We start from the raw sequence: 121,896 nt of genomic DNA on the forward strand, positions 1-121,896 counted from the left end.
ATTTGATACTCAAGATAGCCTCAACCCGGTCATTTGCTCCAAATGTTGAGTACTATTTCAAGCTAAGAGATTATTGGTATCAGGGAGCAGCAGCAGCAATCACTAAAATCAAACAAACGTAAGTAATTACCAATATGGTGCAACTTTTTCTTTTCTATTTTGAGAACTGCTGAATGTGGCCTGCACCAAGTGGCAAGTTCTCAGATCAGACCCACTATGTGATATGAGTTTAGCAACTCTTAATGTTTGTGAAAAGTAGATTGACTCCCCGGGAAGTGGCATCTTTTGTTCACTCTCAGATTAAATCTAGCATGGGCAGCAGAAGTGAAGAGTGAAAGGGTAATTTAGGCCTCATTTTGGCAAGGTACGTAAGCATGTGTGTAACTTTAAGTGAGAGAGTAGTCCCATTGAAGTCAAGGAGATGATTCACACACTTCAAGTTACTTAAACACCTTGTATCAGTAGGAGTAAAGTTACATGCTTAGGTACTTGAATGAAACTGGGCACAAGTCTCTAGTTCATTCTCATTTTCTTTTAAATCAGTCAGAATCATTAACATTTAATATGAAAATTTAAATATTATTGTTTATTTTTGGTTGTGCTTTTACTGCAATATCTACAGCTACTTAATTCTCTTCTGCATCTGAAGTGTTATTTACCGTGGATGAGTGAACAAGTTTGTGAGCCTTCTTTGAGTTGGCCTGCATCCTTGACATCTCCCCATCTAAAATTCAGGCAATGAGATGTCGCAATACATACTTGTAATGCTGCTGGTATGACGTGATTTTCTCTTCCTCCTCCTCACATATAAATAGAATTGGGCCTAGATTGTGGAAGCATTGAGATGTTCTTTAAATATTTGAGAGGTTCTGTATTGAGAGAACCATTTGTTTTTCAATTCATTTCAAGGACAAATTGGCCTGATTTCACTCCCACTGACTTCATGGGGAACTGGACAGTTTCCTTATGAGATAGATAATGCATATGTGACTGAGGAATAGCTCAAACATATACATTTGAGAAACTGTGCACTAATAAAATATAAGCTCACATGTGAAATACAAAAGAAAAAAAAAGACGTTTTGATTGTTGCAGGAAGCTGACAACTTAAACCCAATCCCTAGACACTTACAGAGCCAGTGTAATGTTTCAGCAAAATGCAGATTTGGGGCTCAATCCAATTCCTATTGAACACAATGGAAGGGTTTCCACTGATATCAATAGACATTTAATTTGGGCTTAAGAGACCCAAGCAAAGAACGAGTAGCAAGACTGTTTGTTGTTGCTTCAAACGGAGAGTATTCAAAATGAAGGAACCCAAAGTAGCAATCAGTTTATTCTGAAAGACAAACCTTCATCCACACTAAGTGTGATTGGACAGACAATCCAAAAAATTGCCCAGCACTGCAAATATGTCAAAATTATGGAAGAAATAGTCATTTTTTCAAAAGGATGTCATGTAGTTCAAGACAAGCATGATGTAGATCTCTTTGTTAATTCAGTGATTGCCTAGCAAAGAGCTTCATGTTGGCAAATATGGCTACATATTAATGAAAAAACTGTATAGTTTAAATTGGATATCACAGTACAATGTAATATGTTAACATAACTAAGTGAAAGGTAGAGATATCTGAAGCAAAAGCTTGTTTCATAAAATATAAAAACGAGTAACTATTAAAACTATTTTTTAAAAATTACTATCACTCAACTTTCCAAATAGTAAATGCAGATGTATCATCTGTATTAGGACTTAAAACCTGCATTGTCATGACTTTAGCTAAACTAGGTTTGCTGTAAATGTCTCACAATCTCATATAGTGATGACAGATAGCATGCTAGGGAAATTCTCAGATGTATTCCAAGGCCTAGGGTATCGGAAAGGAGAATACCTTTGCTCAAGACCAATGAAACATACACCAAAGAAAAATCCATTTTCCTAATTAAGTTAAAACCAAAGTTCTTAATATGGAAAAGCTGGAAGTTATTGTAAAAGGAGGCATTAACCTAAAGATAGGTGCCATGGTTCAGGGCTCCTTTGGTCTCACTGAGTGCCCCCCCCTTCAAGTTTTAGGTCTCCCAGCTTCACTGGTCCGTGGGTGGAATCCCATGATTCTCCCACTCTTAGAGCAACTCTCGCCACTACTGCCCCTGTGTACAAACCATGATTATTCAAAGGGCCTGATTGGGTTTAAGCCCTTCTCGTTGAGAGCTGTAACTGGTAGTTACTAGAGTGACCCAAAACAGCCTCTTCAGAACAAAGTATTGTTTATTCTTAACAGTAGGAATACAGCAAAGGATAACCAGAGAAATGGGGTTTTTCCACAACAAAAGGCCTACATACGTATCCATCTCACCTATAATCCTCAGTAAGACTGTCTTATCCCAGACAACCCAGACTCCAGAAGTTGGTGTAACTGCCTGTCTCCCCACTTTAGGGAGAGTGTCCCTTTATTAGTCCATCCAAGTTCTTTGTTTTCTCCTGTGTCTCCTGAGCCTGGTTAAATTGGTTCAAGTAGCTCATGGGAGCCAGGGGTGGATTCCAAAGTGAGTGGTTTTCTGCATTGTCTCAAGTGTTTGCACACCAGCTAATAGTAGGAGCCATTGTTTCCCCCATTCCTGCATAGGTGCTGCTAACCCCTCCTGAACTAACCCCTTGTATGCTGTCAGTAAACAACACTAACAATAAGCCATACAGGTGGAATATATAATATCCATAAAATATTACAGGCATCCCCATGTCCTTCTCAATATGATTAATTAATTCTATAGCTCTAATTGAGAGACCAAATAAAATATGAATATGCATTGATCCATGAGATTTAAATAAAGCCATAAAATTAACATTATCCCACTTTATTAAAGTACAAAGTTAAGCTCTCAGAAGCAAAAATGGTCTCACAGATGGAGGACAGGCATTTTGGCAAGTAAAGTTAGATGACTTAGGCTGTGAGCTAGTGACTTTTAATAAAATGTGTACTATACAAATAGCATAAGTGAATGAGATGTGGTATTATTTCTGCTCCTGAGGTATTTCAAATACTAATCGCAAAGGTCTCTGGGAGGTGGCAGACCGTATAACGATTTGGTAGATTCTCTCTCTCAGGTAGTGTGGCTAAAAGCCTGATATGTGGGTCTAAAATAGGAGAGATCCGGGTTCTGTTCTCAGCTTGTTTAACCTCTCAGTGAAGTATGAGGCCTTGCTCAATGAACAGTGATGTGAAAGCATAGAATTACCAGCACAAATCGACAGAAGTGAGACTGGAACTCAACCTCCTAGTTTTCAGCCCAGTTTCCCTGATGTCAAAAGGCATTTTGGTGCAGAAAGTAGCAACAATAGCTGCCTGTTGCTGCCATTGCCATTTTGTCTGTGTCTCATCCAGAGCAGTGTGACACAATGAAGTGAAACACTATGGTGGTACATGTGCAGCAAGTGGAATGTTGACCAGTTTTTGGCAGCACTCCAGGAGCAAGCTATACTAAGCAAAGCACCACTGGGAAGTGGCCATTTTCAGCCATTCATAGTTTTACAATTATTAATGGCTTTTCATGGGGCTAATAAAAGATCTCACTGACCTCAGGGACATTCTCCTCCTAAATGTTAAGTTCCTGCTGCAAACCTGAGAGGTATTACAGCTCTTCAAAAACCTTGTTGGAAGAACTTTTGCAACAGAAAGTGCTAGGCAATTTAATACAGAAGAGAAAAAATATTTAGAAAGTGATCACAAACCACTTGAAAGTTCTTGTCAGTACCAGTCAGAATCTAATATATGAAGCCACAGCTGTAAAGATATGGACTCCATGTGGATAAATAGAGTAAACAGCTACAGACATTGCAGATTGCCCCAGCATGGAAGTAAATAGATCAATGGCATCTTTAAATCATATTTAAGAATACAAAATTTATACTGAGGCAAAATCATATAGGAGAAAGGCTGGTCTTGAAGTTAAGGCACTGGCCTGAGACTTTGGAGATCTAGGCTAAATTCTTGATTCTGTCACAGATTTCCTATATGAACATGGTCAAGCCACTTAATCTCTTTGTGCCTCATTCCCCAACTGTAAAATGGGGATAATATGGCCCTAACTCAGAGGAGTTGAGGAGGCAGTCATATTATAATGGTGGGGGCCATATAATTAGAAAGCACAGAGATGGACAGATACATATTACTGCAGAATTTGAAACAAGCACAAAGACCTAATTTTACATATAATAAAATTAACAATTTTACAAGGATGACCGAAAGAAAAAGCAGTGTTAGACCACAAACTGAGACCTTATTTAGGAAGAAATTAGTTAGCAAGGCAAGCTTGACTGATAGAGGGGAAAGAATTATTGTTCCAGCAGCACTGTGAGGAAAAAAAGGTCACTAAATTATGTAGATCAAAGTAGATGTTTAAAAAGGCAAGAAAAGCTCACAAGCTGTTTTGTTCTGGCCTCAAACAAGTATTCTGATGGTGTAATAGCTTATTATGATGCATATGATCACTATTAAATGGCCTAAACATGATGCAGTGTCCAGAATCACAGAGGCGCCATGGAAAAGGCTTGGTGGTGCTAATTTGAATTTAATAAAGAATCATTTACTGAAAAAAATCAATTAACTTACTTCTTATAAGTTATTTCAAAACAGAACACATTGCTTTGAGGACTTAAAATAGCAAAATTGAGAGACAGAGAGGAGTGTTAGTTTAATGGGAGAGGCTATGTAACTAAGATGATGTAATAGTGTGGGAGAGGCTATGCAAATAATGCTTCATTTTACCAGAAGATGAAAGTGAAAGTTGGTCCCTTCCCCTCTGTATTCTACAGTGTGCACCACTATTCAGTGAATCCCCTAAATTTGGTTATAGTATAGGAAGCAAATACTCTCTGATCTGAAGATCAAAGGCACTTGCATATTCAGAGCTACTGTTCCTCTGTCCTTGAAGAAGTACCCACAATATATCTACTTCAGCCTTCCTTCTATGTTACCAAGGTAAGAACAGACCTGTAACTGTCAAGGTTGTTGGACCTAAAAATGCTCCTATCTAGAAGATTTTATTTTAAGGATGGCAAATTATATTTATATATTTTTTTCTTTTTCCTTCAATCTTTGCTGTAGCTGGAATTGGTGGGGGGAGGGGAAGGGAAACAGCTTTCACTGCAACTTACTGTGACAAACTGGTACACGTGTTTTGATAGGAGTTAGCCTAATCCTCGTCTTGCTTGAGCAGTTTCTCCAATTTCTGCTGTCTAGCTGACACATCTCTTTGGTTTTATGTAGGGTTTTTTGCTTTACTGATTTTGCCTCAGGGGAAATCTCTGAGACCAGCCTTTGCCATAATAAATAACTTCTCTTTTACTTATTTAGATAAGCTACACAATTCCATTAAATGTTGCTATTGTTAGGGTCTTTCTAAAGATTACTTCTGAGCTTGATTTCAGAGATCTCATAGCATCTTTATAGCACTCCTCAGCCTGGCCAACTTGAGCTGGATTAGGTTGCGTCTAAAACAGAAAAAAATACTTTAAATTGCTTTTATAGAGGAACTTAGAAGCCTATATTCTCAGATGCATCCAATAGGCAGTGGCTGTACCCATAGAAGGCCTATCATGCAGCACTCCAAGCCTGGGATTTGTTCTATACTGACTTGCTGCCTGTAGTTTTTTAGAATAGTTTTAAGGCTAGTTCAAATTATGTTGTTGACCATACTGTCAAGGAGCCTCCAATTGCTGGAATAGAGCAACATTCTGGCCACGCCTTCTTCTCCCAGTCACTCTCCCACCACCGTGGGAAGGTGGAATTGCTATACTGACCAAGGACTTTGATAACACTAAGGGAATTCCCATCTGGTTGAATCTGTTGGTTTTACAGCCACTTTGTATCCCCATATCATAGGCCAGACCCTGGCCCAATCTATTCAACGTGTATAGATATGTTTGGTCTTCTGTTGACTGAATGAAAATTCTAGTGGAGAGAGAATCCAGGAAAAACTCAAGTGATACTAGTGGGAGAAGAAGGAATCGTTTCAAAGAACTTTCCTTTTCTTTAACATTCTCTACAGTTGAGAGCATCTGTACTCATGTGAAGGCCTTCAGCCCCTTTTGGATTCCCAGTGCTACTGAATGCTCAAATATAGCTTTTTTTTACCTTTTTAAAAAAATGTAACCCTGCCCCCGTCCTGTGGTTGGGCAGAACACTGAGCACCATCCCTTAAGACAAAACCTGGCAGCTATGGTTATCCATGCAAGACCTCCTCATTGGATTATTGGAACAAAGTTACACAGACTAAAAGAAACTCAACTAGGCTCATTTAGAGACCTTCAGGACCTTGACCTCTCTTGACAGCAATGTCAGACTGAAACTATGAAATTGTGAGTAGTAGTAGCAGGTCTATGAGTGGAGAGATACAACTTTTATAGGAGCTAGATTTTACTACTACAATGGAGGTTATGGATTCTCCATCACTTGTAATCTTTAAATCAAGAGTGGATGATTTTTCTACAAGATCTGCTCTAACTCCACCAGAAGTTATGGGCCTCATGCAGAAGTCACTGGGGGAAATTCTATGTCCTGTGTTGTGCAGTAAGCCTGGTTAGATAATCATAATGGTCCCTTTGGCCTTAACATGTATTAATCTCTTCAACATAGCTTTCCCTCAACATGTTCTTCACTTATACATAACTTGCTATAAATTAATCAAGCTATTTTGCCTACAGGCCGGATGGGAGAAAAATGTTTATTGTTCTGGGAGGCCCTTGGATATTACATTGATTGGTATAATAAGTACCTTGCTAGATAGAAAGGACTAGTAGATGTACATTACCAGAAGGACGCACTAAATCATGAACAGACATCTCCTACCATAATCTTCTATGATTTTGTGTTTCAGTGATACCGAGAACATCTGCTTCACCCTTCTCATTGCTAGTGGTGGGAAGCACATTCTAGATCTTCCCTAAGCCCATACGATTTACTAATCCATATCCCTATGTGATAGAGTAGGCTTATGTCACGATATTTTATTACGTGCTTATCTTACATGCTAATGAAACAGACACTGCGTCAAAGAGCTTACAACCTAAATAGATGAGAGATCCAGAGCGGGAGTAAGGAAGCAATCTTAGCCACATTTTACAGATAGGGAACAGAAGCACAGAGAAGTTAAGTGGCCTGCCCCAAGGTTCATACACACAGTCTGGGGCAGAGCCAAGAACTGAACCCAAATCTTCTAATTCGTAGTCCAGACTCAACCCCAAGACCATCTTTCCAAATTGTGGGGTTGTTTAAACATGCATGACACAATGTGGCCCTGTATCAAACACTGACCTTACATCAAATCACTTCTTGACTCCACGCTACCCTAATTTCAATGAATTTCTTACTTGTAACTTCAGATTTCTAAAGGTCTGATTCCTCAAGAGCTGCAGACAGATATCCACACCACAGAACCCTTAGGAACAGCAAAAGACTGAGAATTTGGGAGAGAGGGGAGAACAATATTTCATGCTTACAGATCCAGTTGTAGACTTGATGTCTGAAGTACTATTGTGTAGCTATATCAAAATAAGAGGCAGCTATCACAGAATGTGAAAGGTTCTTGGTGGATGCCAAGAAAAGATTAGCATCCATTCCAATTTAATCTGGAGTCTCAGGAACACGATGCCATGGTTACCGAAAGCGAAGCAGACCACTGCTTTATTTATGAGCTCAAAAAATTGAACAGAGAACATTAAAATCAGTAGAGCAAACCAATTCTTTCTAGGCTCATAAATGATAGGACTTAGTTTTTACTAAATCAGAGTTTAAATTAACTAATCCAGTAATAAATTCTGCATTCTGAGGTAATTCTAATTGGTTTGAGAAAGCTGGTTTACGTTAATGTGGGTTTGACAGGATTTCTTAACTACTGCACTTGGAAGGAAGTGCATGATTTAATTCACTGAATTAACTCTATTAGCAGAAATCATGTTTGTCTAGTTTTGTTGCAGAAAATTATTGTACAGAATGTGGTGCATAATTTAAACTAGAAGAATATAGTAGAATTTTTCATACAGGGCGTGTCCATAACATTCTAGGTTATGTCACGTGGAATAGAGAGATCTTGATCAGGCAATGTGTATTGTTTGTTACCTCAAGTAACAGTTCTATTTGTCTGTCAAAATAAAATAGCACCCTCAGGAGCAATTTAGCCCGATGGCCTATTTAATGTTAGTCTGTCTATGTTACATGTGTGAGGCCTTGTCCATATACAAAAACTGTACCATTAACTCTACCATTATAGTTAAAGCAATACAACCCTTCTGGTGTGGATGCAGTTATACTGGTACAAAAGTGCTTATACCACTATAGAATATTCCTGTAAATTTAGTCATAACACACCTTTACTCTGATATAACTGTGCATGCGAAGGGATGTTCTGGTTTAATTGTTGGCAAATTGAATAAATAAAAAAACCACATCCCTCACTGAAATAGTTAAATTGGTACAAAGGCTGTGTCGATCAGACCCTTGATTCTCCGTCTGCTTCCTAGGTTCTGAACCTCCTCTAGCTGTGAAGAATGGCAGAGACTACACAAACTGGACAGAGCAGTGGGAAGCATTTTATATTTTGGATTGAGAGAAGTTGAGGCATGTTCTTACAGAACATACCTATGAAGAAATAGGTTATTTAAATCAACTGGATGTCTTCCTAAAAAAAGGATTTTCTAGTTCAAGCATAAGCTACTGGGCTAGATGCAGGAATCAGTGGATGAAATTCAATGGCTGGGGTAGTGTTCTGGAGGTCAAACTAGATAACAGATAGTGTCCCCTTTCTGGCCATGAAATCTATCTATAAATCAGGATTGGAGCCCCATTGTGCTTGGGGCTGTCCAACCACAACCTCAAAAGCTGACAAGTTCAAGGACCTGAGCCGAAGCCCACTGAATTCCTGTTCACTCAGAGCTACCCCTACATGGCCCATGGCAGCGAGCCTGTGTTGACAACTTTGGGTTTGGGCAGCTCGCCCTAGTGCTCTGAAAATAGCTGTATCGGCAGCCCCTCTCTAAGCTTCAGAGCACAAGCCCACTTCAAAGTGCTGTCCACCCAGCTATGTTTCTAGAGTGCTAGCATGAGCCCCGGAAGCTCAGGTCTGTTAAAGCAGGATGTGAGGCTTGCTTCTGCGGCAATGTTACCGAAGTGCCAAAATTCAGTTCATTTGAACCTCCCCCTCTATTTGTGCAATCCCCATCAAGCGTGGCATGGAACTGCACAAAGAGGAAGGGAAGATATTTCATGTAGTTATATTCACCTCTTAGAAGTGGCTCCAGGTGCTTTACAAACATTTAAAAATATAAAGCAAAAATTCAGTTTTATGGATAAACAATCTCAAACTATAATAAAATGTAAATCAATGTTATCCACACAACAGCATTTAATATTAAATGACCTCTCTTACTTGAAAACTATGTTATTGATATTTTTTTTGAACAGCACCAGATGCATGTGTGATGTTTTTACAGAACATGGAAAAAAAAACAAGGGCTAAATTCTGCTCTCAACTTCATGGGTGTTAAATTCAGGATAATGCCATTGAAATTTATGGAGTTACTTCAGATTTAGGGTCAAATTCTGCCCTGAATTGTATGCATCCCACCACATGAATAGGAGTTGTGCACATCAGTAAAAGTAACAGCTAGTTTTTATTAGAGTTTTTCAGCATAGAAGACAGATGGCCTAGTGGATAGAACACTAGACTAGGACTCAGGAGACCTTGATTCAATTCTCTGTCCTGTCACCAAATTTCTGTGCAAACTTAGGCAAATAGCTTTGTGCTTCAGTTTCTCATCTACACATTCAGGATAATAATACTTTACAAAGGTGTAGAGTTTAAAAACGTTAAAGATTGTTAAAGGATCTTAGGAAATTGGGGCTACATAAGTATTACAGATAGATCTTAGAACTCTTTCCCTTCACAAAGGAGGCAACATCATCATGCCCATGCTACTGGTGGGAAATGGAGGTCAACTGACATATGCAACATCAGTGGAAGGATCAGGAATAGAACCTATGTTTCCTGAGTTCCACGACAACGCTGTACCTCAGAGGGCAGAATTTAGCTTCAAATGTAAGTGTGACAGAGTAAGGCTGGTTGAAAAGTTTGTCAGAACAGTTGGATAGAAAATTGTGTTTGTTTTTCATGGAAAATTTCATTTTTTCACCAAAGTAGTTCAGTCACAAATCTTTCAGTCCAAGTTTTCAGCAAAACCTCAAATTTGCATGGGAAATATTTGTTCCAGTTCTAAATGAAAGCAGAATATTATATGGTACATTACATGTGGCTGTGTGAAGTAGTGGGTCCAGTGGGTAGGTCACTACAGTGTCAGACTTTGGACCTGGGTTCTGCCTCTGCACTGCTATTTTGTGAGACTTTCAGCAAGACATTTTGCCTTTTTGTGCAATGTTACGTGTTTACCATGACCGTGTATGCAAATAACTGGTTAGCAGTGTAAGCTGGAGCAGCTAATGTGTGCGTGCATTTCTTGCACATTTAAATGTGTGTGACTAGTTAGTCAGTGGAACTGGCAAAAAGCAATCCTTAAATAAACCCTGCAATCCTGAAATAAATGGAGGAACCTTGCCAACTTTTGGACATGCAGATGGACTCATTTTAATTTGGATGACTCAGGACCTAACAAAGGTGAATTCTAGCTGACTAGGTACCTTGACACATGCAGATGGGAAAAGTATATGAAGTACACCATTGTTAAGCAATCTTATTTAAATTGCTGACCACACAGAGCAAAAGCAATTCACTAAATAGCATAGGAAATAGTTATTTTAGCATATTTGGTTCATAACTGGGGTTGGTAGGCTCCAGCTTTGTCAGCTGAAACCACAATAAAACATGATGCTAGATAGAACATGATACGCGTGAATCAGTCGCATTCCATCCTTTAATGCGACATAACAAACACTTAAACACATTGGATGAACAGTGTTTTCTTAAACACTCCTGACAGAAAAAAGTGCTGTTCTGAGGGAAAAGTCATCTTATTAATTTGAAAACCAAAAAAACAAACCACCTTAATACCATCCAGCAAGAAAAAGCTGTGGTTCAGCTGTGTATTAATACATCTTCAACCCAAAAGTCAAACCCCACCATTCTACAACCGGAACATGGAATATTTACAAAAATAGATTTGTTACGTTCAGAAACCTCCCCATAGCATTAGGCCAATCTGCACTAGAATTGAAGCCATGCTAGGCAAAACTGTATTTAAACTAGAGATGGATCAGAACCAGAATGTCAGACTGAAACACCTTCTGAACTTTGTGGGTCTTGGAATCACCTTCTGCGTTTTGGATACCCAATCGACCAATTTTTACTTCTGCAATCCAGGAGCGGAAATTCGGCTCAGCCCCATGGCACTGCCCCTGCTTTCCATATCTCCCCCGCAGACCCTTGCTAGTTCTAGGAAACTAGATTCTTAGTCTGGCCAGTCTCCTGCAACCTGACCTGGGGACTGCCAGGTCAAGAAGGTAGTCCTGAAACCCAGTGGGGTGCTAGCCAACACAACGCACACTGGGGACAGTGGAGAATGGCCTGGTCAAATCACTTCAGTTATTAACTAGCACGTGTGAGCTGGATAAAAAGGCTATTAAATTGGCTTAATGTTCCTTGCAAGCGACAGCACTACTGTCATTTCCATACCCATAGCTCAGCAGAAATTCAGGAAGCACTGGAACACTAACTAGCCAGCATTGCTAAGTACAGCGAGACCGCTGCATAAATGGACATTCCAAAAGGGGGAACAAGTTACTTTCCAAGGTTTATTAGCACCTGACAATTAGGTACTCCTTTATTTCCTAGGATCAGACAGGCTGGCATTTTTAACATGACCTATTTTGTGTGCCTGTCTGCACTCACAAGCTAAACAAGGAGACACAGACAATACCTGCACGTGAGACATTTAAGGAAACTTTAGGTGTTGCAGGAAGTGATGTTGAGTCGCTAGGTGGTGCTCTGAATCAATAGTGAAGGAATACGCAACAAAGTGTTGTCGAGGTTCGGGAAGGGAATGGGTGGTGGTGGTGGGAAGGGGTTTGCCATGCTATGGGGTGTGATTGTTTGTATGAGATGTGAAAACCAAATTTCCTGATCATTTGTGGTCATAACAGAGCCCAATGGCATATTTGCATGAGTTAAGAGGCATTAGTCCAATTTCAGTCTGCTTTCTTACATTCTTCAGAGCCTAATTTCAGTAAGATACACCATTCTTCACTTCCTGTCCCAAACTGGTGTGGAGCATTTGTTAAATTTGTCAGTGCTGTTAATAGTTCCTATGTTTATTTGGATTCCCTCAAATTCCCACTACAGAGGTGGAAACACTACATAAATAGCATACACGGGGGTAATGACTGGCTCACAACATTGGAGAATGTTTCAGTGCCTCTAACTTCCCTGGTTTGTCATTGGACACACAGGCAGCAAACACCCTGACAATGCAAAGGGTTCCAACCAATACACCTTTACGGCTGATTACTCACATAGTGTGCACCCCACAGCCAGAACCAGCCAGTTCCACTTCTTGGTATGTGCCATTACCAGGTCTCAAAGGCAAAGTCCACCACCATGCCATGATTTATTTTGACTTTTTCTATGCCACAAATAAGAGGTCCATTAAAGGACAGTATGGGATACATACATTGATATGCTTGCAACCAGTACAGCCACTGTTAAACATTCAAAAAAATCATGGAATCAGGATCCCCAGAGTTTGATTTTTTTTTTAAATCTATTTTAAAGCCAATACATTTCGGGTTCATTTGCCTTCTGGATTTTGAGACTTTAGAGTTCATGTTTCCAAGCTTTTCTCCACAACCATAAGGGCTAGACACACTTTTTAGTTAAAAAGATTGTCAGGTGTTGCATGACTCTAGGAGGAGGAGCTTTATGGAAAAACCCAAATATCATAAGTCTTAGAATAAAATTGCAGTTGGCAACATTGTCTGGGAAAGGAACTCTGTCATGGTTCTTTAGCAAAATACGTACAAATTTCTACTAAAGGAAACAAAGGATCAAAGAAAGATTAGTCAGAGCTGTGCTTTTGGTTGGTGTACAAATCAAATATATATTGAACCTCACAAAACAGCTGATAAACTTATGACTCATCAGGGGCTGCTAAAGCAAGTTTCAATGTCTTGTCAGAGTACAAGAGGGGGCAGGTTGTTCTCATCAAATGTCACAAGCAAAGTACCATCTACTCCATGGGACCTAAATTATGCAGCAAAGTCCTGCGTGTTCCACTGTGGCAGGCTAGAAATTCTGCCGCAGCTTCATTTAAAGTTAAACTATTGCAGTTCTTCCTGAGTTCAATAGGAAGATGAATATATGCTTTACAATAGCCCATGTCATTTTGGATACTTTTTTTAAAAAATCATTTTCAACTTTGCACATGCCATTGGTTTTCATATTTACAGTCCTAATGTAGAAATTGGCACAAGGGACACAAGAAGTTTTGGCAGCTGCATGGGGACAACTGAAACTGTTGGCAGCAATGGAGGTATGGGAGACGGGCGTGCACAGGAATAAACATTTAGCTACTTTTGGAAGGGAACTTTCTGTGCCTTCTGCCATGGCCCTGGCTCTCACATCATGGCCCAGCTCTCTCTTGGCAGCCCTGGGGCTGGAGGAGCTGTCATCTCTCTCCCCTCCCCAGCCCCAGAGGAGATCTGTGCGCCCACCGATTGGGTGGCCCATGCCCCTCTGCTTGACCTCCTTGCGCATACCACTGGAGACAGTTCAGGATAAGCACATCTGCTAGAAGTTTCTTCTTAAATGACTAACAGTCAAATAATTAAAGAGGACAGGTGTATGTCTGTGATTAGGTTCCAGAGTTAACGCTACTCCACTGAGATAAATGCGGGCAATTGGCTCATCTCAGTTTGGTTCAGGATGTAATAAATATTAAACGAGGAGAGGGAGCTAAAGTTACTGAGAACCAAGAGGATACCTTACAAATCTGACATAAAAGTTAAACATTTCCAATAGAAAAGGGGTTAGGATAAGAATGAGAAACTAAACTAAGCTCACACAGGACAACTGAATTTGCTGCAGTTTCAGACCTGGATGCCTACTCTTGTGCACCTACTGGGGACTGTATTCAAGCAGCCAAATCTAGAAATGTGAAGGCAGTTTCCTTTCCTTACCTAGTGACTCCTAAAACTAGATTGACAGGCAGCATGATCCAGTGACCTGAGAATTTCAGTAAGAACCATGAAAGGAGCTCAGCCACTGGCTCCTGGGTAGCCTTGAGAAGTCACTTAAAACTGTTTAATCTCATCTGTCAGAAAAGGGGGTAATTCCATTTACCTAATCCCCACAACACCATGTTTGGAAATTGTAAGGTGTGAAGCACGATTATTAGTTTGTTCTGTTTTCTGCCCCAATGTAAGAGTCAAAGAGAAGGGGAAAAAAAGTCAACATACACAAAAATATGGGAAGTAAAACTAAATTGTGCACAAAGCAAGGAGATAAAAGATTGAGACCATCTGCAGAGGATTGCATATCAAATGATGAGAACCAAGGTCAGAAATGCAGCTATCATACTCCTTTATGTCATCCATTTCTCAGATACAACAGGCTCAAAACTGGAAAATTAAAGTGCAATTAAAGGTGTAGAAACATGACAGGGGACAAAAAAATGCAGTAATAAACCATTAAATGTAATAAATGCAGTAATAAACCAAGCCTCAGATTCAGAGAGATCAAAAGTGTGCTCTAATTTGGTGGTAGGTATCCTGAAATCCAGGCTGGAGGGCAGGTGGGTCACAGCAGTTATGAATTTAGGAAATAGTCTGGAAACAGGCAATGTAGAGCAATTTCCATTTTCAGCCACAGGTAGGGGATTATATGTGATGTGTCTTGAGGTATCCGATTTCTCTAAAAATAGCCTTTTTCATACAAAAATGCTGGCAGTGGCATCTCTAGAAACACAAAGCACACACCAAATCTGCATAAAGGTCACAGACTCTTCCTGCAAAAGGAAAGCAAGGAGCAGAACCTCGGTAGGGGCTTCCATAGTGACAAAATAAAATGAACTTTTTTGGGTCGGAGCAATGAGCCTTTGAAACACTCCGCTTGCTCAAACAGAAGTGAATGCACAACTGAAGGCAGCAACATTGATCATGCAACATTGGAAATTAACTTGGGAAATATGCCCCTGCCCTGTAGCAGAAACAATTGCTGAGACAATTCTGCTAAGATCAAGCACTGCCCCATCTTCCAGCTGACCAAACATCATGTAGCCTTTAAAGCAGAGGATGTATTGTTGGCTGGAGTCACAGGATCCAGGTGGCCCCGCATTAGGCGGGAAAACCAGCCCCCAGCTTCAGGAAGGGCTGTGGGGTGCAGTATATCTTTTCCGCTGTGCACCTGACTAATGCATTCCCCTTTCATGCACTTGAGCGTACTTCTCAGTCATTTCAGTATTACAGTTAATCAACAAAAATGTGCCATGCAACTTCTTAAGAATGAACACGGTGTACTCAGACAAATCGTTTTGTTACCGTTACAGACATTCAGTGCAAGTTATACCTTAGCGTGAGCGCACGCACGCACACATCCCCCCTCCAATTTTTTTATGGAGATGACTTCTCAGTCTCTGCAGTGTTGCATCAAAAGTACGTGTGTGTGTGTCACCTAGACTCCTCAGAGCCAGAGGAGAATACCTGGTCCCCTCCAAACACCTCAAAAAAAAATCAAAATCTTTCAAGCAAAAGAAGGCTCCTCACAGACCAGAGCAATTCCAGCCCAAGTCAGTAGCTGGCATCACTTCAGTTTCCAGCAAGACAGGGAGGCTCTTGGACAGCTCTCACAGCAGACATCTTAGTCCTGTGCCTTTCAGACATTGAATCCCCAGGGCTGTCTCCATCTCTCCCCATTTATAACCTTTCCCCTCATTGAACTCTGATTAGCTCAGCTCTCAGATGGTGGATGCTAGGCTACTTGCCCCTTAATGGAAACCCTCCACGCAGCTTCAGAGCCAGCTACTGGGCATGCGCAGTAACTATCATGCACCCTCCTCAAGGCCTTTAATTGCCCTGTCCTGCTCTCTGGATGCGTGCAGAGGACCCAACCAAAAATCCGCATCTCCTCTGCCTCTCTTTAAAGTAATCAGTTGCTCCCGTAAAAGCATGTGGGTTACACACCCATTAGCAGACACTACAACATCAGATGTGGGCATAGGGAAAGTGGTCTGCTGCCCATGTGGTCCATGAGCAGGTTTATATGGAATTCGTTAGTCCAGTTGTCCTCTAACTTACTCTCGCCAAGTATTTTAGTGATAGTGTTTTTATTCTGCAACTGTTCAAGTTACAGCATGTTTTCTACCACCCGAATATTAGGGCTGTCAGCTGCAGCATAGCTGAGGCAAGACCCAAAAAGACAATTTAGTTATCAGTTGACAGAAATATCAAGCCCAATTAAAATGAAAAAGCAGTGTAGTGCTTTTACAAAGCAATGAGAAACAGTTATTCCCATGCTGAGGAGGTAACTCAGGCACAAAGAGGGATTAAGTCAGAAGCAGAAATCAGGTATGCCAACCACGAGCCCTGAATTCAAACCACATGAACACAGCTGAAGGAGGAGCTCCCAACTCTTACGTAGAAGGGGGACAAAATATCTAATCACATTCATGAAAGAGAAGAGTTAGCTAAAGAGGTAAACAATTGAGCAAGACCAGGAAAGGAAGATCCCAGAAAGTGATGACTTTGAACATTATGAAAATCCAAGAATAGACATTTGCTATGAAGGATGGGACCTAAAAGATAGTCTTTTCCTCTAGAAAGAGAGAGGTGTGAAACAAAACTGAACATGATCACTTCAGACATAGGGATCATGCATGTGACTAAGCAGCAATTGTTAGTTAACACATGCCAGGAATGTAGATATAATGGACAAGAAGGTTTCTCACACATACTCCACAAATCCATCAGAAAAGGGGTTAAACAAGAAAGGCCTTTAACTGTTAATACAATACAGTGGGATGGTATCTAAAAATGGTGACAAGGCAGTCCAATGGCATAAAGGCACAGGAACTGAAGCAGTTAAGATGGGATATCCGAGATAGCAATCCTGCTTTTGTGGTGAAGGTTCCTAGTATACACCTGGATGAGGCCCATGAAAAGAGAGATACCCAAATTAAATGAGAAGAGGCAAAGCATCAAGAAGCAGCATCCAAATAAACTGTGTGATACCTTAATGCAGATTTAAACAATGACTGAAATAACTCAAGCAAATCAAGACGTCAACACCTGTTGCAATGCAAAAGATATTGCTATTGCAAGATTGAAACTAGTCAGACACTGATTGCATTTAGCTCATTTTAAAAAACTGAGCAGGATAAGAAAGTCCAAATCACATTTGGATGCACAATCATTGGAGTACCACAGATTTGAGCAATAGGTAGATCAAAAGGTTTCCCAAAAATACTCATTTTTCTGGTTTGATATTGAAAAAATACTTAAAATTGGTGGCATGGTTTGGGGCAAATTCTTATAGGCAGCTTTGGCAAGGCTCTGCATGAACAAGCAGCTGAAATTAGGATGAGAAAAATCAAATCTGCTCAATGATGCCAGGTTCAACTGCTACCAAAAATAATCCCTTTCTTCCTCTCCCCTCCCCAGTGGTTCCTCGGGCTGAATGCAAAACCTTTTATTTCTATATAATTTACACTGATATTCACTAGGAATTGAGTACCTTTCCCCCGTAGGCATCTTTGAAAATCCTAACCATATTGTTCAGTTTGCTTACTTTTTAGTGCTCTTGAGACAGGAACTTCTGCTAAACATAAAAAAAGATAGATTAGAGTGATCATGCGGCCACAGAGGGAAAGGTCCATAATCAAACAGGCCATGCACTGATCTGCTTTGGTTGTCATAGCACCTTAAAATTTATATATTAAGCTGTTCTCACCTCTTCTTGTCTGTTATAGTAACAGAAGGGGTGACAAGTGTAAGCCCTGAGTACTCATCATCTGAAAGAATCTCCTTAAAGTGTGTAGTGTGGATTTTTCCAAGAACATAAAAAATTCCCAAATGGAATGATTTTCAAAATTCCATGTAATAGTGAATTCAAAGTAACCTCTGGTGTTAATATGAATACCATGCTTACAGCAAGTGCATTTCCATCAGCATGAATGCTAAGATATTTCTAGTTCTGACAGTATTACCTATTCTAAGTGTAGGGAATCTCTTTGGAAATTGTACTCTCGAAAACTAGAATTAACTTTAAGTGTGCCCACTGTAGCATTTCTACCATATGCACAAATATACATTATCTTGTTAATCTTTGCTAAAGAAACCATTCCCCATGGGTAACTGAACAACTTGTGAATGTTGAGCTTCCATTTTCTTAGTACCCTAAAGCTTAATTTAGGCATAAACAACTTGCGTCAGAACAAAACTATTTTACCGTTAAAAATGACAAAGAATAAAGAGAATTGTCTTTATTTTTAAATATTAGTAACACTGCACAAAACAATTAAGTGGTACTTATAAGTGAAAGAAAAACTGTTCTCAATCTTAAAATTCAGATAAACCTAATTTAAGTACCCTTACATAGTTTGCATAAGGTTACATTTTCCTAATGCAAGCATTATATGCTAAACCATCTAAATATTTTAGATTACCAAGATTTCTTATATTTTAATAGTCATTCTAGAACAGCAGATTTTACTTTTCTGTTTAGCTTCTTCCTTACATCATTGTGTGCATTGCTACATTTTGTAAATACCAAGGATGAGTGAATTTCTCCAGGAAATTTTGGTTTCCAACAGTGCCAGGTTTAAGTGTTACATCACCAACATACTGGCAAAAAGAGCAAAATCAAAAGAACAAAACAAAAACATGGCTTATTACTATTCATAGGTTAAAGAGAAAAGGCAACATACTGGCAAGGAACATGCAGGGAAGTAGTTAAGACGAGAAGGATTCTACTTAGTGCTCAATACAAATTAAAAGGTTAGGAGAGGCAGTGTATCATGACCATGAAACAATTATAGGAAGCAAGGAAATAATCTTGCCAGACTCAAAATATTCCTTTTAAAGTGAAGAAAATGTTTGCAAATTAGAAGTTTAGTCCTGCAATATACCTGATGTAAATATACTTTTCTCATGTGTGACTGATATTCTAAATATGTATTTCTAAAAAGAATTACTTGGTAGAATTATATGGAACCTGAAAATACGTTCAGGATCTGAAATCCACTCAGCAGAAACCAAGCATAAATTTAAAATAACATTTAGATAATTTGTCTGGAGAGACTTTGTAGAAATTCAAATGATGAAAACTGATTTCACTCTCAGTGATTCACTGGGAGTCTACCACACAGAATGAGTCACTATGAATATTTACTGGAGACCAGAACCACACACTGGCTTTCTTAAGTCACCAGATGTAACTTTATGATGCAATATAAACATAACAGCGTATTTAATTATCGTAACAGAAATAGTTTTTTTTCTGCTTAAGTTAGAAAAAAGTTAAGGTAAAATGCAATTATGAAGTGGGCATACTTATTACTAGATTAGCTTTAAGTAACAGCTTCTAAAGGCTTAGTCCTACTCCCACTGAAGTCAATGGGAAAGCTCCTATTGATTTCAATAGGAACAGGATCAAGGTTTAACTCAGATATTTCAACGGCCTGAGGATACCAGAATGAGCAGACAAAGAGACACTGTTACAACACCTTATATCCCAGAGGAAAACACTAGACTACAGTAGATTTAGTTGTAGGGAAGGAAGAAGTCCGTGATTCTGCAAGGTTTTCCAAACTTCAAATACAATGCACCTCTAACCAAGATCAGCCTAGTTTGAAGTCCCTAATCTGACTGGCAAAAAAGCCTCTGTGCTGCTAAAGGGTAATATAGTGCAATTTTAGTGGAGTTTTAAACATGGGTCATCTTCCTTACTAACAGTGTATACAATCAAAAAAATATACACAAAAAAGTGTGCTCAAATGTAACGATAACATATGGTGTCATTGTAACAGTACTGAGTATCTGAGGAGTCCGTTTTAGTGATTCCCTTTGGTTGGCTTCTTCTTCTTCTGTTCCTCTCTCTGCTTCTGCTTCCTCCTCTTGCTGCCTTCTTTGTGTCCTGAGGAGATATGGCTTGTAAAACACTGTTCATAATATTAAATTGACTTTTCCTTAATAAATGCACACACTTTCTCTGAATGGTTTAAATATTCTTTCAAGAAGACTTGGTCTAATTTGATTTGTTTCTTTAGTGACCAATTTGGTTTGTTTCTTTAGTGACCAATTTCACTAAATCTAATACAAAGCTAGGAGAGAAAAAGCTTAAGTATCTTTGAAGTTTGGAAAGATGTAAAAACATTCACCAAAGGACTTCAAAGCCATTCAGGAAGAGACTCAAAAGTAAAGATAATTTACAAAATGGAAGCAAAAAATAAGTCAGCCTACTGCATATGCAGACAGTACCATTCCCTGTTCACAGCAGTTGAAGTTACCATAGTACCTGCACTGTGTGTTCTTCATTCTAAGGATAAGGAATACTAATCCTGAGTAAATAAATGATGTGCTAAATGTTAACATTCAGTGGAGCCCACCTTGTATGGTAAACATCAGCCTGCCCATGCTTAATCAGCTCGTTAAGTAGATTTATATTGTAAACCTTGTGCTAGAGGACAAGGATTAATCAGGACTAAGCTATTTATAAACTCAAGCAACTATCTAGCTCCACCTCAAAAGATATGAAAATCAAGCCTTTGTTTTTGCAGCACCTCATATGCTTTCTCTATGGGTCTTGATCAGGTCTCTATCAGGTCATGTCATGTCAGGTCTATCAGCCATTTATTAGCAAGAGTGGAAAATTCTTTGGCCCTACTCCCACCAGTCAAGAAAAAAACAGCAGCCAACCACAGCAGAGTAAAAAGGCCAAGCAATACGTTACCCTCTAGAAGTTGGTGCCTGGGGTGAATGCCTTATTTACCCACCCCCTAGAACTAGCACTGTCACACTATCCCATGCATTTAACAGATGTGTGAAAACCAGAATCATGTATCTGAATCCATTTGGTTCCTTTTTCAATCTTTGGGTAAATGGAATTTGCAGCCCAGGCTTTTGGTGCATACAAAAGTCGCCATGGAAAATAGAACCATTTCCATTCAAGTCTAATTAATTCTATTACTTCTAATCTGAAATAAAGACAATAGATTTAAGACTGATGATATTGGTCTACATTTCCCTTGGAGATCAGCTATGCAAAACTTTAAGAAAAATAAAATGCTTCTAACTCAGCAATACTTTGTCACTGGGAAACATGATCTGGCGTACAGGGCAGACACAAAGTAAATAAAACCTCACCATTATATATCAGACATGGGGGTGGAGAGGGAGATAAATAGGATAATTCACCAGACTGGGAATGTGGAGACCTATTCGGTTCCTGATTTTGAGCAGTATGCCTATTTAAAATCAATGGGAGTTCTGCCTATATCACAACCGCAGTACTTAAGGTTAAGTTTCCAGGTCTAGCAGAACCACATATTATTCTTTGAGCCAAATTCACTTCAGGGACAAGCAAACACAGCTTTTTGAATTCATTGGAGTTGCATCCATTTATGCCAATGGTGAATTTGTTCCTTGGCTATTATTTCAGCTCCTACACTGTGGACAGCAGCATTATTTCATAATTTATGCTTAGTAAAGAATGGCTCCTTACCTTATAACTGTTGTTCCATGAGTTGTGTTGCTCATGTCCATTCCCAATTTAGGCATGCGAGCTTGCCACATGCACCAGTGATGGAAAATTTTCACTGGTACCCGTACAAGTCAGCTCTAGCACCCCTTGCAGCAGCGCACACATCCACCTGCATAAAGGCACTGCTGGCTCCCCCTCCCTCTCAGTTCCTTCTTGCTGGACCTCCAAATGAAGGGAAAGAGGGCGGGTGTGGAATGGACATGAGCAACACATCTCGAAGAACAACAGTTACGAGGTAAGTAACCATTCTTTCTACTTCGAGTGCTTGCTCATTTCCATTCCCAGTTTAGGTGTTCATGGACGTGACCCTTGAAGCACCGCTCTACCAAAGCCAGCGTCATCCCAAGCTTGCTGCGTTAAGACATAATGGGATGTAAAGATATGTACCGATGACCAGGTAGTTGCCCTGCAGATGTCCAATATGGGGATGTGCACTTTGAAGGCCGCAGATGATACCTGCGCTCTCGTTGAGTGGACTGTCAAGAACACTGGAGGCATGACTCCAGCCTGCTCAAAACAGGCCCAGATGCAGGCTGTGATCCATTTTGAAAGACGCTGTGAGGAAACTGATAGACCCTTCATCCAGTACGCAACTGCCATGAAGAGCTGTGTAGAGACACAAAAGGGCTTAGTCCTGTCAATGTAAAAAGCCAGAGTCCTCCTCACATTAAGACTGCAGATGCCTCTCCTCACTGGAGTTGTGCAGTTTGGGGCAAAAAACAGCCAGGAAGATCTCCTGATTTAAGTGAAGATAGGAGACCACCTTAGGCAAAAAGGCCAGGTGCAGGCGTAACTGGACCTTGTCCTTGTAAAACATTGTGTAGGGTGGTTCTGATGTTAACATCCTGATCTCCAACACTCGCCTGGCAGACATGATAGCGACCAGGAGGGTGACCTTCCAGGACAGGTAAGTAAGGGAGCATGAGGCCATAGGTTCAAAGGGCAGTCCGGTGAGTCTGGAAAGGACCAAGTTCAAGTCCCACTGAGGAGAAGGCTCCCTTATTGAAACGGGCTAAACAAGAAGAAAACAAAAGGGGGATTGGATCCATGGACAGAAAGTCGCTCTTGGGCGCACCTTCAAAAGGCCTGCTTTCCGCCCCAGTTATGGCAGCTAGAGCCCAGTTGAGGGCCGGCAGATGACGAACGGCCCCGGTGCCTCTTGAAAGCCGTGTTTCTTCTCTTATAGGAGTCTCTGCGGGGGTGGTCCCGAGATCGCTGTTCTTGCTGGGGCTTAAAATGCCTCCTAGAGGAGGAAGGTGTATGGAGACAGAAGAACTGCAAAGTAGCCCTGGAGTCCATGCAATGCAGTTGGGCATCTGTCTGCTCGGCAAAGAGGGCCATGTCATCGAAGGGGAGGTCCTGGATAGATTGCTGGACCTCTGACGGGAGACCTGAGGATTGGAGCCATGATGCCCGCCTCATCAATATCGCCGAGGCCATCATCCTGGCTGCAGAGTCCACCACATTGGAAGCCGCGTTGGAAGAGTTCCAGAGGGGTAGCTGTGTTAGTCTATATACAGCAAAAACAATGAGAGTTCTGTGGCACTTTAAAGACTAACAAATTTAATTTTAGCAGGCATAAGCTTTCGTGAGGCTCAGCTCACTTTGTCAGATGAAGAGGTAGAAATGAGAAACATAGGATCATCATATAAATATACAAGTGTATAGAGAACAAGAGGTAAATTGCTCACCCATTCTCACCTCCTACTCAGTGACTGTCATTAGACCTCAAGTACCGGCTTTCATCCACCTCCCCCCATTGTTCTTGCAGCCACGCTGTTGGTGGTACCAATTGGGAAACTGGGCACCAGAGCTGGGGTTTGTCTAGTCTGGACACCTTCATTGCTGTCTGAGGATGAGGTGCTGATATCCAACAGCTATGGTGGTGCTGTCTCTGAATACCTTGCGGTGCCGTGTGAAGTGCGTTGTTCATGTGCCAGCACCACAGAGCAGCAATAGGAGCCCGAATGCTGGGTGTGCTGGGACCAACTCTTGTCCTTGGGCTTCTTGTATGGACTAGGCAAGCGGGGTCGTGGTGCTGGGGAAATGAGCTGTGAGTCTGGTGACCTGCGTTGCTCTGTTCCACAGCGGTGCTCTGCTTGGTGCCAGTCCTCCGGGGAACGGTGGCAGGAGCCCAATCTGGTAGTATCCTGACCCGAAGAGTGTGGCCTGGACTACGGGGACCGCCTACGCACCGGAGAGCAGTGCCTTGATGATGGGGAATGACGAGCAGATCTGTTCCTCGATGGGCTGCCATGAGACGCTGGTGCCAGATCTTGATGTGGCGCTCTGCCATCCCTCGGGGTCCGCAATACTGGCAGCGCCAGGAGGTCCTTCATAGCTTGGAAGGCCTCTGGAGTCAATGGCACCACTAAGCAATGAGGACCTCTACCACTACCCAGAGTTGGTGGAGGGCCTGGTGCTGGGGTTGATGCTCACTGAGGTGAGGGACCCTTCTGAGGTGGGGAGGGTTGGCAGCCCAATGTGGGTCTCACCAGGTCCCCCTTGGCCTTTTTCGCAGGAGATCATTCCCGTTCCATGCGGATTTTCTTGGACCTCTTTTTCGGAACCGGGGAGGGAGATCGGTGCCGGGTGGATGAAGCGAGTGCCAGAGGGACACTGCACACCAAGGCCGTCGAGCTTGGTGCAGAGTCCGACCTGCTGGGCTCCAAGACCGGTCTAAGAGCCGACTCCATCAGAATGGCCCTGAGACAGATATTCCCTCCTTCTAACTCCACAGGCAGAAACTTTTAGAGATCTTACACCTCTGACTGACTTCCCCCAGACACTTTAGACAACTTTGATGAGGGTTGCTCCATGGCATAGGCTTCTTACACGAAGCTCGGGGTTTAAACTCCGGGGAACAGAGCATGCCCCGACCCTGATATTTTAACTACTAAACTAGAATTCACTGTAATGAAACAAATAACTATATACGCTAAAAACAATGAATAGACCACTAGGGAGATGAGAAGAACTTGCGAAGGCAAGAACATTCCAGCACCGTCACTGGCAGCAAGAAGGAACTTATAAGGAGGGGAGCTGGCAGCACCAATATGCAGATGCATGTGTGTGCCGCTGCAAGGGGGGGCTAGAGCCAGCTTGTACAGGTACCACTAGGGGAAAAAGTTTTCCGGCACCAGTGCATGTGGCGAGCACAAACACTTACATTGGGAATGGACATGAGCAAGCACTCCAAGAACCACCACGATTTAAGAAACTGCGCTGCTTTTTTAGTACTTCTGCCATGTGCTATTAGTCTCAGCAAATTAAAGTGGAAATCAGTTTTGTTGTTTCAGGATGAGAAAAACCAGCCGTGTTCTGAGTGTAACTTGTAGAAATGTTGACAAAGCTTTTCGTATTCAAATGCATCATACCACCTTGATGTCCACAGATGCTGCTATCATACAGAGGTTACTAAACATGTGCTTACCCTAAGAATGAAGCACTATCATCAACATATTGCTTCATGAATTGAAGTAGTTTTCTCTGAAAGTCAAGCCCCTTCACCAACTTCACTTGACCTATAATTGGAAAAACTCCTTGATTTGCCTTATATCTGAATGCAACAAACCAGAGGCATCTTATCTCTGAAGGGCACTAGCAGATATCAGACAACTTGGAATAGCAGAGAAGACAATGAAGAATAAGGTAGTCAGGCGAAGAAGCGCCTATAAAAAAGAATCAGTTAGAAATGGACTGAATTCAGAGGATTTTTCCTTTTAGTAGGAAAAAGGAAATCAGTAGTGTATCAGCCACTCCAAACTAGTCAGTTTAATGACTATGTTAGCAAGGATATTCAGAAAAGAATCATTACAGCCTAAATGATTTACAGCCTTGTTCTCATTTGCCCTTCACAAAAAACAGTCAGTAGTTCTGAAAAGGCTTTCACATACAGGTGATTTTCTGAAGTTGATATTTCACTCTATGGCTCTGAAAAAACACAGACATATGAAGGAACCCTATATCACTTAAACAGGCTGCAGACAATCCAATATAAATTAATTTGTTGTATATGAACACAATATGCTTTATTATGTAAATAACTGACCAAAACTAGCACTAAGTGTTAGAATAAAAAGGTACTAAGGAACAGGGAGACTGACAAGATCTCTGCCTAGTCTCTGGAGTGATCGCTCAAGGGAAACAGTGAAAGCCCTATCACATGGCACGTTTAAATTAGATTGCCAAAAAACTAGTGAATGTACAATAAATACCATTCCTGGAAAGATAGGACTAATGGATCTTCAGGTCTAAGTTTTGTGATGAAGAAGTCCCTTCTCCCTCATCCAAGTGGGACAGATTCTAAGCAGGTATAAATCAGCATAACTCCACAGATAGAGGCACTATGCTGATTTGCACCAGCAGAAAATCTGACCCAAACAGGTAACTCCTAAAGGCAAGGGGCTCAGTCCTTCAACTTATATAAGAGTAGCCCAAGTCCAATTGACCTTCACAACTCAAGTGTATCTAGTAGTCATACAAGATTGTTTTCCATTGAATTTGGGGGCAAAAGTTATTTGAATTACTGAACAGCACAATTTAACAGCAGGCAGGCAGATTACAAATCGTGCTGAGATAGTGACACTGCTCCTTCGTTAATGTTAATATTTGATTAATTTGAAATACTTGTCTCTGGAGAGTGAGTGTCAGTCAGCGGCCAACAAGATGAAGCGATGAAATTGGGGGGGGAGGGGGGGAAAATCACACAATCAGGATTTGGTGAAACTGGCTTAGGGTTTTTACAGTCTCTTGTCAGTCAAATACTTTGGTTTGGTGGAGGAGGGCGAATGAGGGGGGGATAGAGGACAGAGAAAGTTCTCATATCCAGAAATGACCATAGTACTTTTCTAAAGGTTAGGTACTGCAACACAGAGAGAGACTACACAAGGATAGAGAGGCCTTAAAGAAAATAGGTTTGTCAGAGCTTCACAAAGCCTCAACATGTAGAAAATAGGCCTATTTAAAAGACAGATGGCCACTAACTAAGCATTTTCTTGCTTTTGTCAACTCCTGTCACAAACAGAGCCAGGTGAAGCAGTTCAGGCAATGTAGCCATCTGGAATTGTGACCCATTCCTGGAATCTTTGTTTTAAGTTACATGGCACTACCTCCTCACCTGCACTTTCTACTTCAATCCCCACCAAAGCTTCCGCCTAATGGAAGACGTCAAAAGAAAGCCGCTTGATTGTTTAAAAGTCCATGAAGTAAAACTGAAGCTGTATGACTTCAAACAACTCCCCCTAGCAGGGATCAATAAATCTGACAGCCTCTTGCTGGGCCTAAGGCTGTACCTTACTTTAGGCTTTCCAGTGCACTGGGTCCCCCTTTTAACTGGGCTTCAGAGCACACCGAATGTTTCTGAATCTTCAGAGTGCATGAGACAGAGGTGTTTAGTCCAGGGCTTCAAAGTGCACCACACCCTTGAGAAGCCACAAAGAGGGATGTATGGACAGAGTATGTCTAAATATACTAGTGTCCTACAGAGAGTACTACTATTCAGTGCCTCTGTGGTCCTCTTCATCCTCCTAGAATCAAGTGGGGAGAGTGGGAGAAGAGGCAAAAGAGAGAGGTGTCGAATCCTCCACTCTGCTATGAAGGCGGGACGGTGAGAGGAACCTCACTCCCTTGCCTCCCAGCCTGCAGAGAGGAGAGTAGGAGCAAGCAGGTCGGCAGGGAGCCAGGAAGAACAATGCACTCAGCAGGCTGCTTTCATTGCCTGTATCTAGCACAAAGTGCATCCCCCAGAGCAGCTTCTCTACTTCCTCCTGTCCCCCAATTCATTGTGATCAACCGCGAAGGACACACCCTGATCTTTTGACACTGGCTTTACCACAGAGAATCGTAGGGAGGCAAGGGATGGAGGTGAATCAATCTTTCCTCTGCTCCAGGTTGGCAGCATTGCTCCCTGCTGCTACAGCCTGCTTGGGGTACAGTAGCAGCTGCTCTCCTGTGTGGACAGAGTGGGAATATTGGCCAATGGATTCAGTCACTGGCTCACTGCCTAGTCTCAGATACAGCTACGTTGAAGTACTACTCTCAGGCTCTCCTGAGGGCGGAATCCCCCTGCATAACCTCTCCCTGGGAAGTCGTGCACGCCGGGCTTCCCAGGCTGCCATATGACTGTGGGAAGACAGAGGGGGTTGGCCTACAGAAAGAAAATATTTTCTATTACTTTGCTTTAAAATGTATTTGATTATTTTAAGTCCAAATACATTAAATGCTAACAAGGTCTGGTTTCAAGCTTATTTGAAGGTTATCATTAATTACTTTATATTGTTCATACCTTCCTATGTGCCATTATAAAGCCCTCACACCTTATCAGTTACACTACAAATGGCTATTTAGGTATGATTTGATTCAGAGAGACAGATTGTACCACCACAAAGGGGCCCGTTCTGATCCAGTCTGACCCTCTGCATAACACAGCCTAGAGAATTTTACCCACTAATTCTTGCACCAAGTCCATAATTTTGTTGAGCTATAGTGTGTCTTTTAGAAAGACAACAGTCTTTATTCAATAACCTCAATTAATAGAGAATGCACCTCATCCCTAGGTAAATTGTTCCAATTAACTACCCTCACTGCTCAGATGCTGCACCTTATTTGTAACCTGAGTTTATCTAGCTTCATCCTCCAGCCAGCTGAAGTAATTTAGCTTCACTTTTAAGTTAAACAGGCTTCTAAGCTTTAACCACCTATTTAGGCCTTCCTTTTACATTGTTCACCAAGATATTTGTTACCTACCTGTTTAGTCAGCCCTAGCAGAATTGCCATGAAAATATGACCTAAACATGGTCTACTTGCCTGTCCTTTACAAAGATGATACTGCTAATGAAGAAATACTGGGTAGGGTTTGTTTTTTTTTAAATTTAAATTTTATTTTTTTGCTCACCCTGGGGCAAGCAGAAGCTTGCAAGGCTACGCAGCCCAGGAAGGTCTACCCCGCCACAAGTGATTCACCGCTCTCCATGGGAGATGGTTGTGCAGGGGATGCCCCCCTCACAAGAGCCAGACAGCACTGCTTGAAAGCATCTCTCGGAGACCAGGCCATGAAGCTGCAAGCCAGTGACCAAATCCACTGGCCAATTTTCCCACCCTCTGCCCACATAGGGGTCCAGCTGCTACCATACCCCATGCAGGCTATAGCAGCAGCCGGGGCGTATTTATTCACCTCCACCCCGACTCCCAAAATTCCTTGGGTTAGGTTTCCATTCCCACCTCTCCCCCAACCCCCAGCAACTCTGCTCATTTAGCTTGCCAAACATTTTCCCACCCATTGTACACACAAATCAAAATACCTTGGTAAATTATAGAGTAATAAATTGGGGGTAAACAAAATTATTTGGTGATTTTACCACTTAGTAACATAATTCATGATATTTGCAATGAAAGAGAATGAATTGTGGTTACAGTACATTCTAGTAGCTCGATTTCTCAGCTGAGGAATCCATGCCAGAATTAGATCAAAATTAGTTAAGGTAAGTCTTTTAAAATGGTTTCCTTTTCAATAATGCCAGCAGATGAAAATGGGTGTCAACGAATGGATTAGTATTTAAGGTATAGGTTAATACAGGATACTTTATCACTCAGAAGGGAAAAAACAAATCTTGCAGTATTAATTTACAAGTTAAGAGCTTTTAATTTATATGTATTAATTGCACACTATTTTTTAATATTAAAACATTTAAACCACTTCACTAGGCAACTCAGCTTTTTAAAGTTCAAACTCTGATTTACCTGGAGAGTATCTGGATTTCACAAATTACGCTTGTTCTGGTAATACAACCATTTGAGGCAAATGTGGTTTCAACACAGATTTCTATATTCTAAAAGGCAGTTAAGCCATTTATCAGCTAAAAATCATTAGTAATGAGACTTAACATCATTTCTATAGGAAAGCACAAGGAAGTTGATAAATGTGATTGCAGATTTGTTCCATCCCAACACCTTTAAACCAAATTATGTTCTGTTTGTGTGACAAATTGTCCCACTGAATGGAAATTCACACTAAATTTCTCTCAACCAGACTTATGGATTTTTTTATTTTTTTTTAAATAGAAGTTTGCAACAATCCTGCATGATGGCCACACTTTTGAAGATGGAAGTCAAATCATTTGCAACTTCAAAAAAAAGGTGAACTCAGTAATTTTACCTTAATCTTATGTCCAGTGCCCGGCTGCAGCAGTGGGTCTCAAACTGTGGTCTGTGCCCAACAGATGGCCTATGGACATTTGTTAGTGGCGACATTGCGCTAGCTCTTCCTCATTTCAAAGCTGATTGAGGTCAATGTTAAAACTCATCAACTTCAATGGGCTTTGGATCAGGCGCTAAAAAATGCCAATAGGACATTAGATAGACCTAACATTTTTCCCATGTGAGCAATTGTTGTCGATGCCAAAGTGATGTTTGGGGATCACAGAGTGGAAGATATCTGCATAATCAAGGATGTGAAGGGCACCAGGTGTATATATAGAATCAATTTTCTATCATAAAGGCTCATTATGAAGAGGTTAATAACCTAGCTGTAAGAAATGCACTCTTGGCTTAAACTTCAACTACAAAGTCTTAATACAGAATCGTGTTTTTTGTTGGCTTTTTTAAAACTTTGAATCCTATCACGTAAGCCTACACACAGCTTCTTCAGCAATCATGTATCAGAGAACAAGCAGTATGTGTAAAATACTTACAGAATGACAGTGAACTCCTGACCCCACTGCAGTCACTGGCAAAACTTACTTTAAAGGGGCCAGGATTCCCCCCACCCCAAGTCCTTCCATCTGTTGAATGAACATGAAAAAAGTGGCAAGGGATTATATGAGAAATGACAAGATTCTGCATGGCAGACAGTGAGTGACCTATTGTTATATTAGTCACGTTTATATCTGTGTGCATATTTACTTGGGACTTACTTTAATTACAGCCTAATGCATTTAGTGTGTAAGGAGATTTGCAGCTAAAAACTATGTAAATAGTGTTAAGGTTGCAAAAAGGAAATTCAAACAGATGTTTTGTCAGAAACTTGGATACCTCAGAAAGTGTTAAATTCCCATTCCATTTAGAAGAAACTGAACCTAAATTCCCTCAAAGTTCAGATCTAGGGCTCTGGAGTCTTGGACACACGGGACAGCCACAAAATTCATACCCAGATTCATTTCAGATCTTCAGCTCCAGAATTTGGTTCAGACTCATCCCTAGAAGAGTTTTTGCTACATTATATACATTTATTTATTAAAGGCCCAATTCCCCAGTCCTCAAGTAGGCAAAACTCCCAGGGACCGCAGCATCAGGAAAAAAGTTCTCTTTCAAACATTCACTCACTTCTGCTGATTATTTCCCAGTCTAAAGTAATCCTGTGTTTCACATCTTGGGCTGTACTGCAAGACAATGTCACAAGCAGAGGCTCATAAGTGGAGAAATACAGCAGAAGCTGAGGAACTTGAGATAGGTTTTTTTTGCCCAGCAGTGTTGATGAGCAAGGAACTAGGATCCATAAAGAGCAATATTCAAACAGATATTTTTTGGTATTTTTCATGAGTCATCACCTCCCCTGCTAGGCCCTATTCAAGTTCATTCGCTCCCTAAGGCATAACTCCCGTTAAAAACAATGGCAGTTGGCCATTCACTGGGCAGGCAAGTCTCCCATTTACTTTAATAGGGGTTTTGCATGTCTGAAGACTGCAGGACCAGGTTTTATGTATGACCAAGGACTCACTATTCAGACAAACTGAAGTGGTCAAATAGATTTTGTTGTCCAAGCTACAAAATGTATTGGATCCATAAAAGTGTTACAGGAGACAAGAATATAGGGCGATCTAATCACACATAGAATTTGACAGATGACTGGATCACATGGTCAAAATCATGGCAAAAAATAACCATGTCAATTGTTGGGCTTCCTTATTTAACTTTGGAGGCTGCTTTTGTAGAACAAAAGTCTGAGCTCTCAGCACCAGAAATCAAGATTACCTGACAATCTTGTGCAAAGCACCTTTGATATATCCATGCTACAACTAGGAGTAAGCCTCCCAGCCTGGGGTAGATAGACCTGCGCTAGTTTTGCTCACACTACCACACTAAAAATAGCAGTGTAGATGCTGTGGTGCTGGTGGAGACCCAGGCTAGCTACCCAACCACAGACACAGGGAGCTGGATGGGCTTGAGAGCCCGAGCTGCAATGGTCACACTGCTACTTTTAGGATGCTAGTGTAAGTCTGTCTACCTGGGCTGGGAGGCTTGCTACCAGTTGCAGCGTAGACTTTGGGCTCAAGGAATTTCCACTTCGAGAACGAATATTCAGTTGCTGAAATCTGGACTTACTTTCATTTGAAGAAGAAAAGCCAGTTTACTTAATAAAGGTGAAAGCATACTGATTAGTTAAAGACTTTCCTGTGTTTAAAAGCAAAAAGTACAGATATTTTTGAGAGCATTACTTTCTGCTCATTCCTACTAGGTCATACTCTCACCTCCCTTTGGAGAATGTGCCTTATCCGTCCAGGGCATTTGTGAATCTAGATTGAATTGCGGAGCAGGTAGTACAGAATGAAAGCACACATGCTGGCATTCATTACCTTTGGGGGAGCTAGCATTAAGTCAGTATACAGCAATGCTTTCTTTCTTGGGTTTTTGATTTTTGATTCTGACTAACTGACGAGTCACTTTCTGTACATTTCTCATTAACCTTTATGTGCACACCTGAGGAATAAAAAGGGGTCTCCAAGCTGCTTGTAACTCGAGCTCTATCCTGTTCTTCCACCTCATCATTATGATAGGCATGTTTGGGGTAACTGGCAGGCTTGTGGGACTTCAGGAGGCGGGTATTGGTAGACTGGAAAGGTAGGGCATGTTGTCCTCTACGGCTGCACTCTTCAGCAAGAGCTTCCTCATCTGCCACACCTGAAAAGCAGACAAATCAGGAGAAATAAGCTGGATGCACATCAAGGCTTTCGCTTCACCTGAAATAACTGGAAACTGGGCTGGAAGTCAGGAACCACTAAGTTACACCCTGGTTATGACAGCTTCAGTCTGGTGTCTTGAGCAAGCCACTTAAACTTAATTCTTGTTTCTCCATTGTAAAGACAGGGATCATATTACTACCTACCATCCAGACACGTTACTGCCCTCTGAGCTATTGCACAAAGTCTGAGACTGCCTCCTTTTCTCCCCCCAGTGTCTTATCACAGCGGATCTCCCCTAACAGAAATTTGTCTGCCAGAATCTGGCAGACAATCAAGCTACTGGTGCCTGATTGCCTCAGTCTTCCAGAGCAGCAGAGCATGCAAGCTGAGCCCCACAGTACTAATCAAGGACTCTTTCCTTATTTGTTCCCCTGCTGCAGCTGAAAAAGCCATCCCACTGATGAGGTCTCTGTAGAAGCAGTAAGCATTGCAGTAGAGAGAACGGTCTAGTGCCAAGAGGGAAAGAGTTCTGTTAGGCTGACTCTAGGGATGAGGAGACAGGGTGAATTTGGGTCTTCGGAGGGAAGGAAGAGAGTCGAGATTCTGAAAGTGGAGAAAGTAGACCAAAAGATCAGATGGATAGAGGAGATAGGACAGAATCCACACCCACCCACCCACACCAACACACAAAAAGAGAAGAAACATGATGGAAATAAGATTAAGTGTTCAGGAAAATATATAAGGAAGTCCCACTACTGTGGGAATTCAAGTGAATTTGCCTTGCTGCCGTAGCTGTGACAACACCAACACAATGAAGCAGAGAATTCTGCCCCTTCTGCTGAATATCAAAGCAACCATATCAAAGCAACATTAACAGTAAAAAACACTGGAATACAGTATGGGGGAGGAAAAAAACCTCAAACAAGAACAGAAGGAAAAAGGCAGAAAAGCTAAAAATCTATAATGGGAAAGAAAGCAGAAGATCTGAATAAGGTAAACAGTATTTTTCCTAATGTGTAACCTATTGTTTGAAGGAAAAGAGGGAGGTGAACTGGAGATCAAAGAGGGTTTTTTTATTAATCCAATTATTTGATCACTTAATAGATGATGAAATGTGGCATCATTTTATATGCATCAAAACCGGCATGTCGCATTCCGTAAGTTTTTTCCACATTATTTCATGCATCAGCTGCATAGGGATGGGTGTGTTCCATTAGTTAATGTCTGGAAAATGCTTTGAAGATGGAAAAGCACAATGTTGCACTAAGCAGTAATAACAGTAATCCAGGGTCAGTTATCATCCAGTTACCTAAGCAACTCGTTTGCTTTAAAACAGCTCTAGGATACTTTCACATGGAAGGATGATTGTTTTCTTTTTTAACTCATCATTACATATGAAGTGTTACTTTTTAGGGGTCAGGGAAAGGAGATGGGGTACAATTTTTTTACTTGTTTCATGGTACAATTCAGCACTCAGCTACATGGAGCAACTAAAATCCAACACAAGTGGCAGATGTGTTTATTTTGTATTTGAGTGTATTTAGCTTGCCAGCAGTTTTGAACATACACCAGGATATTGTCAGTAGTATTATAGAGGTGGCAGATCTCTCTATGCTGTACATTTTGGGTAGGTGTAGGCCTTCATAGCTTTTACAGTCAAGCCCCCCCCCTTGAAAGACAAGCAAACAAGGAGAAGACACAGACAGAAGGTCTGTGGAAAAAGCCAGATATTTCCACACCGAGGTGCAACCTGGCTATGCCTGTTACATTGACTTTAAGAGAATGCAATTAGTGAGCTGTTCCCTAAAGTTTTACTGTGTGGTCAATAGTAGATCCTCAACAGTATGGCTTCTGGCGACAAATTCAATGGCCTTGATCCCAGGAGGAGCAGAGTACCTTCAGTTGCCTTTCATATCAATGGCAGCTAAGTGCTCTGCACTGTGCAGGATTAGAACCGATGAACAAACATTAATTCAAATCTTTAGCTTCCTGCAGGAGAGACTAGAATCCTCGTGAATGTTTCATTTCCACATTCCCTTTTGAGATGACTTTTGAGTGTTTACACAGCACTTGCCACAGGCACTTCTTACACTTGTATCAATCTCATTACACCAGATCTGTTAAGAGGAATCCTTTTAAAAAAATGGTAAGAATAAAAATCAAACTGAGTAGAAAAATTCAATATACTAATAAAGCTGTCATGGCAGATCAAAGGAATTGATTTCCTAACAAATTACTTTGCAAGGGCAGTAAAATTCCTCCCCTCCTACAGAAACACAGGCTGCACAGCTCTTTCTTTAATGTACCTCTAAGTTCTCTGGTGTACAATTTATATCTGGAAGCAGATACACACATTAGAAATGTGCATTAGCCATTACCTGTAGGAATTGTTTGCATCCCTTTCAGGAAAAGCTGTTTTACCAGCTGAAATGATGAGCACTATTGTAAATACTGGGGTAGGTGTTAAGTTACCTACCTTTATGTTAGACCAACACATGCACATTGAATTCATGGAACTATTCCCAGCTAGGTCCCTAACATACTTAGAATTCTACAGTTTTGACTTTTATTCAGCCAATATAGAGGAAGAGTTTCAAAGACTAGGAATTCAGAGTAATTCACTACCCTGGCAGCGTGTTCCTCAGCAACACCAGGAGGATTTTGTGCTCAGCCTATTACACCTTAATCCCCTGTCCAGGGAACAGTTATCCTTCCTTCTTTCCGCCTCAGGGTATGTTCTAGAGACACTGCAGCTCACTTCATGAACTGGCAACAGCACTGAAATGCAGCAGAAAGAGGTTGTCCAACAAGCCTTCTTGGCTCCAGGATAAGACACATTTTACACATTAAAAACATTTTTTAAGTGGACTAAACTACTCTCAAAGATGCCAAAATGTCCTGAACTTTCACTGAATTCAGTTACACTTTAGGCAAGAGATAGGCTACAACCGTCTGGCTTGTATTCGATTCCATGGCAGATCCTCTTCCTATTAGACCTCAGTTCTGCCAGGTGCTGAAGGATGGTCTTCAATTAAAGCTCTAGACTGAGATCCAGGAAATCTGGGTTTAACCCCTGGCTGTGCCAGACTACCTGTGTGACCTTGGGCAAGTCACTTTGTGCCACAATTCCCCATCTGGAAAATTCTCTTTATCCTTCTTATCTGTTTAGAACAAGCAATTTGGGAAGGACTGTCTTCAAAGAGTACACTGCCTAGCCATTTAAGGTCTAGATTTTGGTTAGGACTTCTAGGCGGTATACTAGGATACATAAAGTTCGATTTCTCTAGTTCCCATTTGGGCTAGGGAAAACTTACCTGCTTCACAATTAGAAAGCACTCTAGAATTAACAAGGGTATGTGGGTGTGCCAGTGCAAACTGCCATAGGCCCACTGAAGTCAGCTGATTTCTCAGCCATACTAGCTGCTGTGCACCGAAAGTTGAACACCGAAGGCTTCCTAACACCTGGGTCTGCCAAAATCAAGTCAGCAACACAAGACAGGTTTGACCTTGTCTGGGTCTTATTGAGTGACGCAGCTGCACCTGAAGCACAAAAAGGTTTAGCCTGCATGGGAAAACCAATGTTAAATATTTAGGCACTGTCAACAAAGAGCAAATCCAGCAGGGATATTTCCAAACTAGCTCAAGCCTATCTCTTGCCAAAAGGGGATGGCAAGCCCTACTAAACCAGAGTACAGCTCTGTGATATGGAACACAGCAATACAGTGCCTGTTATGGAAATAAATACTTTCAAACTTTTTTACAAGCCCTGCTTACTACCCTGAAATTAAGATTTCCTCAAGAAATTTTAAGAAGTGTCTCATATAGTCCCAACAACAAAGGAACTACACCCCTCGAGAAACTGTCATCTTAAACCTAGTTTAGTGAGTGGTGAATTGCAAGAAATTGCTTTTGCTTATACATTGCCCAGGGCAACAATGGCTAAGGACACAATATAAGTAACTGTACACCACAGGCATTACATACATAGACAGTTAAAACTGCTAAATGCTAAAGAATAACTTTATTCACAATGTGAAATATTTGCCCTAATTTTAAAAGTAAAATATACACGTAGTTGTGTCTCATTAAGCTACAAACACACACAACACTTCTCTCCCCCCTTCCCCCCTCCAAATTAAGGATGTCCATTAACTTCTGTGTTCCTTATTTCCAGTACACAAAGGATTCAGCTCACCTTCCTCTGAAGCAAATGCACTACAAGTTTCACTCCATTATACATTTTGAGGGGAAAAAATATTTTTTCCTTCCTGGATTTATGACATCTGGAAACATTTGAATGTTCCTCACAACTAGCCATATGAAATAATACAAAAGTGCACCAAATATCGTATTGTGACTATGTGTCTGTACTACAACAGACTACTTTTTTTGTTTTCGTATTTGTTTTCCATAATATACTAAAACAGATTAAAGTTTACTTTAATTATGTGTGCATGCTTTATTCTTTTCTACCTACTTCGATGTCTGAATTTTTACAAACAGGATAAAGATCTGCACGTGGTGAATACAATGCAAGTGTTAACACACTACTGTATATAACAGCCATTGCAAGACATTTTAAAAATCAATACTTGTGTATATGTACACAAGGTTTTACACATACATTTAGAAATGTTTTGTCAGCTGCACTGTTTGTACTGAAAAAATGAGATGGACAAGATCGGATTGTGTTTTTGTGGTTAATCTGAAAGCATCTGAAGATTGTATCTTAGACCCTTAGTTTAAGAAATATTACACAAGATTAAAAATCTAAGTTTATTTTTGCCTGTTTGGGGGTATGTTTACTAGTAAATGTTAAATATTTAGACCCTTGGAATCAGTTATTCATTATTTGCTAGCCCTAGTCTAGATACTTACATAGTTTAAAGATATACAGGCTGGGATCTATTTTTAGAAGCGCAGAACATCTACAACTAAAACAAGATTTCTGGTGCTTGGCATATCTGAAAAATCAGAACCATGATCTAATGTGTTTAAAACTAATTTAATTAGGGCCAAATTCTACCTTCTGTTACAGCCAGTTAAATCAATTCAATGGGCAGAAAATGGCCTCATAATTTGTTAAATCAATGTTCTGTGATCAAGAAGAGAAAAGCCTAAAAAGTTCATTTAAGCTATCATTAACCAGCAGAGGGCAATATTGCATATCAAAAGGAAAACTCACACCTGTTAAGTTTTTTATTTAATAAAACACGTCTGCATTCTGTGGTATTACATACTTAAACTGATTCTTTCACGAAACAAGCATTTTAAATGGGATGCCACCCAGGGATGAGCTTCATTTGCTCTTCGAAAAACCACCTCTTCCATTGTAACTTTATTAAAGGGAAAGAAAATGTATGTGGTAAATAGAAGTTGTACATGGCAGGTAATATTTTATGCAGGTGTGGCACAGTGCATTAGTAATTCCATCCCTTCAAGTAGTTTATTTAAAAACCAAATTCATAAGAGCTAGAAAATAGATTTTTGGACAGCAAGAATAGACTTTTTCTTGAGTACGTCACTAAAAATGAGTGATTATTGCATTTTAGTCTCTTCTGCATTAAGAGATTTGCATACACAGTTATTTTAACAGACCTTCATTTAGAAGCCATGGATTATATTATACGGTAGAATTGTGATTAAGGCACAGGACTGGGAGGCAGGGGACCTGAGCTTGACTCTGCCATAAATTTCCAATGTCATTCTGAACAAGTCACTTAACTGGTGCCTCAGTTTCCCATTTGTAAAAGGGGGATAATGATACTTGTTTTAACTTATTTGAATATTGTGAAACTAAGTTAATCTCCACAATGCACATGGAGGTCCTTGGACAGAAGGCAATAAGAGGCAAGTATTTTATTTAAAATGGATTGAAGTTTAGAAGTAGCCCTCATTTAGCAAGCACATCTAAACAGAGAACAAGTATATATTATGACCAAGATAAATTACACAAGATTATACATTCTCATTTCCTAATTACAAGCTCTCCCAGTTCCAATGAACATCTGAATGTTTATATGATGTACAAGATAATCCTTTTAAAGGGAAAGTTACAGTCTGCTCTAAATATCTACATTTTAAGCAGGGAAGATTAGTATGGGCACTGACTAAAGCATGACTGGACTTGAAATTCTGGTTATGAAGCAGCACACCTTTACGGATACAAAGTGATATAAATGTGCATTGGTGCATTGGTGGGGAAACTTTGAAGACATTCCACCATTTATTTCCTTTTCGGAAGGAAATAATGACATACAATTATGGAGTTTGTTCCAGTAAGGAAGGATTAGAGCATGCATGTTATTTTTTTTTAATGTTACCAGTAACATATGTCCTGCCTTGAGTGACAATAGTACACAAACTGGCCTACGCACAGCCCAAGGGGAAAACAATTATTCTTTTTGAGTATGTGAAGGTACATACTCTTGTTGTGAATACTGTCAGAAATAGGTGCACTTTATGACAGATGGAGACAATTCACAACTAAACACAAACAGTTATGATAAGGCTCAGAAATTAGATAAGGAAAATCATAAAAGCATCTTAAAATTAAAAGATTAATTTTTCCCTTCACCTTGTCTATGTTCTTCTACTGGTGCCCAGAATATCTAAGCACTTTTGTTTAACATATATTAATGTTCTTCAAATGCTGCTGATATATGACATATTATAAAACTCAGTGTGGGAACAATTCTACTTCCATTTCTGTTTGTAGAGATGAGTCAAAACTGGAACTATTTATTCAAACATTGCCCCTGGGAGATTTCATGCTTAACTACCACTTGTGATGAATGACCAATAAGACTTTATAAAAGAACACCCAGTTTTGCTCATTTAGTTATTTTTCCTTGATTCTTTACAGCACTACAAGAGGCACTGCTGCAGTATAGACATACCCACTCCAAAGTATCTCTGCTCCTGATAAGGGGATCCAGAGTCCATGACAACACAGAAGCTGATGTGAAGATTATGGCTACAAATGAAGGGGCAGGTAAACTCCTAAAGGAACAAAGCTCATTTTATAAACAAAATATCGGTATTTAAAACAATTTGAACATAAAGCTTTCCAAAGTACTGTCTGAATATCTTCATATTCAATTAACAGGGGAATTTTTTGCAGTGATTAACTTCTTCATTAATAGGTGATTCTGCCATTCTGTTGACACTTAAGTCAACTGATCAAAAAGATTAGGAGTAGACAAGACAATGTGGTGGGATCTGCAATCCTTCCACTTTGACTCTTGGCATTACAGGCTCATAGCCATTTGAAGTCACTAAGTATAAGATACATCAAAGGAGGACTGTTCTAGGAAACAAGCTCAGTGAAACATGTTGGGGCTTAGTTTTGCCCTAGAAATGTAGCAGTTTTCATTCACCTCATCCTAAGTATAGAAATTGTACTTTTTAGATATTACCATGAATGAGATGGCACATAATGGACACCAGTGCAGCTTCTTCTCTTAGATGGGCAGCACACACAGTTGCTCTGAGATGGTGCAGAGCATTAGCTGTATATACCCCTTTGATGTGCCAAGATTTATTTGCTCAAACCTCTTCCCACCAAATCTGTAATCAGAACTTTAAAAAGTTAGATCAGATCTACCTGAAACGAACAACTTGCTCAATGAAAGTTACCAGAGTTGTCCTAGGTTACTGTACAAAATCCAAGTGGATAAATTGGGTCTCCTGTTCCCCTCTTGAAAGCCACTTTAAAAATATATATATTTGGCAGATAAGAGCACAAACATGGTCTGCTTTCTGTGAAGATTAGAGATATCCTGAGACTTAGAGAGACAAAACAGAATCAAGGCCAACTTTTTAAGGTTTGATTTTGGGTGTTGAACTTGGACCAAGTTTTCAGAGCTGCTGCACACCCCAGAGATTCCATCATCTTCAACTGGAGTTGCAGATCCTCAACATTTTGAAAAATATCAGACCAGAGAGCTTTTTCTAAAATTTGGAACTCAGGAAGTGAAGAATCCCCAAAAAATTTGGAGGCCACTTTCTAAGTTCTGAGCATAATTCTTCAAGTAGAGAAACAGAAAGGTCTGTGCTCAGGCTATGCTACTGTAGACTACATTGTGCAAGTTCTTAAAATCTACTTAAGTATGTGCTCTGCAGATTTTTGCCACATTTAACAGAAGCTAAGTTTTCATTAAATCTTTTTATAAAAATGTAGCTCTATATTACGGAGATAACGAATGCCTCTGGGAAAAAAAACAACCGCTTGATATTTGATATGTTCATGTGAAACAGCCATTTTAAAATCTACTGATAAAAATGCAGTTAGCTTCTTAGCCAAAAGAGCCTGAAATCATTCAAAAGTTATCCATGGAATGTTAGAGCAGCTGCTAAGTCTGCACCATTATTTCTCATGGCAGCATTTCCGCAAACTGTAAAAGGGCTGAGTTTCAACATACTGGTTCATCTGATAAATTACAATGGAAGTATGAACTCTGACCACTATTCAATACTGTGGATTTTCCTTTGGGCACAGTTAACTCCACCTTAGTGCATGTATTCACTATCATTGTATTAGATAACAAAGAGAATTGCTTGTTTGCAAAAGCAATGTAAAAACAGCTACTAACTTTCCATTACTGATGTCCTTTGAGATGTGTTGCTCATGTTCATTCCAAGTAGGTGTGCGTGCACTGCATGCAGAGTTGCCGGAAGGTCTTCCCCCAGTGCAATGGTCCCCAAACTTTTTGGGTCGCACCCCCCGATGTGGTACGCACCCACTCATCCCCCATTGACCTGCAGTTAGGAGCTGGGACCAAGAGCAGAACCAGGGCCTTACCTATGGCTGGGGCCATGGTGGGGGCCAGAGCTGCAACTCCAGGGCCTGGGGCCATGGGGCAAGGAACATGGGGCCATAGCTGGGGGTCAGGTTAGGTGATGCTTCCTCCCCACCCCCCATCGGGCCTGACTCATGCCCCACTGTGCCCCCTCCAAATGTTCCTCCATGACCCCGTAGGGGGGCACACCCCATAGTTTGGGGGTCTCTGAGTCGACTCTGGTGCCCCCTGGAGTCATGCCCTCATAGCATCGTATATAGGGCCCTGCCAACCCCCTGCCTCTTCAGTTCCTTCTTGCCACTTGGCTTGAAGAGAGAGGAAGATGGGTGGGTCTTGGAATGGACCTGAGTAATACACCTCAAAGAACAGCAATTACAGGAGATTAGTAACTGTTTTTTCTTCAACTACTTGCTCATGTCAGTTTCAAGTTGGTGACTCCCAAGCAGATCCATAGGAGGAGGGATCGGAATTCACTGACCTGATGATTGCAGTACCACTCTGCCAAATGCAGCGTGGTCTCTGGTTTGCTGTGTACCAATTCAGAATTCTGATCCATCACCTCTGTATTTTTCAGACCGTCTACCCCACTTCTACCATGTGTGAGCCCAGACCACATAAAATCGCTGGGTGCTATGAACTACAGAACTGGGATACTCCAAAGTTGCCTCCCTCCTTCCCATCTTCCACCATTCCCTTCCTCTTCAGGGACTCTTCTCACAAGCAACTTCTAATCCAAAAGGTGCAGATGCTTCTAAAATTAGGAGTGGTGGAGGAGGTTCTTTGGGAACTAAGAGGCAAGGGATTATACTCCCTCTACTTCCTAATCCCAAAAGCCAAAGGTCGTCTCAGACCCATCTTGGACCTGCAAAACCTCAACAGATTCATGAAGAAGCCGAGATTCTGCATGGTCTCTTTTGGCCTCCATTATCACCTCCCTGGATCCAGGGGATTGGTGTGCCGCCCTTAACTTGAAGGACATGTACTTCCATGTGTCTATCATCCCAAATCACAGAAGGTTTATCCGGTTCATAGTCAACCAGTTCTACTACTAGTTCACAGTTCTACCATTTGGCCTGTCTGCAGCCCCTCATATGTTTATCAAATGAATGGCAGTCGTCACTGCATTCCTGAGGAAGCAGAAGGTACAAGTCTATCCATACTTGGATGACTTGCTGGTCAAGGGATGCACCACGATGCAGGTGAAGGCAAATGTGAACTTGATAAGATCAACCTTCGACAAGTTGGGTCTCTTGATCAAAGGAGGACATCTCTATGACTCCAAGCATGCTAGCTCCAGGGGGTTCAGCCCTGGAACTTCCACACTGTGGAAAGACTTGAGGTTGGGATATTGAAAGTGGGCATGGTCCTGGGTTCTTCAAACAGGAGGTCCTGAATAGTCTGTTGGACCTCATGTGGGAGGCCCGAGGCTTGTAGCCAAGAGCTCCATCGCATGGCTACAGTGGACAACATAGAATCACAGAAGATTAGGATTGGAAGGAACCTCAGGAGGTCATCTAGTCCAACCCCTTTCTCACAGCAGGACCAACCCCAACTAAATCATCCCAGATAGGGCTTTGTCAAGCCACAACTTAAAAACCTCTAAAGATGGAGATTCCACCACCTCCCTAAGTAACCCATTCCAGTGCTTCACCACTCTCCTAGTGAAAAACATTTTCCTAATATCCAACCTAGACCTCCCCAACTGCAACTTGAGACCATTGGCCTTGTTCTGTCATCTGCCACCACTGAGAACAGCCTAACTCCATCCTCCCTGGAACTCCCTTTCAGGTAGTTAAAGGCTGCTATCAAATCCCCCCTCATTCTTCTCTTCTGCAGACTGAACAAGCCTAGTTCCCTCAGCCTCTCCTCACAAGTCATGTGTTTCAGCCCCCTAATCATTTTTGTTGCCCTCCTCTGGACTCTCTCCAATTTGTCCGCATCCTTTCTGTAATAGGGGGGCCCCAAAACAGGACATAATACTCCAAATGTGGCCTCATCAGTGCCAAATAGAGGGGAATAATCACTTCCCTCAACCTGCTGGCAATGCTCTTACTAATCTATCCCAATAAGCCATTAGCCTTCTTGCAATACTGTTGACTCATATCCAGCTTCTCATCCACTGTAACCCCCCAGGTCCTTTCCTGCACAACTGCTGCCTAGCCAGTCAGTCCCCAGTCTGTAGCAATGCATATACTGCTGCATCTGCCACGATTCATGCCACTGGTAGTGAGGCCTTCGCTATTGCTTTGCCCTACTCTACTAGGGCTGCAAACTCTGCCCTGGAGTCTGATGGTATCAGCTCTGAGAATTTAGACATGTACTCCCAAGCCTTAAAATGATACCCACTAAAGACTGCTTGTTGGTTTGCAATGCGAAGTTGGAGCCCTCCAAAAGAACACACTTTTCTACTGAAAAGGTCCAATTTTTTTGCATCCTTAGTTTTTGGTGTGGGGCCTTGTTGGCCTTGCCTCTCTTGCTCATCCGCCGCAGCCATGAACAGTGACCCCAGTGGAGGGTGAGTATATACGTACCCTCCAAGGGGCACAAGTACCTATATACTTTCTCTCCATCCTCTTTGCTGTGAGAGGCAAAGAAGGTGGAGTTTGCCATAGTATCTTCATTGGTCTCAAATAGTCTATCAATGGCAATGCAAGTATGGACGGTCCACAAGAGCTAAGATGTCCACCATGGACTCAGCGCTCTCAGACACCTCTTCTATCTGGAGCCCCAAGTTCTGTGCCACCTTTTTCAAAAGCTCCTGATGAGCCCTGCTCTCATCCAAAACTGGTGCTGCTGAGGAACCCGCCACTGCTTCGTCCAGAGACAAAGACGACGAAGCTCTGGCAGGCCCGAGACATTGCTCTTGACCCTCTGCCCCTAAAGGATCTTGTGGTGCCAGTACCTCAGGTTCAGTGCTATGTGGCTGCTCATGGATCAATTGGGGTGGGTGAGCTCTGCTCTTGAAGCAAGGGAGAGCAACCATCCAGAATACAACCCCTTAGCCTGTGGAATGTCCACAGGGTCAAAAATGGCCATTGAACTGGCATTTGCCACTGTTCTGGCCAAGGCATGGGGAAGGGCTATTCTGCCTCAACCCTCTGGTGCCACCTGTCTGATAAGTGCCAACTTCTTGAAAAATAAGACTCTGCTTAAGAGTCAGGCAACAGACAATTCATTCCATGGGGACCAGGGTGGTATGATGCCGGATGGTGCCGGGGAAAGGCTGACCATGGCATCGTGGCTGGTTTGCCCCTAGAAGGCACTTGGTCCTTTTTTGTTACTGGTTGTCTGGGGTCTGGAGCTCAAATCATGTCAGGGGGAGGGGGGAAGGTGGAGGCGCCATGAGCTCTATCAACTCCCTAGCCACCTAAAACGTTTCCAACATGGAGGGAAGTTATAGCCTCCTTGCAGCTTTCCCTAGGCGGGGAATCCAAAAAGGTACCGACTCAATGGATCCCTCCTTGGGACTGCAGTTGACGGTACCGTGCCCAAGAGCATGGAACTAGAGTGGGCCAACGCAGGTCACACTCCACTCAAGCTCTTATGCCCAAGTGGTTTTGGTGTTAGTGAGTGCCCCCTGTCCATTTTCTTTTGTTTCTTGCATGGCACTGGGGATTGAGAGTGGTGCCGCGCCTCTTCGCATGAGGCATCCCTCGGTGCCAGAGATCCGTGTTGGTGCCGGGTGTCTCTAGACAGAATCCTTCCTTGACGCTGTTGTTTCTCTTACGGACACCAATGCACTCTGCACCAAAGCCGAGGTGCTGAGTGCCAGCTCGGCTCTGAGTGTGGTTGGAGAGCTGCCCCCATCAGAAGGAATCTTAAGCTTTGACTTTTCTTTTTTGTTCTGGGGAGGAATCCCCTGCAAATTTTACAGCAATCCCTCTGATGGGTCTCCCCCAGACACTTTAGACAGGTCATATGGGGATCACTCCTGGGCACAGGCTTTTTGCAGGCCCTGCCTGGTTTAAAACCAGAGAGCATCAAGGCATGGCCCGGTCCGGGAAAGGGGAAGTGACCCTGATAAGAGAGGTCCTAACTACTCTACTTATACTAATCTATGAAACACTAATTTTCTTAACTATTTACAAGTAGTGGTTTGAAAGTCCACTGGGGAAAGGCTTGCTGAGGCGAGAGAAGACCGATGTTCCAGTGACAGTCATAGGTGGTAAGAAGGAACTGAAGAGGCGGGGCGTTGGCAGGGCCCTATATACAGCACCATGAGCATGTGACTCCAGGGGGCACTAGACCCAACCCAACAGATACCACTAGGGGAAAAACCTTCTGGCGGCAGTGCACTTGGCACGTGCACACCTACATTGGATTGACATGAGCAAGCACTCGAAGAATAAAGCCTCCCAATCTCCACAGAACTGTTGTTCACCCGCTGCTCAGTAGAAAACCCTTCACCCACAAAACTCAGCAAGTGCAGAGTTTAATTCATTTACAAGCATTTTTCTGATGCTCACATCAGTTATTGGCCTGGGCAGAGAGAAATCAAAGGGCCTTGCCTGTTTCCTGATCAATGTTCTTTCTAGAAGTTTGCCTTGCCACATCTCACTTCATCCCTTTCACCAACAGAAGTTGTCCCAGTAAAACGTATTACCTCAATCACCTTGTCTCTCTCCATCCCTTCTGGAATTACCATCCTACTTGCAGCCCACACAACACTGCAATAGGAAGTTATTCCTATCAAGGTCACTTTCTTCACCCACAGAAAGGGATCTTATGAAGTCTATCCACTCTAAATCCAGTTACCACCTTCTGAGGTTTTCATATGGGCACGCCAGGCAAGGAGGCACACCACATTAAAACCTCACCTGTGCTGTAGGAATGTTGCTCAGAAAACCCCACCTCCACCAATCTTGCTGCACATGCTACTGATGGTGCAGTTTGTGGACTGCCCATTAGAGACACAATAATGAACTTAAGTAGTATGGGAATTCCAACAGCCATGTACCCACACTATAGATTGGAGCAGGATTTTGATAACCACTCATGAGCCAAGGGAGTGAAGGAAAGTGAATGGAGAAAACACAGCAATATTACTTGTAACGGGACAGAGAATGGCGAGGTAGGTAGTGGTGTGAAGAAACCAGTCAGGAAGGGAATAAGCAATTTGGGTCAATGAAAAGGAGTGAAGAAGCAAGAACTACTCTTCTGTGTGTGTCATGGAAGGACCATTGCTTCAGCATGGTTCAATCACTGGGACAGGGCAGAACTCAGTGTGTCTTTGCCTTGTTTCTGTTAAGCAAATTCTCCGCCCTTAGGGCTCTGAGAGCTGGCATTGAGCTCAGTGCTTTTATCTCTGACTTCATATCCAGCTACTCTCATGCAAGCTCACCCTGTTCCTACAGTCTTTACTTTCTGTAATAGGAGAAAGAGGCAGGAAAATTCCCATTCTTTCACCTTTGCTACCCCTCTCCCCTAACTGAGCAACTCACTCTGATTAATTTTGCAGTAAATCCACCCCTTTCTTCACCTTACCATATGGAGCACTATAGAAAGACCTAAGATAGAGAATATCATAGGTTCAAAAACATCGAGATTGTGTTAAGATGAACACACTGACAGCATTTTCCAGACCATCAGCCAAACAAATGCTCCTTAAAGACCAGAACATGCACTGTAGTTTAACATGCATGTCACTTTCAGAATGAGAAACTATTTTGAAAAAAGAACTGATACTGAAGAACACATTAAAACAAAGCTCCTATTGCTTTATATTATGCAAGTTAATTAGTATGCTGGATACAAGCTGTACAAACACAAAAACAGCACTAATTTAGCATGATATAGTACTATAAATATGGTAAAAGTCATTAATGTCCTGTTCCTGCAACATTCTCAGAGAGCAGATATTAGCAGGATAAGATAAACACTGCCTATTTGGTTTGCCTCAAGTGTGTGTTTTGCTACTGTTCATGATTTTTTCATCTGACAACATCTGATAACTTCGAAATAGTGCAGCCTATAGCATAGAGATGCCAGCAGATAAGTAGCAAATGTTTTTGAATTTACCCTTCTGTTGCCAAAGTTTACTAATTGGAAGGCAGCATTTCTGCTGAAGCTTTCACATAGGAAGAGTCTGATGCCTAAAGTTTACTGTGAGCACAAAAAGGAGCTAAAACTTTCATTATGAAATGTAGTGACATGACTTTGCTAGGTATTTGAGAGCCACATGCAACTGTCACTCCTATAGGAGAGGTCATAATAGGTTCCAAAGAGGCTATTTTAGCTATCCTTGCACAGAAGGAAGATCTCTGACATGAGGCATTGAGAAGAAGACAATAGAAATCCAAAACGTCTCCAGTAATCAAGTACAGAGACTATTCTATTGACAGACCACTGCTTGAGTTTAAGTATATGAAACTGAAGCAAAATGTATCATTAGACTATGTTCTTTTTGGACACAAGCTGACTGATTTTTTTTTCCTTAACAAATATGGTTTAAAAAGTGTATTTAGATGCATATCCTGGACTTTCAAATACCACAGAACTTGCTGCAAAGAGAGTGCCTGGCTGCAGATAACGTTTCTTGGTGTATCTGGGGTGGTTGCTGGCTCTGTGGAAGTAATTGTGGTGACCCAGAGGCTTCTTGTATATAGCTGTTTGCAAGGTTCCATTGCTGATGATGATTATGGTGTCCAGGAAGTTAATGCTAGTGTGGGAGTAATCCAGAGAGAATTCGATGGAAGAGTGGTGGGAATCTTTGAAGGAGTTTAGGTTAACTGTGCAGAGGATGAAAATATAATTCATGTATCTCACAGAAAGTCCAGAATATACACCTACACACACTTAAAACTGCCTTCACTAAATAAGGCCACCAGAGAAGCAGATTACATCATGGAATGGGCCACCTAAATACCCTGAGAGCACCTGCTTCAATACAGAAAAAAACGCTGACCACACCCCTCTAATTGTCACCTACCACACTCCATGAAAACCAAAACAGGGTATCAAACAATTACAACCCATACTTGAGGGGAACATCCTGAAAGAAATCTCTCCCAAACTTTCAACCCCACGCACAACCTCACCAAGATCATCAGAACCAAGCTCCCCACAGACCAGGACGCCAGTCAAAGAGCACCAGACCTTGTCAGAACAAACGCAAATCACAGAGACAGGTCTCCACACTATGATGATCAATAACCTCCATAACACACTTTTCAAGATACATGGGTCCTATACATCCCTATTACATGTGGTGCACCTCATCCAGTGGATCAACTGCCCCAACTATCTGGATGAAACCAGACAGTCATTACACACTCAAAAGAAAGTAACAAATGACAAAACACCTTATCACCTGTGGGAGAACATGTCAAAAAACAGTTACTAACCTTTCGTAACTGTTGCTCTTCGATATGTGTTGCTCATGTCCATTCCATGCTAGGTGTAAGTGCGCTGCATGCATGGTTGCTGGAGATTTTCCTCTTAGTGAGAGCTGAAGGGCTGGCTCTAATGCCCTCTGGAGCCATGCACATATTCGCTAATATAAGAGGTCCTTCTTATCAGTAACTCCAACAGAGGAACAGGAGGGTGGGTGATGGAATAGACAAGAGGAACACATCTCGAAGAACAGTTACGAAAGGTTGGTAACCATTTTTGCTTTGAGTGCTTGCTCGTGTCCATTCCGTGCTAGGTGACTCAAGCAGTACCTTGGGAGATGGGCTCAGAATTCATAGACATACTGATTGCAACAGTGTTCTCCCGAAACTGGCATCATACTGGACCTGTTGAGTGATAGCACAGTGGGCTGCTAAGGTATGGACCAATTATCAGGTCCCGGCCCTGCAGATGTCCTGGATTGGTACCTGTGCAAGATATGCAGCTGACAAAGCCTGGGCTCTTGTGAAATAGGCAGTCACTATGACCGGGAGCATGACAATCACCTGCTCATAGCAAGCCCTGATAAAGGCAGCATCCAGGACGAGAGCCTTTGGGACGACACTGGTAGCCCTTTAATCCTTTCAGCTATTACTCGCTTATCGGAAGGCCCAGCACCCAAAACACGGCACAGACTGTACTGATGCTGTCTCACACCTGTGCCTGTGACTGGCCCTTGATCAGCCAGTCATCAAGATGGGGTAGACTTGCACACCTCGACCTCCGAGGCAGGCTGCTACAACCGCCATACACTTTGTGAAAACCCGTGGGGCTACCGATAGGCCGAAGGGCAGAGCAGTGAATTGGGCAGCCCACTATGAACTTGAGAAACCTCTGTGGCGAAGGAAGATAGAAATATGAAAGTATGCGCCCTTTAAGTTGAAGATGGCGTACCAGTCTCCTGGGTTCAGGGAGGGAATGATAGAGGCCAGTGAGACCAGATGGAATCTCAGTTTCTTGAGATATTTGTTGAGGCAACAGGTTCAGGATAGGCCGGAGCCCCGCTTTGGCCTTCGGGATTAGGAAGTATCGGGAGTAAAACCTCTTCCCCCTCAAGTCTGGAAGAACTTCTGGCACAGCTCCCATGTCTTCTGGACAAGGAGTTGCTCATCAGAGGAGTCCCTGAAGAGGGACAAGGATGGGGGGTGGAAGAGACAGGTGGATAAAAACTGAAGGATATATTCCACTGAGCTCAGGACCCAATAGTCCAATGTTATGGATGGCCATGCTGGGCTGAAGAGTGACAGTCGGTTCAAAAACAAAAAGGGGGGACAGATCTAACCCAGTGACTGATACAGCACTTCCGGACACACTTTCAAAAGGTCTGTTTGGAACCGCCTGTGTATCTCCAGGTCCCTGACTGGGAGACACAAGAGGATGGAAATGAATGGTGCCATTTGTAACCTCTGTCTTTGTGTTTATAGGACTCTTGTCTGGGAGGCCCCAAGAACTGCAGGGGGCTGTTGTGGCCTGAAGTGCTTCCTGGAGGTTGATGGAGCTTACAGGCCCAAGGATCAAAGGGAGTCCCTCGAGTCCTTCAACCCATGAAATTGTGTGGCCATCTGCTCTGAGAAAAGGGCAGAGCCTTCAAACATGAGGTCCTGGATGGACTGCTGGACCACGTGGGGAAGGCCAGAGGACTGAAGCCAGAAGCAGCACATCATGGTGACCACTGAGACTACTATCCAGGCTGCCAAGTCGGCAGCGTCCAGAGTCACCTATAGGGAGGTTCTGGCCACGCTCTGAGCCTCCTCCAAGAGGGCCTCCTGCCTCGACTCCTGGGGTAGGGAGTCCATGAATTTACTCAGGGAGTCCCACAGATTAAAATCTTATCTCCCCAGCAACAGCTGCTGATTGGCAACGCTAAATTGTAGGCTAGCTGTGGAATAAGTGTTCCTTCCAAAAAGGTCCAGCTTTTTCACGTCTTGTTTCAGGGTAGCCTGTCGCTTTCATCTGCCACTTACACCGCCAGAGACCCCAGAGAAGTGCAGGAGTAGAGGTAGTCAAACCTCCATGTTGCCACCTTTCTTCTCTGTCCTTTTTGATGTAAGGGCCAAAGAAGGTGTTTGCCAGAGGGCCTTAACTGGTCCCTTCACTGCCTCATTAATGGGCAGATCCACCTTGGCTGGAGCTGCTGCAGCCAGGATATTTATCAGGCTGTGCCAAGTCTCTCTGAGCTCCTCTACTTCCAAGCCCAGGTTTGAAGTAACACACTTCAGCAAGTCCTGATGGGTCTTGAAAACATCCTGAGGCAGTACATTGCAGGGCCCCACCACAGCCTCATCCAGGAAGGATGAGGCTCACACTGGAGGAGAAACTCCTTCCCCTGCCTTGATTAGGTCCCCTGGAGATATCTCCTGGACTTCAGTACCGGAATCAGTGTCCGGTGGTGCGTGGGAGGGGGTGGTACCCTGTCACTCAGAGACCACTGAAAATGAGTGGCATGAGGGAGGTCCGATAGGGCCACTGCAGTGGCCACTGACCCACTGGCTAACTGCCTGCTCTGGAGGGTTTGTCTTGAAGCCCATGTGGGGATATGCTGGGTGCCTCTGGTGGCCTCTTGGTTGTATGTATGATACCCCCTCGGATTCCAAGGAGGATTCCTCTTCCAGTGACCACAGTGGAGCGGTACCAGCTTTCGCCTCCATATAGTGCCATGGTCCCGGGGACCAGAGGAGTGCCAGGGATTAGGTTGCTGGAGTCAGGTGGGGCTTGCCCCAAGAAGTGTCCAGGGCTGGGAAGGTGCTCAGTGCTCTCTGATCCTTCCTGCCCCTAGAGGTCATGGGCACCAGGTGCCCCATAGGGTTGGGGAGACTGGCAGAGGGAGATGGTCTCTAGCTGCCTAGAAAGCTTCTGGCATCAATGGAACTATGGTGGCTTCCCAAAGTTGGACACACTGGACTTGACACACTCAGAGTCGACGTGGGTCTCATGGTAGCAGAGTGGCCCAGCATGGATCTCACTCCCTCTCCCCGCTTGTCTCTTCTGCACTGGTGAGCGCCCTCTATCGGTGCAGTACTTTTTGTATTTCTTCCTCGGCACTGGAGATGGCAAATTCGTACCAAGAAGAGCTGGGTGCCAGCTGCATGCTCCACACCAATGCTGATGCATTTGGTGCAGAATCAGAGCGACTCGGCTCTGAGGTAGGTCTGAGGACAACTTCCATGAGAATAGCCTTCAGCCTGATGGCCCTGTCCTCCTTTGTGTGGGGCTGAAAATTTGGCACTTGTCCTTTACATGAGATTTCCACAAGCACTTCAAGCAGTTGGTGTGCAGGTCACTAAAGGAATGTGCTTTTCACAGGAGGCACAGGGTTTGAAGCTTGGTGGCTGGGGCATGCCCAGGCCCTGGGGTGAAAGTCCCTCGACAACAGGGACTAAAACACTAACCATATACAAAACTATATACTCTAAACTATTAGCACTACAAGGGATTATGTTCGAAAAACCACTGGGAAGAACCTTGATGGAGCAAGAAGTGTTCATTCTGGCAACAGTCATGGGCGGTAAGAAAGAACTGAGATGGTGTGAGGCTGGTGGTGCCTCTGATACCAGCACATACACATGCGGATCCCAAGGGCACTAAAGCCAGCCCTACAGATACCACTAAGGGAAAAATTTCCAGCAACCATGCATGTGGTGCATACTCACCTAACATGGAATGGATGTGAGCAAGCACCCAAAGAAGAATGATCCTGACTGCTCAGTTCTTGTCCTCAAAGGAAACTGGCACAACACCTTCAAATGACAAGCCTGGGAACTTACATTCATAACTCTGCTGAACACTAAAAGACCATGGACTTAAGAGACCCTGGTTAGTGGCTGATTACAACAATTTCTAACACCTTACTGCCTGCTCCCCTTAATGGCCCACTTCATTTTAAGTCATCTCCTATAGCTTGTGTGAACCCCTTATTCTTATTTTGTCCCACCTTGTATTTAGCTTGGACATCCTAGTTACCTTCTCTAGAGCTGAAGAAGAACTCTGAAGACTGAAAGCTTGTCCCTTCCACCAGCAGAAGCTGGTCCAATAAAATATTTCACCTACCTTGTGCATCTCATATCCTGGGACCAGCATGGCTACAACACTGCAAACTACAAAAAAGGCTTTTAGAATTTTTTTTTTTAAAATCCTTTCAAAGATATTTTTAGCAGAGTTTTTCTATTCCCATGTGGATGTCTTTCATACAGGAGTGTGAGAACCAGGCTAACAGCAACACCAAACGCAGGAGTACCTCCCTCCATTTTGCTTTATAATTTAATGATAAGTATTTCAGGTCACAGTTCTGAGTCTTTATTTTCTGTCTCTTACCACTCAGTGGATCAGATCTACTGTTTGAGTAATTCATGGTGATGCTGATCAGCTCTCTTCTGTTTCCAATTCTTCAGCTAATAGTTGTTTCTGTGTCACTCAGCATTTGACTGAGTGTGTTGGACAAACTGGAACTTCAAGTTATCATGACTGGAACTGAGGTCCTTTAACTTAAGACAGTACAGTGCCTCATCTTTATTCCCACTTTCTTCAAGGCAGGCTTTGATTCACCACTCCTATACGAGTTGGGGATCAGAGTGGAAGTGGTGGTACTTTCCCAGGCTCTGTCTACAAATCATGCTCCATCCACAACACTAAAATGCGATGCCACTCAGGAAAGGTGCAGATTTACATCTTAGAGAGCCTTTCTTGCATGCTTTCTCTCCCATCAGTGAAACAGCTGATGCTGACATTTAAATAGATACTAGGCTTCGGAATCAACACCCTGTTGAGAAGTGCCTCTGTGGGTATCAGTCTTTCAGCTAGTTCAGACTGCCTGCTGACTTGCAGACTCAGGAATACACCTCTACAACTATGAAGGCTGAAAACTTTTCGAAAAGTGAAAGCTTAGGTTTTGGAGCACAGAGACCCCGCCGTGGAAAAATACCATCTCATCAATTCCACCCCTGCTATCAGTGGAGAGAAACTAATGGAGCTAGAAGAATTCAAAAACACTAAAGATTTGTTTTTTTACTGCCCATTGCAATGTAATCTTGCCAGACACCATTGTCTCTATGCATCCTCTACAGGCTTTTCAAAACTATACCCTCTCACACAGTTCTCCATAATCCACATTACTCATGCATCACTAGTTACATCACACTTTGCATTGTAATGGTCAAACAACATCCTGTTATTGACTCAGTAGCTCCAAAACTAGTGATAATCTCCTAAAATCATGAGCCAATGGCTGTATATTTCGTTCACGTCGAGTTTCAAGCTTGCTCACATCTCTTTCATTTATTTGTACTTTCAAAAGAGCTCTTGAACAGATACATTCCAAGATTAAAATAAGGAACTTCAGGATAGTCAGATAAAAAGGCTATATATAAACACAATAATCCTTAGCTTTCCTAGAGGAGAGCTCCTTGCTTCACCCTCCAAAGAGAGCTAGATCAATGATTTTCAGATCTTCAAATTAGTTACGAAATCCCTTTCACTCAGATAAAACTGGTATTCTACTTCCATCAATGCATATATTTATACCAGCGTGACCATTTTTAAAGTTAAAAATGTAGCAAAAGTATCTTACTTGAAACTGCCTTGGAGACAGATGCAGTCGGTAAAGCCACCAACACAAATATAAAGTGACAGCCTGATCTAGAGATTACATTTTCTCCTGTTTACTTTTGAGCCAATAAGCAACAAAGGAAATTACAATCTTACAAAAGACTTGATATTAGAGAACAATTATTTTCAGATTGTTAACAGAGATAGTGAAATAAACATTGATTAAACACAAAAAGCATTCAATAGTGATAGCTTTAACTTAGATAAGAACTTTATGATTAGCTTCACAAAAGTGTGATGAATGTTGGTTTTAGTCATTTGTTTTGCCAACACTTCCACGCTAAATTGGCAAATGCCTTAATTTTTTATTTCAGTAAAATGGCTCTTAGACCTGCTGACTCCTCATGGAAAGCTTTGAGAAGCAAAGAATTATAGTTGCATGTTTTCAAGCTTTATTATGTATTAACCCTGCTTAGTTTACAACACACTAAAATAACTATTAATCGTCATTTCAACTTTCCTCATACATACGTTGAACTTTAATCATGATGTTGCATTAACAATGAACAAAACTAATCCCAATTTTCACCCATGGTTTATCTGAACTGATACAATTTTCCTTCTATCCCAGAAGATGTGTTCCAGAAAAAAATCATCCAATGCACACTTGGATTTCTCCCAATATACATTCCAAAATCACTAAGAGAACCAATTCTAGCCGCACCACTTACATCAGCCACACAGAATCAGACCCTCTTATCTCCTGAACATCCTCTCAAGAGCAATTTAACCTCTAATCTCCATTGCATCAACATCTTCTCTAATTCCAGTATAGAAAAACATCTGCTTTTTTTAAAAAAAAAATCATATTCTTGTTTGGACCTCCCCCCCCCCCCCCCCCGCCCAAAAAAAAAAAAAAAAATCACACCACCATTCTTTTAGGCAAGTGATTTTATGCATAGGCTTCAAAGCAAGACTACTACCACGTCATATGAACAAGAACATGATACCAACATGAATCTAGACTCTGATGCACAACTTTTGTATATGAAAAGTCTTCCTCTATCCAACTTTTAAAAACTTCTGACCCCAAAGAGTTAAAATTCTGGTGAATAGTTTCCTTGCTAGACTCCTCTAATCCAATCCTCTAACTCAAACATCTTGTAGCGTAGAGCACATTATTTAGTTTCTTAAAGAAAATTAACTGCACAGCTTCCCATAGGCAGCTACTAGGAAGGAAAAGATTTCATCTGACTTAAGAGAAAAATACTTTTAACTCCTCAGTGGCCATTGCAGATCAAAGTTACTAAGATTTGCACAGTGACAGATGCTATAAAGTCAATTCTAGATTTAAAAATCTAAACATGACAGATATGTTGCTAAATGGGAATAACCAGTGTAGCAAAACTTGAACCATCACACAAAACAAAAATCCCTCTAATAGCGAGGAAGAGAAGTAAATAGCAGGAATTCATTCTTCAGGTCAGCTAATAATGAAGGTTGATAGGAAATCAGAGAATCATGGAAGATTAGGGTTGGAAGGGACCTCAGGAGGTCACTTAGTCCAAGCCCCTGCTCAAAGCTCTGGTGCAGTTAAACCAAGACTAACTATAGAAACACATCATAACCATCTCCATTGACTCTGCTTGTACTCTGTCTTCAATGATGGAGAGCAAAGAATCAGGAAACCAAGAGCAAAGATGTGGCCTAATGGGACACTGAATTAACGTTTCAGATTTTTGTACATGTGTGTCATTCACTCATTTCAAACCGCAGACAACTCAGGCTGATACTGCACATACATTGGGTATTTTTGCCTGAGTAGTTAAATTGGTATAAAAATCCCTAGTGCAGACAAGCCCATAGTTAAAATAGTTTCAGATAAAAAGTACCCCAGAGTCCTCTCTCAGTTGTGGAGGTCTTATGATTTTATTTTCTTAAATTATGAGAACTTCTCTTGTCCTGTTGTTCTGTAAGTCTACTCCCTCACTCAAGGAGAAACTGACTAAACATACTGGACACAATGAAACGGTCTAGAAATGTTGTCTAACAAAGAAAACCTGAAATACCTTTAATGTATCCATTTGTTATTTTCCACAGAAGTTTAGCTGCTAGTGTTGTGAGGTTTTCAAATGGATGGTGTCCCTCTAAGACCATGACTAGGAAAACGGATATAGTGCAAAGCCAGATCTTTTCAAAACATCTTTTAAGATCTTTTCAAAACATTTTTATTCTACAGAAGTGGAAGTAGCAGCACTGTAGTTCAGTTCTTAAATCACACACTAATTTTAGTGAAGTACATCAAAGACGGCAGTGAAGTTCTCTAAGCAGGTGTGTTTAGCGTACACAGATTTTTTCTTCTTATATGCATAGTTGTGTTCATGATGTTATACCCTATTATGGTGGTCATTTGTGTGAAAGCATATTTGCGGAGTCCTGTAAAAAGCAAACAGTGTTAATTACTTATGGTAACTCATATATTAACAAGATTCTGACTACTGCCTGTAGAGATTCACACCTGGGCATCAATAGAATAGAAAAAACTATGGAGGCAATTAACTCAACCAGTTCCAAGCAGGCTTTTTCTTTAAGAGCAAATTTGATGAGTATGATCTGAATTGGATGAAGCTAGACATATATTCAAGCCTAACAGACAGAGCCAAGGGATGCCCGTGTCTCCCCCGGATTTATGGAACTGCAAGTTAAAGAATGCAAAGATTCTCCAACTCCATCCAAGTTTCTTTCATGAGGATAGTCTCAAAAATTTAATCTGATCACTAGGGTGGAAAGGAACAAGCAGATAGCTATAACAAGATTTGTCCAGCCATTCATGGTGACACTTGGTAGTCAAAAGACACTTTTGAAATGGACTCAGTAAGTTCAAACACTTCAGAGAATCTTTGGTAGTATTTTTGACTAAGACAAGGCAAAATGGAAAACAGAGAATCTCTCCCCTAAAAAGGGATTTTGGAAATATTATGGAAAGAACAAGTGTTTAATCTGTGGGAAATCTTTCAGCTCTACAATCCAGTGTTGATAGTTTTATATGTTTATTGGGGCTTAGAGTTAAAAATTGATAAAACTTTGGCAGAACTAGTCTTACTGTCTAGCACCTCAGGTAAAGTGCCAAAAATGACACCTGAAATAGAGCTAAGCCATTTTTGAGTGTCCTGATTGATAATACTGAGACATCAAGAGCTGCTAATGTCTTACTCCTTCAGGTTGCCACACTGCCAGATCTTCATTTCACAGGCCCAAGCTGACTTCTGATGATACTTCAGCTCTGACTGAATCATATATTTAGTCATGACTTACAGAAACTCCTCAAAGCAAGCCTTGACAACTGAGCAAAGCAAATTTCTGCTTCTTTTTCACTTCTCAACCATCTCCAACTTAAGCCTAAAATAGATTCTCATCCACCTGGTTGTCCAGGACATTTGTTATCACTATTTTTGTACTACTGAACTGTTGTTCTGCATGTGCCAATATACTAGTCTAAAGCTCAATCTGGAGATAAGAAGGGCTACGGTTTTTCATATTTGAGAGCTGTAAACAGTTAAATTCCCATAATATATTTAGCAGGAAGGCAGTTTACTTTGTGTGTATTCTTTGAGCACAAGTCATAACAGGGACAAGTGGGGTTTAGGAAGCAGAGTTTCGATAATCCTCAGTTTCCTCTTTTGAGAGAAGAAATGTAATTCTTTCAACTAATATGATCTAAGCAAAACAATTCTCTTACCCATTAATCATTTTTTCTGGCCTGGCTACAGTAGAAAGAGTGGTTGCTTGCCTTGTGCAGGGATGATGGTTCTTTGAGATGTGTCCCTGTGTGTGTTCCGTTGCAGGTGTGTCTGTGTCCCTGTGGTGCTGATTAGAGAACTAAGGTAGCAGTATCCGCTGGGCCCGCACAAATGCTGCCTCTCTTCATGCTGCGCCACAAGGCTAGCCAGCATGCACAGACTAACCATCGTAAATTCCTTCTCTCCTGCAGATTCACAGTGAGTACTCCAAAGTAGAGGGGAGGAGGGCGGACAGTGGATCACCCAGAGGGATACACATCTCGAAGAACCATCGTTACTGAACAAGGTGAGTAACTTCAAGTAGCATCCCTATGGGTGTTCCACTGTAGGTGACTCACGAGCAGTACCCCTCCCCCCCCAAACAGCTGGGACTTCAGAGTCAGGTTAGTCACAGATGATAGTCCTGTGGAGCCAAATATGGAACCAGAGGCAGAGTCCCCAGTAATCACATGTTCTGCAAAGGTGTAGACTGATGCCCACATTGCTACTCAGCAGACCTCTGAGACAGGGACATCCTTGAAGAAGGCGACAGATGGAGATTGATCTCGTGAAATGTGTACGGATTGAGTCTGGAGGTGTCACGTTATGAATTTGGTAGCACTGGCTGATGCAATTAGAGACCGACTTGGCAAGTCTTTGGGCTGATATTGCTGAGCTCTTAGATATTTCCATCATGGAAAGGAATAGTGCAGGGGACTTCTTAAGGCTTTTGTCCTGTCGAGGCTATTTAGTTTTTTAATTCAGTGGCTGGTTCCTGGAATAAGGGTCTCAGACAGAGAAGAAAGCATATGTGGGGCAACATCCTCCTCTGCAGAGTTCTCTCTCATGTGGGAAATCTGTCCTCCACTGGGGGCCCAGAAGCATGATGAGCACACACCTATTTTGACCCTGCTTCTGAAGTCAACTGGCTACAGCAGCCTTATGTGGAAGTAATTTGGGCCTGCTATAAAAGGATGGCAAGAGTTTGGCAAATCAGGCCCTTCCTCCATTCTCTTGCCTTGCACTTTAAGATTTCCTGCTTTTGTTCCATACCATTTCTTTGGACCAGGCCAGACACCAAGAAACGGTGACTAAGCCAAAGACACATGGCTGCTTTGTCAAGAGAAAAGATGAATTCAAGAGTTGGCAGGTTGAAGAAGCAGTACAAAAGTTGGGAATGATTTCCTCATTTGAATTGGTCATCAGCTGCCCAAGTGACAGGTGGAACAGGACATATCAGTAGTTAACTCATGGCAGCCATGTGATGAAATTATATTAAAACAAACATTAAGATAGAAGAGCATAAGATATGAAGACAGAATTTTCAAGAATGGATTTCTATTTTTAGACACCTAAATAAGTGGCCTAATTTTTAAAGGTGCAGAGCACCCAAAAGCTCCTATTGAATTCCTGTATCAATTTAGGCATTAAAATGTAGACGTGTTACTTAAACACATACATGGAATAACAAATGACATCTATGACACAATGACAAAACAAAACACTGTAAAGAATGTTTTGTTATATATTTGCCATTAACCATAATCTAAAAATTTAAAACAATCTTGTGTTAATGCATCACAACCAGAGTAGCTGTATACTGCAAATTCTTACAGCACATATAGCTGTAATTACATGTATAAACCTACTCCAGTTCTACCATACCAAAGTCACAGTTCCTGGATATCTCCCTGGCCTTACATTAAATTTTTAGATAGAAGACCTTTAGTACGGCATTAACTATTACATAATCACTGCAGAACCAACAAATAGATTGAATGAAATCCTCTTTATGCAGACACACTTATGCACTGGATAAAGTAAGGACTACAGCTCCAGAACAAGGCTGTATTAATATAAACTTCAGATATCTCAATCTAAAAAACTCCGGGTATTTTTAGTCCCTTTGAAGTTAGGATATTAGCCTGAACCATCAAGATAATTAATGTAAAACTGAAGAGGCTATGTCCTACATTGCATGTGTGTGATATATCCTACATTTAAATTGTACTTCAAATTCCTTAAACTGGCTGTTTGCCATTAACAGGCCCATACTTGACACTTAAAAGACAGTAGCAATTTTGGGAATTTTCTTACCACACCTAGAAAAACCAGCAATTAATTTAGATCTGGAGTCAGATGCTAATTACTTAACAGTTAAAGTCTGCTATTTACGTACATAGTTGGGAGACACAAGGCAAAACAATACTTCTTCTGAAATAGCCTTTTATAGTAAGAAACTTTTGTCTAGAGGACAATATACTGAACATTTAAGCCCCCAGCCACAGTGATTTAGGGTTATAAAATATTGTTACCATTGATCTAGTCTTATATAAACTTTCCAGAGACAATGCACATATGTGGAAACAGAGTAGTTCTTCTCAAGGAGTAAGCAGAGTGCAATCAAACTGTTTTGTTTTTTTTGGAGGGGGGGCAGGGACGGGGACGGGGGTTGGTTTTTAAATGGAAAGGCTTAAACAAACATCCTCACCTTTAAATACAAATCACACTTCCATCTGATTTTTTTTTTTTTGGGAACATTGTATTCCACACCTAAGATTATTGTAAATCTAGAAAACGTATTTAAATTTAGGGCATTTCACAACACTTTCCTTAGACTCATTTTCTCCTACTGTCTGTGCGACAGACCCATATTTGCAAACAAAGAAATTTAGATAAGAAAATATGATGGTACAGACCACAAAATGTTAATGGATTCAGGGACAAACTGCACCTAAGACTATTTTTCAGCCCTATTAAAAGGTTGACTCTACTTCACCTTAATAATGTCCTTTTGACTAATACTTTCAAGATGGCTCAAAGTCAGTAAGAAACTCAGACATGCTACTTTAACAACATGTACTGCTTTAGAAATGTGATCTTAAACAGTCCTGTAAAGCACTGAACACACTAACAGCTTTTATGTAACACTTCAAAAACCTAGGAGTGAGTTTAACATCTCAACAGAAGCTTAGTTTTCTTTAGCTCTCTAAGTTTTAAATGTAATACAAGCTGCATTACCTAGCATCCTCTAGATAAAGTGTTGCTTCTTATGCAATAAAAGATTGACAGAAATCAGTCAGTCAATCTATATTACAGCTATGCTGAGGATGAAAATCTCTTTTGCCAAGGATTTAGGATTTCAAGATGTTTTCGTTCCTATTTTAAATGAAACCTTAACATTTCTAAGTTCACCAAGAAAGAAAACACACACACACACACACACACACACACACACACACACACACACACACACACACACACAAAACCACATTTCAGATTGATTAAAAGGTTTCATTTCAACAAAAGTCTCTATATTCAGTATATTATAATACAACATTTTAAAAAATATCAAAGTAAAGTAGTTTCAAAATGAAGTCATTTCATTCCAGATATGTCAAAAGAGACATTTCAAAATTTGTAATTTGCCCCCAGTTTTTCTCCAAGACAAAACTGCCATGAAACACATGTGAAACTTTCATAGAGTGTTTCAATTTGGATAGAACTTCTGTTTTCAATAAGCCTTCAGTAAATAAAAATGAACAAGTGTCCTTAAAAAGCTGGGTCAGCAGCTCTGAATCATTATGAGGCCTATGCACATTGTACTGATAACTTTTAGAGATTCCATTTTTTTTTTTTACCAACACAATTAAGTAATGCAACTGGTATAGCTTATTCACCTTCCTGCAACAGATATTTTTATACTGGTATAATTGCTTCCACACAAGGGAGTCATACCACTTTAAATATAACAGTATAGTTAAGCAGTACAACTTGTGATTAGACAAGGCCTTAAGAACGAATTTAGAGTTCTGATTAATGAAATGTGGATAATATACTACATCATATGAACATAAGAACGGCCATATTGGGTCAAAACCAATGGTCTATCTAGCCTAGTAACCCGACTTCCGACAATGGTCAATGCCAGGTCCTTCAGAGAGAATGAATAAAACAGGTAATCAAAGTGAGCCATCCCGTCAGCCATTCCCAGCTTCTGGCAAACAGCAATCCCTACCTATCCTGGCTAATAGCCATTGATGGACCTTTTCTCCATGAACTTATCTAATTCTTGTTTGAATCTCATTATATTCTTGGCCTTCACAACATCCTTTGGCAAGCAGTTCCAGAGACTGATTGTGCATTGTGTGAAGAAATCCTTCTTTTTGTTCATTTTAAACCTGCTGCCTATTAATTTAATTTGGTGATCCCTAGTTCTGGTGTTATAAGTAACACTTCCTTATTTAGATTCTCCACACCAGTCATGATTTTCTAGCCCCCCCCCCCCCCCCCCCCCCCCCCCCCCCCCCCCCCCCCCCCCCCCGCGCCCCTTCATTGTCTCTTTTCCCAAGATGAAAAATCCCAGTTTTATTACTCTCGCCTCATAGGGAAGCTTTTCCATGCCCCTAATAATTTTTGTTGCCCTTTTCTTTACCTTTTCCAATTCCAATATATCGTTTTTGAGACGGGGCGGCCAGATCCACACACAGTATTCAAGATGTGGGCATACCCTGGATTTATAAAGAGGCAATATATTTTCTGTCTTATCTACTCCTTTCCTATTGATTCCCAATATAATTAGCTTTTTGATTGCTGCTGCACATTGAGTGGATGTTTTCAGAAAGCTATCCAAAATGACTGCAAGATCTCTTGAGTGGTAACAGCTAATTTAGACACCATCATTTTATATGTATAGTTGGGATTATGTTTTCCCATGTGCATTACTTTGCATTTATCAACACTGAATTTCATCTGCCCTTTTGTTGCCCAGTCACCCAGTTTTATGAGATCCCTTTGTAACTCTTCACAGTCTGCTTTGGACTTAAACTATCTTGAATAATTTTGTATCATCTGCAAATTTTGCCACCTCACTGTTCACCTCTTTTTCCAGATCATTAATAAATATGTTGAACAGTACTGATCCCAGCACAGACCCCTGATAGAAATCACTATTTACCTCTCTCCATTCTGAAAACTGACCATTTATTCCTATCCTTTATTTCCTATCTTTTAACCAGTTACTGATCCAGGAAAGGACCTTCACTTTTATCACGTCTGTTTACATTCCTTAACAGCCTTTGGTGAGGGACCTTGTCAATGGCTTTCTGAAAAAAATTTAAGTACATTATATTCACTGGATCACTCTTGTCCACATGCTTTTTGACTCCCTCAAAGAATTCTAGTAGATGGTTTTTGTAAAAGGTGTGAGGCATGATTTCCCATGTCAACTCTTCCCCTGACAAATCATATTCATCTGTGTGTCTGATAATTCTGTTCTTTACTATAGTTTCAACTAGTTTTCTGGTACTGAAGTTAGGCTTAGCGGGTTGTAATTGCTAGGATTGCCTCTGGAGCCTTTTTTAAAAATTGGAGTTACATTAAAATCAGCTTCTGTACCAGATGGCTAGCTAATGATTGGTATGTAACCTATGTTAGTAGTTCTGCAATTTCGCATTTGAGTTCCTTCAGAACTCTTGGTTGAATACCATCTGGTCCTGGTGACTTTACTGTTTAATTTATCAATTTGTTCCAAAACATCCTCTAATGACACCTCAATCTGGAAGAGTTTTTCAGATTTGTCACCTAAAAGAATGGCTCAGGGTTGGGAATCTCCATCACATGCTCTGCTGTGAAGACTGATACAAAGAATACACTTACTTTCTCTGCAATAGCCTTATCTTTCTTGAGCTCTCCTTTTGCATCTCGGTCATCCAGTGGCCCCACTAGATGCTTAGCAAGCTTCCTGCTTCTGATGTACTTAATTTTTTTGCTGTTACTTTTTGCATCTTTGGCTAGCTGTTCTTCACATTCACTTTTGGCCTTCCTAATTATATTTTTACACTTCAATTGCCAGAGTTTATGCTCCTATTTTCCTCAATAGGATTTAACTTCCACTTTTTAAAAGGATGCCTTTTTGCCTGCAACAGCTTTTTATTTTGTTGTTTGGCTAGTGGCACTTTTTTGGTCCTCTTGCTATATTTTTTAATTTGGGGGTGTACATTTAATTTGAGCATCTATTATGGTGACTTTAATGTGTTTTCATGCAGCTTGCAGGGATTTCACTTTGGGCATTGTACCTTTTAATTTCTGTTTAATTTCCTCATTTTTGTGTAGTTCTCCTTTCTGAAATTAAATGCGACCATGGTGGCTGCTTTGGTGTCCCCCCTCTCCCAGGGATCTTAAATTTTATGATGTTATGGTCACTATTACAAAATGTTTCAGCTATACTCACCTCTTGGACTAGATCCTGTGCTCCACTTAGGCCTAAATCAAGAATTGCTTCTCCTCTTGTGGGTGCCAGGACTAGGTGTTCCAAGAAGCAGTCATTTAAGGTGTCAAGAAACTTTCTCTTTGCATCCCATTCAGAGGTGACATGTACCCAGTTAATATGGGGGATAGTTGAAATCCCCCATTATCGAGTTTATTTTTATAGCCTCGCTAAGCATCCTGAGCATTTCACAGTCACCATCACCATTCTGGTCAGTAATAAATCCCTAGTGTGATATTATTATTCAAGTATGGAATTACTATCCACAGATGAGCATGTCTTCTACAAGACAGATTCCAAACTGTGGAAAATGTCAACAGCTAACTTCAAGCTCTCACAAAGCTATCAACAGCATGTTTTAGACAACTGGGATATATGGCCTCCTGTATCTATATGAAGCATTTTGGCAGAATTTGTCTACTAGACAAGGGAGTTTATCCAGCAGAAACAGCAGACACAAGTTGACAAAGGTCCCTTAAGTACTTTTGTCAACCTCAGGTTGACCATGTTCCCCTCAAGAAGCTTTCCTTCATGTAAGCACCCTGGAACTTAGAGCCATCCGCCTGGCATATATAGCATTCGTGCCTCCACGTCTGTGATACACAATCCAGGTGCTGACAGACTACACCATGGCTCTGCATTATGTCAGTAGACAACAAGGAGCTAGGTTACTTCTGCTCTAGTGAGGAGGCTATCTGGCTCTGGACTTGCTGTATCTGTCACTGGAGCACACTTCTGCCCCGCATCTTACAAGTGTTCAGAACTCACTAGTAGATCACTTAAGTAGACAGTTCTCAGGCAACAATGGTGTGATTGAGAACCCAGTATTGTAAAGCATCCTTTGCAAGTGGAGATTGCCACAGACCAGAACAAGAGAAGCAGTGTTCTACTCCAAAGGGGGCTCCAATCCAGGCTCCCTCTTGACTTTCATTCCTGGATACTGAGACTGATGTATGCCTTCCCCACCTCAAGTTCTCATGATAATGATAGCCCCGGCATGGGCCAGGCAGTTTAGATGTTTGGATCTGGTGGCTCCCTGCAGTCTTGATTACTTTGCCTGACAGTCTCTCAGAACGATAGCCAGACCTTACACCTGGATGCAGATGTGTTACATATGGATGCTGGCTCGCTGATAGTATAGAGAGAAGCAGTCAGCTGAAGTTCAGAATATTTTTCTCCAAAGCAAGGAAATTAGTTGAGGCTGACAAACTTTATAGGTTGGCTTCTCGGCGCCTGCTTTCTCCCTTGACAGCGTCCAGTTCAGCAATACTGACTATTTACTAGGCTTGAAACAATCTGGACTTTCTATTCGTAAAAGTCCATATAGCAATATCATCTGCACATCAGTTTCATATCAGAGCCCCACTATTTTTTTTCCAACCTAAACTAGCTAGATTCCCTGAGTGCCTTATTTGTTTTACCTCAGCTTGGGAGTCCCCTCTTTTGGGCCTCAATATATTAACAAACATTGACGGATCTCCCCTTTGAGCCCTTAGCAACCTGTCTCTTATACCATCTCTCAGTGAATGATGCTTTTTTAGTCACTACATCAACTTGAAGGGTAGGGGAGATTGAGGCCCTCAGGGACGGGTCCCCTTATACAGTATTTTATAGGGACAGGATTACACTCAAACCTCATCCAATTTTTCTGCCCCAAGTTGTTTCAGAGTTCCATAGGAATCAACTTACCTCCCAGTTTTCTTCCCCATGACTCATTCAACCCCAGGGGAATTTAAACTTCATACACTTTACATAGTTTGACAATTCCCTTACTATCTTTAACAGGACCAAGTTAGGCAGGATGTCCTGTGAATCCTTCATAGAGATCTCAATGAAACTTTCATAAAGGTATTCTGCAATCCTCTGCCAGAGGTTTCCAGGCAGGGCTGCCTTATTTCTTCGGCCATGGTAGGACTCTTTCCCAAACCACTAAGTGATTCCTTCAGCAGACACCATTGCAGTACACAGGCTAGCAGCATACATGCCCAGGTGGCATCAGGATGTTGGCAACAGCTATGGTCTCTCTACCTGTGTTACCCTGAGGCACGAGGTATCAGCTAAAATCACCACTGCCTGTGGAAAACTGCCAGTATCCAATTCCATTGCCCTATATAACTATAATCATCCCAGTGAGCTATTCTCCCCTCATTTCCTGAAGGCCATACTCACCAGGGATCGTGCTGTGATTGGCGCCATGCTCTAGCAATCCTAAGTGAGAATGTAGTGCTTTAAGTTTTTGGGGAGTAAGGGGAGTGACTTCAATATCTTAAGTTTCAATTTCTGTCGTGAATATACTGACAATGGTACCTGTGTGTGTTGTACTGCATCTGCTGCCAATGTGGCCTTCAGGGTCTCCCCTTCTACACCTGTGGAACAACTGAGCCAGATGAGATGAAAGAAGAGGGCTCTATATGACATGTTCCAAGAGATCCTGCAAGCAAGTGCTGCATCAGAGATCAGGGCCTGGAGAATCACCTTTGCCAACAGTATGGAAAAAGGAAAAAGTGGGATATGCAGCAGGAGATGCTGCAGACTCTGGCAGACCTAAAGATTCAATAATCCCATGATTGCCTCCTTCTGTAGCCCATAGAGAACTCAGTATACTCCTCTCCCTCAATATTCCATGTAGCATCAAGGGGTCAGTGCACTATCCTTACCACTCCACCCCAGTGGGACAATAAAGACAATCACCGCTTCACATACAATGACCTGTACATGCCACAGTTGGTGTAGGTTCACCTGAAATGGAGTGTTCTTTTCCCCTTTGTAAGTTCTGTTCCCTTAAATAAAGTTTTAAATGTTTTTTTTTTTTTTAATTGCTTGGTTCAAGTTACAGAATAAAACTCATCTCTACTAGTTCACAACATATGCTATTTGGTGCTGAGCAGGTCTGAAACCCACCAATTTCCTGTTACTTCACTTTATCATGGCACCCATAACAGCATTCATAGACAGTATTAATAGATGCATTGACAATGCTATATTCCTACATACAAAGCAATCACTTCAGGATTCATACCAGGCTGCAAAAGAACAAGGGCTGGTAGAGCACACTACAGCAACACATACTACTTTGGCTCGTGATCAAAATGGTCTTTTAAAGCCTCCCTGAGACGTATTGCTCTGCGTTGAGCTCTTCTAATAGTCCTTGTATCTGGCTATTCAAATTCAGCAGACAGCCAGCCACTCCACCTCTGTCCTCATCCCAGTAGAAACTTTTCCCCCCTTGTCTCACAGATATTATGCAGGACCCAGTAGGCAGCTATAACTATTGGGATATTTTTCTCAAGGTCCAATCTTGTAAGTAAGCAATGTCAGCAACTCTTCAAGCGACTAAAGGCACGTTCAAACTGTCATTTTGCACCTGCAGAGTCTATAATTCAAGCACTCCTTGGTGCTGTCGAGGTGGCTGGTATAACATTTCATGATACTAAGATCTGCAAACCTCTCTCTAACTATTGGACCAACGCTGTTTCCCACAGACAATCCAACACATACTATACACAACACATGACTAAGAAGTGCCACTTTCAAGACAGGAAAGACCAATGTGAGTATGAACACAGACAGGAAGATGTCAAACATATTACTGATCTTCCATTTGATGGAATTTTAAGAAGTTAAAGTTTCATATCAATAGTTTTGCAGTGTCAATTTACTGTTACTGTAGGAAAATAAAATTGCAGCAAGGACAAGTTTTTCTGAAACATCATGAACATCAATCTGACAGTAAAATGACAGCATTCATTCAACCTATTGATTAGACATAAAACAAGTTAATTCAGCATACTTCAGAGTTAAAACTGTAGCCCACACACTACATTAGACAACATATGTGCAGATCTTTTTCATTTATGGCATATAGCTCAATGTTTTAGATTCCTTATGGATTACAAATTAAGATTGAATGCTGCAGTAACCACACCACATTTCAAACATGAACAATATTAATAAAAAGTACGTTGCTGCATAAATCATTGTCAAAACCAAAACCATTAGTTTATGAAGCATTTCTGCGCCTGTGTCCTACTGAAAGCGTTGAAAATTGTATAATCAAAAAAATTATACTATAACATCCAGTACTTAAATTATTGCCTGTTATAGGATTATCCAAGATTTGCACAAAAGAGGTTGAGATGTTTCCCCAAGAAAAAGCATTAGAAGAGTACTGTGTGCTACCAACAGGACTTTGAAAATTATGTATAAAAAGTCCAGATCATCACAGGTTAGTAATTCTAGGAACACCCTTTACCTTTTCCAAAACATTTGAAGAAAACTTTATTTCTCCTACACAATGAACCACCCCACTTTTTCAAACATCTAATATTTGCCATTTTACTCCCCATCTGCACAAAATTTCTTCTACTTTTAGGCAAATAGCTTTTAAGAGGATAATCCCATTTTATTTTGCACATTTGCTAAAAGCATTTTACAGATATTTTCTGGAATCAAAAAGGTGTACCAGTTACTAAATTTTTTTCTAGTGACCATGCAGAAGGGAAAGCTAATGAGGCTTTACATTTGGCACCCAAAACAAACCTTTACTTTGAAGGAGTAAGTCTTACATGCAAAGAATGTTTTAGTAAGAAAAGTGATGCAAAGTTCTTAAATGCAACCTAATAAAAGTGGGTTTTCAACATAGAATAGAAAATAGTTACTGTAATTTCTGTATTACAATAGTGAGACAATTCTTATACATTAAGGCTATCAGAAGCATGCAGTCATAGGGTCTCAGGCACAGAAGTTAACTCAGATTCATTGTGCACCTGCAGTACAAGGGTGTACATATCTTGGGGAGGAGGGAGAAAGAACAGGATTTTTATATCTAGAATGAAACAGCAAGCGATAGAGTAAGCAGCAAGTATAAATTTATTCTGAAGTAACAGCACTCTGCACGTTGAAGCAATGTGGAACCTTAAAGCCTTTTTTACAATAGGCATCAAAAGCCTTTACACCACTACATGTGGAATTGGGAGGTGGAATTGCCAGCCAAGTAGTAGTGGTGGGACCAAATCAAAATAGCTATCCAGTTAAACTCCCTCAGATGCCAGTGAGGAAGTTTGTAGAATACTGTGGAAGTCTTTTACTGATGGACTTAGAGTGAGTAGATCAACTTGCTAGCTATTTTTTGTGCGCTTGTTTCCTCCCATTTTACTTGAAGAGTGCAATGCTGCCATATTTCATATGTGCATGGGGCCTAGCACTGAAAATACCAACTATGCAAATTTGAAGGCAGAGAAGTCACCATCCAGACTGGATCTTCAATGAAATCACTATGTTCATGATGCAACTTACAGCTCAACTTGTGCCAAACAGCTAGATGAAGAGGTTGAAAAGCCTCATGTATTTCATGGGTAGGAGTTATAATAAAGTGAACATGCCACTAGAAGGGGGAGTGCATTGTGGCTAACGTTTTCAGACCTAATGACAAAGGTATTTCAAACCATTTTAAATAACTTCTTGTTTCTCTGTTTAGTTACCTTTTCAGCAGCAAGTGGTGTACACAAGTGAGCCTCTGACAAGCAAACAATGTAAGATTGGTTGCTAGATTAAGTCTTGAGCTTCACTAGCTAACATTTTTATTACAAGGATGTGGCAAACTTTAAAAAGATACATACTTTTTGATCTCACAACCTTAAAGTATAACTTTTATATTTGATTTCTTCTCCTATCCTCTTTAGTTATTTGACTATAAAATTGAGGAGAAAAATTTTAAAACCTCATCACAATGTTTAACCTTACTGCAATCAGCAACAGTTAAAGCAACTTGTTAGGTTATTTGTTCTTGGTTTAAGCTAAATCAGTTATCCTAAAGAATAGCTCACCAATTTTTTCCCATCCACCTCCTGAACTTTAATTCTTAGACATTCAAGCACAACATCGAAGACAGCAGTCTGAATTCACTGTAGGCCAGATGTTCAAAGCTAGCTACATTCAGAAAACTGCACATGCATGACTTATCCACAGAAAAAGCCAGTAACTGGCAGGTACTTACATGCCATGCATTTACATGTATGCTCATTCATCAGGTATCTGGTGCATAATATCTACTGTATAAAGCAGGCATACAGGAGCCTTGCAAGCAATTGCTTTTTGCTTAGCTTTGAAAATCTGACCATGTTATATTATCTACAAATAATTAGTACTTGGCCTCATTCCCCATTCCATTAAAACAAGTAGGCATTTTTCTATATTTTAATGTCGGTTAGTAAGTATGTAAACCAGTGGTACTCAAGTCTATGCAGCTGAAGACACCACATTAATGGCAGAGTTTTTACAGTAACTGACTTGTCAACTCAGTTTTGAAGATGCTGACATTTACGAATCACAATTGCTCTTCCTTTTATATCTATGCCAAAATATTAAAACGTACTGCTAATTTAGATACTTTGGGTCTTCATTTACTGATTGATAATTTTGTGGAAGTCTTTATCACAGATGGGCATGTTGTCCCATATATGAAAACCCCATCATTCCAAAAGGATTTTTAATGCAGTGTTTTCAGAGGTATTGTATGCTCGTGTTAGACATCTTACCGTCACAAGTCTTACGCTAAATGAAATTTAATAAAGCAGAGTATTACTTTTGGACAAGCTGAAATGTATACTTTGGGAGGAGGAGGGGAAGCAACAGTTATCCAACCAGTCTGGGGATACACCCTATAAATAGATACCTCACATATAGGTTTGGAAAGGTACAAGCCATGTTTTCAGTCACATTGAAGAAAACATCTGCAAAGAAAAGCCCCTCATCCTGAAGCTTGAAGGAAGCAGGATGTTGAAAAGCAAAATATGGCTCCCCTCTTGCCCAAATCACACACAGACACAAGAAGGCTACAAATGCCATCCATGAAAGAATGCACCACAAACAGCATTTATTCATTTTGAATTTTTTAGCAATTGACAAAAGACCCAGCTCACCAGTTTTACTTGGTTGTTTTCCTAGGCTTAAACATTACATATTTAAACATTCTCAAAACTTACTAAGTTGTCAGCATTCATGCACAACTAGAAAACATCCTTAATTTATTTAAACCAGAAATGCATTACCAGTAATGTATTAACATTTCACTACTAAATATTAAAAAAAGTTGAAATTATTGAAAAGCTCATCCTTGAAATGTTAACTTCACAGCAGACAAACTACTAGTTGGCTCACATTTCAAACAAAATGGGAAAAGCAAGATTCATGCTAGTTGTTAGTGTACATTTTGCCCTAGCACTACTGAAGGATCACAGCTCACCTTGGATCATATGTTTAATAAAAAGCAAAGTGCATACAGAAATTTACAACAATTTTAAGGACAAAAATGGTCCTACTGATGTGGTCCCAACAATTAACTCAAAAGTCTATGACAAATACCATGAGCTCTAATGAGCTGTTTATAAATACTTTAGATTAAGTACAGATACTGAAAGTAGAGTTCGTTTGAAATCTTCAAAAAAAAAATGTTCCTGTAACTCCTCAAATGGTGCTTGTTATAGCTTAAAATTTCTGTTAAACACGTGCGTTGAATTACTTGTTATCCAAGCGTAGCAGCTGCTCCTTACCATTTATTGTTAATGACTTTAACAGGCCATCTTCCTCAACTTCCACTCTCTCTTGTCCATTCTCAACAATTCTGTAGGACAAAAATCCATTTAATCATAGTTTTAAAGCATTCTCAATTGTGATCAAAGAGCACCGCATGTGTAGATATCTAGGTAATGAAATACAGTGCCAGATCTAAGGCCAATGCTTGGTTAATGCAATTGCAGTAAGTGATCACATTCAACAGTGGGGAAGCCACAATTAGCATTTTCTCTCTCCACCCAGTTCAGAGCCTTTCTGGAAGTGACTAATTTTCTAGCTATAACTCACTCACAACCCTCCAGTTGTATTATAATGCTGTCTACAACACTTCAATGTAACAGTCCCTGCAGCTGAAGTGGCACTACATTCTCCATAATCCATTTTCCTTTTAGGTTGAAGTTTGTTTTATCTCTTACTACCCTCCCACCCAAAAAACATCAAATCCAATTCAGTTTTGAGTTGCAGGTAAAAGTAGCAGTCAGGAACTGCAGCAGTTCAGTTTCTGACAGTTGTGTTGGACGTGTGTGTTTTATAGTGTATATTTCCTCACAATATTAAATCTAAATGTTTAATAAGTTAAGCATGATGAAACACTATACAAAACGATGCTACATAGTATGTGCTTAACATGCCCAAGTTAACATTTACAAACAGGATTAGCTTTTGATTGGTTTTCACCAGGCAATCTGATGTTGCATGTAGGGTTTACCCCACTGGTTAAATGTGTAATGTATAAGTTTGAGTTTGCAAAGCAGTCCACTTTATCCCATTCTTGATCACTGAATTATAATTGTTTGTTCAAAGCACATGTGAGGGCCACATTTAGGGCTGGTTTGTAATAAATACCATCCATGAGTAACCTGTGTTTAAATTACAGAAACATAGAAGCTTTTTACTGATACAGTTCTATTTTGATGATCAAACAGAGCTAGGAACCACTCAGTAAAGAATTACAAAGACAATAGTTGTTGTGGTTAGAAGAAAGTCTGATGAACTGGCAGATACTGACTGCTCTTTGTCAATGTGGTCTGATCAAAGTTTGCTTGCCTTTTTTTTTTTTTTTTGAACTATATAACTATACCCAAATTTGAAAGAGAAAGTAGTAGTAGTGGCCAGGAATTTTTCCTTGCCTTAGCACAAGTCACAGCTTTCAGCATGCCATCATGGTCATCATGCAAACATCACCCGTTTTTTCAGGGTGCTGGTTATATTGAGCACAGTACACCTATGTCGCAATGGTTTCTTTTTCGCTTTGGAGAGCAATTCATGTGGCTTTTATTAGACTTAAAGATATGGACTACCTCAGATCCTGTCCATCCTTAAAAATCTGTACTTTAAAATCTGTAACATGTATGCAGCATGAGTAGTTCTAGCATGGTTTGTTACGTGTGGACTGTTACCACTTGGTTAACCACCATGTCAGCTAACAGCACTTTGCCTCCTACACTGAAACAGTTGTCTTCCTATAAACTTAACACTTGTTTCTATCCAAAGAGCAATCTCTTAACCACGCCCGCATAATTTATTTGGCCTGCCTTTCCAAACTGAAAATGTCACTTGGGAAAGTTTATTAGGTGGGAAGGTCAATTCTCAAAACAAAGGATGGGGAAAGCTGGAGCATAGCACAGACCACCTGCTACCCTTCTCAAGCTACTTACAACCATAAAGCTGGGTTTGGGGCAGAACGACCTCCCAATCAGTGGCTTCAGGGGTGCAACGAGAGCATATAGCAGCTAGTGAGGAGGGCTTCAATTTTCAGATACTTACTAACTAGAAGCCAATACTAAAAGAATCATCACCCCTGAGCAAGTTCCAATGATAGCAGCTTTTTGGGAATCCCAGTATCCACTCCCTGCCCAGCAGCTGAAAGGTGCCTAACTTCTCACCAGGTATACCCAAGATATAAAGGGGAAATAAAAGAATTAATGTTGTAACACAGCCTACAGGCTTCTGGCTTGTAAGGCATTTAGCTTAGCCAAAATGAAGATTCAGGACTAAAGACAGATTTGACATAAGCAACTACTCAGTAAGTGACCTAATTTGTCACAAGGTGTCTTGTGATGTAGTGTCATTGCTGTCATTAAGATCTTGAGTGCTGTATTGTTGCTAAACTGCTGATATTTAGGAAATATATACATTGTAATGTACTGGTGAAAGCTAGTTAGAATATTTTTTGGATTTTGCAGACATAGGGTGTCAATGTGTCAGCCACAAGTTATGGTGACTAAGTAATATAAATATTAGTAAGTATAAGGGAAATTAACAAGTTGACCCATTTTTCATAGGCTATTCCAAAGGTAGTGGGATGTGGAAGTTCAAATAAGGAAACTTTTTAAATATGCACAAACTCCTGTGGGCATCAGCATAACACATTATCACAGCCCTCATACCTTGGAAGTTGCAAGGATGACACCCACTGGTGATGCTGACAATGAAGATTAGGATAACCATTAACACCCTGGTGTTTCCCAGCAGGAGATGTGAGTGATGCCAATCACAGGGATAAATACTTCACACTCACTCTCTCTTATCTGCTGTTGTATTTCAGTGTTTGTCGGACTGTATCTGCTTAGTGTATTTGCTAATAAAGGGACTTGACAAACTGTAATTGTCCTGTATTCCTCGGATGTCTCATTCTAACAATACTGGTAATCTTCCTGATGCTGTAGTTGTTCAAGAGACTGAATCCTTATCAACCACTGTGAAAGAAAAGGTTAATCTATACACCAATTCATCAATTAAGCTACACAGAGTACTGCTGTCAAGGGTTTTCCCCACTTTTGAATAAACTCTTGGCTACAGGGTATTGGGCACATTTCCCTCTCCCCCAACTCCTGCATGCTTTTACACATACTGTAGAAGGGAACAAACATAATAGGTCTATCATTACAATTCACACAGAATTGGATATCCGTTATACAGTATGGAAAACACAAACAGTAAGGACAAAAAGTTAGCAGAAAAACTGACTAATTACATTTCAACATTTGTTTATGTAACTGTTACCTCTTTGTAGTAATTTTTCTGCCATTAACTATTTTAGTAGAAGTTGATACCGATTTGAAGCTACCCATCCCACTGCCACCGAATGACGTAGAGGAGAACGAAGTAAGGCCGCCATGCCCCAATGAACCAAACGAAGTAAAACCTGGGAGGAAGGAAATTGATATGGAAAATGTTGACCAAAGCATTGTAAAGGATTTCTAAAACTACAGTACGTATGTACACATGTACGCACACATGCACCCATCCCCGCAAGCAAAAATATCTCAGCTAGTAAGTTTCAGCAGTGGATCAGATAATATAACTTATTTTAGGAAGGATACTAGAAAGGACACTGTCAAGTTCATTTTTTCCCCTTAGTTGGCTTGTTGGACCCTCAAATTTTGCTCTATTAATTCTAGCTCCCCAACTTCAAATACCAAAAGTTCCTGAATTTCAGAAGTGCTGGTTAACTGCTACTCCCATTCACTTCAAGTGGAGTTGCGAAAAACAGGCCTTTAGCGTTCAACTGGGCTCCAGTAATTGACAGGATTTAGGAGTCCACAATCTTGTTTAAAAGGCACACACTATAGTAGCCCCTTTTTTGGAGGTCTCAAAAACATTCACAAAACCCCTGTATAGAAACTGATGTACTGAGAGGTTAAGACTTGTCCAGTTTCATGACGTCCGTAAAAGAGCAAGAAGCAGAAGAGATCCAGTTTCCTTTTCTCTAACAGGGCTCACTTCCTTTTCATGAACTCTTAGATTGTGGCTCTATTTAAAGCACGGGACTCTTCAGTGAGATGTAACAGGCCTCAATCTTTTATTGTATTGTAATTTTTTAAAAGGTTTTGTACCAATTTACTGTTCCAGAGTAATTACCTTCTGCAGCAATATTAAATTTGGTTTGAAGTTTACGTTAAATATTTACCTGTATCAAATGAAGAAAAGCCACTCCCAAATGCAGGAAATCCACTAAATGCTGAGAAAAATGGCCCACCACCTCTGTTTCTGCTCCCACGCGGACCTCGTCCGTTTCCAAATAAGTCCTCCAAAGGATCTTCTACAAACAAAAAATAGATTTTAACATAGGAGGTTGAAGTGATCAATTTTATTCAGTAATTGCTATATTTAACAAGTATGAGGACTTCTAGTAAAGAAAGAAGTTTCTTGCACCTTCCACTAAAGAATCTGGTGCTGGCCACTGTCAGACAGGATGTCTGACCACATAGCCCACAGGTCTGATTCAGTATAGCAATTCTGTGTTCCCTTGAGACGTGTAGGAGATCAATCTCTCTCACACACACACAACTCTTTTTGGACACCAGAACTTTATGCACCATTATTAAAGTAATGGCATGCTGAGAATAAAGTCCTGCTTTCTTAGTGCTGTGCCAGTTTGCAAGTAACTAGTAAACATCAATGGGAACATGCAGAAATTCACTTTTTCAGCAGAGAAACGTGTGCCACATATAAGCAAACCTTATCACTTATACAATAGCTATGTGTGTTTATATATGCATGCACACAAAAAATCCATGTTTTAGAACATCAAATTCATGTAGGTTAGATAGTTAAAATCTAGGTAATTAAGAACTCGTCTCCTCTTCACATGACCATTAACTACCAAAAAACATTTTTCTTGACAGTGTGGTTAAAGCAACTTTTTGTTCAGAGGGGCAAAAATCTGCTCTTCAACATCAAAATGTCAAACATCTGAAGTTACTGCGAGAGAAGTCCTACTTCTCTCTGCGGAATACCTTGTCTGTCCAAGCTGAGTTTTGGGGCTTAAACTTAATACTGTAGATGTGACTAGTAAATTCAGACTCAATCCCTAAATAGCCAAGACTTTTTGTACAACTTCATTCAAGATTTATTCAAAGACCATTACCACTACCAGGTTTCTGCTTGAGAAGTTCAACATGTTAGTGCCCCATTAATTCTGAAATATATAGGTATAGGAGACAGGGAATTAAAATGGTCATAAGACAACTTTAAGTGATCTGAAAACATTTTAGGTTAAAGTAACTAGTTAGAGGGTTAGATGCTTAAGATCTTAAGAGGAAATTCAGACAATGGGAAGAAAAAATAGCTGAAAGCCATTTTGAAGTTAAGTACAAAACCCTACAGCTGGATTTAAAAAAACCAGCAGGCCACTAATTATTCCCTGGCACAAATACAATTTTTTCTTTTATGGTTATAAAACACTAGTCAGAGACTAATAGGTAAATATTGAATAACATGGAAGTTACTTTCTACAAAATTATAGAAGAGGTGTCCAAATAAAACAAAGTTCCACTAGAATATAACAAGACATTGGAAATGCAAAGGATAAGAAAACTGAAATTTGAATTTTACATCATACTAGCATAACATCAACATTTCTATAGGGCCACGATTTACACAACATAATGTACCATTAAGGTGGAGATCTTTAATTCTGAATGCAAGCTATTTTGGGTTTGAGTTCCCACTGCAGCAGAACTTTCCAAGACCCTATATTACATAGCACAGGATACTGGAAACATTTACAAAATATTTTGCAAATTATGGGCTAGTTAAAGAACAACAGTTTTCAGCATGTTAGCATAACCAGTGACGAAGCCTTGCTGAAAAATGCAACATTGGAAAAAATAGTTTAAAAGTGAAATGTGAGAAGTTATTTTCCAACATATCAGGTCTGTAATAGCATTTATATTTTCTTCAACTACAGAATTTTCCAATTCTAAACTAAAATCTCAGTGTGACGTTTCAGAGAATAGGTTAGTTCCCAATATAGGAAGATATACCTATGCAGGACAACAGTTAAGCATAGCTTAAGTCCCACTGAAGGCAATATCTAAAGTTAAGTATATCCTTGCTTTCCTGAACTGGGCCATTGTCATTTTTAGCCAGTTAATAATAACCACTGTAACCCACTAGAATTACAAGCTGATTTTGATGGGACACTAAGAGCAGATTCCCTCTTCACCCCCCACCCATTAAAATCCAGTGCCCACCTAGGCTGGAAGACAGATTACTGAGAGCCAGTGAAAAGATGACATTACAAGTAAAAAAGGTGAGAACTGAAAGAGAAATGGGATTTTTAGTTATAGTTTAAACACTTGTTTGGTTTCCTTACACATACTTAACATGAATGACAACAAATTTTGAATAGAGGAAGATTTTGATGGAGAGCTCCAACATCTTTACCCCCATGAAATAGGATGTTAAAAAGTCACATGACTCCCTTATACCTCACTGCTCCTCCAACAAAGCCAGGGAAGACAGACTAGAGTAGACTTTACATTTGTGAGAGAGAAAAATACAAGCAGTTTTTTCTATCCCAAAATGCTTTCAGTCCTCTTGCAATCAAAAAACCACAAAAGTTGTAACAATCTCAATGTTTTTTGGAAAAAAAAATCCTTTGTAGGTCACCTCTAACAACAAATGTACATTAGCAAACTTGAGAACCAACTCTTGAATAACATTTTTGTGCCATTATAGGAATTAAATATTTCCAACTCATTACACACCTGGAGTAGCAATTTCAAAGACTAGCATACAAGACTCTCTACTGTGTCTAGCATATAAAGTAGCAAGTAAAGCCACTGCAGTTAAAGTGGTATAGTCCAATTTATTTCTGTAAGAGAATGACTCAGTAGTGAGTTATGAAGGTCATTCACTCATGCATACAAGTGATCTATATTATATTACTGCCCATTATTATGCTTTCTATTTATAGCCCAGTTTATCTTCAGTTACCTGGTATTAAAATAAAAACAAAACACTCATGTCAAAGCTACACTATACATTTTTATAATCCACTGCATTATTGGCCACTTAAAGGTGACCTGTGCCAGACCCCAATCCTCCTTATTCCTGCCACAATAGCAACGGAAGCTAGAAGAAGCCTGAACGGGATGTACTCTGGAAGCCCTGAGTGGTGCATGGAATTAGGCTACACTTCAGTTATATCAGCAAAGTCAAGTCAGTCAGGGTGTGAAAAAACACACCCCCAACTGACACAGCTACATCAATAAACTATGCTGACAAAACAATGCTTCAGTTGACATGGTTAACATTGTTCAGAAAGCTAGTGTTCCGACACATAAGGAAAAAACTCCTTCTGCCAGCACAGGTTGTACCTATGTTAGAGAGCTATGCTGATATAGCCTTCATAGGACAGCCTTAGATTCCAGATAGCTTTTTTTTCTCTGCTGCCTCCATCCAAGCTTCTACCATGGCAACCCTGGGCTGTGCAGATCTCATTCCCCCTGTAATGCTTGGTCCTCCATTTTCTGCCCCTTAGATTACAACCATATCTCTTCACCAATGTCTTACTGAAAATTAATATTAAGTGCTCCCAAAAGACACATTACATTTTATAACACAGAACAGGCATATATTTATCAAATGGAACTTGACGTACCTATGACCATGTAGCACACAGTACTGCCTTCCCCTCCTCAATCTTCATAGAGTCGTCTTAGAATTGCAAGCTTAGAGACTTGTTTCCTATGTTTTTGTACAGTGCCTATGCATGCTTTCATAACTAATACTGATCAGTGGCTGTATTTGGCATCAAGCTACTGAAATTCAACTATTTTAGAATTTAAAAAACCCTTATTTAAAGTATGCACACCTAAGCTGTGGACAGATGTAATTTTATCTTGGTTTCAGACAGCAATGTAGAGGAGGGGAGCAACAAATTATGTACAAGCCCCTCCCCTTTATGTACAATCTAGAATTTATACTTTTTCTAATAAATAAAACATTTACTGTGATTATATAACAGTTGTTGGGGAAGAGTCAACGTGGCTGTTGTAAAGGGAAATTATGCCTCATTAATCTATTAGAATTAACTGAGGGAGTCAAGAAGCATGTGGACAAGGGTGATCCAGTTGACACAGCGTACTTGGAATTTCAGAAAGCCTTTGACAAACTCTCTCTCACCAAAGCTCGTAAGCAAAGTAAACAGCCATGGGAGAAGAGGGAAGGTTCACTCATGGATCAGCAACTGGTTATAAGATAGGATATAAGAGTAGGAATAAATCATCAGTTTTCACAATGGAGAGGGGGTAAATAGTGGGTTCCCCAAAAATCTGTACTAGAACCTGCGCTGTTCAACGTATTCATAAATGATCTGGAAAAGGGAGCAAACAGTGAGGCAGCAAAATTTGCAGGTAATAGTCACCCAAAATAATTGAGGCCAAAGCAGACCGCAAAGAGTTACTAGAGGATCTCACTAAACTGGTGACTAGGCAACAAGATGGCAGATAAAATTCAATGTTGTAAGTGAAATGTATATTGGAAAAAAGTGCCAGCTATTCATACAAAATGATGGGGTTTAATTAGCTGTTGCCACTCCAAGTTCTGAGTCGTTGTGGATAGTTCCCTGAAAAAACAACATCTGCTCAATGTGCAGCGGCTATCAAAAAAAAGCTAACATTGTTAGGAACCATTAGGAAAGGGATACATGGTAAGACAAAAAATATACTGTTCTGATCACCTCAGCTCAAAAAAAGATAATTAGATTTGGAAAAGGTGCAGAGAAGGGCAGCAAAAATGATTAGGGTTATGGAAAATGACAAGAGAAGAGATTAAAAACTGGGACAGTTCATTTTAGAAGAGAGGCATGATAGAGGTCTATAAAATCATGAATGGTGTGGAGAGAAAAAAAGTGTTTATTCCTTCATATAACACAAAAACTAAGGGTCATTCAAAGAAATTAATAGGTAGCAGGTTTAGAAATAAACCAGAGTAAGTACTTCTTCATATAACACACTGTCAACCTGCAGAGCTCCTTGCCATAGGATGTTGTGAAAGCCAAAAGCACAACTGGGCTCTGAAAATTAGAGATCTTTGTGGAGGATGGCTAACAGCCATTGATAAACCTAAGACAGTCAAAGACAATCCCATGCTCTGGGTGTCCCTAAACATCTGATTGCCAAAAGCTGGGACTAGATGACAGGAGTAGATCACTGAATCAATTCCCCTGTTCCAGCCATTTCCTCTAAAGCACATGGCACAGGCCACCATTGGAAGACAGGGTACTGGGCTACATAAACCACTGGTCTGACACAGTATAGCCATTCTTATGTTTTATGAAAATTTGTTCTCTCAGTTATTTGTTCTTGTTCAATACTCCTGGAGTCTGGATGAGCCTCCCTCAAACACCCTGTAAAGCCCCTATCTTGTCTTCAAAACCAACCTCTCACCAACACCTACCTCTACAATAATGTATATGGGAAATTACCCACTAACAACTAGGCAAGTAACAAGCAGCAATATAATATAATCAATCACTTATAGCCTGGAAATATTTGAAACAAGTTTTGCTCATAGCTAGTCTGCCGCATGCTTCTGCCACTTATCTTTGGCACCTCTCCCTCAATACATTAGTTTGCATAGTACTTAGGATACAGTAGTAAGTGACTACCCATACTTCAAAAAGTTTACTGACTAGAGCTGTTGGGACTAATGAAATACACATGCACGCACGCACACAAGTATCAATAAAATACATAAGAAAAAGGTTACAGAAGTAGAAAGTTAAGCTATGTAACACGGGGTGTCAAACATCCGGGCCGGGGGCCAGATACGGCTCACCAACCTTTTTGGTCCGGCCCCTGGCGGCAGTGTGTGCTGTCGCAACATCTCACAGCATTGTACTCTCCGGTGGCGTCGAGTGCTGCCGCCAGAGGGTACAACGCTGTGAGGTCTCGCAGCAGTGGGCACTGCCGCCAGGAGGTACAACACCACGAGGTCTTGCGGCAGCGTGTGCTGCCACAAGATCTGTTACTCTGGCGGCAGCATATGAAGCGCAGTGTGCACAAGACACAGCGCTCCAAAGTGCCTAGTATTTTGATTTATGGTATGTATGGCCCACTTGAAGTACATTTCATTCAAATCTGGCCCGCCCTAGCAAATGAATTTGACACCCTTGATGTAACACAACGTATGTTCCACTCTTCTACCCAAAGGGTAAGACAGCAGAACGGCCATACACCACAGGCCACGCACTACAGAGCTAGAGGATGCACGTGATAGTGGATTGAGTTATCAGCGCAATGCTGTTGCAAAACAGAGGACAGCACTGACCTCAAAGCCTTTATTTGCCATCTCTAGGGAAAGAGATGAACCCAAGTGCCTCAGTCTCAGGCCCACAGAATCAATCCAGTGCTGTATATCAATGAGGACAAACTAATTATTACCAGTCCACCTCATTAAGACTCATTTCAACCAACAGAATTAACGCATGCAAGTTCACCAGAGAGGAATACTGAATGGCTAGGCTAACTTTAAATTTAAAAGTGACAGACACCAAAACCTTGACTGTAATAACTATTAATAACTCTGCTTGATTATAACCCAGTTTCTTCAAACATGCCTTTCCCTGGAGTTCAATTTAATTGAATTTAAGATTTAATATGGAAAGTTTGAAGAGTTAGCAACAAGCTATTTGTCAGCTGGCAGTGACCAAATATTTGACTTAAGAAAATGGGTTCTGTGGAAAAAACAATACAACTGAAAGTAAAGGATTTAGTTGAAAAATCTTCAGAAAATCCATTCATATACAGATGTGTTGCAAGTTTGAGGAAGATAAACTACTGTGGGAAGAATAAGGCTCAATCCCTGCTTGAAGTAAAATATAATCCAATCTTAACTATGTTGACAAATAGGAAAAGAAACATAAGAGGTATCACAAATTCCCTAATTTAAAAACTAGTGTAACAATGTGTCACTGGGGATTAGCAGAATTGATCCCAGAGACCAAAACCCTTTCACAGAGGACATCATCTGCAAGTTAATAGGAGAGAATTTAGGATGTTTGATTCCCTTAGTTAATTGTGACTATCCAGAATACATGCATAGCTGCCGGCTAGCACAACATTTACATTCAGCACTCTGCTTTCACTACAAAACAGTAGCTGAGTGAAGTGATCTACCATTTAGTGAACTTGCAACTCAACTGTTTGAATATATGTAAAATGCAGATAAATATACTTATTATTTCATCCTTAATTTTGCCAGGAACATTTATAGCATTCATGATTTCATAGTCCTTATCCTCTGGTACATGAACAAGCAGCTGTTTTAAAACAGCACCTATAGTCCATACACACAGCTTGGTGTGGGTAACAGGTTTCAGTGCCAATTAATTCGACAGTATAAAACCTGCTTTACATCAAAAACTGACCACCACTCACACTTACCATAACTTGAAAATTCATTTTTATTTTTGTGAGAGGTTTTCCTGTTCTTCAGACAATAAGGAAAACGCTATACTGTGGATAGTTCTGTTTACATTCACAATAACTCTGGTTCGCTAGTATGAGCGGAAATTACACTTTGTACATTTAATCTAGTCAGAATATGCTATGCTAGCTTCTAACTGGAATTATATTAATCTAGGTCTACACTACAGACTTTACAGCGGCACATGTAGCTGCCCTATGTCGGCAGGAGAGAGCTATCCTACCAGCATAATTATATCACCTCCAACAAGCAGCGGTAACTATGTCAGCGGGAGAGCATCTCCCATGGACAGAATGCTGCCCACACTGGTGCTTTTGTCAGTGAAACTTATGTCCGGATGTGTGATTTTTTTTTCCCCACACCCCTGACCAACACAAAAGTTTTATCAACAAAAGTGCTAGTGTAGACAAAACCTTAGTCTCCTTGTGCTACCAAAATTTTACAAGCTCCACTTGTAACATCCACAGTATCATTTCAGGTGCACATTCAATATCACGTCTCAGCTACCTTGCCTAAAGACTACATTTCAAGAACAGTGCAGAAAGTGTTAAAAAGCTTCACTGATATTTTGGTTTGGAGCATGGAAAAATGTAGAGCACGTTTGTATTATAATATAATTAGATTTTTGAATCAACGCAAGATTATAGGTAATCCATGCATATCAAAACACAATCATTCACTTTTGCGCTCTTCAAAGGCAGAGACAACACCACAATTCTCCACTGTCATGATTCTGTGCTGAATTTAGACAGCTGATGCCACAAGTCTATTATACAGTGGAGGGTCTTTTAATAGTTGATCTGCACAAAGTATACTGTAAAGTATTTTTAAGGGTGCCAGTTTTGCACTCAGTGGAATTCTTGACACTATAGTCAGATCTCAAGACTGACAAGCATTGTGGTACCTGCATTTTCTTTGCACCTGTTCATCTCAGTACCTTTTTCTTGTAGATGCATATCTTGATGTCCTCAGTGCTGAGACAGGTCTTTGGGCCAACTATTTCACAGTTCAAAATGGACGTTTGAACACTATCATCTGTTCATCAATCACCTGAAGAGATGTTCAGCAAGTCTTAAATTATCTAATCTGATTTAATCTAATCTGATCTAATTTTCTTTAAAATATCCAAGGATTGTAACCATTGACAAAAAAGGCTGGAGATAAAAACTTTTCTTAGAACAGTCATCCTTTCATACCATCTGGATTGAGCACCCAGTTCCTACATAAGGCACGAGTACTAAGCTGTTCATAAATTAATTCAAAGTACACTATTTTAGTATGTTTCATGTCTAGGGCTGTTTGAGACCCTAGGAAAGGAGCAATATGCAACATGGACATGTGTAGACTATTCATTTCAGTTTTCTACACCACGTTCAGTAATAAATTTCAGTCCTACCACATCAACGACAGCCCAAAAAAGATTTAACCATATGTAGCTATTCCAAAATTCCCCTTCAGCATGGTGGAGGCGCCAGAAGAAAAAAAAAAAAAGTAATTCTGTAAGCAGACTGTGCCTTAAGTCACTCATAAAAGAAAAAGAAAATACATGTCATATATAGATTTTGTTAAAGTGGCCTCAGGTGGTAGAGGCTGGGAAGACTGCAGATATAGTTCAATAGGCCATCTCATCCCTACTGATGCACACAATCGGAAATGGTTCCTCACTGTTATCTCATCCACAATCACCACATCTAGTTTTGCGTCTATCAACTGTATTTTTGTGTTTTTCTGCTGTGTTCAGCTGTCACCATAGGTCTTCCATCAACTGAAGCCTCATCCTTTTTCAGTCCTGTAATTTTAAGTTGGACTATTTATATATATATATGCCAACACTATATAGGCGTTTGAAAGATCAAGGTAGGTTGGCAGAGCCCAATTTATTTTTCAAACATTATGCAGAGTCTGCCAAAACATGCTTCCAGGTACAAGGTAGTCTTTGGATACCTTGTGACTGTATATTACCTACCCCAACTTGAGAAAAAACAAACAGCTGTTACACTTATTTGCAAATGGATGTTTTCCTATCTGAAAGGTACTCAAATTACTATGATTTTTCTGAATCCCAAATCATCTTCACCTTCTTACATACAGAACCCAATTGCTTGTTGTAAGGTTAACTACACATTCAGATTTTTACAAAACACTGAGTTTTTCTTTTGTTGGTCTTGCTGAGATTGTGCATCTCCCAGACTGAATCCCGAGGACTGAACATGCTGATAGTGAATGTATTTATTACACTTCTTCCCATAATCCATTCTAGTAGAGAAAGGAACAATGTAAAGAGAAATCAAAACACTTAAAAAATAAACTTTACTGTTAAGAAACAGCTATTCATCTGGGCTCCTTCTCCAATTCTTCACTGGCTTCTTCCTCCACATGCTCTTCTGTTCTACTAGGCTGCTCCCCCCCACTCTTCTAATCCTACACTGACATCCTCCCATGGATTCTTCCTCCAGATCCACCACAAACCCTCTCTCTGATCCCCCATTAGACTCCTCAGGCAGCCAACTGGTGACCACTGAGTAGGAATCTAAAGGAACACGCCCATTGTAATTAGTAAGTCAGCTCATAATTATTAGCTACTTTATCACTCATCAGTATATCATGTCAATGAAGGTGCATGCCACTTAAACAGGAAAGCAGCAATAAAAGACTTCTATATGCTAATGAAATGGTTTAATATTCGTTGTTATTCAAATTTCTTTTAGAAGCTGATCACTAAAATGAAGACCCCGTGGTGTGTAACTGTTTTTACTTCAGTTATCTATATATTATACTGAAATGAAATAGTCTCAAAGTGCCAGATGCTGCAGTTAGTCAGTCATACTATTCCTTGCACTCAGTTTATGTTTAGGTACTTGATTTCATATTCATAGTGAGAAATAACCACACCACGCATCTGTACTCCACTTGGAAGTAACCCCCTTTGCTCCTGGACCATTTTAAATGTTGCCAGTACTAAAGCTGTCACCCTCAGCTTCATTCCTACAGCAGAAGTAGAAAACACTTGCTACACCAAAAAAAAAAAAAAAAATCTAAAGCGCAATTAAAAGAAATGGAGCCAGCTTCTAAATAAGGAACTAAAGCCTCTCTTCCTCTTTACCAGCCAAGGCAAAAGAGATACAAGCCCAAGGCAAAAGAGATACAGGTCATTGGCATGATGCTGGCAAGCATAAAGTATCTGTCAACAAAGCCATTTAAAAATCTTCGTATTTATTATTTTAACTTCACCTTGGCCAGAGACTTTGGAAACTGGTTACATTACATTAATTGTTTGTGCTTTTTTTTTTTTTTGGTTTTGTTTTGTTTCTTCTGACTGCCATGTAGCACCACACTTGGGAAGAAAATATTTGTACACCTTACAAACAAACAAACAGCAATGCACATTTACTGAAACAGAATTGTTGTGGGTGATTTGTTAATTTCTTCTTTCATGAAGACCATAGCAACCTTGATATATTATTTTTAAACAAATCAGACCTTGAGACAAAGCATAAGTTGGCAGCAAAACCCTCTGTACAACACCAACCACCAAAAAGCAAGGAGGGGGACAGGACAGAAAAAATAACTGAGACATTTAAAAGTGTTCAAGAGATAGCAAGTGATCAGTTATAGTACTATTTCAGGTGAAAGTCAAATTACACACATCTATTACGCAAGGATGAATTTTAGCCACCATTTAGATGCATGCCACGGTACCACCATCACTCAAAAGCAGCTGACTTACCAAAGAAGTCAAATGAAAAGGGGTCCCTTCCACCAAAAAACTCCCTAAAGACATCTTCTGGGTTACGGAACGTAAATCCATATTCAAACGGGCTGTCAAAATGACTACCACCTGCAGAAAAAGAAGTCACATTTCACAACTCTTCACACTTCAGAAACACAAATTATTTGAGTTGTATGTATAAGCTGTATGTGTTTCTATATTTTCTAAAACATAAAATTCCAGTTTTTCACAATAGTCCATACCTGGTTTATCAGACGGATTTTCTCAATATATTCCTCAAACCACCTTTAATACATATGAGTGAGACTTTCATGTTAAATTAACTCCTTCTGCTAAACTGCTCTACTGTATCTAGAATTACTATGAATAGATATCCCTAAAGTTAATAGTAGCCTACAAGGTTTTTTTTTTGTTTCGTTTTTGTTTCTAATCATTTATGTTCGTCTGCACGTTTCTAGACATCAGTATTTATTTCTCACTGTACTTAAAGTACACATTTGACTAATAATGAAAGCTTTATACTGTGAGTTTAAAAAAAAAATCAGAGCTTTTTGTAGATGTTGAAGTCTGGTGCATCTTTACTCCCTGAATCAGTATCATCTTGTGATAGTTTATTTGATATCATTTTCCAGCACTTGGTTTATATTGGTGGTTTTCAACCTTTTTTCATTTGCAGATCCCTAAAATATTTTGAATGGAGGTGTGGAGCTCTGTGGAAATATTAGACTGTGGACCACAGGTTGAAAACCACTGGTTTGTATTATACAAAGAATCTCTGAATTACACTCTAAAATTACACAAGCTCTGAATTACACAAGCTAAAATTAAACACCTGAGTTGTTAAGACTATGCTTATGGCTATCCTTTTTAGCAGCATTTGGGAAGAATTTCTCCTCTGATAAAAATAAGTCTTTGAAAGACTTATTTATTTTTATAAACAAACTTAGTGGTTTCATTTTTACTCTTAATTCCAGATTCTGCATTGCAATAGTTAATGATATATCTGTTTAAAAACCAACTGATAACTGGAATATGCTTTAGAAAAATCGTAGTCTTCTTTTGGTCTTTTGCTTTATAAACATTTTTTTCAAAATTTAAATGTTGGGCCAAGTTAGCATCTAGCTTGCTTTTCCTGACTTAGTTCAACTATACAGACTTAAATTCCTGTTATATATTTTTTAAAATATTGTTTTGGACTAGCCAGAACTAATTCCAGCCAGTGAATCTGATTATTAGGGTCAGATCAAGTTGGTACTCTAGAGTATGTGCTAACACCACACCCCTAGTGGCTCTGTTTCTACGTAATTTAATTTCATTTAAAAAAGATTTTAGCCTTTTATGGCTACAAATGCTTTTCAGAGCATGAACTAATCTAACTTAAATGAGTCTGCAGAGTGGAACAGTTTGTTATAGTCATTCAGATTATATGGAAGGAAACACGACAAGTGCCTACATACCTCCACCTCCTCCATTTAAGCCTTCTTTTCCATATTTGTCATAGATGTCACGTTTTCTGGCTACAAAAAAAAGTCAATGCCATCAGTAAAGCTGCATTTGGAAGCAGTAGAAATGCAGTATGTATTATTGATGTACTCAGTTGAATTTTATCAAACCAAGTTTATTTAAGGCATGTTTGTCACAGAAAATGCCAAGTAAAATATTTTGCTGAGGATCATCAAAGCACTGTGGGTGCAGAAAATACAGTTCGTAAGTGTCAATTAAGTTCTAGCAGCAGCTAAAAAGGTGTCAAGTTCACCATACTGTATCACAATTTCCATTGTTGGACGCTTTAGTATGTTGAAAGGTAGCTCTTTCTCAGAAGGAAGCCTATGGTCTTCATGTGTGTAAATTTAGTAAGATAACTAAAGGTATTGTGGCAAAACTGTTGAGAGACTTAGCCACTGTGATATCAGATTGGGGGAAGGCTTCTTTCAAAAAGGATTACAACCATTGCGAAGTACAGATGCAGGGTGGAAAAGAGCACAAGTGAAGGACAGAGGTGGTTTAGCACAAAAAAGCTGACTGAATTTACTTGCTTGCCATATTGGGGAGTCCATGGGTATGCAAAGCTTCATTGTCTCTAATCTTTTCCCAGGGCAAATTTTTTGGGGGAGAGAAGTAAATGAAGTCTGTAATATGGTAAGAGTTCAGTCTGAACTTTTAATCCTACACAGCAGCTGAAAAACATGGGGCTTATTGCTCCAGCAGTTCAGACACACTCTCCTGGAAATGCAAGCAAGAGACATGCCAAAGGATTTGACAAAAATCACACAAGTCTTATCCAGTTCCCACTGTAGTCTCCTCACTGACTAAGTTCCAGAAGGGAAGCCGTGTCAGTCTGTATACAGTAAAAACAACGAGAATCCTGTAGTACTTTAAAGACTAACAAATTTAATTTCTGCAGGCATAAGCTTTCGTGGGCTGCAACCCACTTCGTCAGATGCAAGAAATAGAAATCAAATGGCAGGTATATATATACATCCAAGTTTAAGGAACAACAATGGGGAAGTAGTTGAGGCCTATTCACAACCATTGATTAGGAGGTGAGAATTACTTCTTGTAATGAGATAGCCATTCCAAGTCTCTGTTTAAACCCAGTTTGATAGTGTCAAGTTTGCAGATCAGTTCCAGCTCTGCAGTTTCTCTTTGAAGTCTGTTTTTGAAGTTTTTTTGTAAAAGTATGGCAACTTTCAAGACAGAATGTCCTGGGAGACTGAAGTGCTCTCTGACTGGTTTATGGATGTTTCTATTTTTTGTGTCTGATTTGTGTCCATTTATTCTTTTGCATAGTGACAGTCTGGTTTGGCCAATGTACATGGCAGAGGGACATTGCTGGCACATGATGGCATATATTACATTAGCAGATGTGCAGGTGAATGAGTTCCTTATGGTGTGGCTGATGTGGTTAGGGCCTGTGATGGTGTCACTAGAGTCGATGTGGGGACAGAGTTGGCAACGGGGTTTGTTGCAGGGGTATGTACCTGAGTTAGTGTTCTTCTTGTATGGTGTATGGTTGCTGGTAAGTATTTGTTTCAGGTTGGGGGCTGTCTGTAAGCAAGGATAGGTCTGCCTCCCACAGCTTGAGTGAGTGAGGAACCATCTCCTAGGATAGGTTGTAGATCCTTAATGACGTGTTGTAGAGATTTTAGTTGGGTCTTTGTTGGGTCTGTCCTATAGTAGGTTACTTCCGGGTACCCGTCTGGCTCTCTCAAAGAAAACAACAGAACACCACTGGCCATCACCTAGAGCCCCCAACTAAAATTTCTTGCAAAAACCCATCTCTGTTCAAAATTGTAATAACAAACTTAATAAAATTATACGAGAATTGATTGTATCTTCAACCATTCTCCAGGGTTAAAATAGACATGCTTAATCAAAAGCTATGGTACCTGACCATCTGGATATCAACAGTATGATTGGTACAGGCTGATTACGAAAGTAAATTAAATTTTTACAGATACATTACACTGAAATAACCATTCTGGTGCAACATGGGAAGAGTTGTAGAAGATCAGACCAGAAGTCCATCTAGCCCAATATCCTCTCCCTAACAACGATAAGAGGCAAATGTTTCACAGGAAGGTGCAAGAAACCCAGGGGATGACAGTCATGGAATAAGTTGCCCACAGAGAAAGTTTCTAACTAACCCTTATAAATTAAGCACAAGAAACCAGAACATAAGGCAGAGTGAACAAGTCTGTAGCCTGCCCTATTGTGAGAGGCAGAGTAGATAAAGGATAATTTCTGCTAGAGCAGCGCTTTCCCATAGTTACTTGTTGCAAGTGAAGTTCATAATGGCATTTCTGGGGGGGAGGAGTTACTCCTCTTTACTTTCTTTCTTCTCTCCAGGGTTCAGGTTGACAAGTATATGGAAAGAAGGGAGACGTTGCTATATTGTAGGTCTTATACAAATAGTCATGTTAAGATTACCAACAGGACTGAAACTTCCTATGTGACCAGTCCATGTGCAATGAATGTTTCCGGCAGCGTTAATGTAGATGGAATAGGTGAAGGGGACAATGCCTGTTTATATCAGGTTTACTTTTCTGGGAAGCAGAGAAGGGGAAGAGTTAAAAAAAGTCAAAGAATTAATTAGATTAGTAGGAAGCTTTATTTTCAATACTCTTAAACACTTAAAGAGATAGCTGATAAAGATCTTCCTTGGTATATAAACACCAGAAATAGCATAGGCAACTGCAGTAAGTTATCTGAAGATATGGAATATAAAAGTTTCGTAAACTATTTGGTTGATGGTTCAGTTTAGCTGCTGACAGTGCTCTGACAAAAAAGTTATACTGAAGGGAAACTAAAGTGACCTCTTGCTTATAGTAGCTCCTATTAAAGTTGTTCAGAAACAAAATTGTTTAAGTGTTTCCTACAAGAAGTTAATCAATACAAAATATTAAAACCAATTAGACTTTAGGACTCCCAATGCCCATATCAGTAGTTTTAGATGATTCTAAACACCCTGTAAGGCTTGTCAGCACTCTTATTATGGGACCCAAAAAAAAGAAAGACAATTGTGAAATTTCAGCAACTTCTACACTAAATTTATAAAAGTTAATTTTATAAAGACAAGTTAGATAAATACACCACCCATACATTCTTTCAAGTTTCCCATGGCTACACAAACCACTCCATGGATTCTTTCATGTACATTACCCACCAAGCCATATGGAAAGATTGCGTAATCTGTTTAGGAGATTCCTTCATGACATATCACCTCAAGAATTTTGTAGCTTTCAAAATTTTGTAGCAGGGTACTGACCTTCTGACAAGCATATTAGAAATTAAGTGATGTTATATTTAGAGTTACCCTTTTGCTGCTCTTGATTAATGAAAGGGAGAGGAAGGGAGGCTTTTGGTATTCAGATCTATACAACAACTTACCATGATCAACTGCTGCATACAGCTGGCTAGTTGGTCAAGAAGAAAAATATTTGGACTAGCTATCCTATTAACATGATGTGAATTAGAAAAAAAATGGAAAACCAACTGGTGAGAAGAGGCTTTTAGGGGGTTAGGAGGAATTATAACCACCATGGCTTCAGCTAATGGTTTCCAAATACATATTACTTAAAATTCCATGCATTCAAGTATTTATGAACTCCTGTAGATGATTCGTTAATCACAGATCTCTGTATACTCAGGATTTAACATGTAGGATTAAACTGTTACATCAACTCGTTCAAGATATTTCTTGTGTCTTTGAATTTCTCAACTCCCCACCCCCAACACACTGTACAACTACTTCCACTTCTTTACAAGAGCACCAAATTGACCAGCTAACAACAACAACAAAAAGTGTCATTTGTGGACCAATTTTAGAAGAATCCCTTAAAGCCTATGCTTCTTTAGCACTTCCACTACAGCATCCCATAACCAAAGATTACTGTTGCCAAAATCCCTTTTAAAATACTTACCATCTGACAAAACCTCATATGCTTCAGCTACTTGCTTGAATCGTCTCTCAGCTTCTTCTTTATTGTCTGGATTTTTATCAGGGTGCCACTTTAATGCTAATTTGCGATACCTGAAATGAAAAGGGAAGATAAATCACGCTCTATTTCAGTAAACTCACTCAAGCATCACTCAGATACACACAAGAAATAAAGGCATCATAATAGGAAATCATGAATTAGGACATTTAGTCACTCAAAGCTGCTTTGTAGACCTATGCCAAGAAGTTTTGCAGATACATAGATAAGTAACTTAAACTGTCAAGGTACCCTCCAGTTTTGCTAAAGAAACATTTTTACCAGAAGTCAGTTACCCCTGGATTCTGTTGAAAGTTGGAGGCCTGTTTGGAAACAGTCAAAGGAGTTTAGCTGTTTCCATGATTCCCTTTGTTCTCTCAATAACGTCCCTATGTATCTCAGTAGGTTACCTCAGAGTAAGGGGGTAGTTGACAATTTGGTTTTCAGAGGCAGTTCTTGCAAGAGAAATTAGGCCTATCTTCTGTTCTGCCAACTACTGCGAGGGGAGAACTGGGTTGGTATGTATGAAGATGGAAGGAGGAAGGGTACAAAGAGGCCTCTTTGCCCAAGCCTGTATATCGGGAAGCCACAGACACTTTCTGCTGCACACTCTCCTCAGAGCTCCAACAAACATCCAAGCAGGAATTAATGCTATACCAGAATAGAAACTTTTTCCACATTGGTAAACCATTAGTGTTTTTGTGGACAGACAATCGCTGGAGGAACATGCTGAAGAGTTTGGAGGCTACACCCTATGCCCAAGTCCTATCCTGTGTAAAAGTGTTTTACGGTCTTGTCTCCCATCATTATTTTAGTGTGCAGATTATATTTGGGGGAGTTTTATGACGAAACAGGAGAATAAGCTTGAATGTTTGAGTTAAGTATTAGCCATACAGGTATGCCTACCAAAAAAATACAGCTCTAATTCACTACCAGGGTTTGATTAGCCTAAGACTTATATACTAGAATGGGGCTGGAAACTGACACAGCAATTACAAATTACTGAAAACTAGAATTGTTACAAAATGTTTGGCAGGCCATGAAAGCAAGATGTTCCACAAGAAGAGCTTCCTCCCAGTTGTTTCTGAAAAAAAGTGATTTGAAACTAAGGTATCTGTCACACATTCACTTTATAAGTGTGTTGCTGCCAAACAGCTATATCTGTTTTATATCTGCAAGAAATGCACAGAAGACTAAATTAAAAGCTGTATCTAATTTCTCTAAAACTTTCCTAAATTTAAATGTGTTCACCTCTCTATAGTAGCAGATGTTCAATCCATTAAGTCAAAGCATGGAAAACAGATCTTGTCTGTTAAAATGGGAGAGTTAATTTCCCAGAAAGTTGCTTTATATAATTTTTTTTTTTTTTTTTTTTTTTTAAGACCTCATCTTGGAAATGTTTGATATTATACTGCACAATACTCTTCTAAATATGAAAGTGAATGAACGCCTTGTGAAAGGTCAGACTGATAACTTTGGTTGATCCACACAGCAGATGTTGCCTCTGCCTGTGCTGTCTCAAAACCTGAGGCACACTTGAGGGCAGTGTCCGTACAGACTAGAAGAGAACACTTCTAGGGACCATGCAGTTAAGAGTGATTTACAGCTTCTGACTAACAGCTCAGTGTTGTTCTTGCCCCATTCAGCTCTCTGTGGAAATCACCTTGAATAATATTTAAAGTTATTACTCCACATTTTGAAGAAGTATCTACAAACTCATCCACAATGTTAATAAGAAGCCAGTTAAAAACCTAGGATAAAGGAAGTCGCACGTAGCATGGTAGACTAGTTCGCAAATGGTGGCCCATGGCATACTTCCAGAAAGCCCTCAGTCTCGAAACTGTGTGAAAATTCTGTGAACTGCAGAACTTTAAGGGCTTCTAGAAGCTTTTTGACCAAACTATCTAAAAAACCAACTCCTCTTCACACGTATGAAAGGCTGCTCCTGGTCTTTTATTTGTGTTTGTTCCAGTCTGAACAAGTTTGCAAGTGACACCAGAAACGGAGGGATAGCGCATACATAGGAGGACAGCATCAAATTACAAAAGAACTTGAATGAAGCAGTGGAGGTTTGCAGGAAGCAAGAAGAGATTTGGTAGTGGTAAACATGCAGTCTACACCAAGAGGAAAGAAAGAAAATTAATAAGAGGCTGCAGCCAAGGAAACGCGAGTGATCCAAGAGAAGTTTAACCTAAAATGATCTACAATAAGAGGATTGGGAACTACAGAGTTAAGTAATTTAGTCTAAATGAGAAACAAAATTGGCACTGATAAGTACACTAGAATGAACAGCTGATGATCTAATCCAGGGCATTTTATGTAGACAGCCTCCTTTATTTTTATAAAACCCTCTATCTGAAAGTGATCAACCCATATATAGAAGTTAATCTTTAAAAGAGCTGGGGATCAGTTTTTTAAAATGGTTCATGTGCTTTATTAGGATACAAAGGTACCTTATGAAACGTTTCTCCTGATGTGTGCACACATTAAATGAAAGATGGATTTTCTGGAGCACTGCTGATCTCACTAATAATGAAAGTTTTCTGAATGACTAATATTCATACCAATACTTTAGATATGAAATTTGATACCTAGAGATCAAGTGTGTAAGTTTATTTATGAGAATATTCCGTCTAATCTTACACACCAAGTAAATGGTACTTACGCCTTTTTAATGTCTTCTGGTGAGGCATGCCTAGGCACTCCTAGAACGTCATAATAATCCACCATGTTTTAACAGTTGTCTTGTTAATGACAGCAAGTCCTGCAATTACAAGAACCTTTTACTAAACAGGTACAGTACTACAACCAGGTAACATGACATCTCTCCCATTAAATGAGATAACAATTGATTTTAAAAAATCCAAACATTTCCTACAAACTGTAGTACAAGGAGGAATAATCTGGTCCTATGTCTGTAGAAAATAAGGAAAGTTACACTGCTGCAGTCTGGTTTTATGCACTCCAATTCTGTCGTTTAGGTAGATATTGGACTGGACAGGGAGTTAAGTCATTTCTCATTAGTGGATATGAAGTAGTGACATTTTCTCACATAGGAAAATGTGTCAAGATCTTTTTTGTTGCTATTGTTGTCACTTTTCTACATAATGGCCTGTGACTATACACGTATGAAGTTTGGCTACCCTTGTATTTCCCTGGTACCTTCTTCATACTAGAGTACTGCTTCCATTGCAAGCCTCCCTTCAAGGAAAGCATGCAGAAATGTGTGGTTACTTCAGAAGCCTGCAGTGCTGCCAAGTTTCCTACAACTAAAGGAACGAGACGGATGTAATTTCTACTAGTCATTCATAAGATCCCAAGGATGCTGAATGGGATTCTTAAAAAAACAAAACAAAACAAAAAAACAAAACAAAAAAACTTGTCATAAATCACTTGAGAACCAATTCAGAAAGTTAAATTATCTTGAATGTATATATTCAAACCCAGGCATAAAGTTACTACAGAAGTCATTAGTCTATAAAGCATCACTAAACTCAGTTTGCCAGTCATTCATCTCTTTTATTATGAAAATTATAGCCAAGTGAAAAGCATCCACTACACTGGCTCAAATCTAGAAGATGAATCAGGCACCTTGAAAACAAGATTAAAATTGTTTATCAAGATTAAAACACCAAAATACAATTTATATTAATATTAGATGTTTAATAGCAAATAGCTAGGCATTTTATGAGATGTGATTTAAGTGAACAAATGTTGACTTATTTTGGTTAGAGCAGTGTTTCTGAATTGGTGCTCTCCGCGCCACCAAAAAAGGGAAGATGTCCCGGATTTTTCGGCGGAGGGCATCGAAATGCTGACCTAGTTGTTTGTATATAATTCTTATTTCAACTTTTTTTTGGCCTCATATATTAAAAATACTGTTAAGAGTTTGGGGGGGTTCCACAATTATTTATCGAGTTCAAAAGGGTTCCGTGGCCAAATTTAATTGAGAAACACTGGGTTAGAGCAATGATCTTGTCCAGTTTTAAAAAAGGGGGTCGTGATGTTTTCGGTCACCATTAAAATCCAGAAAAATAATGTTAAAGGGAGTTCATGTAAATCCCCACTTCAGTTGAATCTGAAGTACGTGAGTCTTTCTGGAATCCTACCAGAGACCTCAGCTAGTTTTTACCTCCTTGCTGAACTGTGCGAAACAATTTTTTCTCCCTTCATCAATTTAAGCCACCCCTGCTTATTACTCCACTTTAAGATTTCCAGTCATCACACATCTGAACTCATCTGTTTTAGTTCCAGTATTTTTCAAAAGTTTTAAATCCTCTGAGTGATAAATTCAATGGATCAAGCCAACATTTTAAGGAATTGTGAAATACAAAGTCACCCAAGTTAAATGTCAAAACTTCATTAACACACTTAAGGTTATCTGGTGATAATCTTCTCCATAGGCATGAACTTTATCATGGTAAAATTAGGCAAAATTCACAGAAGAATCATGGTAAAAATTAACAAAATCATGTTTGTGTAATCATGTGTAATAATTTAACAATGAAGTATTATAGTATAACATTTATATGAAAAAACATTAATGCAAAGAGTTTTCACTTCCTTGACAAAGTACACTATTTTGAAGTTATATATACATATTGTGCAATCATTTTTCAAACAAAATGAAAAACTATAGAACGAAAATAACTGATTCTTTTTAGTAAAGTCCCTTTTGCAAACAGTTCCAATTTTGGTAAAACAAGTTATACATACACAGATTGTTATTTTTTTAATGTGGTGTCTGTTGTCCCCAAGCACATTTTTATAAAATGTTGACAATGTTGGCAAGTTTCAGATTAGCTGTCTGCCCACAACACAAGATCAGGAATTTAATTTGTGACTTGAGTATGAACTCTTCATAAGCTGTAAGCTTGTTCATGATTCAGGGTGTCAACTTTTTTAGAGCCAGGGGATTGCAGGACCCCCGCCACCTATGGCAGCTGAGAGCTCCAAAGCCCTCACAGCTCCCAGCAGCTAACAGTTTTGACCACACTGCCCCAGGACATGGGGCTGAAGCTGAAGAGGATAATTTTACAGAGGTATCTGAAAGTCCATGACCACTGTGACAAAATATTATCTTTAATAATGCCATTCCAGAACACAGAGTTCAGCAAAACTAAAATATCTGACAAATAGGAAATAGAAGTAAGGAAAATCCCACAGCCTTAACCTCTTCCTCTTTAAGCAACATCCCAACACATCCATCGTATCTTCTCCTCCCTCTCTGCCCCTCACACCCCACTCTTCAGGCAGGGGGAAAGACAGGCAATACCTGCACTTCCCCTACACTCAAACACTGAGCCTGCTCTCCTGACAGAATACCACACTTGTAAAATATAACCACCACTTTATACCCTCTTAAAACCACTTCACACTTCAGAGGGTAACATATATACTTTCCTCACCCATCATTAAATCCACTGCTCTCATATCCTACCTCACTACTGACAGTACCCATGGCAAGAAGACCCCAGAGCTCTGCTGCTGACACAACCTACACGATTCTGTACTGAAATGATGCAGACTGGAACCTCAGGGTACATATGCATCCATTTCCTTTGGTAGACACACAGGTTTGTGGGGGACTAAAACTCAGATCTCCTCATACTGCTGTCGCAGCTGCCCTAAGTTACTCTAACTCATTCTTCCATCATACAATACAGTTACACTTAACACAGTGAATGTAGCTGGGACACACACAGATAAATACCCAATGGCTACTAACAGCTCCAGAGGTCAGAGTTAAGATTGTATGGGTATTTAGTTTTGCTGAACCCAGCATTCTGGAAGGGAATGAGCTATCACTGTGCAAACTTAACTGTTAATGATGGTTTTTGCCATTTAATTTCTTAGTTTTTTTAAAAAACAGGAAGAGAAACATTTTTAATAGGAGTTAATAGTTATTTAGACAGTTGTAGTTCTCATTTATGTTTGCAGCTGATATACTATTGTGGCAATAATCAACAGACAGCTTTTATACAGTGTTTCTCTTCAGTAGATTTTCTTCAGAAGCGTACATTATACCCATTTTACAGATGGGAAACAGGTACGGAGGTGAAATGACTTAGGCAAGGTCACCAAGCAGGCCAGAAGCAGAGTTAGCACTTCTCAGTCCAGTGGTCTTTCCACTACACCACACATTGCTATGCTCTCTGCTCCGGTGCACTTTGTTATAGTGGAAGAGAATAATGGTCATGCTTAGAAATATTTGTAATCTGTAGTTGCTAACAGGGTCAGCGAGAAATCTCATCCATGGCCTATGCCCCAAAACCTTGACAGTTCTATTACATGGCTGTTGGTTACTTACCTTCACAACTGTTGTTCTTCAAGATGTGTTGCTCATGTCCATTTCAATCTAGGTGTGTGCGCCCATTTCAGTCTAGGTGTGTATGCACCTCTGTGCAGTCACCAGAATTAATTTTCCCTTAACAGTATCCATAGGACCAGCTCTGGCGCCTCTGGAGCCCCATGCACATACTGCAGCATATGATGCCACTGGCCCTGCGCCTCCTCGGTTCCTTCTTGCTATCAACTCCGACAGCGTGGACAGAGGGCAGGCCATGAAATGAACATGAGCAACACATCATCTCAAAGAACAACAGTTACGAAGTAACCATCTTTTCTTCTTTGAGTACTTACTCATGTCGATTCCATTCTAGGTGACTCACAAGCAGTATCTCGGAGGTGGGCTCAGAGTTCACAGGTGAGCCATTCGCAGCACTGCCTTGCCAAAGCTGGCATCGTCCCGTGCCTGTTGAATGATGGCATGGGGGACATGAAGATGTGTACTAACGACCAGGTAGCAGCCTTACCTGTATCGGTACCTGCACCAGAAAAGCCGCTGAAGCTGGCGCTCTGGTGGAATGGGCTGTGACAATTCCCAGAAGAGGAACATTCGCTTGCTCGTAACAAAATTGTATACAAGAAGTCATCCAAGAGGAAATCCACTGGGAGGAGACCGGTAAGCCTTTCATCCTATCTACCACTGGAACGAAGAGTTTTGTGGTCTTACGGAACCATTTTGTCCTTTCGAGGTAGAAGGCTAAGGCCCACCTAATGTCAAGCATGTACCATTTTCGTTCCTTTTCCAAGCCATGCAGTTTCGAAAAGAACACTGGAAGAAATGCATCTTGGTTGTTATAAAATTGTGACACTATCTTGGGTAAGGTGGCCGAGTGAGGTCACAACCGGACCTTGTCTTTACAGAAGGCTGCGTACTGTGGCCCTCAAGTAAAGTGCCTATGTGCTGCATCTGAAGTCTTATGAGACTGCGTGGATCGAAGCCTCTCTAGTTCCCTCTTACCTGCATGCACAGTATTCGTAGCAGAGGGGATGTGGGTGGGATTGAAAACCAGATCGAGATGTGGGGGCTCTGTGCCTGTGCTTAAGGAACTGAAGGGGCTTCAATCCGCAGTCTCATGAGACCTCGGATGCACCACATGGCCGACGCACACGCGGGTCAACGGATACTACTTCAAACAGTTCCAGTGCACAGCGCTCATGCGCACGCACGTATGTATGTATGGAATCCAGGATGGAGGCTCTTCAAGATGTGCAGTCCGTTACAGTAAGTGACCTCTATTTCTTCTTCAAGTGCTGGTCCCTATGTGGATTCCATACATGGGTAGCATAGCAAGCAATATTCAGCCTGGAGGTGGAACCGAGGACTCAGTAGAAGTAAGTGTATAGGACTGTGCGGCCAACTGTCGCATCTGCTATTACTGACTGGGCTATGGTGTAGTGAGCGGTGAAAGTGTGGCTGGAGGACCACATTGCTGTTTTACAAGTGTATTACCATAGGATGTCTGTGAGGAGGGCAGATGTAGTGGCTTGCTCTCTTGTGGAAAGGCAATGATGCCAGGTGATGGAGAGACTCAGGAAAAGGAGTGACTCAGGAAAAGGAGTAACACTGTGATGCAGCGGAAAATCCATTTAAAGAGGTATTGGGAGGAGTGGGCACTATAGTGTTCCGCTATAGTGAGAAAGTCTAGGTCAGGCTAGGAAAGCATGGGAGCATTGGAGATAAAAGGCCAGAGCATAATAGACGTGGAGGGAACGTAATATATGATCCCTGAAGGTGGTGTATGGTTTAGGGTAAAAGGTTGGGAGATGAATGACTTGATTGAGATGGAACAGAGCAACCTGGGATAGAAACCTGGGATGAAGTCAGAGGGAAGTCTAGTCCTTGTGGAACACAGTAAAGGGTGGGTCAGCCATCATAGCTGCCAGTTTGCTGACTTGTTGAGCAGAGATGATGGCTCCTTAAAAAAAAAAAAAAAAAAAAAAAAAAAAAAAAAAAAAAAAAAAAAAAAATCCCCTTCATGAAGAGGTAGGTGAGGACGCAAGTGGCCAGGGCCTTGAAGAGTGGTCTGATGAGGGCTGAAAGGACAAGGCTAAGGTCCCAAGGGGGAGTAGGTTTCCAGACCAAAGGGAGGTATTGAGGAGACTTTGGGAGAAATTGAGTTGTGGTTGAGGGGCTGAAGGCAGGGAAGCCATCTATAGGCAGGAGGAAAGCACCGAGTGCCGCTAGGTGGACTTGAATGGAGGAGTGGACCGGGCCCAAAAAAACCAAAGGTGGAGTAGATAACCAAGGACAGTTAGTACAGACACAGCATCTAGGGGGTGACGGTGGCAGGATGCCCACGTTGTGAGATGTTTCCATTTGGCTTGGTAGCATGTCCTGGTAGCCGAGCATCTGCTATGCATAAGGACGTTGTGCACAGGTGTGGAGCACACATTGTCTACTTGCGAGCCTCATCCAAATACCAGATGTCTGGAGCACATGAGAGGAAGAAGCACTTGGTAGGTGTGCTGGACAGCTTGTAGTTCTAGAACGTTGACATGCATCCTTGCTTCTCCGTGGGGACCAGAGGCCTCAGGCTGCATAGAACCTCTTTGTGAGTGTCCCAGCCCCCAAGTGACACATCCGTGGTGAGGGTGGCGTGGGGTGTAGGAGAGTTGAAAGGGGTGCCTGTCATGACCTTGGATGGGTTTCACCATCACAAGAGGGAAGTCACAACTGAAGATGGGAGGAACACCCGTTTGTTGAGGTGGTCCATCTATGGATCACACAGAGTGAAGCCACAGTTGAAGGCACTGGATGTGAAGGCAGGCATATGGAATGAGAGAGGTGCATGCCGCCATGTATCCCATCAGTGAAAGGCACTGTTGGAGCGGTGTGTGTGGGGGCAACATCACAGTTTCGCAAAGAGGAAGTGAGAGCGACGAAGTGGTCCATTGGGAGGAAAGCCCATTCCACAAGGGAGCCCAAGTGCGCTTCTATAAAGATAAATTCTGGGATAAGTACGAGGGTAGACTTGTCCTTGTTGATGCAAATAACCAAGCTAGTGAAGAGGTCTCGCAGTATACAGATGGTAACAAGGAGGCAATCATGGTACTATAGATCACTAGGAGCCAGACATCCAGGTATGGAAACAGGGAATGGCCCACGTGTCACATATGGGCTGCAGCTACTGTGAAGACCTGTGTGAAAATGCAGGGGTAGTGGCGATCCTGAAAGGGAGGACACGGAATTGGTAATGGGAGTGTCCCACTATGAAAAGGAATTTGCGCTGGATGGGATAGATGTCCACATGGAAGTGCATGGAGAGTCACGAACCAGACTACAGAGGGAAGGAAGGAGATGATTTGGGGGAGTGTGACCCTTTGGAAATGGTACTTGCAGATAAATGGAGTTTAAAGCCCGTAGATCCAGAATGAGGCAAAGGCCACCTTCTTTTTGTGATAAGGAAATAAAAGCTATGGCCACTGCAGCGGCATGGAACATATTCTATGGCACCCTTGGGGAGAAGGGTGTACGCCTCCTTTTGGAGAAGGTCATGTTGAGATGGGTCTCCATGGAGGGTGACGAGGAGGGAAAGTCAAGAACTCTGAGGTACCCCAGTGGATGATGTCTAATACCCAACGATCGGTGGTAATCTTGCTCCATTTGTGTGCAAGAGCAAGATGGCCCCTTGAAAACAACTGGGAAGACTGAAGGAGGAGAGTGGAATCGAGAGTGGTGTGCAGGTCTTGAGGGAAAAGTCAAAAGTATTGTTTGGAGGGGCTCTGTGGGAAAGTGGAGAAGGTGGAGATGGCATGATATACAGATCATTAGGAGCGTAGGCAGCAGTGCTGTTCTTGCTGGTGCAGAAGGTAGGGTTAGTAGGCAGGCTGGGTGGGATGTCAAGGTCAGAAGGAAGCCTGGTTTTGTTAGTGAGTGGAGCCAGAGCATAAAGGCCCAAGGAACAAAGTCTGGCATGTGAGTCTTTGAGCAAGTGAAGACTCGGTCTCATCACTGAAAAGCTTCTGATTATCGAAAGGGAGGTCTTTAAGGATAGTTTGGACCTCCTTAGGGAAACCAGAAGTCTGGAGCCCAAGAAGAACCACACCTGATGCCAGGGAGTGTGATGCCATATCTGCTGCATCGACTGTCACTTGGAGGGAGACCTTAGCCACTAATTTACTCTCATCTAGGAGGGACTTAACCCGAACTTATCCTCGGGAAGTGAGGCTTGAAATTCCATCAATTTATAGTACAATCATACTTTGCCAGAATAACCTGGTGGCTGGCAATACAGAACTGCAGGCCCAGGGACGAATAAACTTTGGATCTGACCAGGTCAAGCTTTTTGGCTGCTTTATCTGAAGGAGTGGTCTTACAATGTTGCTGGCACGCTTGCTCTGCTGCCACTTGTAACACCAAAGAGTTGGGTGGTGGGTGCGTGAAAAGGAAATCAGTGTCCTTGGCTGGGACAAAGCAGCGCCTTTCTGCTCGTTTGGGTGTCGGGTACAGGATGCCGGTGCATGCCAGACAGCTTGAGCTGGTTGAAGGAGTGCACTGTGGATAGGGAATGCAGTGCCTCACGGCGCTGCTGGATGTCCAGGAACCTGTCCGGGGGTGGGGGTGGGGAGGTGTCCTTCACATCCTCAGCTGGGAGGTTGAGGGCCATTGCAATGCGATGCAGGAGATCCTGGTACTGGGGGGCAGAGAGATGGAGGAATGAGTGTCTCATGCGGGGATAACAAGGCTCCAGTTGGGATTATTGGTTCCAGGGACATAATGGTGTGCTGTGGAAGGGGAAGTGTACATGGCGAGGGTCAACAATACGGAGGTGGCAGGGCTACGTGGGCATGACAGGGGGTCCCAATGGTGTCAATAGGACCAGGCATACGGGTCTGTATGCACCGGTGGCCTGCGGAGGTATCGGAACCATGGCTCTGCGGGTGGTGCACACACTGGAATGTAAATCAAGTGTTGCAGCTCTGGATTATACGAGCGTGCAGGTGAAAAGGCAGGGCCTGGTTCTGAGGATCATTTGGAGTCTGATGGGTGGTCCATGAAGGGTGGCAACCTCAGGGCAGGCGGAGCTGCCGGTGCAAGTGATGAAGTTCCAGGCTGCGAGGCCCGTGTTTTACAGAGGAGCAAGAGTTTGTCTGCCAGTGATGGAGGTTGCAGGATTCCAGGCGATCCGTGCAACAACGGGGAGCCCGCAAAGGGCAGAAGCAGTTCTGCTGTTGGCATGAGGAGAGAGGCAGCCAAACATGCACAGTACCAGATGCAAGAGGCCAGACGGACCTAGCGGAGCAGAAGGAGCCAGGAGCTCCAGTGGTGGTCCGGTGACTGAGGTGGAAGATGATGCCGGTTGGCCACAGCGATCCTTAGTCTTGTGTTCCACCTCATATTTCTTTGGAGGTGGTGTTGCCGGATTATTGAACGACTTCTGACCTGACCTGGCATGGCTCAGGGAGGCAATGCTGCTTTTAGAGACAGTCCCTCGTGGGTATCTGCCCGTATGCCCAGGTCTGTGATTCATATGAGCATGATGGGGCTTTGATGGTGCCACCCTGGCAGAAGAAGCACTCACCAACGGCGAAGCTGGGCGCTCTGGTTGATCCGCCAGAGCCATGCTCAAGTGCGCACATGCGGGCACATAGCCTCCTCAATGAGGTGCTTACAAAGTCTGAGTTCTTGAGCTTCACGGGTTTGCAACAGGAAGGAGAGGCAGAAGGAGCAATGGGTGACAATATGGCTGTAAAGGTAGTGTTGATGCCCAATGCTCACTGAAGAGTGAGGGCACAAAGCCTAGTTCTTAAAACCAGCTTGTTGGGGCATAGTCCCCCACAGCAGGTAGCACATCCTGGATGGGGTAGAACCGCAGGAAGCTAACTATATTATGACTACTAACAATCAACTTACTAATAGAAGAACTATATACAACAACAGAACAGCCTTTAAGCTACGCAGTTCAAAAGATCGAAGAGGAAAGGTGTTCCGACTTTGGCCATGTGGCGGTAAGAGGGAACTAGAGGGACATCAACCCACGCAACCTCAGACACACCATATGGGCAACGTATGATGCACACACGAGTCGATGGACACTACTTCAAACAGTTCTGGTTCCAACGCATGGCACGCATGCACACCCTCATATGGAATCCACGTAGAAACCAGCACTCAAAGAACTACAGAATCCAAACCACCAAAAAAGAAAATTGACCTTCTGTTGGTGGTATCTGATTCAGATGATGAAAATGAATGTGCATCAGTCCACACTGTGCTGGATCATTATCAAGCAGAACCTGTCATCAGCATGAAAGCATATCCTCTGGAATAGTGGCCAAAGCATGAAAAGATATATGAATGTTTAGTATATCTGGCCTGTAAATACCTTGCAACGCCTGCTACAAAAGTGCCATGCAAATGCCTTTTCTCACTTTCAAGTGACATTGTAAATAGTTAGTCCTTATTTATAGCTTGAAAGAAGTTATTTCAGACTTAAATTTATGAAAGATTTGAAGTTTAGTGAAACTGCATTTTCAGAATGAAGTCATTTGTTCACAAGTTTAGCAAGTACACGACAGATTTTATTTCAATTTCTCAGTTGTCACAACTGTCAAAAGAAAAACAGCCCAAACTTTCAGCCTAAGTACAAAGTTTAAAGCTGATGTGATAAAAAGAGCCATGTGTTTTTGAGGCAAGGGAATGAAATAGCATTATATTAAAACTACAGATGAACACTATGGAGCATCATTCATGTAACAAAGAACAGGGTGAACTGATTTAAATCACCACTTTTAATCTTGTTTTGCAATTTACTCATTTTCCTAGAAAAAAATTGATTCTCATTGGCTGGCATAATTTGGTATTGTTTGCTAACCAGAAGGATGCCATGCTATACACATCTATTTAAGCAATTAAATAGCTTAACATACATATCTTCAAATTCTTAATTGTTTGCATTTTTATTAAATTATAAAATTATGAATGATGCAAGCAAATTTAGTCAATAAAAATGCAGCTATGCCAAGGTGTATTTGGATGGAAACTGGAATTCAATTAAAATACACAAAGATATCATTTTACAACTTCATTTAACTAATATTAAACTGTTACCTTCATTGTGCTGGCCACAAAGTTAGTTAATTGAGCTGATTGTTCCCCATCATCACATCCTTCGAGAATTTAGAACTAGAAGATCTCATCCTTTTACATCTAAATTTTATTCACAGACTGAAGAGGAAAGCAAGCTTTCCTGCTCTTCCATCTCCTTATCAGCTTCTCAACCTAGAATGAACTATTTGTCACTGAACTGAATTAACTGAATAAACTAAAAAAAAAAAAAGTTTGTTTACACCTGCAGAATAGACTGTGCTGCAAAAATCTGGTTTAGCACTTAGACTAGTTCCAGCTGCTTAGCCAGTGACTTCCATCAGTTCAGTGGTTTCACCTTCTTAAACGTTCAGCAGCAAATGTGTGCTGCTTGAATTAAGTGATTTAATAGATATTAAATTTCAGCCTTAGCATAGGTTGCCATAATTCCCAATGTTTAGAACACATCTTAAAAATTGGCTTTTGGTATAAATCTTAAAGTTTTTTTAGATTTTTATCCATCCTTACAATGGTTAATGTTAGCCAACATGAACAAACAAAGTATATTTGGGCATTTCTCAGAAATAATTCACTGACATATCTAGTAAAGCACGGAAGTCTAAAGAGAGTTCTAAAGTCCTTGTAAACATGCTGTATATCTTTCCTTTAAGGAGATAAGTAAAATGACCACTGGGTCCTACAGTTGTCATAACTCCAGCTTAAGACAATGCAACCTGGGAATAAGTAACCATAGGGAAAACAAGAAAAGCAGGGCAGTTGTGAAACAAGTTCGGTCAAATAATTCTATACTAATTTGTCATATCAGTGGGAACCATGCCTTTTAGAGATTAGCAGGCCTTTTCTAAAAATAGGACCCAAACCTCATTTTAAAAAAACAAAAACAAAATTTAATTTAAGTTTTATTTGTTATTGGGTAGTAAAGTTAAACACTATTAAAAGTGCCCTCGAGGAGCAACTATGATTTATCAGTAACTTGAACAAATTCTAAGTAGTCTTAACTACACTTGAGAAAAAAAAAAATTTCTCCCGCTATTTCTTTTGTACTATTTTCAGTCGTCATTTGAGCTCAACTGAGATACCATAACATGGCTGAAAAATACTGTTTAAAATGCAAGCTAACAATTCTGAAGTTGAGTTAGCTGACTCCACTCTAGGCTAAAATGCAGCCAGTCAAGTTACGGTACCTCAAGTGAGCTAACTGAAAAGCACAATCTTTCTGCTTGTCAAGACAGACCCTATGACAGAGGGTTACTGAAAGGCCATGGACTGCCTGAAATTGTGAGAACAGAGTATCAATACCACACTTAGTATTGCCCCAAATTTTGTTAACCTTAAAATGTGGCTATTTTGTTTACCTTAAAACGTGGCTATTTTGTTTAGGGCCATGTTTTGTTTCAAAGAAATCTTTAGGGGATTTAGTAATATCCCAGAGACATTAGGGGGTGTTTTTGGTTTAACATATTTAATGTTGGCCTGGAAAAAGCCTACGAAACTTCATATAATTGACATTTTGCACGTGGAACATTTCCATCAAGACAAAGGCCCTGTGGCCAAGCACAGCTGGCTCTACCATTTCCCTGAGAACTGGAAAGCTGTCTAGGTCCGTCCTTTTATTAGAACATTTAATGTGTCTACACACTTACGGCAGCATATTGAGTACAGACACTGCACACCCAGCTAGCACAAGTATTAATTGCAGGGAAGACAGTGAGGCATGGATTAGGCAAATAGAGTGGCCTACATGCCTGAAATCCCCTAGAAATCATACCCTACACAGCTCTCTACACACCAAAGCAGTGCCTCCCACATGTACAGTGCTATTTTTAGCAAGGTAGTAGTATCCCACTGCCTTCCCCTTCCAGAGTCTTTCCTTGCTGCATATAGCTACACTGGTAACAAGTGTGGACATAGCCTGTCTTTTACTGCAGTGTATAGCTACATGTGGAATGCCTGTACTATACACATCGCTGTAAATGTAGACCAAGCCTTAGGTAATGAGGAAAGACCCATAAGGCCTAGTCTTTAACTCAACTTGCTTGCTTTGTGTCAACTAGTCTTGTCTTGTCTTCACTAGGCTCTTAACTCAAATTAGCTAACTTGAGGTAAGGGTACATTTTTTTTCTTGGGACGACAGCTATATGACGCTGAAAGGGAGCAGGTATTTTTGAGGTCTCGTTTAGAAGAGTGATAGTTTATAAAAAAGTATTTCTATCAGTTGGAAGTCGGTGTAGACTAAGCTCCCAATACTTATGGCATTTAACACAGTAAAGCAGATTTAATTAGAAGCCTTGTAAATCCAGATTAATTGATGGGGATTATTTTCTTTTTTTAAAAAACATCTGAAGGGGAAAAAACTGTTAGGCAGTATCTCTGATCTTTGGAACCAAGAACTACCCATAGAAGTATTCATGAGATTCTATATCCAACTATTTTAACTTCTTACATCTGTTTTGTAAAGATTGGAATTTAAGTTTATTACCCCCATCCAGCAAATTTACTCAGCCTAGTACTGATAGGAGCCAGGTTTAAAGCCTCAAAGTTAGCCATTTAAAGATTATAGGTGAAACTTCATCAGCTCACTTTGTGGGCTGCACATTTCTTGATATGTGACCCTGACATGTCCAATAAGAGTCATAACTGGAATGGAGAGTGAGACTCTCCAATCAATGCATTAAGGGGCAAGCAGACTGCTTGTCCACAGACCTTTTCCAATTAACCTTCCAAAAGCAGTGTTATAAAGACCAACCAGCAAGCACTTAAACAAACCTACAAGCCATATATGTTATAGTACCTAAGGCAGCCAAATATTGTTGCATCACTGAAAAGTGGCTGAATGAGTTAACTGCCCTTTACAGAAGGAGCCTGGACCATGCTATCACTTAGGTCAAGTAAAGAAGGCAGAGTAATTGAAGTATAGCTCAATTCTCAGGTGCAGAAAAGACCCACAACTCAGACAAAATCCATGTCAATGCACTTTCAGCTAGCATGAATCCAGATGTTTTTATTTCAGTAGCACCCACAATATGGTAGCTGTTGTTCACATAGTTAGGAAGAGACAGAACAGTTTGAAATCAATATACTCAATTCCTCCTGATACACTTTACCCAGAAGTGCTGTTGAAAAGCTAACAATCAACAGACCTCCCATCCTAGAAACACTGAGGCTTCAACCTTTGGATACCTGGATATCTAGGTAGACCCCACCAGGGATATATTGGCTCAGGTCCACTACTTCTGCTGTGTAGAAAACACAAATTATGGAAACCTTCCAAATATACAGTAAGTGAAAGTTTAAGACATTTGTCAAATAAACTATCGAAAGCTGCTCCTGCACTGATTTCAGGGCAGAGGAATGCAGCAGAAAAACTTTTCTAAAGTTTTATTCAAACTAGTGACAATGCTGCTAATAAACGTTGCTATCATCTTCAGAGATCAATTATGTGTTAACTCCTTGCCTGCTGATTAAAATGTAGACTGGGGTATTTTAAAATACAAGTACTTTCAATGCAACACTAAAGCTAGCTGACCACTGAGCTTGAAGAGATGCTATGCTTAGCATAGGCTAGCACATGTATACATTTGTGAAACAGCTGCAGACTCACATGGCAAGTCAAGTCATTAACTTGAAAGTAATAGGATTAAACATGAATGTCAAGACAAACTAAACTAAATTAAAACTAAAAGAAAAGTAAATTAAGCTTTTAGAAGTATGATTTACTTCCAAACAACCTAAGTATGTCAAAAAACAAAAACAGCAATGTATCTGAATAAATTTTAAAGGAGGGTGCAATTCATGTGTGGAATAAGCTCAATCGGATGATCACTATTCTGCTTCTCTAAAATAATACCATCTTTGCTGTATTCTCACTTTCAAAGCAAGCAGCTCAAGGAAGGCCCCAAAAGAAAATGAATGCAAGGTTCAACTGGCAACAACTACAGGCCATAGCCAACATTAAAAACAGAAAAGCATATGGTAAAATACACAAGTTGGTAGAAAGCATTATAGCCAAGAAAAACCCACATAAAAATCAACCAACTTAAAAATGGGACAAAATGGGACAGGAGAGTCAAATCCCCTACCTGGAAACAAGGATAATAGAGATGGAAACTCTGGGAAGGCAGGATAATGCAGAGCCCATACCTCAGCTACTATTGCTACACTACCCATTAAATTACCTCATATCCATAACCTAGCTAAATCAGAGATACCAGAAGGCATGCATTCAAAATTAGGAACTATGCCAAACATCTACTCTCTCTCTCAAGACCACTGAACTAGAACTTCTTGAAATACCTTTTGTTTACTTTCATAGAGGTATTGAAAGTGTCTCATCTGATTCTTAATCAGGCTTTTAAAAAAATATCCCAATCATACAGTAGAGGCCAGACCTGGAAAATTTCATCCAGAAAGTCAGATTCATTCTAAAGTATCTTTTTCAATTGTAAGTTCTTTGAGAGCATGTCTATAGTATGGTTTGTAGCTATTGTACTATTTCATAAATTGGTCTTACAAGAATTCGTTTTAGAGTAAGGTACATCTGAAGTCTTTTTCAAAAAAGAAAAAAAGATTCATTGCTACTCTACAAAAATGTATTTTGAAGACAAAAATGAGATGTTTCGTCAGTAGAAAACTTTATATATATTAGAACTTCAGCAAAAACTGACATCTTGTATGTTCTGTTAGCTGTATGCTTGCAGCAGGATTGGCAGCTTCCTGAGAAAATCTAATCTAGTACAGGTGCTGACAAATACTGGCTTATACCAAGTTTACAATGGGAAAAATAATTGCATCAGTGTCCAGCAAGCATAGAACAAATCTTTACAAACTTCGGAGAAAAATTGAGGAATAGGCTCAGTCTATCCACTACATCAAAGTCGATCTTTGCTACAGAATGCTACATGACCAAATGGAAGTGGACTGATGAAGCATACAGTTGCAGACTAAGCCTAACTGTGCTTTTATCGTCATATAACCAAATGTTTCTGATTTTTGTTTATATAATATTGAAAACTGAAATACGAGTCACGACATGTATAACTTCCTTAAGAAAACACTGCATCAAAGTGTATAGACATTCTGATGTTCAGTATGATAATTATATTAGTATTGCGCCCACTGCAGTTTTATTTTATTTGTACAACCCTAAATTAATTTACTGCCTCATGTAACCACAATTTGAATATGTATTTAAAAGTGTAATCTGGTGTGTAGTAATGAAACAGTTTTTAAAATAAAAAATGCCTCTAACGACTGACTAGCCTTTACCAGAACGGTAAAAAACATTTTATCTGGTAAAAGCCACCTCTGGTAAACACCATGCCATCCCTGGGTTGGAGACTACAAGGATTTCTGTTAAGATTTATGCACTGTCAGGCTCTACTGCAATAATATTTTATGAGATCAGTAGCATGCGTCAGGCCCCCTAAAATTCCATAAATCAGCTGAAGCAATGATCAACAATAGAATAGGACGGATAAAATCGGACCTAAAAAAAACAAATATTTGAACTGGATTTCTCTAAATACATTTTTATTTAAAAACAAACATGTTTAAAGTTATATTTGAAATGATGAAAGTCTGTTAAAGCCTACGGCCCAGATTTTTAAAGGTATTTGGGCATTGCAGAGGTCAGCATTGCAGTGCCTAACTGATTTAGGAGCCTCACTTTAAAATGGATTTGAAAGGAAGACAAGTGGCGAGATAAGGTAAGCTGCAAATTTTGCTGTTTAGGTTCGTCAGGACTAGAGAGGACCGTGAGAAAGTTCAGATGCACCTAAATAAGCAAAGTGGAATAGACAATATAAAGGCAAATGAAGTTCAATATTAACAAACAAAATACAACACATTGCAGGGAAAAATTTGAACTACTCATCCAGCTAACAGAATTCTACATTAACTGTATAAACATAGAAAAGGACCTGTGCATTTCTGTAGGCAGCTCAATGAAGACCTCCGCACAATGTGCAACTGTTGTCAAAAAGCAAACGTTAGGATGCATAAGGGATAGGCTACAGCATAACAGGAAAGTTATGCTATATAAATCAATAGTTTAATTTCATTTGAAGTAGTGTGCAGAACTGGTCATCCCATCACAAAAACTGCAGAATTAGCAGGGAACAGAAAAGGGCTACAAGAATGATCAAGGTCACGGAAAAATTCATATGAAGACTGAAAATGTTTACCTTAAAGAAAACAAATAAGAAGGGACGTCTTGGTATTCACCCAAAAGTTCTGAGGCAACTCATGAAACTACAGAACTACTAACTGATATGTAACCTATCACTTAAGTTGCCTTTGCTACCCTTCAGCCACCTGGTGCAGAAGCTAACATGTATTTTTCAAAAAGGCACCAAAGGTGATCCTGGCAATTACAAACCAGTAAGTGCCACTTTTTTACTACAGTTTCAACCAGTTTGCCTGGTACTGAACAGAATTATCAGACACAGATACACGTGATACTTTGGGGAAGAGTCAACATGGCTTTTGTAAATGGAAATCATGTCTCAACTTATTAGAATTCATTGAGGAAGTCAAACATGTTAACAAGGATGATCCAGTCGATAGTGTACTGAGACTTTAAGAAACCCTTTGAGAAGGTCTCTCATCAAAGGCTCGAAAGCAAACTAAACAGTCCTGGAATAAGAAGAAAGATCCTCTCATAGATCAGTAAGTGGTTAATTGATAAGAGACAAAGGATAGGAATAAGCAGCCAGTTTTTAAAACAAAGAGGTGCATACTGGGATCCCCCTCAAAATCTGTTAACCTGTGTTGTTCAACATATTCATAAATGATTTGGAAAAGGGGAATGAACGGTGAGGTGGCAAAATTTGCAGATGATTCAAAATTACCTGAGATAGTTAAGTCCAAAGCTGACTGCAAAGCGTTACAAAGAAATCTCAGAAAACTGGGTGAATGGGTGACAAAATAGCAGATGAAATTCAATGTTGATAAAAGCAAAGTCATGCACATTGGAAAAAATAATTCCAACTACACATACAACATTATATACTAAATTAGCTGTTACTACTCAAGAATGATCTTGGTATCATCATGGATAATTCCCCAAAAACCATCCGCTCAATGAACGGGGGCAATCAAAAAAGCTTACAATGTTAGGAATCATTAGGAAAGGGATAGATAATAAGACAGAAAATAACATAATGCCACTATAAATCCACCGTACACCCTTAGTGTGTACTCAGTGCATAGCTTGACTACTCAGTGCAGTTTTGGTTACCTCATCTCAAAGAGATATTAGAATTAAAAAAGATGGAGAGAAGGGCAACAGAAATGATTAGAAGTATGGAACAGCTTCCATATGAGGATAGGTTAAAGAGACAGACTTTTCAATTTAGAGGAGAGACAACTAAGGGGGGGATATGATAGAGGTCTATAGAATCATAAATGGTATAAAGTGAAGGAACTGTTATTTACCCCCTCACATAAAAGGCAGTGGGTTAAAACTAACAAAAATGAACTTGTGGAACTCACTGACAGGGGATGTTGTGAAGCCCAAAACTATAACAAGGTTAAAAAAAAAACTAGATAAATTTATGAAAGATAGGTCCATTAATGGCTATTAGCCAAGAGGGTCAGGAACGCAATCCCATGCTCTTGGGTGTTCCTAGCCACTTACTGCCAGAAGCTGGGAGTATAGATCAGGGGATGGATCACATGATGACTGCCTGTTGTGTTCATTCTCTCTGAAGCACCTAGCATTGGCCAGTGTCTGAAGATGGGATACTGAGCTAGACGGATCATCGATCTGACCCAGCATGGCCATTTTGCTCTTAAGACACGATAAAAGTACAGAAAATGAGCAGTATAAAATGAAACAATGAAAACAAATCTACCTAACAAGAGCAAGGTAACATTCAATTAAGCTAAAAAAGTTGAAATTCAAGCTGATAAAAAAAATGAATATTCTTCCACATAAAACCGTTACTAGACTGCAACTCATTGTCACAGGAAGTAGCTGAGATCAAGAACCTAGCAAGATTCCAAAAGGGACTGGAGATGTACATTAGGGATGCAAAAAGTTAACTGTTTAAACAGTAATCAGCCGTTGAAACGTTTTCAACGGCTGATTACTGTTTAAACTGGGGGGAGTGGCAGTTGGGGGAGGCTTGTAGCCCAGCAGGGGAGGAGTGGCATGAGTCACAGCTGGGCTGGGGTCCCCGCAAGCAGCAGGAAGGCATGGAGCCAAGTTACTTCTCATACACTTTATCTAGCAACCTTCCACCAATGTCTGCTCTACCAGGTGGAATATAGCCTGTTCATAAGGACTCAACAATGTCAATGAAGTGCTTATTGTAAACAATGTGAAAAGGAGAATTTGTGGCATAAATGAACCGAGCAATCTTTTCATCTATGGTGTCTTGATGGTATTTTCTGGTCCTTACTGCAAACCCATCCATGGTGGTGGTTTTACTGGATGATTGATATCTTTTGCTTGCTACTGATACTTTGTACTCTGAAAAACCTTTAGTTGCAGCACTGCTGCTAAAAGTACCAACAGATGACTCTGAAGTTGTTGCAGATAGAGAGTCACAGTCAAAGTCTCTTATGCTTAAATGGTATCCTGAAACAAAATTCAAAAATGATTTTGAATAGTTCTTCTCAGTTCTTCTCACTCTATTATTCAGTTAATCATTTACTTTTTTTCCAGCAAGGATGCAGATCTGATTCCAAATGACCAAAAAAGTTAAGACTGACTGCACTTAGAGTACACTTAATTTTGGAGTAAGCCCCATAGAACTCACTGACATGTCTGTTTTTTGAGAGGACAAGTACAAGATCCCTTGGAAAAGCTGATTTATGTTGAAGTAAAATAAGGAATAGACTTATGACATCACCATTATGGTCTGTGGCCATGATGTTCCAAAATAAGGGGCATGTATTATGTAATATAAAATAAGACAATGACATCTAGTAGCAACTCTAGATTTCTCTTACTGCAGCTTTCTGTACTGTATACTTGGGTGATAGAGTCTAAACCTAGTTAACAAATTAAACTATCCATACGGATTAGCTAAGAAACTTTTTTCCTAGCAACATCCAACCTAGCAAACAGCTTGGGAATTTACTTGTTAAATCACACTTCTACTAAAAGGCATAGTCTTGAAGAATGATGCATTGCAAAGTGAATTATTTAAGTTACTAAGCAGTTGATCCACATTGTTCTTCGGACATATCCACATCTTCATCCACATCATTTTCTCCCAATAAGCAGTTTTCATTATGATGTTTCATTCTTGCAAGTAGGCCCTGCATAGCCTTCTTGCACGGCTTACACTTGACACATTTTCCTTTTTTACCCAGGAAAGGAATTTCTTCAAAATATTCCCAGATAGGGTCTCTCTTACGCTCAAAAGCCATGAGAGTTTTTCTGTGGCAAAAGCATGGGGGAATACAGGAAGCTGTGTGTGTATTGAATAATGTCTTCCCTTTTTCTTTCCAGTCCACTCCATTGTTCCTTTCTATTCTGCCTCCATCCTTTGTCTCCCTCTCTTTAAGACAGTGTCTTAACTAACTCCTCTGCCTTGCTTGGCCCAGCTCCACCATCCCATAAGCACAGAACAACAATTCTATCCAGCCTGTGTCTTTCTTTGCACATGTGACATTAGTCTGCCGAGAAGCAGAAACCAAAAGTCCGGAACTTTCAAGAAGCAAGAGCTGGTAGTTAGGCTGGACAGACTGGAGCCATTAATTCTTTTTTATGAGACTGTAAGTGTAGGTTTAGCATGTTTGTGATGAGATTTAATTGTAACTATTTTTAAACCATTTAAATTTAGTTTTTTACTTTTTTAAAATAATATGATTTAAATCAAAAAATCCAATTTAAATAAAGAATCTGATTTTTTTTTTAAATCATTGATTTTTATCCACCCTGGCACTAATATGGGGGAGCCAATTATCCCATATTCACCTATTGCATGGTTCTTGCATCTTCCTCTCACGCATGTGTACTGGAGACAGGATATTGGACTTTAGATGGGTCTTGGATCTGATTCAGTATACATACTCTTGTGTTCCTACCTGTGGGGCATAATGCTCCCTACCAAGTTGAACAGAAACTCTCTTTTGTTACATTTAACAGCCAAACTAAATAGACATCAAAAGTGTGGAAACAGGATTCACATTCTGAAGTTAGTGTGGGATGCAACCCTGAAGCATTATAAACAAGCTATCTGAGGTAAGATTGTATCAGCTATGGTTAGAGAAGTTATTTTTCAGACGGTTTCAAGTCCCATAGTTCAATGACATTTTGAGGTGATCAGACATTTTCTAAAATATGTTTCTGAGCATGATATTACAGAACTGAGAGCCACTCTGTCTTAGCAAGAGTCAGAGTTTTGCTGCTGCTAAACTGCATATCAGTTACCTGAGACATCAGCCTGTCTGCCAGCAAACTCTTCAAAACTTATCTGCAAGGCAAGGTTTAGACTAGCAATCAATGAATCCCAGTTCCAAAGTTCACCCAAGACATCTCCATGCTCATTGGATACTCAGAGGTAGAGCACACATCTCTGTGAGGTTACTGAAAACTTACACTTCACTTCAATACACAGCACTAAAATGGCTCTGTAATAATCAAGAATAAATGTATTAACAAAGAAAAGATTTAAAAGCAACACTAAGTAAGAGGAAGTGATAGTTATGGTTACAAACAAAACATGTTCTCTAATGATTTAAACTTAATTTTAGCAAGTTACAATCTTTGCCTAAGTAGTTGTCTTACTTTACATCACGTTACCAACCCTCCAGACTCAGACCCAGAATCAGAGGCTGCTATCCCCTTTGTTCTTCAAGTGATGGACCACTAGAATGTCTTTTTGCTACCTTTATATTTTCCTAAATCCATTGACTTTGCCTCAAGAGCCAAGAAGACCTTCTACGGGTACAGACTTCAGTGTGTCCCCTGGTGTACTCAATACATAAGAAAAAGTTTAACATGTTTTGCATTTAAAACCAACTGATTTATTAAACAAAGGAAGTATCTCTAGTTAGTGAGCTGAGCTGATTGTGGATTTGGACTGGAAACAAAGGACTATTTAGGCACTTAACGTTTGTGAATTTCAGTGGAAATCAAGAGACTAAATACTTGTGGACCCCATGTCCTTCAAAATTTATACACTAGTAGACCTCATCCTTTCACACCTAGTTTTTATTATTCCTAAATGAGAGGAGGAAGACAAGCTTTCCTGTTTTTTCCAACTTCCAGCTGGTGTCTTAACTTTGCACCAGCCATTGAACAGAACTAGTTGAATTTGTATTTATCTTAAATAATTTCAATATATTAAATTTGGACCTTAACACAGATTAAAATTAAATTTGAAATTGACCTTTATTTTTTAAAAAACCCTATATTTAATTGAAATTTGAAAAAATCCTCAAGTGTTATCCACCCAGGAAGGCAGCATTAGAAAACAATTAACTGATGTAAACTGACAGTAACTGCGATGCAAAGAAACTGATTATGCTGAATAAAGGCAATTACTTTCAGGTAATGCTAGTTGAAATTGATTTTGATTAAAATATCTGAAATTGTTTGAAGAAAGAGGGTTTTGAATTTTGGGGATTTTCCTTCTTTCCTCTCCCCCACACTTCTTCCTATTTTATTTCTCCCTCCTTCCCCCACCCTTGCCACTGGAAGCGGGAATTTCCCCACTATGACAAAACAAAACATTTCAAAAATGTATATTTTTTTCAAAGTTTTAAAAAATTACCCTCAAAGAATTTTTTTAATAAGATATTGTTTGATGAAATCCTTTTTTGAGTGAAAAAAGTTTGAGAAAATTAATATGTTAAAAATAAACAGTCAAAAGGCCTAGCTCTGATATGTGAATTTGTGTGTGCAGTTTTGACTTTGCTGCGACTGGTTGTTTAGCTACAGGAAGTCAAAAAACCCTGTTGTTCTCACTTCTAGATTTCAAAAGGAAAGTTATTTCCATGTTTTCACTGGACATTAGTGATAACAATTTTTTGCAACAAAATATAGACAATTCTACAGTCCTCTAAAATGGAATTCAGTAACAAAAGTTGAAAAGAGAATTTAAACAACAAAGTTATGTAAACATTTGATAAGGGCTCTGTGGTTACAAACAGCTAACACAAGGACTATCTATAGGGCTCAGATGAATGTTATTTGAAGTTTATTTGTTCACTTCCTGTTCTGCACATTTTTTTTTTTAAATCACAATCATCTTGGCAAGCAGATTTGCACATTGACTTACAAAGGCTTCAGCTGACAATTTGTGCAGCCAAGATAACATAACTCTCGTAACTATCAAATTCTAGGCTACCCACTGGAAATAAAAACCTTTTTTACGTGGTGTTACAGGATCTCATACCCCAAAAAATGAACAAGAATACAGACCAATCAGAAGTACGCAGCAATACCTGCCAAAGGACCACATAATCAGAGCATGGAACTCTAACAGAGCCGAAGGCCAGTTCAACCACTCAAACTAGTCCAAAACCATGGTCTTTTCTGACATTCTACACACAAGCGTTCAGTGACTGACAACTAAACTGGTATGTGAGGTCACAGGCCTGTCCATATGCATTTAAAACCTTGTTATAACAATTCAGCTTCTAGGTTATCTAGGCCCAGTTAGAACAATGGTCTATGCTAACACACCAAGTTCTAGCTATTATTGGAAAGTTACTAGTTAAAACACAATGAGAAACAGCTTCAAGGATCCTCATGTCCTGAATAATTTGTTCCAAGTTCTTCTCACCCTAGAGGAAACCAGTTTTGCAGACAAGTCAACTTCAACCATGTTAGTTGTGACCAAACTGAAGCTAGTTTCAAGTTTTATTACCAGCAGGAAGAGCGAATCAGACTCCACATCCCCACTCACTGCCATCCCAGAAGTCATGCTAGTGGTGACATGAATCATCTGCCACACCCCCACAGGATCATTTCTCAGCTGTGCCTGGGGAACTTGGCAACATCAAGTTCAAAACATTCAACTGCCCCTTGTCTTTGCGCACACCATAGTGGGCTGCTGCCGCCACGGGCCTTGCTTGCGGAAAGCAGGAAACCACTCACGGCCGCATGCAAGTTTTACATGCAACTAATTTACAAAAACTGCAGCGTTGGCATGCGGTTCAATGGCTGCTTTCCTCGCTTCTCTTGAAGAAACGCCGAGTACACGGAGCCGCCCACGATAAGGCTGAAGTGAAGTGACAACGAAGACGAAACTGAACAAAGGCTCTCGGGAGTGAATCACTGCTTCGTTACCTGCGAGCGCCCTGAGACGCGTCTCCTCCGCCCTCTCACCCCCCACCCCGAGCAGCGGCTGCGCCCCCGGAGGCTCGTGCACGACCCGGGTTCGCCTCGTCGCGAAGGATGAACACGGGCCTTTTCCTTTCTCAGAGCCGAGATGTCTCTGCAAGGCCCCCAGAGGAACCCAGCCGCCGGCGGCCCTGCCTCCCTCGGCGCCGTCCCGAAGCAGGGAGCCCATGTCCCGGATCGCGCTCCATGTCCCGCGGGGTCAGCCAGGGACGCCTTCTTGCAGGAGGAAACCGCAGCTGCTCAGCTTCACCTCAGCGCTAGGGGCAGGGCTCACCATGGGCCCGCCCAGTCGCCCCGAGCGAGCTAAGCGCCCCCCCCCCAGCAAGCACCGGCACTTGGCCTGCGCCCTGCATCGCCGCCAAGTGCCCGCCGTCGCGCCCGCTCTTCAGGGCTCCCCTCAGCCCCGCTCTGCGCCGCCCCACCAGCGGGAGATGCGGGGGGGCCTGTTCCACTGTTGCTAAGGGCCAGCGCCCGCCTCGCGTTCTACCCGCCTCCGGCCCGATAGAGCCGCGGCCATCCGCGCCCCGGCGGGAGCGGTCCAACCCGTCCACACCCACCCACCCCTCCCCCCGCGATCCCCTCACTCACCCTGCCCAGGGGAACACGCTTCCACCTCTCCGCTCCAAGCAGCAGCAGCGGCAGCTCCAACCGGCCCTAAGCACACGCACAAACAGAAGTTGCGTCGCACGCCGGAACGTCACTTCCCCTAACGCCCCCTATTTCCGGAAGTTTCTGGAACGGCCTCTCGCCGCCCTCCTCCCCGCGAGGAAGTGGGGAGACAGAGAACGAGCGAGCGAGCGAGCGAGCGGCAGCGCCACCTGCTGGCCCTAGGTGGCGCGCTGAGGGCAGGTGCAGCCGACGGCCTCTGAGTCTAGGCGGTCGGGGGAGCCAAGGCGGGACTCCCGGCGACGCTTCAGTGTGAGGCCCTGACCGCACATCGCAGTTCTCCAGGCCCCCGCCCCACCTTGTCATGGCCCCCTAAGGGCATGAGCCATGGTGGTAGCCCAGCACCAGGCTGGACCTGCTGTGATGCCGAGACCTGGAGGGCATCCCAGCTGCACCAGGACTAAGGGCCCTTTGCTGAGTCCTCTGGGGTAGCGAGCACAAGGTGCAGTGCACCTGGCTGAGGGCAGCAGCCACAGGCCCCGTTTAGTGCACCAGGAGACTGGGCATCACTCTGGGTGCCCAGACCCCCCCCCCCCCCCCACAAACAAACAAACCTGGGCAGCCTGGTGGGTAATCAGCTGGACATGAGCTCCCAGTGCCATGCTTTAGCCAAAAGGGCTATTGCCATTCTGGCATGCATTATCACAGGCCTCTCCAGTAGGATTAGAGAGGTTACTTTACCTCTGTATTTGGCACTGGTGTCACCCTTGCTGGAATACTGTGTCTTGTTGTGGTGCCCACAATTTGCAAAGGATGTAGACAATGTGGAAGGGTTTTAGAAAAGAGCCCTGAAAATGATTAAAGGATTAGAAAACGTGCCTTTCAGTGATAAACCCCAATCTATTTAGCTTTGCAAAGAGAAGGTTAAGGGGTGACTTGCTCACAGGCCGTAAGTACCTACATGAGAAACAAATATTTGCTAATGGGCTTTTTAGTCAAGCAGAGAAAGGTGTATATATAACACAATCCAATAGCTGGAAGTTGAAGCTGGACAACTTCAGGCGGGAAATAAGATGTACATTTTTAACAGGGAGGATAAAATTAACCCTTGGAATAATTTGCTAAGGGTTGTGGGTGGATTCTCCATCTGAGGCACTCTTTAGGCTGATGTTGGATATTTTTCTAAAATACATGCTTCAGGAAATATTTTGGAAATAACTGACTGTGTTATATAGACGGGCAGACTAGATGAGCACAGTGGTCGCTTCTGACCTTGGGCTATATTAAATCTCTGTGATTTCAACTGTCAGTAGCTGGTATCTAATCCATGATTGACACTGCACATAATTTTATTGCAAGTCTCACACTTGTTGGTGTTTTTCTTAAAGCCTGAGCTCCTGGAATCGGGGGATTACATCAGAATCTCAGCTTTCATTTAAAAATAAAAGTAAGGTTCTAGCTCTGCTGGTTGTGAAGAAAAGCTTGAAAAGGTGAACTTGAAAGCTCAGAAAATGGAAGGCAAAAGAAAAGAATCCCAAATTTATTTTTTAAAATCTCAATTTTTAAACCAGTCAATTTTTTTGAGGCCTGATTCATGGTTTTTGAACAACTGTCTATCTAATATGGACCCTATCACCATCATAATTGAGTGTGTAACTTGTGTTATCAAAGCAGCAACAGTATTATTCTGAACATTGTTTCTTGTTCTCAGCAGATAAATTCTTTCTAGCTTTTGAGCTTGCTAGTTTCAGAGGATTCTGTTGTTCATTGTACATTCTCTAGGCAAACCCCAGATCAGCATGGCCTGGGCTGAGAACCAGATGAGTTATTTCCCTCTCCAAAAATTTTTATAGAGTCAGGCAGGACTTTCAAAAGGGGTCAAACAGAGGTAGCTACCTACTGCACACTGAATTTCTATGGTAAGTGGGCTCCTAACTTCCTTAAATCTCTTAGCAAATCCCAGCCTCAATAGAGAAAGTATATTAATTCATTTCTTTTAATTGTTATGCCAGATTTTATGAGTCCAGTACTTTGACAGCTATGGAACAAAGTCCTCTGTTTATTCACCAAATAAAAACAGCACAAACAGCAGAAAAAAATTCACCTCAGTGCTATCTGAGAGGAAACTGCTACAGTCAAAAGCACAACTCATTCTATGCCCAT

The 121,896-nt window shown here is 40.8% G+C and overlaps 1 protein-coding gene across 6 annotated transcripts; it reads right to left on the reverse strand.

Moving 5' to 3' along the window:
* Positions 1 to 18,457: 18,457 nt before the first annotated feature.
* On the reverse strand, positions 18,458 to 119,844 carry DNAJB6 (DnaJ heat shock protein family (Hsp40) member B6). 6 transcript variants are annotated; one of them, XM_067542705.1, is made up of 10 exons: positions 119,716 to 119,843; positions 95,094 to 95,192; positions 92,375 to 92,484; positions 88,409 to 88,468; positions 86,949 to 87,059; positions 75,912 to 76,043; positions 75,005 to 75,146; positions 71,977 to 72,047; positions 32,446 to 32,646; positions 18,458 to 20,124 (listed from the first exon to the last, which is right to left on the reverse strand). In XM_067542705.1, the coding sequence occupies exons 2-10, from the start codon at positions 95,156 to 95,158 to the stop codon at positions 20,042 to 20,044; spliced, it is 975 nt and encodes a 324-aa protein (XP_067398806.1). In that variant the 5' UTR covers positions 95,159 to 95,192; positions 119,716 to 119,843; the 3' UTR covers positions 18,458 to 20,041. The 6 variants fall into 6 exon arrangements, with proteins under 6 accessions (XP_067398806.1, XP_067398807.1, XP_067398804.1 ...); XM_067542706.1 differs by lacking the exon at positions 18,458 to 20,124 and adding an exon at positions 30,703 to 31,127; XM_067542703.1 differs by lacking the exon at positions 18,458 to 20,124 and having other exon boundaries at positions 32,128 to 32,646; positions 119,721 to 119,791.
* Between the last annotated feature and the right edge of the window lie 2,052 nt (positions 119,845 to 121,896).

The sequence above is a fragment of the Emydura macquarii genome, unplaced genomic scaffold, assembly GCF_026122565.2.
Source record: "Emydura macquarii macquarii isolate MOO-44397 ecotype Brisbane River unplaced genomic scaffold, CSIRO-AGI_Emac_v2 contig_719, whole genome shotgun sequence".
Classification (NCBI taxonomy): Eukaryota; Metazoa; Chordata; order Testudines; family Chelidae; genus Emydura; species Emydura macquarii.

Coding starts and splice junctions, on each gene's coding strand:
- DNAJB6 (XM_067542703.1), bottom strand. CDS start 95,158: ATGGTGGATTATTATGACGTTCTAGGAGTGCCTAGGCATGCCTCACCA. Junction 88,469..92,374: donor ATATGAGGTTTTGTCAGATG/GTAAGTATTTTA, acceptor TTTTTTTTGTAG/CCAGAAAACGTGACATCTAT. Junction 76,044..86,948: donor CTTTTCATTTGACTTCTTTG/GTAAGTCAGCTG, acceptor TTTTGTTTGTAG/AAGATCCTTTGGAGGACTTA.